Below are 139,182 nucleotides of genomic sequence, written 5' to 3'. Positions count from 1 at the left end.
GCGCGCGCGGGCGGCCGGGCGGGCGGGGCCGGTCGTGCGCGGTCGGACGGGGCCGGTTCGGCCCATTTTGGCCGGGCCGGTCCGGTTTACCCCCTTTTTTTTTTCTTTTAGACCTTTTCGTTTTCTGTTTTTCTCATTTCTTTGATATCTTTTGAGTTTCAACTCCAAATTGGTCCAAATAAATCCCAGAAAATTTCTAAAATCATATTCTACCATGATACACTTTTGGAAGTAGTTTCTCTTCAAAATAATATATATAAAAATACATTTGCCCTATAAATGTCTTTAGGGCCATATATCTATTTAAATAAAATACTTTTTGAACTCTAAATAATTGTCCAAAAATTATGGGATAGCTTATACATGCATTAAACCCCTTCTATATATAAACCTTAATGGTTTGAAGATCCAAAGCTCAAATAGGTGTAAACAAATTCTTTTAAAGCCTTTTGTGATTCAAATTTGAATTCAAACATGCAATTGTGGCATGATACTCATGGATGCAATGCACATGTAAAGGTTTGAAATTTTGGGATGTTACAGACCTAACCCCCTTAAGATGAATCTCGTCCTCGAGATTCGGTGTGGCTAGCAAAGAGGTGTGGGTGGTCTTCTCGAAGATCATTTTCGCGTTCCCAAGTGGCTTCTTCTTCTGTGTGATGGTCCCACTGAACCTTGCAAAACTTGATGGTCTTGGATCAGGTTTGTCTCTCAGCTGTGTCCAAGATTCTGATCGGTTTCTCCTCATAGGTGAGGTCACTCTGTAATTGAACTTCCTCCAATGGAATTGTATCCCTCAGGTGTGTGTCGGCCATCTCAGGGTGACACTTCTTCAGTTGTGATACGTGGAAGACGTTGTGGACATTGGACAGTGCTTCCGGTAAATCCAACTTGTAGGCTACTTCTCCTTGTTGCGACAATATCTTGAAAGGTCCGATAAATCGGGGTGCTAACTTCCCTTTTATACCAAATCTCTTGACACCGCATATCAGTGAAACTCTAAGATACGCTCTATCTTCAGCTTCATAGGTAACCTCCCTACGTTTTGTATCCGCATAGCTCTTTTGTCTTGACTGAGCTACCTTCAGTCGGTCTCGGATGAGTCTAACCTTTTCTTCGGCATCTTTTATCATGTCTAGGCCAAATAGGCTACGGTCTCCTACACCATCCCATAACAATGGTGTTCTGCATTTCCTTCCATACAAAGCTTCATACAGTGACATTCCTATGCTGGCTTGGAAACTGTTGTTGTATGAAAATTCTGCATACGGCAGGTTGTCATCCCAACTAGACCCATAATCTAGAGCGCAAGCTCTCAACATATCTTCAAGGATCTGATTTACTCTCTCGGTCTGTCCATCCGTCTGCGGATGAAAGGCTGTACTGAATTCTAGTCTCGTTCCTAGAGACTCATGTAGTTGTCCCCAAAATCTTGAGGTAAACAGGGTACTCTGTCTGAAACTATTTCTTGGGTACTCCGTGTAAACACACTATTCTGGACATGTAGCGTTTTGCTAACTGTGCACTGGTGTATGTAGTCTTCACTGGTATGAAGTGGGCAACCTTGGTCAAACGGTCAACCACTACCCAAATAGAATCATATCCTGATCTAGTCCTTGGTAGCCCGGTGATAAAGTCCATGCCAACTTTATCCCATTTCCAGTCCGGTATAGGCAGCGGTCTTAGCAATCCTGCTGGTTTCTGGTGCTCTGCCTTAACTCTGCTGCACACATCACACAAGGCAATAAACTCTGCGATGTCACGCTTCAATCCGGACCACCAAAATGTTTCCTTGAGGTCCATCTACATTTTTGTGTTCCCAGGGTGGATCGAGTACGGTGAGTCGTGGGCTTCTTGCAGAATCAACTTTCTGAGTCCTGGATCCTGCGGTACGCAAATGCGTTTTCCGAACCATACGGTACCCTGGTCGTCCTCACGAAAATCTTTGGCCTTTCCGTTAAGCATATTCTCTTTTATTTCCTTTATTTCTGAGTCATCCTTCTATGCTTCTCTAATCTTGTCTAGCAGTGTGGGTTGCACTTCCAAAGCGGCTAAGTAACCTTCCGGTACTATTTCCAGTCTGAGGTCTTTGAACTGTTCGCACAACTCTGGTGGTAACTCTCCAGTTGTTAGTCCATTTAAATAGCCCTTGCGGCTCAAAGCATCAGCTACGACGTTAGCCTTACTTGGATGGTATTGTAAATTCAAGTCATAATCCTTTATCAGTTCTAACCATCTTCTCTGCCTCAGATTCAACTCCTTCTAAGTGAATATGTACTTTAGACTGTTGTGATCGGTAAACAGCTCACAATGCTTTCCCATCAGATAGTGTCTCCAAGTCTTCAGTGCGTGCACTACCAATGCTAACTCCAAGTCATGAGTGGGGTAATTGCCTTCGTGGCTCTTCAGTTGTCGCGAAGCGTATGCTACAACTCTTCCATTCTGCATTAAGACTCCTCCCAATCCTTGACGTGAGGCGTCACAGTATACTTGAAAATCCTCTTGTAGGTCAGGCAAAACAAGGATGGGTACAGACACTAGTCTTTTCTTCAATTCATGGAAACTTTCTTCACAGTTCTCATTCCAGGTAAACTTCTTTTCCTTCTTTAAGAACTCAGTCATGGGTTTCGCTATTTTGGAGAAATTCTCAATGAACCTCCGGTAATAACCAGCAAGTCCAAGGAAACTGCGGACTTCTCCGACGTTCTTCGCTGCCTCCCATTCCGTAACTGCTGCAACCTTAGCTGGGTCAACGGCTACTCCGGCTCCTGACACTATGTGTCCAAGAAAGCTGACTTCTGATAACCAAAATTCACACTTGCTGAATTTGGCGTACAGCTGGTGCGTTCTCAACTTCTCTAAAATCATGCGCAGATGCTGCTCATGTTCCTCTTTGCTCTTGGAATAAATCAAGATGTCATCTATGAAAACCACGACAAACTTGTCCAAGAATTCCATGAACACCTTGTTCATCATGTTAATGAAGTATGCAGGTGCATTAGTCAATCCAAAAGGCATCACGGTGTACTCGTACAGTCCATACCTAGTGGTGAATGCCGTCTTGGGTATATCCATCTACCGAATTTTCAACTGAAAATATCCTGATCGCAGATCGATCTTTGAGAACACTTGAGCTCCCTTCAACTGGTCGAATAAATCATTGATTATGGGCAAAGGATACTTATTCTTTATCGTCACCTCGTTGAGTGAACGATAGTCAATGCACATCCGTTGGCTCTTGTCCTTCTTTTCTACAAACAGGACAGGTGCTCCCTAGGGTGATGAACTGGGGCGGATGAACCCTTTCGCTAACTGTTCAGCTAGCTGCTTCTTCAATTCTTTCAACTCGTCCACAGCCATCTTATATGGTCTCTTGGCTATGGGTCCACTTCCTGGCATTAACTCAATAAGGAACTCCACATCACGGTCTGGTGGCATGCCTGGTAATTCCTCTGGAAACACGTCTGGGTATTCCTTCACTATTGGTACATCGTCCATGCTAACCCCCTTAAGAGCATTAACCTTGGGTCTCTTAAGCTCCTGGGTTGACTTGTACCGGATGCGTCTCTTGTCTGGGGTAGTGAGTGTGACAGTCCTCTGGGCACAATCTACTAATCCTTCATATAAGGTCAACCAGTCCATTCCCAAGATTAGGTCCAGTCCTCGGGAATCTATAACTATGAGATCAGAGGGAAAAATGTGTCTCCCAATACTTAGGGGTAGCTAGCAACAGTGTCGGGTTGCTAGTATTGTTCCACCCGGTGAGTTCACTTTCATGGGTCTAGCCATGGTCTTAGAGGGTAATTTGCCTCTTTCTACTAATACTTTTGAAATGAATGAATGCGATGCTCCAGTGTCAAATAGAACTAGTACTTCATAAGCATTAATGTGGAAGGTGCCAAGTATGATACCTGGTTCCTCAGTGATCTCTTCCGCATCCACGTGATTCACGTGGCCCTTTTGGAATGGATTGGGCTTGTTCCCAGTGCCATCCTGGTTGTCCGGGCAGTTGGTGGCATAGTGTCCCATCTTGTGACACTTGTAGCACTCCACCTTGCTCATGTCCTTATTGGCATTGTGGTTCTGACCATTGTTGTTCTGGCCATTGCCGTTGTTCCTGCCGTTCCCGTTGCCATTGATGGGCCTTGGGCGAGTGAACCGGTGCTGTTGCTGATGCTGGTGCTGCTGATGGTGTCGGTTCACATTGCCACCCTGATGGTGGTGTCCTTGGCTTCCCTGGCGGCTCATAGTTAGCATAGATACAATAATAATCCTAACCATGCAACTAATAAAATCTAGTGCATAATAAAATAATAGGATGATGGTCAAACTGAACTTGCCTTGGTAGTAGTCGGAGTTCAAACACTCGTCACAATCGCAAGGTTCACTCTCTGAGAATACTATACAATCAACAAACATATACACACACATAAACACACAATACAAACATGACAAAAGAATATGTATGCCATGATGCGATGCAAAAGATATGACATGAGTGGGTTGGTTTTATTTGCGTGATCTACTGGTCCAAGGCATTGATAAATAAGCACATGCAATTAGGGTTTTTAAATAAATTGCAATGGCTAGGGTTTAAACCCTAAAATGAGATTTTATTAGCATCAGCCAAATAGATTAATTCAAAACATTTAGTTCTCTGTCCCATTGGACAGAGGACATTAAAACAAAATTTTGGGCACTGGTTTCATTCAAAAAGAACTTCTAAATAATTAGGTGATTCAAATATTCAAATTTGAATTTGGACAGTGCCAAAAGATTCTACACTTCCTAAGGATTCCAAAAAGGTGTGGAACATTAAATTTGGCCAAACAGATTTAAAGTTATGATCATTTAAAGTTACAGGGGCCTATGTGCAAAAGTGTCTTTTAATTAATCCGGGGGATTAAAATTAGACTTTTATTTTATAAAAATAGATGCCACGTGGCGGCTCCTGATTGGTGCGTACCGGTTCGTTTAAGTGAAATAAAAGGGATCTAATCTACACCGTTGGAGATGGATGGACGGACGAGATCGATCGGGGAAACTCACCGGCGGGTTAGGGTTTCGGCGGGCGGCGTCCGGCGGCGGCGCGGCACGGGCGGGGCGGCGCGGGGGTGCTCCGGCGACGTGGGCGCGACGGGGAAGACACGAGGAGGCGCGGCGCGGCACGGCGGAGACGGGGGTGCGGTCGGCGGCGCTCGGGGACGGCGCGGTCGGCGCCTAGGACGAAGACGGGCGGCGGCGCGGGCGCGGTGCTGGCGAAGGATTCTGGCGGCCTGGCGGCGTGCGAGCGAGGGCAAACGGGGGGGAAAAGGAGAGAGGGTCGCGGGGGTTATAAAGACGTGCTCGGGCGTGAAAATGGAAGGCCGGAGGAGGAGATTGCGGCGGCGGGCGCGCGGGGACGGCGGCCGGAAATCGCGGCGGCGGCGCGGCCGCTTTCCTTCCGGGGAAGAAGCTCCTGACAGGTGGGCCCCACCTGTCAGCAGGTGCGGGCGCGCGCGCGGGCGGCCAGGCGGGCAAGGCCGGTCGGGCGCGGTCGGACTGGGCCGGTTCGGCCCATTTTGGTCGGGCCGGTCCGGTTTACCCCTTTTTTTTTTTCTTTTAGACCTTTTCTTTTTCTGTTTTTCTCATTTCTTTGATATCTTTTGAGTTTGAACTCCAAATTGGTCCAAATAAATCCCAGAAAATTTCTAAAATCGTATTCTACCATGATACACTTTTGGAAGTAGTTTCTCTTCAAAATAATATATATAAAAATACATTTGCCCTATAAATGCCTTTAGGGCCATATATCTATTTAAATAAAATACTTTTTCAACTCTAAATAATTGTCCAAAAATTATGGGATAGCTTATATATGCATTAAACCCCTTTTATATATAAACCTTAATGGTTTGAAGATCCAAAACTCAAATAGGTGTAAACAAATTCTTTTAAAGCCTTTTGTGATTCAAATTTTAATTCAAACATGCAATTGTGGCATGATGCTCATGGATGCAATGCACATGTAAAGGTTTGAAATTTTGAGATGTTACAGGCCCCTTCCGGGTAGTGCAGGTGACCAGGCCGGGGGCTGTCCAGTTGGAAACCGAAGACGGTTGCCGGTGCCAAATAGTTGAAATATTGAGCACTTGCGCAAGTTCTACCCGTGAAGCCGTACCAGTTGCCCGCCCCGCCTCTGTAGGGGCTGGGTCGTTGTCGGGCGCAGTAACGGTGCCGCTGACGCCTGTGACGGTCGGGTCAGCGGCACCGCCAGTGTCCGCGCGCACCCTCTTGCTCGGCGTGGCGGGCGGGGAGTCGCTCCTCCCCTTTTTGCTGGCACCTGCCGGCGAATTGGACTTCGGGGGGTGGCGCCGGAGCGCGAAGCCCCGGAAGACTCCCGAGCGGGCGGCGCCGTGGGCGCCCGCGGGGTCGCCGTGATCCGGAGTGTCGCGTGTGTCGACGGTGGTGCCGCCGCGGTGTCAGAGGCCAACCCTTGGGAGGCTGCCGGCGGATTCCTGGCGGCTGTTGCTGTTGGAGTCATCTCGAGGTCGCGGATGGTCTCCAGCAGGGCATCGGCAGCTGCCGCCCCGGTGCGAGCGGGCGCCGCTGGAGCTCCGGCGACCCCTGCGGCCGCGGACGCCGCTGAGGTACCGACGGGCGCCCCTGGAGCTGCCGCCGCCATGAGGTTGGTGGCCGCTGCTGGGGTGGATGTCGTCGTCGAGGAGATAGCCGCAGCCGCTGCAAACGCCCTTGATCTCCGCATGATCAGGGGCACGCTGTCGCTGTCCTCGTCGTCGTCGTCCACAGGGACCACTTCCGGGGACGCTGCTGCCTGGCCCGCCTCGTCATCCAGCGACTGGAGGGAGGGCCAGCTGGGCTCGGATCTGCCCCCGCTCTCCTCGAGCACCTACTTCTCGCGGGGTGCTGGCAGGGGAGCACGTGGGGCCCGGGTGGGGGTGTCGTCCATCAACCCCCACTCGTTGCAGGGTGGGAAGGCGCCGACGATGTCGCTGAGCGCCGCAACGCCGGCATGGAGGGAGGAGACCCCCGGCGGGAACTTTGTTGATTGGAAGGTCTCGCCGGAGATTACCCTCACCCACGTTCTGAGGGTCTCCAAGTCCACGCCGTCCTGCTGGAGGTGTGTCCTGTCCCCTCACCCACGTTCTGAGGGTCTCCAAGTCCACGCCGTCCTGCTGGAGGCGTGTCCTGTCCCTGGGGCCTATGTACATCCTCGCGGGCCGGGAGCGTAGTTGAAGCGGCGCTATACGTCGGTGGATGAAGGTGCGTGCCACGTCCACATCGGTGAGCCCCGCTAGCCGTAGCGCCTTGATCTTCTCCATGATGAGGAGGAGATCGGCGTTGCGGTGGTACCTGTCTTGCCAGCCATTTTGGAGTTGTGGCAGCTCCGTGGGCAATAGGATGAACTCCTGTGGGTCTTCCACTCGGACCCAGCACCAATCGCCCCGCCACTCCTTTTCGATCTTCATCTGGTCGCGGGCCCGAAACACCACCCCCGACGACATCGCCTTCGCCTTGTCAATGCGAGGGTAGAAGTAGTGGCGGAAGAGCCCCACCGACGGCATCACCCCCACGAACGCTTCGCAGAGAAACTGGAAGGTGGCGAGGAGGAACAGCGACGTGGGGTGGAGCTGCGCCACCCGCAGCTGGTAAGACTCCATCAGTGCGTGGAGGAATAGCGAGAAGGGCGGCACCAGACCAGTGAGGAGGAAGCGCGCGAACACCCGGAAGTCGTTGTCCTGGTGCTCGACGCCCACTGGGAAGATCAACATCTCCCCGTGCTCGTTGAAATTGGAGGCGACGGCATGCCGGACCTTGTCCCGCGCCTCGCCATTGTAACCTGGGCGGTAGAAGGCGAGCGTGGCCCGCATCTCCCGCTTCTTCTAGTCCTTGGCGGCGGTTGCCTTGGTTGCCGCCTCGCTCTTGCTGGCCGCGGCTTTTTTCGAGACCTGCACCTCCTTCCCCTTTCTGGTGGTGGGGGGCACCATGGGGAACGAAGGCGAAAGCTAGCAGGAGCGCTGGGGTGCGAGATGCGAAAGAGGATGAAGACGACGGCTGTGGGGGGCAGAGTGTCTTTCCCCTTTAGGCAACAGTAAGAGCCTTATAACACCCGGCCGTTTGGTAATGGCCGGTTCCGTACCCTACGGGTACGCGGGGATAACTCGTAATCATTAGGAGTAATGCGCGGAGTGGCCTTAACTTCCCTGTTTAAGGGGGGAGTTAAGGTGGAAATCACGCGCCCACTACTCCGTCTGTAACGGCGTAGTACACGGGGCAACGAAGGGGCACAGGCCCGAGGCGAATTGGGGCCCACGCGTCGGTTGAGGGCGTAGCCCGGCAACCAACCTGGGGAAGACTCATCCGGGAACAGGTAATGCCGGCCCACGCCCGGGGGCTACTGTCGCACCAGTGGCACCCGAGGTACCACTGCTGCGCGACGCGTGGACCCCGTCCCTGAGTTCCTGGGAGGGTTCCGTACCAGGCAGCAGCCACGAGCCGCCCGGCAAGCTACCAGCCCGGAAGGGCTAGCATGGCTTCGGGGAATGTTCCCGCCTGGACACCTCCCGGGAAGCAACTTCCCGGGAGGGGAGTTCCCGGATGCGTTGGACCTGGGCGCTTCCCGGGGAGCGACTTGCCGGGAGAAGGGGTTCCCGGGCGCAGGCTCCCGCCTCAAGGGCGGGGCCTAGGAGCAGGGCAACAGCGCCACGCGGACGCGTGGCGGGCGTCGGGTGCGCGGCCTCACCAGGGGGAGGAGTGAGGCGCACGGCTCATTAAATGAGCCGACAGGAGGAGCGTTACCCATCCAAATCAGGTGAATAGTAGCTGTCCAATCCTACCCTAGGGTTTTAGACCCCTAGCAGCGGAGGTGGCGTCCATGCGTGCCACCAGCTCACCGAGAGGGAGTTGTATGTCTCCCTGCTCGCCACTTGTAATGCATGCACCGTGCCACCTGTGGTATCCCCTTGGTTATAAAAGGAGGACCCCCGCCAACGGTCAAAGGGTTCGACGATCACACGGTTTGACAGACTCACAGTTCGCAACTAGCCCTAGTCCAAGAATAGCAAGTAGCATTTAGCAAGAAAGGAGAGAGTGCCCGAGGACCTTCCCCCGGCAAGGTGTAAACACTTGATCCATCATCAATACTAGTTCAGACAAGCAGGACGTAGGGTTTTACACCTCTGGGTGGCCCGAACCTGGGTAAAAACGTGCGTGCATGTGTCCTTAGCTTTCAGGTACTCTGGGTACATTACTTCGCCGGTCGCGGAGGACCATCGGCCACGCCGGCGATCCCCGACGCCCCTACCGAATCTAAAAGGGGGCCGTGACCGCACGCCCCCGGTGTCGGAGCCCCGTGCGATGACATACCGCAATATAATATCCCCGTGACTAAACACATTAGTCACATGCTTGCCAGCTCATTAGGATGTTATATTACCGAGAGGGCCTAGAGATATCTCTCCGTCACATGGAGTGACAAATCCCAGTCTTGATCCATACAACCGAACAAGCACCTTCCGAGATATCTAAAGAACAAATTTATGATCACCCAGTTACGAGATGACAGTTTATGTCCACAAAGTATTCTTCCGGTACTAGAGAGTGTCATGATCTCATGGTCTAAGGAAATGATACTTGACATAATGAAAGCATTAGCAATTTAAACTTAAGTGACACGATCAAAAGCTATGCTTAGGTTTGGGTCTGTCCATCACATCATTCTCCTAATGATATGACCTCGTTATTAAATGACAACACGTGTTTATGGTTAGGAAACCTTAACCATCTTTTAATCAACGAGCTAATCTAGTAGAGGCGTATCAGGGACACGGTATTTGTTTATTTATCCACACATGTATTTAGTTTCCTGTTAATACAATTATAGCATGGATAATAAACCTTTATCAAGAACAAAGAAATATGAATAATAACAAATTTATTATTGCCTCTAGGGCATATTTCCAACATGGAGAGCAGCGGCGGCCGGGGCTGGCGGCCATGGCGCTGCAGCCAGGAAGCAGACTCGGGCTGGGCAGCCACGTGAGGAAGAAAGAAGAAAGGAGAAAAGAGAAAGGAAAAGAAAAGAAGGAGAAAAGAAATGGGCCGTTGGATGAGAGATGGATGGCTGAGATTAGAAGATACCTCTTAGGTACACTTAAGTGGATACGGGTTTCAGTAGAATACGCCTCGTCGCAGAGAAAACGTACTCCGCGGAAGAAATAGAAAAAGAAATAAAAGAAATAGCTTTTCTAGTGTCGCTGCGCGACGCGTGGCCCCCTCCCCCGGGTTCCCGGGAAGGTCTCATCCCGGGGAGCGCCGACAAGCTTCCCGGCAAGCTACCAGCCCGAAAGAGGCTAGCGGGGCTTCTGGGAATATTCCCGCTTAGGCACCTCCCGGGAAGCTGCTTCCCGGGAGGAGGTTCCCGGGTGCGCTGGGCCCGGGTGCTTCCCGGGACGACTTGCGGGGACTGGGGGTTCCTGGACGCGTGCCCCCGCCTCGGGTCGTGGGGCCCACTGGACAGCGCCACGCGGGCGCGTGACGGGCGCGGAACGCGCGGTCCCACCAAGGCAAGGGGTAAGGCGCGCGGCTCAGTAAACGAGCCGACCGAAGGGTAGTTACCCGTCCGATCCAAGGAACAGTGGTTGTCCAATCCTACCCTAGGGCCCTAGGCCCCTAGCAACGGAGGTGGCACCTATGCATGCCACCAGCTCACCAGGGAGAGTGGCGTGCCTCCCCGTTGGACGCTTGTACCCCATGCACCGTGGCACGTGTGGCATCCCCTTGTGTATAAAAGGAGGACCCATGCCAACGGTCAAGGGGGTTAGAGGGTTGACGGGTCAAACAGTGGGAGAGGAGAGTCAGTTGGTCAGTTAGTTGGTTCGGGCGAAGCTCGCTCGATAGACGCTTACTGGCTCCAGTAGGCAGCCGGCGGAGAGTAGTGAGGAGTGCCTAGCCACTGAGAGAAAGCCCGGGAGCTTGCCCGGCAACCTGTAAACATTTGATCCGTAGTCAATATCAGCTCAGACAGGCAGGACGTAGGGTTTTACACCTCCGGGTGACCCGAACCTGGGTAAAAAACGTGCGTGCGTCTGTTCTTGGACCAGCGCGTACCCCTAGCACTTTGCCTCGCCGGCCCCGTAGGGCCTCATCGGCTGTGCCGGCGATCATCTGGTCTCCACCCCAGACGCCCCTACCGAACCTAAAAGGGGGACGTGGCTGCACGCCCCCGGTGTCGGAGCACCGAGCGACAACATCTAGGTCTCTAAATCGTCAGAAATTCACATAAAGCAAATAAAATACCAAACGGATTCGGAAAAATTCCTGAAAATTCCAGGAATGCTAATTAACTGTTTAGAACGCAATAAAAGTAATTTCCTCATGGAATAAAATATTTCAATAGGTTTTATAGCACATGAACCTCAAATAAATTCCAAATAAATCCAGAAAAAAAATCTACGTTACAATAAATTACAAAATGGGCTTGTAACACCGAATGAAGCTTATGTGTACCAAATTATATGTTCTCCAACTTTATAATCTGGAAAGTCACATTATTCCATCTCATTAACAAATAAGCATGTGTTGGAAAAATCATATAATTTGTTTTTAACGCCAAACCAAGAACATGCGTACTTTTGAAAATATTTTCTCAACTATAGGATTAGGAAAGTCACGTTATTCCCACTCTTGAATAAATGTCGGAAAATCATCTTCACGCGAGAATGTCATGTTACCCTCTTCTCTTTATTTGATCATTTCATTTGGAAATGAAAAGAGTATACGAAAATAATACTCTATCATAGGTGAACAATTAAATATGTTTTCCAACTATATACTTGGGAAAATCATATTATTCCCTCTCTTTATCATTTAATAAATGTTGGGAAACTTCTGAATTGATTCAAAAATTCCAATGATGCTCTCGAATGGTCATGGCATCCAAATTGGAAGTTTGGGATATCAAAAATCCTTTATATGATCCCCAAAAAGGAATAGCATTCATTTCGGTTCTTGAAATCCCATACAAAAACATAAGATGCAAAAATGGATCCAAATTAAATACTTTTGAATTGGTAAAATTCTTTCAACCATGTGATATAATTTGATAGTCATATTAATCCACTCTTTTGTTATAAAGTTCAAACATGGTGAGAAAAATTCAAACAAGTCCCAAAAATTTGAAATTCTTCCGAAATTCTCAACCAAAATATGTTCAAATCAAACAAATTAGATAAAATTAATAATATTAATTAACATTCCAAAATGAGAAATTTTTGGGATGTTACAGAACTTGATCAGCGCCGGCCGACCAATGATCCCGTTGTACGGCAATGGGGTGTGAGCTACATCGAAAACGATGTGCTCAGTCCGGAACGCTTCCCAGGACCCGAAGATCACCGGGAGCGTAATTCGCCCCATGGGCTGCACCACTCTGGGGTTGATCCCTCGGAACGGGTCGGTGGGCCTCATCTGCTGCAGGGGCAGCTGAAGCTTCTCCACCAGCTTGGCTGTCCACCAGTACCGTGGTCACCGTCACGTTGTTTATGTCCGACGACAGAACGAGGGGGAGTACCCCTGACCCCAAGGGACAGATCGGGTGATCGTCCGAGTTGAAGGTGATCGGCACATGCGACCACCTCAACGGCTGCTGCGCCTCCACGCTGGGGAGGAGGGCGTAGACCTCACGCGTAACCCGCTTCACGGCAGCATGACACGTGAGAGCGTATGCTCCCTCGTGGATGCAGGCGACGTCGCGAGGTTCCCAGAAGCCAAGCTCGTCGGCATCGTCGCTGCAGTCATCCTCACGTTGTTCGGCGCGAGGCTTGTCGCGTCCCCAGGGAGGCCGGTCCTTGCCGGCGCGGGCTTGACCACGACCCCCCGCGGGTTCTCCTTTGTCACCGCCGGCTGCGCCCCGGCCTGCTCTGCTGCGTGGGTTGTTCGGGCAGTCCCGGGAGAGGTGCCCGATGTCCCCGCAGTTGAAGCAAGCCCCGGCAGCGCGGCGCTCCTTGTGGCGCTGCTCGCGCTTCTCATTGATGGTCTGGAGAGTGCGGCAGTCCTGCGTGTCGTGGGTGGCGTTGGTGTGAACGGGGCAGCGCACGGCCACCGCCGGCTGGCTACCCGATGCTCCCGCCGACGCCGCCTTCTTGATGGGCCTCTGGGGAGCCCCCGGCTCCGCGGCAAGCACTTGCTTCCGCCGCGTTTCCGGGAGCCCTTCTTCCCGGAGCCCTCGGGTGTATTTTCCGCCGCTTTGGCGCCAAGCGCCCTTCCTCGGCCATCGCGCACTTGTGCGTGAGAGCGTAGAGATCCCTTGTAGTACGGATCCGGTGCATGTTCGGCTTCTCACGCATCTTCGGGTCGCAGACGTTGACGGCGTATGTGTTAATGATGGCGGTCGCTTCCGCCTCTGGGATGGGGTAGGAGAGGTTGGGAAACCTGTTGGTGAAGTCCCGCAACGTCTCCCCCGGTTTCTGTACTACCGTGTGCAGTTCCGCCATGGTTCCCGGGCGCTTGTAGCCGACCTGGAACGCGTTCACAAACTGCTCGCGCAGGTCAGCCCAGGAGGCTATGGACCCGGCGGGCAGGTTGAGCAACCAAGTCCTCGCTGATCCTTTGAGGACCATCGGGAACCAGTTGGCCCTAACCTAGTCATCGGCACCGATAGCGTGCATGCCCAACGTGTAGGTCAGGAGAAAGTCCTTGGGATTCACAGTCCCGTTGTACATTCCGAGCATCGGCGCTTGGAACTTGCGGGGCCATGTCAGCAGGCGCAGCTTGCGAGTGAACGCGGCGCAGCCGTCATCGGCGCCCATGGGAGCGTCTTCCTGCTCCTCTGGGCAGGGGCGCTCTGCCTCACGCCGGCGCCAGCGCTGCAGGCACTGGCGGAGGTCTTCCTGCTAGCGGGCGTTTAGGACGCCTCGCGTGTCACCTGGCGTGACGGTCGGTGATGAGTCCGAGTATCCCTCAGGATCCTCGTCTCCTTGCCCTCCTGATGGGGGAGGGTGCTCTCCTTGCCCCGATATGCGAGGCGCGTTTCCGCGTCCCGGGTTCTGTCCCCGGCTTGAACCGGCCGGGCCACCCTCGCCTTGCGGCTGTTGGGCAGCGAGCGCGAGGAGCGCGTCTAGCTCCGCCCTCCACACGTCATGCGCCAGCGTGCCTTGCGGTGCCTCATACCGCACCATGACACGCGCAGCAATTATAGCTTCCGCCGGGGTTTGGGCAGGAGGCTGCCAGTTCTCCGACCGACTGCCCTTCGCCCTGTCACCCGGTGCCCTCGGATGTGTGGGGAGAGACTCCGTTGGCGTTGCACGCGACGCACTGTGGTCATGGCACAGCTGTCGCTCTGCGTCCTCAGCCCGCGAGTGAACTCGCTGGCTGGCACGCGCGACGTTGAGTTCGCTCGCGCGGCTGGCTCCGGCGCTAGGTGCCACAGGCCCCCTCAGCCAGTTGTCCGCTGACGGCCGAGGAGGTGGAGATGGCAGCTGCGATTGCTGCTGCTGCCGTGGAGGGGACCCCTGGTCCCCTTGTACTTGCGACGCGCGAGCGGCGTCGTGGGATCGAGAGCGCATGGCGAGGGTGTCGCGAGAGTCGACCCGGGGCTCGTCTGCCTTCTTGGGCGGCATGGCGAGCTAGTCGTTGAGGATGTCCCCTTTTTGGTTCGGAGGAGGGCGAGGCGATTGCTCCGGCGATCGTCGGCGTGACGAAAGACACGAAGTGTTAACACGTGAATTTACCCAGGTTCGGGCCACCCGGAGGTGTAACACCCTATGTCCTTCTTTGAGTTGTATTCAAGATTATGTGTGTGGTTTGCAGGGTGCCCCGGAGGACTCCCCGGGGCAGCCTGTAAACATACACATTCTCGTGAATACAATACAGAGCAGGACGTAGGGTGTTACACCTTCGGGTGGCCCAAACCTGGGTAAACTCACACGTCGACACTTCGTGTCGTTCGTCACGTCGGCGATCGCCAGAGCAATCGCCTCGCCCTCCACCGAACCAAAAAGGGGGTGCTCGGCATCAACGGTGCCAGAAACCCGTGCTCCGACATCTGGCACGCCAGGTAGGGGGCATGCAGAGAGCTTCGGGTGACCGCCGGCGTCACCGTCTTCACCATCGGCTTCGCCATCGCCTCCTTCATCAGCAGCATCGTCCACGACTAGCTCGCCATGCCACCCAAGAAGGTAGACGAGCCCTGGGTCGACCTGTGCGACACCCTCACTGTGCGCACTCGATCCCACGATGCCGCATGCGCATCGTAAGGACAAGGGGACCAGGGGTCCCCTCAGCGGCAGCAGCAGCAACCGCAGCTGCCCCCCCCCCCACCTCCTCGGGCGTCGGCGGACAACCGTCCAAGGGGGCCTGCGGCGCCTAGCGCCAGAGCCAGCCGCGCGAGCGACCTCAATGTCGCCCGTGCCAGCCAGCGAGCTCAATCGCAGGCTAAGGACGCGCAGCGGCAACTGCGCCACGACCATAGCGCGTCGCGTGCGACGCCAACGGAGTCTCGGCCCTTGCATCCGAGGGCACCGGGCGACCGGGCGGACAGCAGTCGGTCGGAGAACCAACAGCCTCGCGCCCAAACCCCGGCAGAAGCTATCATTGCTGCGCGTGTGATGGTGCATTACGAGCCCCCGCAAGGCACGCCAGCGCATGACGCGTGGAGGGCAGAGCTGGACGCGCTCCACGCGCTCGCTGCCCAACAACCACAAGGTGAGGGCGGCCCGGCCGGTTCAGGCCGGGGACAGAACCCTGGACGCGGAGATGTGCCCCGCGTCTCGGGGCATGGAGAGCACCCTCCACCATCGGGAGGACAAGGTGACGAGGATCCCGAGGACTACTCGGACTCGTCGCAGACCGCCACTCCAGGTGACGCACAGGGCGTCCTGAACGCCCGCCAGCAGGAAGAGCTCCGCCAGCCCTTGCAGCGCTGGCGTCGGCGCGAGGTGGAGCGCCTGCGTCCAAAGGAGCATGAAGACGCTCCCATGGGCGCCGATGACGGCTGCGCTGCGTTCTCTCACGAGCTGCGCCTGCTGACATGGCCCCGCAAGTTCCGAGCGCCAGCACTCAGGACGTACGACGGGAACGTGAATCCCAAGGACTTCCTCCTGACCTACACGTTGGGCATGCACACTATCGGTGCCGATGACAAGGTCAGGGCAAACTGGTTCCCGATGGTCCTAAAAGGATCAGCGAGAACCTGGTTGCTCAACCTGCCCGCTGGGTCCATCGCCACCTGGGCTGACCTGCGCGAGCAGTTTGTAAACACGTTCCAGGGTGGCTACAAGCTGCCAGGAACCATGGCGGAACTTCACACGGTAGTGCAGAAACTGTGGGAGACATTGCGGGACCTCACCAACAGGTTTCCCAACCTCTCCTACCCCATCCCAGAGGCGGAATCGGCCGCCATCATTAACACGTACGCCGTAACCGTCCGCGACCCGAAGATGCGTGAGAAGCCGAACACGCACCGGATCTGGACTACAAGGGATCTCTACGCTCTCGCGCACAAGTGTGCGATGGCCAAGGAAGGGCGCTTGGTGCCCGAGCTTGCCGCCAAAGCGGCGGCAAATCCACCCGAGGGCTCCGGGAAGAAGGGCTCCCCGAAATGCAGCAGAAGCAAGTGCTTGCCGCAGAGCCGGGGGCTCCCCAGAGGCCCATCAATAACGCGGCGTTGGCGGGAGCATCGGGTAGCAAGCCGGCGGTGGCCGCGCGCTGCCCCATCCACACCAATGCCACCCACGACACGCAAGACTGCCGCGTCACGAGGAGCGCCGCGCTGCCGGGGCTTGCTTCAACTGCGGGGATATCAGGCACCTCTCCCGAGATTGCCCGAACAACCCCCGCAACGGAGCGGGCTGGGGCGTAGCCAACGGCGACAAAGGAGAACCCGCGAGGGGTCGCGGTCAAGCCCGCGGTGGCAAGGACCGGCCTCCCTAGGACGCGACAAGCCTCGCGCCGAGTGCTGCGGGCACGACTGCAGGGACGACGCCGACGAGCCCGGCTTCTAGGAGCCCCGCGAAGTCGCCTGCATCCACGGGGGAGCAGACGTCTCACGTCTCACGCCGCCGTGAAGCGGCTTGCGCGTGAGGTTTGCACCCTCCTCCCCAGCGTGGAGGCGCAGCAGCCGTTGAGGTGGTTGCACGTGCCGATCACCTTCAACTCGGACGAGCATCCGATTCATCCCTTCGTGGTGTAACCGATCATAAACAATGTGACGGTGACCAAGCTACTGGTGCACAACAGGGTGAGCCTGAACCTCCTGTCCGCCAAGCTGGTGGAGAAGCTTCAGCTGCCTCTGGAGCAGATGAAGCCCACCGACCCGTTCCGAGGAATCAACCCCGGAGTGGTGCAGCCCATGGGGCGAATCACGCTCCCGGTGACCTTCGGGTCCGGGCAAGCGTTGCGGACTGAGCACATCGTTTTCGACATGGCTCACACACCGTTGCCGTACAACGGGATTATTGGTCGGCCTGCGCTGATCAAGTTCATGGTGGCAACTCATTGCGCCTATGGCGTGATGAAGATGCCGTCGACGTACGGGGTACTCTTCATCAAGTGCAACCTGAAGGACGCTACTTGATGTGTGGGCGAGGTCGTAAAGGCCTCTGCAGTGGCGGACCCTGGCGACTATGACGTTGCCGGGAACGAGGATCCACTTGCGGGTGAACAGCCGCAGAGAAGAAGGCACGAGCCGCTCCCGGACAGGACGCCGGGGGCAGCTCCAGCTCCAGCCCACGCGTTAGCAAGGGTGCAAAGCTGAAGGAGGATGGCACCAAGGTCAAGAAGGTGCCCCTGCATGACGGCAACAAGGCACGTACCGTTTCCATCGGTGCGAGCATCGGCGACGAATAGGAAAGTGCCCTCGTCGCTTTCCTCCGGAAGAATTCTGACGTGTTCGCTTGGGAGCCGTCAGATTTTCCCGGAGTCCCCTGGGAGGTGATCGAGCATCGGCTAGCGGTGCGGCTAGACGCGCGGCCCGTCAAGCAGAAGGTTCACCGGCAATCGCAGAAACGCAAGGACTTCATCCAGCAAAAAGTGGAGAAACTCAAGAGCGTCGGGGCAATCATGGAAGTGTTGTACCCTACTTGGTTAGCAAATCCTGTTGTAGTCCCTAAGGCTGGAAATAAATTGCGCATGTGTGTAGATTTCACTGATCTCAATCGTGCATGTCCTAAGGACCCCTTCCCAGTACCCCGGATCGATCAAATAGTAGATTCCACAGCAGGTTGTGAGTCTTTATGCTTTCTGGATGCCTTCTTCGACTACCATCAGATTAAGATGGCGATCGAAGATGAGGAGAAAACAGCGTTTATCACCCTGGTTGGCTGCTCCTTTTATACGTGCATGCCTTTTGGGCTGAACAACGTGCGCTCGACATTTCAGCGCGCTTTGCGCGAGTGTCTCGGACCCCAGCTAGGCCGGAATATCGAGGCCTACATGGACGATATCGTCATCAAGTCGCGGCGCAGGGACTCGCTCGTCGGCGACCTGCAGGAGACATTCGATAATCTCCGCAGGATCAAGCTCAAGCTTAACCCTGAGAAGTGCATGTTCGGCGTGGACTCGGGGCACTTGCTGGGCTTCTTGGTGTCTCACAGGAGAAGACCAAGGTGATCGAGAAGATGGAGGCACCCCGCAAGGTCAGAGACGTCCAGCGCCTCAACGGTTGCGTTGCGACGCTCGGGCGTTTCATCTCAAGGTTGGGCGAACGAGCCCTGCCTTTCTTCAAGGTGATGAAGAAGAAGGGCACAATCAATTGGACCCCCGAGGCGGAAGCGGCGTCCAGGACTTGAAGCAGTACCTAAAGTCGCCGCCAGTCCTCGTCGCCCCCCGGCCAGGCGAGCCGCTGTTGCTATACTTGGCAGCAACGGACCAGGTAGTGAGCTCCGTGATCATTGCCGAGAGGGAAGAACAAGTCCCGGGGGCTGAAACAGGGGGGCCAGGGCCTCCCGGCGAGCCGAAGGAACCCTCGGCTACAACCTCCGCCCCGGGACCCGAAAGACAGCCCACACCGGCTGGCCCCCGCAAGCGGCTAGTGCAACACCCCATGTGCTTCGTCAGGACGGTGTTGCACGATGCCAGGGTACGATACCCGCAGATCCAGAAGCTTCTGCTTGGGATACTGCTCGCTCCACGGAAGCTGCGTCATTACTTTCAGGCGCACAGCATCACGGTGGTGTCGGGGTTCTGCCTGGAGCGGGCCCTTGTAAACCGTGAAGCCATCGGGAGAGTGGCCGAGTGGAGAATAGAGCTGGCGAAGTTCGGGCTGCGTTCCGCGAATACCAAAAGCATCAAGAGCACCGCTCTCGCTGACTTTTTCATGGAGTGGACGTCAATGAGGATAGAGGAAGATGAACCGGAAGCAAGCCTTCCCGGAAAGATGGACGAGGGGTATTGGGTCATGTACTTCGACGGCGCCGGTGCCGGAGTGGTGATCGAGTCGCCCACTGGAGATCAACTCAAGTTCGTGATACAACTCGACTTCGCCAACTCCACCAACAACACAGCAGAGTACGAGGGGCTGCTCGCCGGGCTACATGCGGCAATCGCCCACGACATCAAGCGCCTGGTTGTTTGCAGGGACTCGCAACTCGTGATAAACCAGGTGAACAAGAACTACGACTGCCCTAAAATGGCAGCATATGTGGAAGAAGTGCGAAAGCTGGAGTCCAAGTTCAAGGAACTTCAGTTTGAGCACATGAAGCGCAAGGACAACTTTGTTGCGCATGAACTGTCCAAGTGGGCAGCGGAACGCAGCAAGGTGCCTCCTGGGGTGTTCGTACAGAGGCAGCTAAAGCCCTCTGTCGTTCCCAAGACGGTTGCTGGGGAAGCCCCTCCGTCAACTCAAGGAAACCTGAAGCGACCGCCTCCTTACAAGGGTTCGATCTCTGTGCTTATTTGTGCTAGTCCCTGAATCGACTCACTAGCACACACGGTTTCAAGATGTAATACCAAGATACAAAGGTCAAAATGTACTTTATTACATCGTATCATCCAAAAGTTAATTGTACTTACAAATTTGCATGACCCCTTGGGGCAGCATAAACAATTAGTGTTTCAAGACCATAAAACATCGTATCATAAAAACAGCAGCGGAAAGGTAGAGCAAATGGGCCTCAACTACTCCCAGAGGAGAGAGCATGTTGGAATGTAAGCACATGACCCAACGAAACATCGACGAACCTCACTCTTCGTCAGATTCACCTGCATTATTGATTGCAGCCACTACGTGGTCAACACATTGAATGTATTGGCAAGTTCACCTGAAAGTTATAACAGATCCTACCAAGTATATGCATTGAGGTATAGTGGGGTTCATGCTTTATGGCGTGGTAGCGAAACATAGTTTATCTTACTACAAAGAAGTATTACATTATTGTTAACTAATGGACACGGGATAGAAACACCCATGCTCCTATTAACCTAGAGCACATTGAGTAGAAACATCAAGTGCCCCTACCCTGTTCAAACCATTCATTTTATTTAAGAAATTGGAATGAGTGAGACCTTCCTTACAGCCCCAATATCTAGTCGCTCATAATTGTCCGTAACCGGGGACACGGCTAAGTACTTAGTTTGTCACTCTCGAGAGGTTGTACACATTCCCCACAAGAAATCGACGTGTTAATCCCTTGCTGTCCTTCGGGTGGAGTAGCAACGGCATCGACTTCAAGAATTTTCAGAACATATTCCCCCAGACCACCTGAGGGACCCGTGCTCCCACCTACACAACTACCTCAGTACAATACCTCGGATCTGGGTTCATATTTCTTACTCCATCCAGCCAGAGCCCATTTAGCTTTTGGTTGTACTGGAAGCTACTAAATAGGAAAGTAGTCCAGTCTCTGATAACCCAGGTGGCATTCCACATTTGCTACGCAAGCGCTCTCCGAATCCACGGAGACTCGACTCAGAGGGACCCATAGAAATGGACCTGACGTCGCATAACATCTCAAAATCTCAAAGCAGTCCACCCAGGATGGTTCATTAGGGTTGTTTTGCCAAGTTTTCAAAATCACTCCACATCATCATTTCACAGTGATTGAGATTCCCTCCCACATTTACTTACATAGCATGGCTAAGCAATACTAATCACTATGGCTATTGGTGGAGGATTCATGGCAAAGATAACCCTATAGCTAGTAGGTCAATCATAGCTAGCATAAGTACGAGTAATAGTCCTATCAATGCATTTCTACAAACAACTCTAATGCATAAATATTTTAAAAAACAATGATAATAGGATATGATCAAAGTGAACTTGCCTTGGCAGCAGTTGGAGTTCCAACACTCGTCACAATCACAAGGTTCGCTCTCCGAGAAAACTATTCAAATACAAACAATATACACACACATAAACACACAATTCAAATCATGACAAAAATAAAGTATGCTATGATGCAATGCAAACATGTGACATGATTTGGTTTTATTTTATTTGGGTGATCAACTGATCTTAAGCATAAGTATTTACAACAATTGCATTAGGGTTTTAAACAAAAGGGCAAAAACAATTTATTAAAACCCTAAATAATGTTTTATTGGCGTCAGTCAAATAATTTAACTCAAAAAATTTATTTCTCTGTCCCAGCGCGTCGAGGCGGGGTAGGGGACGCGGTCGGACGCCTCGCCTAGGACGGCGTGAAGACGACGGCGGGCCGCGGCGCGGGCTCGGAGCTTTGGCTTGACGGCGGCGAGGCGCTGCAGCATGCAAAAAGGAGAAATGGGCGCGTCAGAAGATGCGCAAGGACAAGGGAAAGCGAACGGCTAGAAAAGGGCGGAGTTTGACCTTAGAGTTCACCGGCGGCGACCAAACCGTGCGGCGGCACGCGGCGAGCTCCGGCGAGCGATTCCAGCGGCGTGGGCGCGTGCGGGTGCGGGAAAATAGAGGGGACAGAGAGGGGAGAGCTAGGGCTTTTAAAGGACGCAGGCGGCGTGCTTCGGGAAGGTCGGGATCTCCGGATTCCGGAGATTGCGGCGGCATGAGGAGTCCGGCGCGGACTCAGCGGCGGCGCAGGCGGCTTTCCTTCCGGGGAATAAAGCCCTGACAGGTGGGCCCCACCTGTCAGCGGCTGCGCGCGCGCGTGCGCCTGGGCCGGTCCGGCTTGGTCGGGCGCAGTCGGACTGGGCCGGTCGGCCCATTTGGCCGGGCCGGGCCGGTTTTCTTCGGTTTTTTCTTTTAGCCTTTTCTTTTTCCCTTTTTCTTATTTCTTTGATATCTTTTGATTTTGAACTCCAAATTGGCCCAAATAAATTCCAGAAAATTTGTAAAATCATGTTTTATCATGATTCAACTTTTGGGAGTAATTTCCCCTCAAAATAAAATATATAAAAATACATTTGCCCTATAAATGCCTTTAGGGCTTAATACTATTTAAATAAAATAGTTTTTCAACTCCAAATAATTATCCAAAAATTATGGGATAGCTTATTTATGCAATAAACCCCTTTTTATAAATAAACCCTATTGGTTTGAAGATCCAAAGCTTAAATGGGTGAAAACCCGAGGGTTTAAATTGAAATAAAAATCTTTTAAAGCCTTTTTGAGATTCAAATTTTAATTTAAATGTGCAATTATTGCATGATGCTCATGGATGCAATGCATATGAAAAGATTTGAAATTTTCGGGATGTTACAAGACCCTGTAGCTGCGGGGCACCATGCTGCCAAACTTGTGGCATGCACGAGCCGGGAACCTGGTACCCTGGGGAGCGGATATTATTCGCTACGTCAGGGACGGGACCCTCCCGGAGAAAGATGTTGCCGCGGAGCGAGTGGCCGGCAAGCTAAAATGTACGCTCTGGTGGACGGGGATCTCTATCAGAGGCGTCCTAACGGAGTTATGCTCCTCTCCGTGCCCCAGGAAGAAGGGCGCACGTTGCTGGAGGATATCCATCGAGGCACATGCTCGCACCATGTGGCCTCCAGGGTGCTAGCTGGGAAAGCATTCCGGCATGGCTTCTACTAGCCAACAGCATTAGCCGATGCCGAACAACTAGTCAAGACCTATGAAGCGTGCCAGTTTCACGCCAAGAAGAGCAACCAGCCAGCGCAAGCCCTGCAAGTCATCCCGTCCTCGTGTCCATTCGCGGTCTGGTGACTAGATATCGTCGGGAAGTTTCCGAGAGCAGTTGGCAGCGACCAGTTCCTTCTCGTGGCCATCGACAAGTTCTCAAAGTGCATCGAGGTGGAGCCTGTCCGAGTCGTCACGGCGCAGGCGGCCATCAAGTTTATTAAGGTGTGTGCCGGTTTGGTGTACCTAACGGCATCATCACCGATAATGGCTCACAATTCACTAGTGCGGTGTTCCAAGCTTACTGCGAGGACATGGGCACTAAAATTCACTTTGCCTCCATCGCTCATCCGAGGAGCAACGGGCAAGTGGAGCGAGCCAACGCGGAAGTGCTGCGGGGGCTCAAAACGAGAACCTTTGATACTGGGTTGAAGAACTCCAGCCCGTGCTGTGATCGCTACGGACCACACCAAGTCAGGCGACGGGTCAAACTTCGTTTGCCCTCGTCTACAGGGCAGAAGCTGTGCTGCCCCTCGAGCTCAAGCTTGGGTCACCTCGGGTACGCGCGTACGGCGACAAGAGCCAACACGCGCAGAGGATTGATGACCCTATCTTCATCGAGGAGATTCGATGCCGGGCTGTTGTGCGAGCTGCAGGCTACCAGCAAGGACTCCGTCGTTATCACGACGGGAGAGGGGGCTCGAGGCTGGAGACCTCGTCCTGCGCCGGATACAAGGAACGAAGGCCGGGAACAAGTTGACTCCAATTTGGGAAGGCCCTTTCCGGGTAGTGCAGGTGACCAGACCGGAGGTTGTCCGACTGGAAACCGAAGAAGGCTTGCCGGTGCCCAATAGTTGGAACACTGAGCACTTGCGCAAGTTCTACCCGTGAAACGATGGTGCCTTACCCACGGGTGACGCTGCGGCAGCGTACCTCTTTAAGCTAGTGTAGCCGGGCAAGGCCCGATTGTAATCCACTAGCACAAAGTTGAATAAAGATAAGTGTTGCTTCAGTAACTATTGTGCTTTACTGCTAATGTGTGCTTCTGTCTCCTTCTCTAGGTGCACAGAATTGCCTGCTCATCCTTGGCTGTGAGCAGGGGGCTGCTGGAATCCTGAAAACCAAGCTCGTTATCGGGACGCCCCGGAATGAGGCCTAGCAGTTGCCGAACCCGTCCGCGACGTGCTACGTGCCAGCAAGGCACCATGGAAGTATGAAAATGCTCACACCCAAGTCTGAGGTCGACTCTTCTGTGCCCGGGGGCTGGGAGGCAGGAGGTTATCCAGTTTGTGTTGTTTTTCGTGCATTTCGAACTTTTTTGCTATGCACCGTGGGCACTGCAAGAATCTGACGTGCAAGGTAAAGATGGGGACGAAGGCACACTATGATGCTCGTGGGGCGGTCACGGGTGTCGTCGTCTTGCGAGAAAGTTGTGCATATATGGCAATTACTGCGAGGCTTGATGCAGGACTCTAAGACAGGGCTAGTGCCTCCACGCGTCAACCGGTGGTCCCGTGCTTGTGGAGGCAAGGGCGGCGCTCTGGCTATTTAAAGACCGGAACAAGCGCAACACCAGCTACAGGCAAGAAGGCAAGATATGTCGCAGAGAGGCGATGGTGGTGCATCCCTCTGCGCTTGTCGCTGAGGGTGTTCCCACCATCGCGGCCCTGCCATATCTCTTATGAAAAGACACCAGAAATGGCAATGCGAGAGACGAGAGGCATCGCGAAGACGTGGTGGTGGTGCATGCCTCCGTGTGTGCCGCTGGAGGGTGCACTGCCATCGCGTCCTTGCCATGGCTCTCAATGAAGTGCTCCAAGAACAAAGAGAACGGAAAGGTAAGTACGTTGTTTTTAGTCCATGGTTCTTCCTTTAGTAACACCGGGATGCCGAGGTAAGCTCAGTCCCCGTGTAGCCGGAGTGTAGGAAGGACGCTTGCGGGAGGAGGATGCCCCCCCCGCGTGGCTCGCGGGTCTGTCCCGGAGGCGTGCGCGCTGGGGTAGTTAACCCGCAGGCGCAGTGGCTAGCCGCTGCTGTTTGGCCCTAGGTTGGCACTGCGGGTCCATCCCGGGTTCCTAGTCTGGCCAAGCATGTAGCTGGTGAGCCCCCAGATACAGAAGGTTAAAGCACGGGAAGGACAGAGCCTCTCCCCGGCAAGCTGGTCATAAGTGGAAAAGCAAGTAAACTGGCATTGGATGTAATAAAACTTGAACGAACGAGTTCACAGATAGCATTCAGAATGACAAAAGAGGCTAACACAAAGTAAGTTCTAAGGCGCCTTGCGCCACTTGCAGGAAAGAAAATGCAAAAGAAGAACGAGCAAACAACTATGCAAGAGGTGCTCCCGGGGCAGCAGCATCGGCGTCAAGTGCCTCCTCGACGCCGGGGGCTTCCCCGACGGCTTCCTCATTGACAGCTTCAGCTTCGTCAGCCTTGCTCTGCATCCACACCACCATCTCATCCACCACGCCTTTCACCGCTTCCTAGTGGGTCTTGGCCTCTTCTTCGTCTGACCAGGCATCGAAGACCGACTCGAACGGGAAGTCACGGAGGGCGAAGTGGACCCGGGTAAGAATTTGCCCGGCAACCTGCTCGGTAGCGAGGCCGACCTGCCGGTCCCCGAAAGTCGTGACGCAGTTCTGCAGGCCGTGCAGCCGGCCAATGAAATCTGCGAAGAAGGAGGTGAAGCTGCCCATGTTCGCCCTGTCCTGCGGGCCCACAGCTCGGTGCATGCACCACGAGCTTCCTGGGCCTGCAGCTTGTGCTCGCGGCACTCGGACTTCAGCTTGCCGATCTCGGACGCCTTCTTGGTGTTGTCCTCGTCGACGAGCCGGAGCTCCTGCCGTGCCATGTCAAGCTCGCCCTGAAAGGGACGAGCCAGCATCCTGAGCAGCCTTGAGCTGCCCCGCCAGCTCGTGCTCCCGGGAGCGAGCCTGGTCTTGCAGCTCCTTCTCCCGACGCGCCGAGGCTTCAGCTGCCGTCGCAGCTGCCATCTCCAGCTCTCTGACCTCGCGATGGAGACGCTGGATCTATAGCGAGTAGTTGGACGGCAAGTCCGTCTTCTCTAGGAGACGCCCCTAGAACGAGTCTAGGGCCGCTTGGTGCTCCTCTTCACTTTTGGCGTGCGTGGCCTTCACCAGATCGAGCTCTCGCTGGTGCTCTTGCTACAGGTCCCACAGCTACCGGAGGACTTCGGCCTCTGGCACTCCTTACACGGCAGGCGCCGCCCTAGCTTCCTGCGTCTGCTGGAGCTCCCCCTCGAGCCGTTGCAGCTCAGCGCGTTGCTCCTCTACCTCCCATCGCGCGGCGCCCAGTTCCGCCACTACGCGAGCATGGTGTTGCTGCTGGATGTTGTCGATCAACTGGTGCCCCTGTTGGAACACGCTGAGGTCGAAAGTGATCCGACCCCATGACCGCCCGGCAAGCTCCCCTGCTCCTAGGCTGAAGGCGGCTCCGGCGAAGGAAGAGGACCCCGCCGCAACCGTCTGCGACCCCGAGGCTGCGTCAGGGTTCGATGACACGCCTCCGGTTTGGCCAAGCCCCACCGCTCCTTGTCCGTCCAAAGGGGTGGGCTGGGGGCTCGGGGCTTCTCCACGGTGCCACTGCTTGCCTTGTCTGGCAGGGGCTGCCCCATGTCACCTGTCGCGGGTGTCGCCGTCTGTGTGACGTCACCTGCGGCAGCAGTAGCGTCCCCGGCAGACTCCGGGGCAGGTTGTTGAAGGGCTCCGGCGGAGGCAACCACGTCTGGAGCATCATCATCGACCTCGTCGGTGAGGTCGATTACCCGCACCTCGGTGGGCGCGGACGCAGCTGGAGCATCCCCGGCAACTGCATGAAGAGCACCTGCGTCAGTCTAGGAGATGGCGCGGGTGAGTGAAAGAAGTGCTTGAACTTCCACGTACCTGCTGCCGGGCCGGGGCCCTGCAAGCTCGAATCGGGGACCCTTGTGTCCCCAGCGGCAGCTGCCGCCGCAGTAACAGCCGCATCAGCGGCGTCCTTGTCACCGTCGCCCGACGCCGGGCGCGGTTTCTTGGTCGGGGCCGCCGGCGAAGTACTGGCCTGCCCCCTCTTCCTCGAAGACGTGGGAAATGTAGAAGTAATCTAACAAGATATGTAAAATTCGTGAAAACCAAAATATTTAGAGCAACGTCAAACTTACCCCGGCGGATTGAGCTTGAGCACCCTGCCAGCCAGGATGCTCCTCGCCAAGGGGGGGGCGCTTCGTGCGGGGGGAACTGGCGGAGCCGCCGGGGTAGCCGAGGCGGCTGCTGCTGCCGCCCCACCGCCGGCAGAGGCCACAGTCCCCGCATCGACGTGAGGCTCCTGAGGCTGCGGGCTGGCCTCCCGCCTGCTCGCCCGATCTGCCACAGACCGCCTCACTAGGGGACGTCGTCTTCATCGTCGTCCTCCTCTGGCGCAACCCTGCCGGCTTCCAGGGGAGCATCACCATCGTCATCATCGAAGTTCAAGTCCTCCGGCCTGGCGGAGCCCTGGTCCTGGCTCCCCTTCCCCGAATCGGCGGCAGGCTACTTACCCTTGCGGGGCGAGGGTTGCGGGGGGGAGGGCTGCGACAAGGGGTCTTCCACGATGCCCCACTCATCGCAGAGTGGGAGATCCCGGTCTCCTGGGTTCGGGATCCTGGCGTTTAGCGGGTGCACTCCAAGCGGCGGCAACCGAAAGGCTTCGTCCTCGCCGGTGATGCCCTTCACCGAGAACTGCACCTCGTCCGGCGAGAGTTCTGTGCGCTGCAGCCGGGTTCGGTCGACCAGCCCAGTGTACATCCATGCCGGATGTGAGCGCTGCTGCAGGGGAGCTACGCGCCTCCTGATGAAGTGGCGCGCCACGTCCGTGTCACGGAGCACAGCCTCGCGGAGCACCTTGATCGTGGCGCAGATCGGGGCCAGCTCCTCGTCCTTCTGGTCATGGAGTGTCCAGTCGTCAGAGCCCTTTGGGGGTCCAAGGGGCTCCTCGTGGAAATCTTAGAGCTCGTCGGTGCGCACCCAACACCAGTCGTGGCGCCACTCGCTCTCAATCTTCCTCTTCCCCAGCCGGATGAACTCCGACTAGAGCTTGTCGCGGAACCGGAACACTACTCCCTAGGACAGGGGAGCCTTCGCCTCCATCCTCGGGTAGTAGTAGTGGCGAAACAAAGCCACCGACGGCATCACCCCCACGAATGCTTCACAAAGGTGTTGGAAGACAGGCAATGTGAAGAACAACGTGGGGGGGATTTGAGTCATGATGAGCCTCCATGATGGCAGAAAGGAAAAAAGAATGCGGCGGCACGAACCCGGCTAGGATGAACCTCCCGAAAGAAGTACTGCAGGTCGCGCTCTGCGCCGACGAGGAGGACCCGCGTCGGCCCGTGCTCATTATGCTTGGTGGCGAGCGCCAAGACCAGCTTCTCCACTCCCTCGCCGTTATACCCGGGGGATAAGAAGGCGAACTTGGCCCGCATCTCTTCATCCTTCTGTGCTCGATCCGACAGCTCCTTCTTGTTGGCCTTCTCACGCTTCTCTCCCTTGCTGGTGCTCCCCTTGGGTCGGTTATGGCCCTTGGAAGACATCGGGGGGAGTGGGGGTGTGGCTTTGGCTGGAGTTGGGGTGCGGAGAGATGGGGAGGCAATGGCGGAAGCAGGAAGCAGTGGGGAGTGCCCGTCGCCAGCCTCGTGTATTTATCGGGGCTGGCGGGCTGCAACGGACACCCCCACGATCAACAATAAAGTGCCCTAAAGAATCGGGAATTAAGATGGGCGTGCGCGACGTGGCCTTAACTCTCTGGTGATTATGGAGGATAAGGCAGGAGATCGTGCACCCGACCGTTTCGCTCGGGAGAGTGGAACTGTAAATGCGGCCCATGAGGCCGGGTACCAGGATACTCCCCTGGGACCCACGCATCGGATAGGGTGTAGCCCGGCAATAGACCAAAGATAGCACTCATCAGGGCCTCAAGGCTGCCGGCCCACGCCCGGGGGCTACTGTCGTACCATTGGCCCACGGGGTCCCACTGATACGGGACGCGTGGGTCACGAGTGACAAAGCCCTGCCAGGTTGACCTCACGGGAATGATAGGCCCAGGAATCCCGCCTCAAGGAGACGGTCGTTGGCGAAGACAACGCCAAGGGCCAGAATAGAAGAAGCACCCGCTTTGATGGGTACCCGAGAACTCTGGTCCCGGGAAGTGGAAGGCACGCTGCCTTGGCAGCTGGCCGGGTGCGCTAGCCGGGAAGGGGCTCCCCAGCAACCTGATGCGGGTGCGGGTGGCCCGATCTTTCGATGAGATTGATAACTCTCGATTTGGGTAGGAGGTGACGTTGACGATCCGACTACGGCCTAGGAGGCAGCGCCTTAGCAATCGATACACCAACTCCAGAGGGTTATTGATCATGCGGGGGCACGATCAACCTGACCACAAAGGTCTTTGTTCCTGCAAGCAATCGAAGAACAAGCAAGAATAAGATAAATAGCGGATGCAATCTAAAATTGCGAATATACTATATCAAACCAATGTCTCAATGAGACGATAAGTTGGGGTTCCGAAAGCGGTAAAACAGGTGGTCTAACCGACACACGCGATTACACGAAGTAGTAGCGATGGCTAACTTTTAACTAAACAAAACCCAAGGCTCCTTAGGGGGGCTCATGGGGTATATAAACAAAACCCAAGGCTCCTTAGGGGGGGCTCATGGGGTATATAAAGGAGGAGGGAGAGATATTTTCGTCCACCTTGAGTAAGGAGGCCGAAATCCAACTCTATCTCTAACTTTCCTAACAAACTACAACTCTTTAGGAAACAGAAAAACAGATCCGTCAGCTTGTTTTGTCCGTCACGGTCAGCACGAGTCGAATCTCTTGATGGGGCCAGATCCGTTGGAAAGTTCTTGTAATTACCTTTCCAACAAGTACTTGTTTGCTTGATTTGGACTCTAGATGCGGCCTGAGTGATTAAAACAAATTCGGGTCTCCTAGCAGCTCGGACCCGAATCGGATTCAACTTTAATTCGTGATATCTTTCTCTAGCAAGCTCCGAATCATGTGCCGTTTGATTTGTTGGAAAGTACACTTGAAATCCTTCCCTCTCAGCTGTATGAATGCTTGATTCTTGTTGGCCCTCCCGTTCGCCTCCATCGTATCTCATCTTGACCTTGGACTTGAAAAGCTCGACAAGATGCCTACGTAATAAAACGAGACAAGATAGTAGTATCTCCGCCTCTTCATAAATATGACAATGAAAACAATTACTACTTGAATTCACCTGATTATAAATCTTGTCAAATATTATAGAATTGAGGGTACCAAAGGTCGTATCCATGGTTAGCATGTCCATATCACAACCCATGCTCGGGCATGTAGGTGGGGCCCGCAGAACAGTGAAGACAGGACGATACAGCGGACGCAGTGCATTTAATGCACCGATAGGAGTCACATCGGCAGAGCTAGTCTTGCTCAGCAAGGCTAGAGCGTCTACCCTATAATCCATTTTTATCTACCGTGTACAGTGGCCTGGGCGCTGCATGGCGCCCAACGTGGCTCAACAGTAATGTAATTCCTGTGGCAATGATACGCGTGTAGGAAACGTGTCGCGCTGCGTGCATCGGCACGTGTGGTGTTCTCTTGTCTATAAAAGGAGAACCAATGCCACCGGTCAAAGGGTTCCAGTCTGACCCATGGTTAGTAGTAGCAAGGAGTACTGCTCCTATTGACGAAAAATTCTCTTAGGAGAGCAAGTAGTTCCCCCGGGAACTCCTCGGGGCAACCTGTAAACATACACATTCTCGTGAATACAATACAGAGTAGGACGTAGGGTGTTACACCTCTGGCCCGAACCTGGGTAAACTCACGCGTCGACACTTCGTGTCTTTCGTCACGTCGGTGATCGCTGCAGAAATCGCCTTGCCCTCCACCGAACCAAAAAGGGGGTGCTCGGCATCCCCTGTGCCGGAGACCCGTGCTCCGACACTCACCGTGAGGAATTCATCAAGAAGGCTCTGAAGATCATCAGAGACATCAATTATGTTGACATCTCCAAGAAGCCCGAGTCCAAGAAGGCTTCAGATGCTGAAGCAAATGATGCTTTCTTGTCTGAACCTGCAGTCGAGCTACGTGGTCCTGCCAGAGCTTCTAGGCTCAGAGGTTCCTCATTTCCTCCTCAAGTTCCTCGCAAGAGCCCAGTGAAGAATCCAAGGGCAAGGCTAAGATGCCAGAGAAGAGGAAGTGCTCTGAAGACTCAAAGAAGCAGTTTAAGAAGGACCTGAAGAAAGCCAAGAAAGCCTCTGCTGTTGGACCTGGTTCTTCATCAAAGGATGCTGCGGATGCTGCCGTTATGGCTTCTGGAGAAATTCCCTATCCTCCTCAAGTCGTACAAATCGACCCCGTTCTTCTTGCTACTTTTGAGGAAGGATCGCTCCCAAATCACATCATGAGTCATGTTGAAGGTCTTATTGTTGCCAAGGCTCAGGCTGAAGAATGGGAGCTCAACGGAAGTATTCGTGTTGCTTGAAGAATAGAAGAAGAAAAAAGTGCTGAGAAGGAAAAGGCTGAGAAAGCTGAGAAAGAACGTGTTGAGAAAGAGAAAGCAGAAGCTGCCTTGAAGAGGAAAGAAGAAAAGAAGGCTGTTGAATTGCAGAAGAAGAAAGCTAAGAAGGAAGCTGAAGAAAAGAAAAGGGCTGACCTCTTCGCCCTGAAGAAAGAAAAAGAAATTGCTTTGAAGACCCAGGCTGAGCTTGAGAAGAAGAAGAAGAAGGCTCTGCTTGCTGAACAAATGAAGCAGGCAGCCAAGAGCATGAAGGCTGACAAAGCCAAGAGCGAAGCCAGAAAGAAAGCCGCCAAGGAGAAATCACCTAAAGAACAAGGTGGTAATGAAGAAGTTGACCGAGAGAAGACCGAATATGAGAAAACGAGGGATGCCGCTCGTGAGATCTGTCGCGATATTGGTCTCAAGGCCAGAAATGACCCAGCAGCACCATCGAATACTGAAGAAAGTCAGGATATTCCAGTCGTACCGAAGAAAGTTACCATGACTCGCAAGGCGTCAGAGATTGCTAAAGTGAAGAAGACTTCCAAGGAAGTTGGATTGAGAATCAAAGTTCCTGCTGGAAGAAGTCCCTCCACTTCATCTTCTGTGGCAGATCCTCGGAAGAAGCAAGCAATTGACACCCCTGTGCCAGATACATCAAATGTCAAGCTTACTTCACTCCTTGAGGAACAGGAAAAAGCTACATCATCACCAACAGTACTGTCTGAGCAAACCGCTCAGCCGGAAGAAGAAGGAGATGAGGTATTGGGGCAAAACAAGGAAGAGCTCGCTCGTGCTGAAGAACACCCCACCAACAGCTCATTGCCTCGGACAGATTCTGTGGATGCCTCTGCAAAAGAAGGAAGAACATGTGACTTCGAAGCTGAAGCCACCCATGAGCTCAACGTAAATGATGCAAAGACAGACGCAGATGCCCCCGTGCCAACGCCGCAAGTTCATGTGAAGAAAGCTATTGTGAAGAATGTCGTACCGTCCGAACCGTCTGACCCAAACTCCTCAAGTGATGAGGAGGAAGAAGAGAAGAAGGAAGAAGAAAAGGAAAAGGAAGCCGCGCAAGAGTCCGATGATCTGATGGAGATTGAACGTCTGCCGGAAGATCTATTGAAGACTTCGCCCAAGAAGAAGCGATCTGGTGTGGCAAAGGATCGTGAGGACAGGAGACTCTCTCGGATGCTCGTGAGATCTCAAGCAATGTCTGAAGACAACCGTGAGTTACTGTCTCCAAAGCCCACATGCTAGTTTCCTCCAACCGTGAGAAAGTAAACTTCAAGGCCCTGAAGAACGGAGCTTCGCCTTCTGAGGCTGAACAATGGGCTGAACTACAAGGAGGACAGATCAGCTGAAGACCCAAGATTCTGGTCCTTTGAGCAGCAAGACTACTATGCGCAGATTCTTCTGCCCAGGACACACTTTGCTAAGATGAAGTATTTAAATGATGATTGGTTTGCTTAAAATCGTCAGAGTGGTGTCATGCCTGCTGCCAATGCGCTAAATGATCTGAATCTTCTGAAGTTTGCTGAAGCCTGCCAGAACTGGAATGATGAACTCATTCTTCAGTTCTATGCTACATTTGGCAGGAAGGTTTGTAAGTTTGAGGACAACTCCAAAGGTTATAATATTTACTGGATGACTGATGGAGACAGGCACAATTGCACCTCCCGGCACTTCAAAGAGTTTCTTGGTCTAGCTGAGTTCGATGGCCAGCCCAAGATACATGAAGAAAAGGTTGCCTTAGATGAAGACATCGCCATTCTGTATGAAGAAAGATTCTCAAGCGCCTTCGGAGGACTTTCTGGGTTGAAGCCTGAAGCAAAAATCCTCAATGACATTCTCTGTTTCACTCTCTCTCCCAAGCAAGGCAGCTCTAGTGAAATTGCCGATCTTCACCGCAATCTGCTGCTTGCCGTCTTCAAGGGTGAGAAGAAGGATTTTGGAGATTACATTCTTCAGACTATCACTCATGCCTCTGCCGACCGTGTGCGTGCATTGCCATACGCTCCTCAGATCATGAAGATCATATTGCAATTGTCTGAGAACCGCTTTGAGTTGGAACATCAGCACGAGTACTTCTCGCTGAAGCCTCAAGATCCAGAGCCGTCTTTGCTTCCTCCTACTTCAGTGTCTGATCGCCCATCCAAGGAGTCCTCACAGCCAGTTCTGTCGCAACCGCAGCTGAAGCAACCACTTCGTCCATCTGACTCACAATATGAGACCAGCTCAAGCACGTATGGTTCCTTGAAAAACCTGGTAGTGAAGCTCTCCCGAAAGATCGATGACCAGCAAGACATGCTCGAGGAGCAGGCAGCTCTTTTGAAGAATCAAGAGGTGCTCATCAAGAAACTGATTTCCTGCGAAGACAAGACCAGTGGCATGCTTCAAGATTTCCTTGCCAGGCACTTCCCAGACGTCCTGAAGCCTGAAGACAGCGAAGCCACTCCAAGCCAGTAGAGTCTTCAACCTTTTTGGCATCTTGATGCCGAAGGGGGAGAAGGAGTCAGGGGAAGGGTTTCGCGTTTATTTGACTCAAGGGGAGTTTGCTTTTTATCTGGTTCTTCGTTCTTCATCGTTTGAAAATTTGAAGTCCTATCCATCTGTCGTGGTTTAAAACTCATGGTTGTGTTGAAGTACACCTAATATTTCCTCTTGCATGAGGATTCTACAATGCATGTAATAAATTTAATCTTCATGCATTTTCGTTCCTGATGCATGCATGTTTACTTCAATACCTATTGGTGCTGCATCTGTTTACTTCAATTTATGAGCATGTATGAACTTTATTTATTGCTGCTCTAACCTTGTACACAATGCACACCCTTGCTTCTGAAGAATATGAAGATTTTCTCACACTCCTAAAGCTCTTTGCACTTGCATTCAAAAGCAATCTTAAATAGTGCATATCTTCAAGGGGAGTCTTCATATAACTCAGAAGCTAAAACCTTCACACTTATTATTCCTATCTTTGAAGCTTTAACCAGTGTTGGCATCCAACACCAAAAAGGGGAGATTGAAAGGGAAACCATGCCCCTGTATGGGTTTTGATGAATGACGAAAGGTTGAGGAACTAATGAATTACACGGAGTGTTTCAGGTTTTAGTTCCTCAGAAGAGTTGATTTAGCCAGCATCAACGACCTCCAAAAATTGAAGTACAGGTATTGGCTTGAAGTATGAAGAACTCAGTGAAGAACGGAGAAGAATGTGAAGCGTAGTTTTCTTCATAGGTCTTTCCGTAGCTTTTTCTTCACTTGAGTATTGGAATGCCGTACTATTAAGGGGGGGTTTGAAGTGTGGAGCTGGTTTAGGTGAAACCCATTCTTCATGTTCAGCTTAGGCGAAAACCATTTTATATGTGAGTGTTTTTCGTCGGAGTGAAGAATGAAGCCTTTCAGGCTTCACAGAAACTTCTGCGTGAAGTCTTCACTCTGATTTCAAATGTGTTTGAAAAACTTTGTCGCTTTATGTTTTGACCACGTAATCTAACCGTTGTGAGACAAAGAGATAAAGTGTGAGCTAGAGTCTCAGGGATCACTTTATCCAACGGGTCACAACGGCTAGATCGGCGGTGGCCAAGGCCATATAAGACGACCCACCCCGAATGGTTTCGGTGGTGATCCCCAAGGAGATGTTTTGAAGTACACCTGAGAAAACCCTTAGAGATGAACTAAGCGTGAAGAATGGGATCCCCTCTCTAGCCAAACACTTGAAACTTGTTACTCTTGGTGATTGGCATCACCTAGACGGCTAGGAGTCGGTGTTGAAGAGCAATCGAAGCTTGTAATTCGCCATCAACCAGTCTGTGAAGGTTTGAAGATCACCTCAAGATCTACCACGAGTAACTAGGCGAGACTTAGGTCTTAGATCAAGAGGATTGGGTGGACTTGTGTGTCCGCGAGTCTTGTGTGACTCAGCCCTCTCAACAGAGACCTAGGATTGTGCCGACAATCTGAACTTCGGAAAACAAATCCCTGTGTCTTCATGTTCTGGTGATATCGTTCCTCAATCTTATACTCTCTGTTGAAGTACAACTGTTCTTAATGTTCTTGTCTTCATTGCTACTGCTTAACTTGTTCATCTTTCTTCATTCTGCTGCAACTCTAAAATTTGCTAAGTAAAATCTCTGTAGTCGAAGTATTGTGACTGTCTTCAGTCTTCAGTCTTCATTTTTGAAGTAAACTTAAAATTGGTCACATTCACTCCCCCCCCCCCCCTCTTCTGTGACGTACTCGATCTTTCACCGCTAGTCTAGAGTTTTGCGGAAGAGGAGTGCGTGCGGGGAGCCGTGCGCATGAGCAGCACACTAGGAACTAGGAAGATGGTGGCGTGGCGTGCGTAGGCGGAGCTCCAAAGGTTCATCCTCATATTGGACACCAAGTCCAAGCATGAGTCCAAGTGAGGCGGTTCCACTGCTCCCCTTCTCCAGTGCTCTCCAGAGACTTCGTGCTTGGCCTGTTGTTGTTTAGTTCAGCCGCTCCCCTTCCTTTCTCCTCCGACGGCGCCGTCGGCCGGAGTTGGAGGGGAAGGGAAGTGTGTCTGTTTTTAGATGTAGGTTCCTTGTGTTTTCTCGTCCTTCTCCTTCGTCCCGAGCGGATCTAGGCCCCCTTTCCTCCCTACAATTCTTCGCTGCCTGCAGCGAGAGATTCCAGCGAGAGGTGCGGCGACTTGCCCCGGTCAGCCCTTGATCAAGGTCACATTTGCATGATTTTTGCTCACTTAATTGACCTTTTGTCATCATTTAAATCTATTTTTTCCCTCAAAACTGAATGCTATTAGGACAATTTTTTACCAAATGACAAATTCACATTCTGTCCTTTATTTCTTGCATATTAGGCATCAAGGGCTGAAGTTAAGAAGAAAATGACCAACTTGTGCGGAGAAAGAAAAGGAGAAGGGCCGGAATGCAAATCTGCAGTGTGGGTTAAATCCCTAGGTGCTCTCCCGTATCAAATCTAGCCTGGCACTTCTTCCCCTACCTCCCTGCTGCTCCACCTCCGGCCGCCGCCGCGGCCAGGCCAGCATGGCGGCGTGCCACCGAACCTGCTGCTGCCCTTCCTGCACTCCACCGGACAGCAGGCTGTGCCCTTCGTCGTCAACAACGTCTACAACTTCTCCACGCACGATCTGCAGCAACTGAAGAACCAGCAGCCTCCGACGAGCTCGATGACCACCTGCAGCTTCTTCCCCTTCTCCAACTCCTGCTGCACCTTCACCGTGGGTTAATCCCCATCCAATTATCTCTTTTATCCCTATTGCTTTCTGTTTGTGTGAACTGAAATTGAGAGATGTTGAACTTGTTTCCTACCGCCAAGTGTTTGATGTAATTCTCACATGGATGTGCTACGAATTTCACTCTGTCCCTGTCTTCTTATCTGCTAATCTTATCTAATTATTGACTTGTGCTGGATTTGTGTGAGCTATTGCATCATAGCTTGTAATAATTTCATACTAGCGTTGTTCTTGTTTTAGCCCAATAAACTGTGTTTTTATGTGTATGTGTTTGTAGCCAATTCTTTCCCTTTCCCAAACAACTTGCTTCTATCCCTTTCTTACATGTTTGCTTGTGATTAATTTTTGTGCCTAATAGTAATTTCTGTCCGGTATTGCTTGATTAAAGAAAATCACAAAAAATATTGTTTACTGCTAGATTGTTGCTTTCTTTTAGATTGAATATTAACCCTTGTGTTTGATCGACCTAGATTTAGTTGAAGCTCCAATAGTGCCAACAATTTGCCTCCTAATTCTCCGACGATCTGTTTGTTTCCTCTTTCTTGTTACTGGACAAGTAAAATTCATAGTAGATGCGGCGGTTTCTCCGTTGTGTCTCATCCTGTGTCAGATATGGAGGCGTTGAAGACGACCCAGCAAGCTCCCTCGCCCTCGTTCTGCTCCTTCATGCCAGATCTTCGCGGCATCAACTGCTTGGATCTGTTTGTGGGTGTGACAAGAGGCCGGCTGAAATGTGGATTTGGCACTTGTGTCGATCCCTTGCTCCTGGTGGGCTTTCTCGCAGGACGCCTTCCATCCTCCTCAGCGGCCAGTAGCAGGATTGTTGGCTTTGGATTCCAAAGCCTATTGGAGAAGTGGAAGTTTGGAGGCTTCAAATTTGATGGTTGCTGTCCTTTGTCCAAGTTTCAGAATCTGCGTTGCCATCTTGTTGCCGTAAGCTTCGCATGGAAAAACTCAGGTCCGAACCTTGACATCATGTGCAATTTTTACCTTTGCTCTCATGATGCTTGGATTCATTTCGGTAGCTGCATGTGGAACTTTAAAGGCTTAATGGTTCTTAGATCTTTCTTCCATGGAAATATTGTTGGGCCGTGTTCCTTTGCTATTTACATTCTGAAGCTCGACGCTAATGGGATTAAATGCGTTAGTTCAAAGTGTTTCTTTTGCATACCGGAGATGAGAGAAGATGATGATCTTGCTAAAGATGGTAATTCTTGCTTGTGCGGGTCAATTCACTGATGGCAGATGAGAGAGCCATCGTTGTTGATCCCCAGATTCAGCGAATTGAGCTCAGTGATGCGTCTTCGAGATCTACATCTTATTCTCTTGCTACCTCCCATGCACATTCGGAGACTCGCTGACGCTATACCTGGGCAAACCCCAGGCCGAGCTTCATAAAAAGCCCGACGGTCAAACCTGAAACCCGAGCCTGGCCCGAAATCCGAAAATAGACCATTTAAGCATTAAAATAATTATTTTTGGAATAAATAAATGATTTTTCTATCTATTTTTTCTAAAAAAATACCTGTTTTTAATCATTTCGGGCTTTCGGGCCGGGCTTGGGACTGGAAAGTGAGGCCCGAGCCTGGCCCGGGATGTCGGGCTTCGGGCCGGGCCGGGCCACCCATGCCCAGGTATAGCTGGCATTATGGAGGGCTTGCACAAAAGAGTCTTTTGAGACTTCCGCCGTGGCTGTGCAATAGATCTCTCTCATCTGACCCGTCATAAGACTCCGGTTGTAGTCTTCCTCGTCTTTAGTTTGCTACTCGTTGTTCTTGTATTCAGAGTGTGCAAAGTTGCACTTACGTACGCTCTCCTCTCGAGAGTCTTGTAATCCTTTATCCTCTGTCCTTTATATATATCTGTATTTCCAAAAAAAAAAGAAAAACCAAGCGAGGCCGGGAGCTAGCAGACAACGGCCCTCGACGTCCATCAATTAAGTATTTTCTAAATTATGTTTTAGGTTAAAATATTAGACAAAGCTGTATGAATTATGTCTTTTCTAAATTATTTTGGTCTAATTAGGTGGTATACGGCGCTAATTTTTTTTAAATAATACGATTTTTTTAATCATTTTCGAAAATAATACTCGTTTTTAAAAAAATTCAAAAATAATGCGGCCTTGGCCTGGGCAAGGCCAATTGGGCCCAGTCAGCCTGGCCCAAGCCGATTAGGCCCAGTCGGCCTCGGCCAGGCCGACTGGCGGCAGCTTCCTCAGCACGCGGGGCCCCCACAGGGCGCTCGGCTTGACCCAGACCGACTGAGCCTAGTCAGCCTCACCTTGGCTGACAGGCCAGTCGGCCTCGCTGTGGCCGAAAGGTACCAGGTGGGCCGCGGGCCAGATTCTTTCTTTTTCTTTTTCCTTTCCCTTCCTCCCTTCCCATCCCGTGCGCGAGCCCAGCCAGACGCCCCCGAGCCCCTTCTTCTTCCTGCTTGTGTTCTTCTCTCTGTTCTTCCTTTTCTCTTCAAATGCCCTCATTTTCTAGCCCAAATTAGTGCATCTTGATCCCATTTAACCCACAAAATCGCATCCCCTACCTAGTTGGCACTCAAAGACACCTCGATCTACTGTTTTCATAGGCCATGTAGAGCTAATTTTGTGGTGCAAAGTTGGAGCAATTGTGGTGGTTTGGAGGAGTTTGGAGGTGGTGGTGGTGCTTATCCGGTGACTGTGACGCTGCTCGAGGTTCGGGTTCACACGCTTCAAGGGTAAATCCTAATCTCTCACGTATTTATCCTATAACGTATGTGTTTATGAGGATACGTGTGTATGTATATATAGAAGTATGTTTTGGCATTTGGTAATGCTCATTATTTTGGACAACGGTTAATGTCGTACTGCTTAGTATTTGATGCCTCTAAGTATTATGGCCGGTAGTAAAATGTTTTGATAGACTAGATTTTTTTGATGCCGTACTGCTTAGTATTTTACGCATTTAAATAGTATGGCCAGTAGTAATATGTTTTGATGGGCTAGATTTTATTTATGCCATACTGTTTAGTTTTTGACACTAATATGCCGTAATGTTTAGTATTTGTCGCGTATTAATATTTTTAATATGCCGTACTGCTTAGCATTTGACGCGTCTAAACATTTTTTTAGGCATCAGAGATGTCCGGTGTAGTGAAGTTTGTTTTTTACTACGGTTGCGGTACTGTCTTAACAACCGAGCACGAAGCTGATCTGAGTCAGTTTAAGTATGTGGAGTTGGATCTAACGGCCCCTCAAACATGGACGTTTAGTCAGTTGCAGGAATGGTTGGTAGGATGTTTAGCGGTCAATCCTGAAACATACACCGTCCGTGTGCAATCATTGTGGACCAAGTCAAGTTCAAATGTTTTTTGGGTTTTGAGGCCGATAGACCGGACATCAAAGTGGGTGCGCTGGTTACAAAGTTGCGAGAAAAGGGGAACTACACCTGTCGCCTTAATCCAGGTTGTCGCTCATGAGACCAATCCAGCTGAAGGCGAGGGTGAATCAAGTTATGACTTGTCCAATGCAAACTCTGTGTCGAATGCTGGAGGTGGTGGTTATGAATCAGGCCAGAGCTTCAGGACAGTAGGAGAGGATGAGTACACTGGCGAGGCAGATGCGGACGAAGAAGATGGTCACTTGCAGAACGAGATGGAGGATGAAGATACAGATGGTCGTAGTTCTTATGACGATGAGTCTCATGAGCCGGACGAAGAGGAGGTGCCGATTCCTGCATCATGGAATCAGCACTTCTCTTCAGCTATGACCGTGAACGATGGGCACGACTCTGCATGGCAATATCATCAGAACAAGAAACATCTGCAGGATGCGATAATTGCTTGGACAATGTCCACGCAAAGGGTTTTCAAAACAACAGTCTCTTCACAAAAATATCTTACAATGGAGTGCGAACAAATAGATTGTCCCGGGAGGATGCATGGCTATGTTCCTACGTATGACACAGATTGGGTTGTGAGTGACTTGGTGTTGCACACATGTGTCATTCCCAGTATCCCTCAAGACCATCGTAACCTCTCGTCGACGCTTCTTGCTCGGTTGCTTTACACGGAGATAGTGGAGAGCAAAGCAATGGAAGTGAAGGCCATCATGCATAAGGTCAGGGTAAGGTTTAAGTACAACATTTCTTATGGCAAGGTGTCGCACCAGTGACACCCGGGGTACCACCGCTGCGTGACGCGTGGCCCCCTCCCCCGGGTTCCCGGGAAGGTCTCATCCCGGGGAGCGCCAACGAGCTTCCCGGCAAGCTACCAGCCCGCAAGGGGCTAGCGGGGCTTTTGGGAATATTCCCGCTTAGGCACCTCCCGGGAAGCTGCTTCCCGGGAGGAAGTTCCCGGGCGCGCTGGGCCCGGGTGCTTCCCGAGCCGACTTGCGGGGACTGGGGGTTCCCGGACGCGTGCCCCCGCCTCGGGTCGTGGGGCCCACTGGACAGCGCCACGCGGGCGTGACGGGCGCGGAACGCGCGGTCCCATCAAGGCAAGGAGTAAGGCGCGCAGCTCAGTAAACGAGCCGACCGACGGGTAGTTACCCGTCCGATCCAAGGAACAGTGGTTGTTGTCCAATCCTACCCTAGGGTCTTAGGCCCCTAGCAGCGGAGGTGGCACCCATGCATGCCACCAGCTCACCAGGGAGAGCTGCGTGCCTCCCCGTTGGACACTTGTAGCCCATGCACCGTGGCACATGTGGCACCTCCTTGTGTATAAAAGGAGGACCCATGCCAACGGTCAAGGGGGTTAGAGGGTTGACGGGTCAGACAGTTGGGGGGATAGTGAGTTGATCAGTTGGTTCCAGTAGACAGCAAGCAGAGAATAGCAAGGAGTACTTATACATTGAGAGGAAGCCCGGGAACTGGCCCGGCAAGAGCTTGTAAATGCTTGATCCGCAATCAATATCAGCTTAGACAGGCAGGACGTAGGGTTTTACACCTCCGGGTGGCCCGAACCTGGGTAAAAAACGTGTGTGCATTTGTTCTTGGACTAGCGCGTACCCCTACCACTTCGTCTCGCCGGCCCTGTAGGGCCTCATCGGCCGTCCCGGCGATCACCGGGTCTCTGCCCCAGACGCCCCTACCGAACCTAAAAGGGGGACGTGGCCGCACGCCCCCGGTGTCAGAGCACCGAGCGACGACATCTAGCGCGCCAGGTAGGGGGCGCGGGAGTGGACAGCGCCGGAGATCGCCGGCAGCAGGAGTCCCCATCGGCATCGGCTTCACTCTCCTTCATCGACGAGCCTTGTCACCATGCCCCCCAAGCGGGCTGGTGATTCGTGGATAGACCCGCGTGAGGCCCCAGCGGCGCACAAGCGGTCGCACGACGTGCGACCCGAGTCGGGAACTCAGGAGAATCCTGAGCCCTCGAGGGTGCAGCAAACGCAGCTGCCTCCACCGCCTCCCCGACCGTCGACCGACAATCGGCCGAGGGGACCGGCTGCCCTCAGCGTCGGGGGCAGTCGGCCGAGCACGCATGGCGTCGCCCGGGCCAGCCAACGGGTTGAGTCGCGACCCGAGGATGCCCCACGGCAGCGGCACCCGGAGCACACCACGTCACGGGCGACCCGTGGAGGTTCGCACCCTGCGCGCCCGGAGGCGTCCGGGGCCAGGGCGGGAAGCAGCCGTTCAGGAAACCGGTTGCCCCCCGTGCGAACCCCGGCAGAAACTTCTGGGTTTCTTGGTTTCACACCGGGGGATACAGGCCAACCCGACCAAAATAGAAGCCATCGAGAAGATGGAGGCCCCCCGCAAGGTAAAAGATGCCCAGCGCCTCAACGGCTGCGTTGCCGTGCTTGGACGCTTCATCTCCAGGCTGGGCGAGCGTGCCCTGCCTTTCTTCCGGGTAATGAAGAAGAAGGGTCCAGTCGACTGGATTGCCGAGGCCGAGGCGGCGCTCCAGGAACTCAAGCGATACTTGAGGTCACCGCCCATCCTCGTCACCCCCAGGTTGGGCGAGCCGTTGCTACTCTACTTAGCGGCGACTGACCAGGTGGTCAGCTCGGTGCTGGTTGCCGAGAGGGAGGAAGACGTCCCGGGGATTGGGGCTGCGGGGCAGGGGGCTGAGCAGCGTCCGGCAACCACCTCGGACCCAGGGACCACCCCAGAGCCGGCAACCTCGGCGCCGCGGAAGCGGTTGGCGCCGCGGAAGCGGTTGGCGCAGCGACCGGTGTACTTCGTCAGTATGGTGTTGCGCGACGCGCGGACAAGATACCCGCAAGTACAGAAGCTCCTTTTGGGGATTCTCCTTGCGTCCCGCAAGTTGCGCCACTACTTCTAGGCGCACCGCGTCACGGTGGTGTTCGGGTTCTGCCTCGAGAGGACCCTCACCAACCGTGAAGCCACCGGGAGGGTGGCCGAATGGAGGATGGAGCTGTCGGAGTTTGACCTCCACTTCGCCAACTCCAAAAGCATCAAGAGCACGGCCCTGGCGGACTTCATTGCGGAGTGGACGTCCACGGGCGTAGAAGAAAGTGAGTCGGAGACCGGCCTTCCCGGCAAGCTGGACGAGGACCACTGGGTCCTCTACTTCGACGGTGATTCAGTCTCCAGGGAGCGGGGGCTGGGATCGTCATCGAATCACCCACAGGGGACCAGCTGCGGTTCGCCGTCCAACTCGACTTTGGTAACTCCACCAACAACACGGCGGAGTACGAAGGCCTGCTTGCCGGGCTGCGGGCAGCAATCGCCCTCGACATTAAGCGCCTGGTTGTTCGTGGTGATTCCCAGCTTGTGATCAACCAGGTGAACAAGGACTACGATTGCCCTCAAATGGCGCCGTACGTAGAAGAGGTCCGCAAGCTGGAACGGAAGTTCAAGGGTTTGCGCTTCGAACACGTCAAGCGGAAGGACAACTTCGCTGCTGACGAGCTGGCCAAGATGGCAGCAGAGCGCCGGAAGCCTCCGGCGGGGGTGTTCTGTCAGAAGCAACTGGCTCCTTCAGTCACCCCCCAGCCGGCTACCGGGGACTCCCCTCCGACAACCGAGGGAACCCCTGCGGCAGCAGGGGTCCATGCCGCTGATATGGCAGCATGCGTTAGCAGAGAAATTCCTCACTGGGCGGAAGAGATCTCCCGCTATTTGAAAGGGGAGGCTCTCCCGAAGGATGACGTCGCCGCGGAGCGCATAGCGCGGCAAGCCAAGATGTACACTGTGATAAACGGCAGCATCTACCGCAGGCGTGCAAATGGTGTCAAACTTATCTGCGTGTCACAGGAAGAAGGGTGTGCGCTGTTGGAAAACATACATCGAGGCACATGTTCACACCATGTGGCCTCCCGGGCTTTGGCCGGCAAAGTTTTTCGGCATGGCTTCTACTGGCCCACGGCCCTGGTCGACCCAGAGCAGCTGGTGAGGACGTGCGAAGCGTGCCAGTTCCACTCAAAGAAGAGCAACCAACCAGCCCAGGCCCTGCATGTCATCCCGTCCTCATGACCGTTCGCGGTCTGGGGACTGGACATCGTCGGCAAGCTACCAAGGGCGGTTGGCGGTTACGAATACTTGTTTGTGGCCGTCGACAAGTTCTCCAAATGGGTGGAGGTGGAACCAGTGCGCAAGGTGACCGCCCAGGCGGCCATCAAGTTCTTTAAGGGCATTGTGTGCCGGTTTGGTGTTCCTAACAGCATCATCACCGACAACGGCATGCAATTCACGAGCGCGGCGTTTCACGCCTACTGCGAAGACATGGGCACTAAAGCTGCGCTTCGCGTCCGTCGCTCACCCGAGGAGCAACGGGCAGGCGGAGCGAGCAACGCAGAGGTTCTGCGGGGGCTCAAGACGAGAACCTTCGACAAGCTCAAAGGCCATGGGAAGCACTGGAGCGAAGAACTCCAGCCTGTGCTGTGGTCCATCTGGACCACACCTAGTCGGGCAACGGGCGAAAGTCCTTTCGCCCTTGTCTACGGGGCAGAAGCGGTGCTGCCCCTCGAGCTTAAGTACGGATCTCCCCGAGTACGCGCGTACGGCGACACCAGCCAACACGAGCAAAGGGTCGACGATCTAAACTTCATCGAAGAGCTTCGGTGCCGGGCTGCTGTGCGAGCCGCACGCTACCAGCAGGGACTCCGTAGTTATCACGACAGACTAGTCCGTCCCCGGGGGCTCGAGAACGGAGACCTTGTCCTGCGCCGGATACATGGAACGAAGGCCGGGAACAAGTTGACTCCGAAATGGGAGGGCCCCTTCCAGGTAGTGTAGGTGACCAGGCCGGGGGCTGTCCGCCTGGAAACCGAAGACGGCTTGCCGATGCCCAAAAGCTGGAATATTGAACACTTGTGCAAGTTCTACCCGTGAAGCGGCGGAGCCCGACCCTCAGGTGATGCCTCCGATGCATACCTCTCGAACTAGTGTAACCGGGCAGCCCCCGTGTGTAAACCGCTAGTTAATTGTGAATAAAGATAAGTGTTTCACCCCTGAGCTTTGTTTTTGCCTTGTTCATTCGCGTGTTTTCCCTCTTGCCTCCTACTTTAAGTGCACAAAGGTGTCTTTCCCTACTTGGTTGTGAGCAAGGGGCTGCCGTGGCCCCGAAACAAAAACCCGTTGCCGGATCGTTCCGGCACGGGACATGCCGTTGGCGGGCTTCCCGCAACGTGCATCACTAGGCGTGCAGCTGCTCGGCCTCCCCAAGCCTGCACCGCATAGTCGCGTTCGGGGAAAAGGCGCCACTGTGCCGCGCGGATTCGTCGTGCGAGGTGGCAAGCCTCCCTCACGTGTCTATAAAAGGCGCGCCCCAACCATGGAATTGCTCAGAGTGAAGCCGGGTACGGGGCCGTGAAAGCAGGTGGCGCGACGGAGGCGCGGAGGTGGTGCTTCTCGTCGGCGCCTAGCGCCGGCGGGTGCGCTGCCATCGTGCCCCTGCCGCATCACCCCATCGAGCCCACCCCGAGGGGAGCCGCACAAGCACGGTGGTAGTGCGTGCCATCGGCATCCCGCGCCGACAGGTGCACTGCCGTTGCGCCCCTGCTGCGCTTCCTCAAAGGGGCGGTTCCGGGGCGAGGGTCGCCACAGAGGCACTGTGATGGTGCATCCCGTCAGCGTCCGGCACCCACGGGGTGCATTGCCACAGTGCCCTTGTTGCCCCCCTCCGTAGGACACCTCTGCAAGGAGCAGGGTCGGCCGCGAAGACTCTATGGTAGTGCGTGCCATCCGTGCCTTGTGCCTTGTGCCGGCGCTCGTCGCTCGTTCCGGCCCATCACCGCGTCCTCAGCCACTAGCTGTCGCCGTCTTCGGCCGGGGGGTCGACGGGGGGTTCAGGCTCCGGCTTCATCTGCATCCGCTCGACGACCTCGTCGACGAACTCGCGCACTGCTTGGGTGTGCGTGGGCTCGTCCTCGCTGTCGGACCAAGGATCCAGCAGAGACTCGAAGGGGAATTCCGGGTCCCGGAGATGGATTCGCGGGAGGATTGTCCCGGCAACCTCCCGGGCGCAGTTGGCGACTTCGTCGGCGCCGTACTTGGCGATCCAGACGTCGAGCGCCCCGAGCTTCCCCAACAAGTCGGAGAAGAAGGGGATCAGCGTCGTGACATCCGTGCCATCCACCTCTGTCGCCTGCAGCTCGAACTTGGGCAGCAGGTCGCGCAGCGACTCGGCGATCTTCGCCAGCTTCTCCATCTCGAGCTGCCGCTGCCCGATCAGCGTGCTGTGATGGAGTCGGGCGTCTTGCGCGGCCTTCTTGGCCTTGTTGACGCAGCCCTCAAGCTTCGCAAGCTCTAAGGCTTGGGTCGCGTTGGCCTCGCCGGCCTTGGTGAGCTCTTCCCGGACGGCGGCCAACTCGTCCTCGAGCCCGGCTGCTTTGCCTTTGACGGAGTTGAGCTCGGCCTCGTGCTGAGTCGCCGCTCTCCCCGCGTCCTCGGCAGCCTTGGCCTGTACCTTCAGCAGGACGCGGAGGCCTTCGATTTCGCCGCGGTAGTGGGCGATCAGCTCGCTCTTCTCGTCCAGCCGCGCCTGGGCCGTCGCGAGCACCTCGGCATGCTCCTTCTGGGACGCTTCTAGGGTTACCGCCATTGCGCCGAGCCTTCCTTGGAACTCCGTGCGCTGGACCTCCAATTGCCGACGGAGCTCGGTCTCCGGGACTAACGGCTCCCGGGCAGCCTCCAGGGCTTGTCGGGCCAGCCGCGCCTCCTCTTCGGCGAGGCGCGCCTCCTCGCGCAGCCGGGAGAGTTCGTGCCGCTCTCTCTCGACAGCCTCCCGCACCTCACCGAGTTCATTCTTGGCGGCGGTGTGGCGCTCCCTCCCCTCGTTATAGGAGGTGACGAAGGCGAACTGCTGGTCCCGGACGGCGTCCAGAAACCGGTGCCCCCGCTCGAAGACGCTCGGATCCAGGTAAGAGGATTCCAAGCGACCCCAGGCGAGGGTGCCGAGGTCGGTGCCGAGGAGAGCCCCCGAGGATGATGAAGCCCCAGCTGCCGAAGTGGAGCTAGGCGCGGGGTCGCCAATTTGCTCCCGGGGGTCTTGCCGTCCTTCCCAGACAACTTCCCCCGCGCCTAGGCTCCAGGGCACCGGGGTTGGAGAGGGCTCCCTGCTCCCGGCGGGGGTCGTCCCCTGTTGGACAACGGGTGAGCCCGAGCCGGCCACGTCCGCGGCTTCGGGCGCGTCGCCAGGTGCCGCCGCCGCGGCGGCGGTCCCCACTGCTGCCGTTGTGTCCGTCGCGGCGGGGGCGGACACGGGAGCCGTTTCCGACTCCACCTCCGCCCCCGCGGTCCTGACGACCGAGTGCGCCAGCGGGCTTGTGCGGGAGCGTCGGGCTTGCCGGTGCGGCCTCCACTACCTCGCCTGCGCCAGCGGGAGCGTCCAAGGGTCTTACCGTGGGCGAGCTGCCGCTCGCTGCAGAAAGAGAAGGTATGTTTGTGAATTTGGCTAGCAGGAATTGCAGTTGCAGAGAATCGACGAAGACATACCTGGTGCCGGCTCAGTCTCCGCTTGGGCTGGGTCGCCAAGGGGTGCGCCTGCGCCGACGCTGGCCCCCGAGGCAGCGGGTCGGTGGCGCCGCCAGCGTCCGCGCGCGTCCTCTTGCTTGGCGAGCCGGGCGGGGAATCACTCCTCGCCCTTTTGCTAGCGCCCGCCGGCGAGGAGGACTTCGGAGGGTTGCGCCGGAGCGCGAAGCTCCGGAAGACCCCCCGAGCGGGCGGCGCCGTAGGTGCCCGCGGCGTCATCGTGACCCAGAGAGCTCCGGGCGTCGATGGCGATGCCGCCGCGACGCCGGGCGCTAAGTTCGCGGAGGCCCCCGCTACCGGAGCGAAGGCCGTCGCCGGGGCGCCGGTGGCCGCCACGGGTGCTGACGTTGCCGGGGTACCGGCGAGCACCCCGGGGCCGGTTCTCGCCACGGAGTTGGCGACCGCCGCCAAGACAGGGGCCGCCGCCGAGGCACTCGCGGCCCCTGTTGCCGCGGATGCCATCGTAGCACCAACGGGCGCCACAGGAGCGGGGGCCGCCGCCAGGTTGGGGGCCGCTGCCGGGGCGGACGTCGCTGTTGAGGAAGTGGCTGCGGCCGCCGCGAACGCTCTCGACCTTCTCAGGATCAGGGGCGCGCTGTCGCTGCTTTCCTCGTCGTCGTCCTCCACGGCGACGACTTCCGGGGACGCAGCCACCTGGCCCGCCTCGTCGTCCAGCAACCGAAGGGAGGGCCAGCTGGGCTCGGACCCGCCCCCGCTCTCCTCGAGCACCTGCTTCCCGCGGGGAGCTTGCGGGGGAACATGCGGGGCACGGGTGGGGGTGTCGTCCATTAGTCCCCACTCGTTGCAGGGCGGGAAGGCGCCGACGATGTCGCTGAGCGCCTTGACGCCGGCATGGAGAGCGGAGACCCCCGGCGGGAACTCCGTCGACTGGAAGACCTCGCCGGAGATCCCCTTCACCCACGTCTTGAGGGACTCCAAGTCCATGCCATCCGCCTGGAGGCGTGTCCTGTCCCCGGAGCCCGTGTACATCCACGCGGGCCGGGAACGCAGCTGCAGCGGGGCTATGCGCCGATGGACGAAGGTGCGCGCCACGTCAACATCTATAAGCCCCGCTAGCCGCAACGCCTTGATCTTGTCTACGATGGGGAGGAGAACGGCGTCGCGGTGGTACCTATCCTGCCAGCCGATCTGGGGCACCGGAAGCTCCGTCGCCGGCTGGATGAACTCCTGGGGTCCTCTACTCGGACCCAGCACCAGTCGCCCCGCCACTCTTTTTCGATCTTTTTCCCCGACCGGACGATGAACTTCAACTTCATCTGGTAACGGGCACGGAAAACCACCCCCGACGACATCGCCTTCGCGTTGTCGATGCGCGGGTAAAAGTAATGGCGGAAGAGCCCCACCGACGGCATCACCCCCACGAACGCCTCGCAGCGGAAGATCCACGTCTCCCCGTGCTCGTTGAAGTTGGAGGCGACGGCGTGCCGGAGCTTCCCCAGCGCCTCGCCGTTGTAGCCGGGGTGGAAGAAGGCTACTTTTGTGCGCATCTCCCGCCTCTTCTGGTCCTTGGCGGCGGCCGCTTTGAGTGCCGCCTCGGTCTTGCTGGTTGTAGGCTTCTTCGAAGACTGGACGTCCTTCCCCTTCCTGGTGGTGGGGGGCGCCATGGGGGGCGAGGTCGGAGGCTGGCAAGAGCGCAGGGATGCGAGATGCGGAAGAGGATGGCACTTTTCGCACTGGCAAATACAGGGGGCAGATCTTGACCGCCATTGGTCAAGACGGCAACAATCAAATCGTTCCGCTCGCATTTGCTTTCGTGGAGGGTGAGAACACTGAATGTTGGTTATGGTTTTTCAGGCAGCTCAAGAGAGCAGTTGTGCATGATAAGCCGAATGTGTGCATCCTTCATGACAGACATGCAGGCATACTCAGTGCGATAAGGATACTGACAAACCCTGGGCCTGATGAACAGACTCCATGGCAGGACATGCAGAGTCGTTGGTGCATGCGGCATTTGGGAGCCAACTTCTTCTCGCAGTTCAGGAACAAGTCACTTATGAATCTATTCAAGAAATTCTGCAAACAAAACCAACAATGGAAGTACACTAGGATACGTGGTTATCTTGATGAGTTCACGAAGAAACATGTTAGGGAGAGGACAGCGGCACGAACCGCAGAGGTAGCAGCACATGTAGCAGCAGTGGCTGCACAGACAACAGTTGGAATAGGACCATCTGAGGAAGAACCTGTTGGGCTTTGTGACTTGCCAGGGTTTAACCCACCTGGCACTAGGAGAAGGGTTGGGAGGCAGATTAAAAACTTTCAGCAGTGGATAGAGCACGAGCCTCTGGAGCGGTGGTCTTTGCTGCACGACACACATGGCGCTAGGTACGGTGTCATGACTACTAACCTGGCAGAAACATACAACTTTGTCCTGAGGGGAAATAGGGCTTTACCACTTACAGCCATCGTCGAGGGTATTTTCCATGGCACGGTGAAGTATTTCAGAGAAAGACGCCAGAGAGCTGAAATGCATATCATGAACAACCCAAATACACCGTACCGTGAAAAGATTATGAAGTACATAGATGAGAAGATGGAAAAAGCTAGGTCTCATACTGTCGTCGCCATCGGTAATCCAGAACACAGGTTTGAGATGCGCTTGCAACTGACAAGTTCGGCGTTGGAAATGAATTGAGGACACAGGAGGTGAAGATTGGAAATGAAGCGTGGCCAACGTGTGAGTGCACCTGCAACAAACCAAAGTTGCTTCACCTTCCTTGCTCACATGTACTTGCTGCTTGCGGGCAGCTAGGGATGGACGCAATCTCATTTGTGTCTCCCTATTATCTGAAAGAGTCTGTGCTTAGCACATGGACGGGTGAGATGCTAGGGTTTCGTGCAATGGGCAATTTCAACAAGGTAACCCCTGGTGAAAGGCGGTACATCCCTGACCCGGGCTACTTCGGACAGGCACAGGCAGACGCCCGTCCAGGCGCATCCAAAATGATATGGATGAATCTGAAGCCGGAGGACCGTCACGACAATATTTTCTATGCAACCATTTTGGCCATAGGGACACTTATTGTCCAACTTTCGGTACTGGTGGAGCTACTGCCCGTGGAAGAGGGAGACGTGGACGATGAGGGAGAGGAAGAAACTAGGCTTATCATGCATATGTGAAACTATGTGTTAATTTGTACTCTATGTTTTAATTTGTACTATATGTGAAACTATGTGTTAATTTGTGCTCTATGTTTTTGTCGCACCAGTGGCACCCGGGGTACCACCGCTGCGCGACGCGTGGCCCCCTCCCCCGGGTTCCCGGGAAGGTCTCATCCCGGGGAGCGCCAACGAGCTTCCCGGCAAGCTACCAGCCCCGAAATGGGCTAGCGGGGCCTCCCGAAATATTCCCGATTAGGCACCCCCCGGGAAGCTGCTTCCCGGGAGGAGGTTCCCGGGCGCGCTAGGCCCGGGTGCTTCCCGGGCTGACTTGCGGGGACTGGAGGCTCCCGGACGCGTGCCCCCGTCTCGGGTCGTGGGGCCCGCTGGACAGCGCCACACGGGCGCGTGGCGGGCGCGGAACGCGCGGTCCCACCAAGGCTAGGAGTAAGGTGCGCGGCTCAGTAAACGAGCCGACCGACGGGTAGTTACCCGTCGGGTCGAAGGAACAGTGGTTGTCCAATCCTACCCTAGGGTCTTAGGCCCCTAGCAGTGGAGGTGGCACCCATGCATGCCACCAACTCACCAGGGAGAGTCGCATGCCTCCCCGCTGGACACTTGTAGCCCATGCACCGTGGCACATGTGGCATCCCCTTGTGTATAAAAGGAGGACCCATGCCAACGGTCTGAAAAAAGGAAGGTTGACAGGTTAGTCAGTTGGTTAGTTAATTGGTTCGGACGAAGCTCGCTCGATAGATGTTTAGTGGCTCCAGCAGGCAGCCAGCAGAGAGCGGTAAGGAGTGCCTAGCCACTGAGAGAAAGCCCGGGAGCTTGCCCGGCAACCTGTAAACATTTGATCCGTAATCAATACCAGCTCAGATAGGCAGGACGTAGGGTTTTACACCTCCGGGTGGCCCGAACCTGGGTAAAAATCGTGCGTACGTCTGTTTTTGGACTAGCGCGTACCTCTAGCACTTTGCCTCGCCGGCCCAGTAGGGCCTCGTCGGCCGTGCCGGCGATCATCTGGTCTCCACCCCGGACGCCCCTACCGAACCTGAAAGGGGGACGTGGCTGCACGCCCCCGGTGTCGGAGCACCGAGCGACGACATCTTTAATTTGTACTATATGTGAAACTATGTGTTAATTTGTGCTCTATGTTTTAATTTGTACTCTACGTGAAACTAAGTTTTAATTTGTACTCTATGAAACTAAGTGTTAATTTGTGCCCTAAGTTTTAATTTGTACTCTGTCTGGAACTGTGTGTTAATTTGTACGCTTTGTTCAACTATGGTTTAATATGTACTCTCGGTTTAACTATGCTTCACTTTAATTTGTATGTCTAACTATGTTTATAAATGTTGCAGGTACAAAATGGAGAGAGTATCATTGCTATCTCCGGAGATTGAGAGTAAGCATCGGGCTGCTCGATTGGTGGCGCATCCTGAGAGTGTCGAGCCCCTTGTCATGCGCACTCATAAGGAAAATTGGATGATACACCCTGCCTGGATTCAGCGCTATTTATTCAATCATCCCTTGCATGTCCATTTTATTTATTCATCCCTTGCATGTACATCTAATTCAAGCATCTCTTCCATTTACATTTTATTTATTCATCCCTTGCATGTCCATTTTATTTATTCATCCTTGCATGTCCATTTTATTTATGCAGTTTGAAGTGGGCTGGCCTTTTACCTTTCGCACGACTTGTTGAGGCAACTCGTGCGGAAATGGTAGAGGGTGAGCGACGAAGCTTCAACTCTACACGGCTACAAATTGACCACTCGCTACTGAGCTGCTTAGTGGACAGATGGAGGCCCGAGACACACACATTTCACTTTCGCTGGGAAGAGATGGCTCCTACTCTCCAGGATGTGTCGATGCTGCTGGGACTACCATTGGTGGGTGATCCCATAGGACCGTTGCAGACACCAGCTGATTGGCAGGAGGGTATGGCACTACGCTTTCAAGGTATGTGTTAATCTGTGCCCTGTGTTTTAATTTGTACTCTATGTGGAACTATGTGTTAATTTGTGCCCTATGTTTTCAAGGTATTCTTACCGGAGCTGGGCCACTCACCTTAGAGGCTCACGGACCTAAGCTAGATTGGTTGCTCAATTATCAGGTTAGATCGATGTGTTTTAAGTTAATATATCTAAGAGCATACCTCATATACTTGCATGGGTTTACTAACACTTGGTTTTTGTTGCATCCAGATTCAGAAGTTTGGGGTATCCAAAGACCCAAATGACCGAGCCTCAGATCACTCGGAGCCTTGAGGCATATATAATGTGGCTTCTCGAGAAGGTGATGTTCACCGAGAACCACGTCACCACCATTAGCGCACGCTACATCCCTATTGCAGTGGAGATCGCAAATGCAACTTGTGGTGATGACATCACACAGAGGAGTTGGGGTTCGGCCGTCTTAGCGGCTACGTACCGAGGTATGTGCAACGCTTGCCAGCTTGCGTCGCCCAAGTCAGCCTTGCTTGGATGTCCTTTATTGTTGCAGCTCTGGTCGTGGGAGAGGTTTTCTATCGGCCGACCAGACGTTACGGGTGATCACCCTAACCCTGAGCAGGAGTTGTTTGAGTTAGAACACATCGACCTGCCTACTTTCGTGACAATTTGGACACGTAGCAAGGTATGTCGAATGTGAAATTCATACATTAGTTTACATAAACCATGAATGAAGCTAACTTCTTTTTTTTACAGAGACGCTTTACACACGATCAGGTCAGGAATTGCTACCCATCATTCAACGAGCAGTTCGACGTGTTGCACTCTGAGGCGGTTGTCTGGGAGCCGTACACACAGGACGCCATCGATGATAGATACCCTGGCGGGATGTCCACGGTCTGCACGAGAGAATACGCTTACTGGATGACAAAATCAAAGATCATCTTCGACGTCTGCGTGGAGGAGATGGCCCAGCAGAGGGTCATGAGGCAGTTTGGGGCACGCCAGTTGGTCGTTCCTCCACCGACGGAGGATCCACTTCCACAGATCGTCCACAGGTATGTGCAGTTCTGCAATTTATGATTGTCTTCCAGAATTGTCCAGAATTTAATTGTTCAACTTTCTATTGCGATCTCGGGTTTACTAGGAAGGGAAGTACCAGGACTGAGACTCAGTGGCTGCAGAGGGTTCAGTCGTACGTCACAAAGTGGGAGACTGCGACGACACGGGTTTGGCCATTGGAGGCCTTCGATCTCGATCTATTCAACGGATATTTGCAGAGGTACGTGACAGCTACCCGATTGAGCATCATTCAGCACTCTCACCCCCAGGAGATAGCCGAGCCGAGTTTGCAAGATATGTACCCTAACCAGTCTACTTCAGGCTCTAGACAGCACGCGGTAAGTATCTTCTCTTAACATAATGCATGTGTTTGTTACGTACTTTGCCATATATATGTAATACTCTTCATGCCAATTGCAGGCTCAGTTGACACAGGATTTACAGGCCGAGTTCGCTGCGTATGGACGTTCGCTTTCGACCGGTCCACTTCTACTACTACGGGAGCCGCACCAGTCCTGGCTTAGATGAATGGAGGAGAAGCTACGCTCTGTTTACGCGGCTATCACGTGCACCCGCACTTCGGACGTCGTTCACCACCAGGCGTCCGTACGGCCCCCTCGTCACTCCAGGCACCAGCAGCGGCCACGTTAGCAGGAAGCACCGCACCCCCGACACCACCTGCGTCCACGTCTACCAGAGCAGTCGACGCCCAGGCCACCACCTCCTGAGCAGGCCGGAGGTTCGTTGTGGCACCAACCGCAGTCTTCTTTCGACTATTGGCACCAGCAGCAGCCCTCTTTTGAGGCTGGAGGTTCGGCGTGGCAGCAGCAGCCCCCCTCTTTTCAGGCTGGAGGTTCGGCGTGGCAGCACCAGCAAAGTCCCAGGATGAACTTCGAGTTTCGTCCACAGACCCAGCCACAGGGTATGTATATTTCTATCTATCGTGTTCATTACCATGACTGCTACACAATTCTAATGCTAAGTACTTTCCCACATGCAGGAGCCTACGGGCATCAGTCGTCGTTGTCCGATCCCTCGTGGGGTAGTGAGCAGGATCACACTCAAGGAGAGGACTATTCTGTCCAACACAGCTGGATGTTCAGTACTCCGCCACCAGACCCCACACAGGAGGATACACAGTATCGTGAGGATGGGTCCGTGATTCCTCCGCGCAACGTTGTGCCACCTCATAGGTATGGCTGGACCACGCCACAGGCACCCCCGGAAAGTCGTCCCAGACGCCATGCCTGATATTTGCATGTAAGTCCTATGTATGAGACATATTTCTACCTATCTATGAGACATATTTATACCTATGTATGAGAGAGACATGTTACTATTTTTCGCATTCTTATTCAAGTTACATTTGCAAATAAAAAACGGCAGGACTGAAATACATATGCAATAGAAAGACTGAAATTAAAACCGACAACTTAAATTAAAATAACCTAACTCTAGCCCTACGAAGATGAAGTGCTCTTGCCCTTAGACGATGATGTGCTCTTTCCCTTCGACGGTGCGTACTCTTCTCCTTGGACGATGAAGAACTCTTACCCGTTTTGCTTGGCATGAAGATATCTTCATCGGACGATGATGTACTCTTCCCCTTGGACGATGATGTGCTCTTTCGCTCCGACGGTGCAGTACTTTTCTCCTTGGACGATGAAGAACTCTTACCCGTTTTGCTTGGCATGAAGATATCTTCATCGGATTCCTCCTCTTCAACCCATAACAATGGATGTTTTCTAGCCCATTGTAAGTATGACTCACTCTTACCTTTACTGTGCTTCTTCCACCTTTCGTGCAACCTTAGCAGTTCTTGCCGTATCTCTGCAGAAGTCCTCAATGGGAAATTGCACCTATATAATTGGTGGCCCAACTCAGTTAGTAGAGTGCCACTACTAATGAGTTCGTCCCATGGAACTATCCTATTGTCTACCTTGAAATCACCGGCTAACCACAATAGCTCACGGGACATACCTGACCAAAATCTACGATCATCTGGGAAGCCGGACGACATCTTCCCAGACGAAATAGTGAGACTACACTTCAATACCATGGACGGTCTTTTATAGCTACAGAAGATACAAATAGATGGGAAACGGTGGCGGGAAACGGTGGCGGGAAAAGGAGGCGGGAAACGTTGGGGGGAAAACGAGGCGGGAAACGCTGGCGGGAAAACGAGGAGGGAAACGCTGGCGGGAAAACGAGGTGGGAAACGGTGGCGGGAGAATGAGTTTGAGAGCCTATAAATACCTCATCTCCGGTAGTCATCCAAGCATCCTTCCCACTACTGTTTTTTCCAATATTCCAGTGTCCCCCAATGATTTTGCCTTGCTCCGACCAGGGCAAGAGGCCGAGGAGGATGAAACATTCGATGTTGCCTCGGGGGGTGGAACATCCCAGGTGTTGGTGCGGCAATCTATGCAAGGTGAAAGAGGTGACAGATTTTTCAGATAAGCTGGGCATGAGGTTTTTCATGTGCGGGAACTATGAGTATGAACCACCTGTTTTGGTTTCGCCGTACGACAAGCCTCCGGTAAGCACATTTAGGTGTTCTAAAACATGTTTTCTGTGTCATATCAGATTTGTAACAGTAGACTTTTTTGTAGTCTCCTCCGCCCCTATGCATGTGGTATCATTGGATTGACACGGAGATGCCGGATTGGGCGGTGGAAGAGATCAAAACAAGGTCCCGAAATGCATGGCAGCGTTTCCACGCGGAGGAGCGTGCGGAAAAAGCTGCAGCCCAGGAGAAAGAGGAGCAAGAGAGAGAGAGATGAAAGAGCATAGGGAAGAACAACATCGTTGGATTGACGAAGCACTAAGGAAAAACAGGGAGAAAGCGCTTGAGATGCAAAAGGAGGAACAAAGGCGCAAGGATGCTCGTGAGGCAGAAAGGGAGAGGCAAAGAGAAAGGGAGAGGCAAAGGAACAAAAAATGGGCCTCGGCCGTGTATGCGTTGATCATGCAACGAACTAGCGGCGAAGACTAATTACTTTCAATCGGATTCGGCGTGTTACTTTTATCTAAGTTGCCGAGTTTTTTAGTTTAAAAGACCGCAAGGATCCGAAACAAAAAATGGAATTACTTCGAATCGGCCTGGCCCAGTTCAAAAGACCGCAAGGATCCGAAACAAAAAATGAATTACTTCGAATTGGCCTGGCCCAAACCGACTGAATCCAATCGGCCTGGCCCAAACCATTTGGACCAGTCGGCCTGGGCTAAGCCAACTGGGCTTCAGTCGGCCTGGGCCAGGCCGACTGCCTCGTGGGGGCCCCGCGGGCTGAGCATGCGGCCTGCAGTCGGCCTGGCCGAGGCCGACTGGGCCTAATCGGTTTGGGCCAGGCCAACTGGGCCCATTCGTCTAGGCCGAGGCCGGCATTATTTTTGAAAATTTTAAAAACCGCGTATTATTTTCAAAAATAATTAAAAAATCGTATTATTTAAAAAAAATTAGCGTATACGGCTGGCGAGCAAAAGATAGTCGCTAGCAGAGACTTGTGAGGAGACCTGTGATGAGACTGACACGGTGCGTTGGTCGTTTTGTCGTGCCCGCGAAAAAGCCTGCGCTCAACCCAATCCAAAGGACGCGTTGGCTGCCACCATGGCGTCCGCCGCCGCTGTCTCCTTCCACCAAACCCTCCCCCCTCCCCTTCAACACCGCCGGCTCGGCCCCACGCCACCCCGCTGCACGCACTCCGAGCGCGGCGTCTCCTTCGACCCGGGCTCCGCCTTCTACCGCAGCGAGAGCGCCCCGGGGCGCGACCTCGCTGTCCTCGCGGCCACCATCCACCGCCGGCGCCGCCTCGACCCCTCAGGCCCTTTCCTCTGCCTCGATGCAATGTGCGGCTGTGGCATCCGCGCGCTCCGCTACCTCGCGCAGGCCGGCGCTGACTTCGTCTGGGCCAATGACGCCTCCGACGCTCTCCGGCCCGTCGTCGTGGGTAACCTCTCTCGCTTCGAGCCGGAGCCCCTAGACGGGCAAAGGCGGTGGGTGGTGTCGCACCTCGATGCCACCCGGCTGCTCGCGGAGAGGTACCTCCGGCGCGAGTACTTCGACGTCATCGACGTGGACTCGTTCGGCAGCGAAGCCGAATACATACGGGCGGCGTTTCTGGCGCTCAAGATTGGGGGCCTCCTGTACCTGACGTCAACTGATTGGCGCTCGGCGAGAGGGTATGGCGGGAAATGGTGAGTTCTTGATCCATTTATGCATCGCGCACCTCTTAATTAGGTTCACAACGCTTTTCGCTTAACTTCTCACATTTTTGATATCCCAATTAGAATTGTGAAATATTGAAACCAGATTAAGCTGTTCAAGTTTTGCGAAATTATTTTTCTTTGGTTGAATTGCTTGTTATAGTTCAGTTACTATTGCCATATCAGTATCCTAATGACATACTAGTACATGGTTTTTCAACTGGTAAATGGAAACTAGGAATGCTGGCTGGGTGTTACTATGTCCTCATAAATTTGATTAGATAGTGCAAAATGGCTCGTCAATCCAAATTCTGAATGAATCATTCTTCTGGTCTCTCTCCTCCCCCGCCCCAATACTGCACTAATCAAGTGAAACAAGTCCCACCTTTGGTACCGGTTGTCTTTTGCCGATCGCTTGCTTACTGTTTCGACTCTAATATTGTGTATGTCACTGTCTTATCGGAGTGTTGGGAGCATCTCTACACTACAATTGTTATGCGAGTACTAGTATCCTTTTGTTTTCTAAATTGACCTAATTTTGCTTTTTATGTACTCTGGCATTGTATTTTATTTTTTTAATTGGTGATGGAGGCAGTTTCATACTGCAGATTATAGTGGTCATAAATATTGCATGTCAGCACCATAACATTTTGTTTCTCTTAGCTCATTGTCTTCATATGGTGCATATGTTCGCCCCGTGCCATATCCGAATGAGATCGGTCTGCGAATGCTTTTAGGTGGTGCTGCACGGGAAGCAGCGATGTTGGGATTTCACATAACACCAGTATTCTCTTATTATGCATATCACGGTCCTATTTTCCGAGCAATGATACAACTGCGCCATGGAAAAGAAGATGGTATCAGGTGAACTCAATGCTTTTCTTATTTCCAAATATCCCACAGACTGGGTGAACCCGGGTTTGTTCCAGTATCTGTTGATAGTGGAACCTGGCCACTTGTGGTTGAATGGGAAAAAAAATCCCACACCAATTTGTAGATATAATTGAATGCCAAGTTACTAATTTCCTTTATATTTTTGCAGTAATTATGGTTTTATTTGTCATTGCAAGAGTTGTGGCCAGACCCAGACTTTTGGATTTCATGAATTGGGGCAGATTTCTTGTCGATGTGCAGATAGAACAGTAGGTACATTGAATCATGTGGCATTAGTAAACAATGATAAAATTGGCATATGCATTATTTGTAACAACTTTATTTGTGTCATTTGTTTAGGAACCGATGTTAGGACATGGGAGTTCTACTTCTCTTCCTTTCCCTTTCTTTGTATTAATGGATAAAGTTTATGATTTGAGCTGATCAGTATCTTGTTTTATTGATTAATAAATTTTCGTTTGCATACAAGTTGAACTGTATGCCTGGCAGAAGACCTCTCATCAATCCATGTTTAGCACTATATACTTGGTTAAGTGCTAGTATATGATTATTATTTTATTTTACAGGATGCCACCTCTATCACAGTTGTAGGCCCACTTTGGACAGGTCCTCTCCATGATGCCTCTTCCATCACTGAAATGCTAAACTTGGCTGTAGAATGGGGATGGGCATACACAACTGGGAATGGCGTCACTTTGGAAAAACTTCTCGTCACCATGATTGACGAGAGCGACCTAAGATTGCCACCTGGATATATCAGACTTGATGAGGTATGTTGCAGTCATGTACCTCATCAAATTGTTGACTTCAGTAAAATTAATTTTTTTTTTATGAAATATCAGATTGCTAGCCGAGCAAAAGTTAACTCTCCACCACTCGGTACCCTCATCAATTCACTGCAGAAGGTATTTCACTTTTGTACTTTGTCTAGTGATGTCTGATTATATTGTGAAATCCTACTAACTAGTTAGCAATGACCAGGTATCAATTGCATAAGTGAAACGAACTTCATTTCAGTTCTTACATAACATAATTTGAATTTTCTGCCTAACCAGTAGGAAGTTAACCTTTTTCATTTCTCAAAAACAGAAACATATTGATTCTTAAATCTGGTCACACTTTGATGTAAGCAGGAAGGTTACGCTGCTTGTAGATCTCATATAGGTGCCAATGCAATCAAGACCAACTGTCCCATCACTTCGTGCATTGAGGTTGCACGGGAGATCCGGAATTTAAGATGACTGCCAGTTTACACCCTATGTAATTTGCTAAAGCCACAAGATCTTGTGGTGTTTAAGGACACAAATCTTGGTTCTGCCATTATTTAGCCATCTTTGAAGGTTTGAGCCTTTGAGGTGAATATAGGATTCCAAAAAACAAGAGAGCTCTCACGTAGCCAGCAGTCTGAAAATGGAACAGCTGTTGTCCTACACTACAGAGGCAGCAAATTTTGCTCTGTGCTTTTTCTATCTGGTTGTCTTACGATGCACAATGTTTTTGATAGGCAGTTGTGTCGAGGGGAATAGCATTTGGCAATACTGCATCTGTCCTTCGCTTTGTACTCAGCACCTGCAACAACACCGTTTCCCTATTTTTTTTATTGTACTCCAAAGCCGTTCGTTTGAGGAAAAAGAGAAGATAAACATAACTAGACAATAACTACACGATTCTACAAGATAAATTTGATAACTTGGTACGAGGAGGTTTTAGAAGACAGCTGAAAAAAATGGACTTCCAAAATTTCAGGTGCCGCCGGAGACGTTGAATAGAGAGAGGTCTTCAACGTGTTGTTCTACAAAAAAAACCTATCGACCGTCCATTAATATTCAACGGAATATGCAAAACACTCTTCTTAGTTTGGGAGATGACTCCTCTAACGTACTCCGCTCCTACAGCAGGGCCGCTGACATGTGGGTCTCACAGACGGATGGCCCACATGTCAGGGACACAAATGCATGTGCAACATCTCTCAAAATCCACCTAGATGCTACGGAGTATTTGGAAATTTTATACGATTCATTTAAAAGAGCTTAGGAGGTGCGTTTTTCATTGTTGATAATTTGAACAGGTTAATCTAACAAATGCTACTGCCATCACAGCATAACTGAAACCAAAACCGCAAAAAGGTAGGCGCCTGAAATTATCTAAAGTTTCAGCCTTTTTTTTAAATGGTGTATCAGCCACTTTTGTGTAATTTAGTGACTTCTTAATGTTACTCCGTAGTATATATTTTTAGTTTTGTATTTCTATATTTTGTGATTTTCCTTCTCAGGTTTTGTTTTGCACTTTTGCTGCAATACATTTGTATCTTCTTTTGTGCAGTTATGTTTTAACGGTGGGACATTAAAAGTTTCTATAAAATGTTCAATAGCGGCTCTCTGGACAGTCCTAATGAAAAGTGCCACCACCATGACTTTTGAAGGTTGTTATTCCTTCCGTTTTTAGATGTAAAAGTTCTTGATTTGTCCCAAGTCAAATTTCTTTAATTTTATCCAATGTTATATAAAAATCCACCAGCATTTACAACTCTAAATTAATTTTATTAAATCTAACATGAATTTTTAGAGTATATTTATTTGATATTTTAAATGTAAGTATGTTTTCTATAAACTTGGTCAAACTCTAATTCTTTTGACTTAGAACCAAGTTATGACATCTAATATAACGAAGTTAGTACTCCCTCGGTCCAACAAAAGATGTATCAAATTTGTCAAAATTTGAATGTATCTAGACATGACTTAGTGTATAGATGATGCATTCAAATTTAGTCAAAGTTGAAACTACCTTTGTTTGTTGGAATTGTTTGTTGGAAGAAGGGACGTCCAAAATATTCTGTCGTTACGATAAGATACACGCTCGCAGAAGACTAGCAGGAGATGACACGCTCACCGAAGACTAGCAGCAAAGGATACCATTGCTGCTGACTGAGCAGTGCACCGCGTGCAAACACAGCAATGGCAAAATCGACAAGCATTGTGCATTACGCATTAGTCCACCTCTTGGCAATGTACAAAGATCCATACGCCAGGTTTATTGCGTACAAAGATCCATTATTCGCAGGGGAAAACCAAAGAGCAAACACTGGCCTACTCAGACGCCTCATGCGGTCACATTTTCATACTCTTCTCCAGCGTATTTCCAGTTCACCACTTTCCAGATGTTGTTTAGGTAGTCTGGCCTGACATTCTTGTACTGCAACCAAAACACAATGAAAAGGTTAAATCGTTGCATTAGCACTGGGAAAAGTCTTTCAGTTTCCATTCATAGCACAAATAAGTTGGGTCTCACAAGATCAGGGCAGACGGAAGTAATGTATGCTAAATTCTGTAGACCAGCATCATGGTTAAAGCTGTGGTGGTCAACATTCTGGTTGGCGTGCTAACAAGTGATAATGTCGCTTTGATGTTACCCTATTTTATGCTACATGCATCAAGAACCAACAGGACAAACCGAAGTAACCGCCATATCCATACATGTTAGCAAATCTCCTAAATTTAATTGCTTATTTCACAAGCCTTTCGAAATATAACCCATGGAACATACTGAAATCACTTCTATTTTACTCATCTTATGGGAAGCCTTACTGAATCAGAGGAATTCCACCAGAATATCACAGAAAACTTAGGAGTTAGGACTCCAAAGATCTCTGGAGTATTGACAAATGGTCAGCCAGTTTTCAGGCATTAGCTTCATGACACAAACACTAAAATACAAAGATAGAACAGGATGCCAAGTTATCAAATGTGATTATATGAGGCAGACAAACAGATTAGCAGCATACGAGAAGGACAGCTCACGCATGGAAATATAACAGCCTCCGTTTCTAACATGAGATTACCTGCAGGTAGTACGCATGCTCCCAGACATCAATCCCCAACAAGGGAACCAGGTTTGCCCCTTTCGTCACCAGAGGGTCCTGCATGGTTCAAGAAGTCGGTTATATGCACATAAAAACTACATGCTTCATTATTAAGAGAAAAAAGGAAACACCAACCCCAGAAACCAGCACATACACACACATGCATACAGAAATATTACACATACACAGTTTTCAGGTGCGAATTAAAAATTATGAATTTCTTAAAGTTGGATGCCAAGGAAACTGTGCTTTGCACTCCAAGCTTTGCAGTTTCATATAGCTCAGCGAAAAGTACACTATCACAACAACATATTATGCAGGGTTGGCAGAAAAGCTTTGTGCAACATTTAAGGAAAAAACAAACATTTACAACCGTAGAGGATCACAAATATGTGTCACATTAATGTATCTCATTTTGTTGGAAATTAATCTTGTTTAGAAGAACTGGGTCTAATTAGGAAAATGTTTCTGTGTTGTTTAATTGGAAAATTACCAAGTGGTTTGGAGTTTGTATCAATGTCGATGCATGTGTCCTTGTTGTAATTAAACAAGGTTGGATGGCAAATGCTGCCACACATGAGTCCAATTAAAATAGGAGGTGCAATAATTCGTGTGTATGATACATATAGGCTGTATAGGTCTTGTGACATGTGAAATTGAGAAAGAAATACAAGAAAAAAAGGGTGTGTGCGTGTGATTTTTCATGTGATATATCTTGGGCAAAGCCAACAATTTTCCTTCTTTATTTCCTCAATTAGGGGTGTTATCTACAAATACAAGGTTTATAAGGTTCACATGTGAATTTAAAGATGCTCTTACTAACTAGGTATGAAAACCATGGATAGCATGGACCATTTTCTTCTAGTAAAGAACTAAACCTTTGCATTCTTAGTTTTAAGTCTCAACTAGTAAAGAACTCTACAAACTTGCAAGTGACTATGAACCACTATTATTTGCAGTATTCTTAACTGCATAGGATTAACATGAAGGTAGTTAGAAGCACTTAATATCAAATCACACGTCACAAACCCTATTTTGTCACAACAACATACTATATGACCCCAAAAATCAGTTTCCCTGGCATGCATAGTGCTTTCACTAAATGTGACCGATCATTTTGAAAAGGAAAATCAGCTTGCAAAGAGATGTAAATTGGAAAAATACCATCAAATGTGAGGATTTCTTATGAGACCCAGAGCCCACATCTCAATAACAATTAATGGAGATTTCCATCAGGGTGAACTTTAAGATGGTACGAAGCAATATCACCCCTACAAACATAACCCCATCCCTAAACACATTCTTAGTTGCTTAATAGATTGTATAATGACTCCTTCGACAAACATTGGCCACATAAGAAGAACAAAATAATATCTATTAACTGAAATGTAAAATAGAGAAGGCTGGATGTCTTTTAGGAATATTATGATCTAATAAGGATGAGAACTTTCACCTGATTAGCAGTAGTTTCAACTGAAAGCTTTTTGGCCTCTTTATCCAAAGCTAGCCACTGGATAACAAACAGGTGAACGTCAACAAAGCTCACATTCACCAGATAAAACAGCAAACAATATACGTACCACCCATCCAGATCCTTGTACAGCAGCACCCTCTGCATTCATCTTCTTTATAAGTTTCTCAAAAGAACCAAAGTCCTCATCAATTGCCCAGCCAAGTTTTCCATGAGGTGGCTCACCACCACCCTCCTGGAAAAAAGCAAATATTCTTATTGTCAACGATGGAAGCCACACATCTAATAAAAAAAAGGAGAGGGAGGCTGTGCAGTGTGTTGTTAATTACTCAATCTGTTCCATATTATAAGACGTTTTGGCAGGCTGTTTTAGCTTGCCAAAACATCTTATAATCTGGAACACAGGGAGTAGATTCTTACACTGATAGGCTTGAGGTTCTTCCAGAAGATGGAATGGTTCACATGACCTGCAACATGGTAAATCAACTACATTATTGAATTCTAAGCTTGGATGAACGGTGAGCACATTACTGAATAAATCTCATGCAAAAGAATTCATTTCAGAAAATCATTTTTCTAATAAAGATGTTCAGCACGTTATCAATTCGAGGAGGTTATTTTTCTAATTAAGATGTTCAGCATGTTATGTCCTCACGGTTTTCTTGGTACTGTTAAGAAAATTTGTGATTATGGCGTCTTAAAACAAAGCATGCTATAAAACAGAGGGCCTATTATTTGTATGGAAAAAATCACCCCTTATAGTCTAGAGAACCAGTCCCCTGACTTGCATTCAGGACCTAATGCCATCACTGTATAGTGTTGTCATCTGGTGTAAAACACAAAATCTCAGCAGCTCATGGATTTATCCTTATGCAGTATGATCACTAAAATACTTTTCAAAATCAAGCTTGACAATTAAGAAAAAAAATTGACAGATAGAATTAAGAACTTAAGACAACAGATCAAGTCTATTATGTATGCACAAGATGGAAAATTACAGAGATCATAATGGATTGGATATCCCACCTAGTGCATGTAGTTTGATCACGAAGGAAAAAAAAAAGCTGTAATCACGCATAAAAAGCTACTTCTTATACCCTAGAACCCACAATAAGATGCCCACAAACCCAAGGACAGTGATCAAGGTTACATATGAAGCATCACACAATCACACAAAGTGGATTCTTGATCAACCACATCACAATCCGCAAAAGAATGAAGTACAAACTTTAAAGCCAAGCAAGTCCAAAGTTCAGCACAGCTCAAATGTTGTGGCACTATGTACATCCACAAGAATAACCCTTCAAAAGTTGCAACTCACAAAATTCAGAATTCTGATTATGGATGAAACAAACCAAAAATATCCCCAAAAATCCAACAACGTTACCATATTGATAACCGCACAGCGATGATACAGACATAATTAGTACAGTCATTACAGTTAGGCACTTCATACGGTAAGAAATCCATAAAAGCACAACAAATCAACCATTAAATAAATGAAAAGCATTAAATTAATCGGGTAATAAAGCACACAAAAATATGCTTTAAATTTCGCATGACATGACACCGATTTCTAAGGAGGTCACTTCAGAGAACATGGAACAGCACCATATACATTCCAATCAGTGATATGTTTCCATGTCAGTGCGTATCAGACAACTAGGCCAGAATTAAACCCAAAATCGGGCACAGGAGAGGAAAACGACCCCCCGAAGAACCTACAAATGGTAGGATCCTAGAAGCCCCAATGAAACCCAATAATCCACTTGGTAGCACGACATGCACTTCTCCCGCATATATCACTCGAGATCCGTAGCAAACAGAGCAATAATCGCACAACAAATGCTACAATTTTCCCCGCAGAAGGAAGCCTCCATACCAGCAACCCGAGCATCCGAAATGAAGGAAAAGTGGTGCAGGGGGTCTTACCGCCGCCGTTGAACTTGATTGCGCCCTGGAGCTGGACGACGGAGGACGCGTCCCCCTTGGAGACGGCGGCGTCGAGCTGCTCGAGGGCCTTGTTGTAGTTGGTGACGTAGGTGGCGTGGTGCTTCTGGTGGTGCAGGCGCATGATCTCGCCGGAGATGGCTGGCTCCAGCGCGCCGTAGTCGTACGGGAGGTCGGGGAGGGTGAACGTCGCCACCCCCCTCGCCACCAGCGGCCGGACGCCGCCGAGCGCTAGCGCTAGGGTTTTCTTCGACGTCAGGGTGCGGAGCGCCATGACTGCTTGCGTCTGTTTGTGTGCAGGATGGGGAGGAGGGTCAGATGCCGCACCGCTGTACGATGGCCGATGGGATTGGTGAATGCTATCCGGCGTCTGCTAGAACTCGGTAGTCGGCAGGACAGCACATAAGATCCCCAAAACAAAAATATTACAAACAAATTTCTAGAGGCCTATGTGAACAAAACTATTTCTTTTCGACTCTTGTCTTCTAAGCAAAATCATTCATGTAGAAGAATAAAGAATAAAAAAATTAGATATATCTAATACTTTCTCCGTCCAACAAAAAATGTTTTAAGTTTGTCAAAATTTGGATGTATCTAAACATGACTTAGTATATAGATGCATTCAAATTTTGTCAAAGTTGAGACATCTTTTGTTGGATGGAGGGAGTACATGATGATGTATTTGTCATCATAGGGAGTTCTGACTGTCATCGTTAGAGAAAGGACGAAGTACCATGAAAGAAAGATCCGTACAATCTTCCCCACGAATGGTTTTTACATTCATTTCTACCTTCTGAATCAATAGATAGAGTATTGGAGTACAATATTTCAATGCACCAAAACTTTTGCAATATATTAAGATGGCTTTTATTCACACGGCCAAGGGATAATAATAAAACCGACTCACCTGCAAAGAGGCAATACTTACCTAGTCTACGAGTCGTTCTCGTTACTTTTATACGCTATCACATTTAATGCTCACACATTCATGAATGATCGGCTCAAGTTGAATTTTATTGTTATATTATTGATTCTAGGAGAGGTGAGCTTGCTAGCACTACAAGTGTGCATGCAACCCGCGAGGGTTCGATCCTTGTTGGGACGAATTCGCGTGTCTCACTCGAGGTTTTCTCCCTTAGTTGTTTTGGACTCTTTGCTAATGCAACGTGCGCATTGCCAACAGAGTCTGTGGTATGGTAGCTCTGGATTCTAGTGTGTGTGTGTGCATGCAATAGATATAGATTGCAGTTCTAACTTGCGCACTAGTAATAAGATGTGAGTGTGGTTGTGTCAAAAAAAAGGGTTGTGTGAGTGTGCTAGTGCGTGAGTGAGTTCAAATAGTATAGTTGTATTGTAATCGAGAGCCTCCAAAAAAGTTATTAATACTAAATAATTTAGAGTACGAAAGTATAATTCTACCGAATGATGTCCGGTCATTTTTAAACCTATGGCAAATGATTTGCAAAGCAAGCGTGCACGACTTAGAGGAGTCAACAAGGAGAGTGCGGCTCCGTTTGGCATTGCGGTGGATTAACATAATCTCGTATTTTTCACCGCTTTTCTATTTTCAAAAATGCGACACAGCGGGCGCATCATCGATTAAAGAAGGAGATGCCAGAAAACCAGTTACAACACCACGGAGTGGCCAAGAGGCCAAGATGGCCGTACAACGCCAAAAAGGTTACACGATACAAACGCAACGCCACACGGATTACAACACACCATACAACAACAACGACATGGACTCACCTTGTATCGTCTCCTAACAAGAATGGCGAGGGGGCGATACACCGAACTTCAAAGCCGCGTCGCAACCGAAGAGGGAAACTTCTCGAGACCAACTCCAACTCTAGGAAGTCACAAGCCATTTTCACTATTTTGTTTGGCTAACAAACTTTTCTCTATTTTTATATGTATTTTTCAACAATAGATTATAAAATAATCTCAACGCAGAACAGTTTAGTGACGCCGTCGGCTACAAGTTAAGCTTTGGTACAAGTCTAGCAGGGATAACACTGACAAGCCAGTAACAGTCCAGTCCACTTGGGCCGTTTTCTTCAAAATTAGTCGCAGAGGGAGAACCGTGGACGCTGCTGTCTCCTCCCGTTCTCTGTGGCGCAGATCAAATCCGGATTCCCGGAACGAACCAAGGATCCTACTATAGGCAGCAAAATGTAATAAACGAACGCCCGGCACCGGTGCGACCGACGCGCACGAAGCCCGACCTCCCATCTCCACACGTCGTCCCCTCTCGCACCGCCGACCATGGCGGCCTCCACCTCGGCGGCGGCCGCTTCCCTCCCCTCATCTCTGCACCGCCCAGCTCGCCGCCTCTGCCGCCGCCGGTCCCTCCTCCGCGCCGCCTCCACAACCGCGCCCCCGTCGCCTGACCTCTCCATCCAGCTCTCCCCCCGTCCCTCTCCGCCAGCATCGCCTCCCCTCGTACCCTCCCTCGCCCGCGACCGCGCCGAGGACCTGCAGGCGGAGTCCCGGGCCATGACCCGAGCAGCTGCCGCCACCGTCTACACCCCCGAACTTCTCGCCTCCCGCTACGGCTCACAACCCTTCCAGGCACACCCTCGAACTCAAATCCCCAAAAGCATTCTTTAACCTCAGACTAGCTGAAAGCAGTATTTGAGGCTATCAAAATCTGACATGTGTTGTGCGGATTGCCTGCCCTGTAATCTAGGTGGCGCTGAGAGCGGCGGAGGTGCTCTCGAAGCTTGGGGCCTTCGGACTGACGCTGTTGCTGGACCAGCGGAGGGGTGATGAGTCTTCGGAGAAGAGGCGAGCCAGGGCCGTGGAGCTGCGGACCATATTGACGAGGCTGGGCCCGACGTTCGTCAAGATTGGACAGGGCTTGTCCACGCGGCCCGACCTCTGCCCGACTGAGTATCTCGAGGAGCTCTCCGAGCTGCAGGTGGGCCCTTCTTTCTTTCTTGCCGGTGCGCAGTGATCACAATACAAAATGTTTACCGTCCCCAATAGGCTAGAATTCCTGCGGTGTGATTTTATTCAATATCAGACCACTGAGGCATGCTATTGTTCAAGACTGGAGCATCACTATACTTTTAGTTGCTTGTGTGCTGGATAATTAGCTGTTCATCCAAGAACCATTCACCACAGTTTCCTTCCATCATCACGTGGTGTTTGTTGTTTTTAATTGAGTGGATGACTCCCAAAATGGTTGTCGATTCAAATAGAAATCATTGGCATCCCCTAGAGTTTACAATTTGAGAATATTGGGGCATTGCTGCATTATTGCTTTTACTGAACTAAGGTCTCTCCAAATGGTTGACACGTCGCTGTCTTGCAGGACTCGCTACCCACGTTTCCAGATGAAGAGGCATTTGCATGTATTGAGAGGGAGCTCGGATTTCCTCTTGATTCTATCTACTCAGCAATGTCACCTTCCCCAATTGCTGCAGCGAGTCTAGGTCAAGTTTACAAGGCACGGTTGAAATTCTCTGGGCAGCTGGTAGCTGTCAAAGTGCAGAGGCCTGGTATAGAGGATGCCATTGGGCGTGATTTTTACCTACTTAGGGGATTGGGTTTTCTAATAAATAAGTATGTCGACTTCATATCCACTGATGCTGTCGCCCTGATAGATGAATTTGCTCGAAGGGTTTTTCAAGAGCTAAATTATGTCCAGGTACTTTTTCTTTGCATACTATTTCCTATGTTTTTAGCCTATATGTCCCTGTAAATCATCAACAGGTAGCATAAAGTTGAGATGCAAAAGTACATTCTTTTTTTTGAGTAAAGCAGAATCGAATGCTATTATATCTCCCAAGTTCGTATGCTTTGTATTGATTGTTAATGGTAGTAAAAATAATTAATGCAGGAAGGCCAAAATGCACGGAGGTTTAAAAAGTTATATGCTGACAAGCAAGACATACTGGTGCCTGATATATTTTGGGATTACACAAGTGCAAAGGTTCTTACAATGGAATGGATTGAGGGTGTAAAACTAAATCAGCAAGCAGCCATTGAAAGCCAGGGTTTAAAGGTTCTGGACTTGGTAAACATTGGTATCCAGTGTAGCTTAAGGCAGCTCCTAGAGTATGGCTACTTCCATGCTGATCCGCATCCTGGTAATATTTTGGCAACACCTGAAGGGAAGCTTGCTTTTCTTGATTTTGGTATGATGAGTGAAACACCAGAGGATGCAAGAGTAGCCATCATAGGACATGTTGTCCACATGGTCAATCGAGACTATGAAGCGATGGCTCGGGATTATTATGCTCTTGATTTTTTGGAACCTGATGTAGATGTTTCCCCTATCGTGCCTGCTCTCAAGAATTTCTTTGATGATGCTTTGGACTCAACAGTGAGTGAACTAAACTTCAAAACTATAGTTGATGGCTTAGGTGCTGTGCTTTATCAGTACCCATTCAATGGTATGCTTTACTTTGTTTAGTTATTGACTTTTAGATCCTATTTTCTCTGAGATAGTGATACAATCCTTCTTCTCTGTTCACATCTAGTACCGGCGTACTATGCGTTGATACTGCGATCACTCACCGTGCTGGAAGGTCTGGCACTCTATGCTGATCCCAATTTTAAGGTGCTCGCTGCCTCATATCCTTACTTTGCTAAAAGGTTACTCACTGATCCCAATCCATATCTCAGAGATGCTCTGATTGAGCTGCTATTCAAGGATGGGAAATTTAGGCAAGTAATCTTTCTGCTAAAGTTAGATTGTGCAGTTTTTTAACTGCTCGTACAAGCAAGCATTCTTTCATGATGCTTGACATTTTGCTTTACTACAGATGGAATAGGCTTGAAAATCTTCTTGTTCAAGGGCGCCAAGATAGAGAGTTTGTAGCTAAGGATGCTCTACAACCGGTTCTAAAGCTTCTACTCGGTCCAGATGGGGAAGAACTAAGAGTGCTTGTTGTGAAAGAAGCAGTTCGTGTCACAGAAGCCATCACCTTCGGAACACTGATTGATTCGTATAATGCAGCTCCAGAATTTTTGAAGCCATTAATTTCCAATGGCAACCCAGGGGGGCCATTTAAGATAAGCGATGTCGAAAGGGAACAAATGATGGAGCTCCGAGATACAGTTTATAGAATTTGGGGTCTTTTGAGATCGTCCGATAGTTTTGATCCAAGCCTTTTGCAACCAATTGTGCAGGTAGACTGGAGCCTCATTCCTTTTATATGAACTTCAACAAGTCTTTAGAACTGGATGAAAAAGAAAAATTAATGACAATTGCACTCATAGTATTTTTGGTATTTCAGGTGCTACAAGAACCAGAAGCCCGTGTTTTTGGTTCTCGTGTTGCTGGAGGCGTCACCCAACGCCTTGCAGCTCGCTTGTTGCAACAGCTGCTGAGGATCCCACCTGCACCAGTTCCTGGATCTTCGCCATAGATAGGCTCGCACTAAACCATGTATATTCAAAAGATACTTTTCGGCAGGAAAGAAGAAAGGAAATGTAATTTGTAAATCATACACTTGCATGAGATGTAAATCAGGGTTTCTTTGATTCGTAGGATAGGAAAAACACATGACTGCCTATTTGAATTATGATTAACACAGGAAAACAAAGTAGTACTAATCTTAACAAGAGGTTGGAGAGGATGGAAAATATTCTATGAGATATATTGCAAATGAATTCCCCTGCCATATACCCCCAAAAACAGAAAACACAAATTCTTCATATTTGTGAAAACCTTAAAAAAATGCGGCTTTTCGTAAATCTCCTCTCCCCCCTGTATCTCTAGTTTTCGCGACCGATTTCCTTGCACCCTTCACTTGCCCCGAAGCACTTGGCGCTCTAAAAATTCAGCCAGTGTGGTTCCACCCGCCCCGCCACACTTCCCGCCTTTGATTTTGCCGCCATCTTCGACTCCGCAGCGTCGGCTATGTCTTTTGCCGTACCCTGCGCCCAGCCCGCATCTTTAGGATCTCATCTTGCCAGATCACTTCCGCTAGGAGTTAACCCGAGCTCGCGGCAGCCATGGATCCAGCTCGCAGCTCCAATTCTGTCGTGCCGTCAATGGTCAATGTACTGTCAGGGCCCGGCGTGTCTGATCAAATATCCCGCGAGCACCCTCGTGCCACCGGTTCCTTGAGCAACTTAGAGGTTAATCTGCTCGATTTGTTTAAGTTTGAGTTTGTGATTGTTTTTCTCAAACATCACCACAACATGTGTGTTTCTCACAACATAGATCATCGAGAATAAGAAAAGTTTGGATTTAGAATTTTTCTTTGGCACTGTTGACCGCCTTATCAAACCAACAAAAAACCCAGACATTATCCAAGCATTTTTTTAGATGTACATTCAAGCGTTTTAAGGGCTGATTTTTTATCAGCTAGAGATGCTCCAAGGTTCAGATTGCTCCAAAATCTTCCCGACTGATCTTGAAATTCTTCTTCACTGATGCTTCCCGAACCCACTAGAAGGCTAGCGTCTCCTCCCCACACGAAAACTCTATAAACCCTGCTGTTCCTTATCCTTTCCCCAACCTCTCGCCATTTATTCCGATCCCACAAAACCCACTTTCTCCCTTCGTTCCTCTGCCTAGGGTATCGCCAAATCTGCTGCCCATATCTCTCTCCGTTCCTGCCCGCGCTCTCAGCCATGGCGACCACGACCTTCCCCACCTCGACACCCTTCTTCGTCAACCACGGTAGCCGGCGCCCCTCCGTCAACGTCCGCACGGCGGCGGCGGTGTACGGGCGCGGGGGACGGCGGTGGCGGCCGCTGCGGGTTGCCTGCGAGAAGGTGGTCGGGATCGACCTCGGGACCACGAACTCCGCTGTCGCGGCCATGGAGGGCGGCAAGCCCACGATCGTCACCAACGCCGAGGGCGCTCGGACCACGCCGTCGGTCGTGGCGTACACCAAAGCCGGGGACCGTCTGGTTGGGCAGATCGCCAAGAGGCAGGCGGTGGTCAACCCGGAGAACACCTTCTTCTCCGTCAAGCGGTTCATCGGCCGAAAGATGAACGAGGTCGCCGAGGAGTCCAAGCAGGTCTCCTACCGCATCATTAGGGACGATAACGGCAACGTCAAGCTCGACTGCCCAGCAATCGGCAAGCAGTTCGCTGCCGAGGAGATCTCCGCGCAGGTATAAGGCTAGCACCGATGTATATTGCTTTGCATCTTATGATTAGTTATATTTTTATTTTTAACATTGTGTAGTCCCCAATTTCGCACATTGACATGGCACATTCTTTTCTTTTCCTTATGTCAGTTCCCCACATTGAAACGGAGCATTCATGAATTTCTTTGGCCTAGAACCGAACCAATCTTGTCTTGTGTTTTGATTTTTTTTGTAGTGCTTTGAATTGAAGAGTTGTGATGGATTGTCAGCTAATACTCCCTCATTCCCATATTAAGTGACTCAAATTTGCCCAAATATGGATGTATCTATATCTAAAAAGCGTCTAGATACATGTAATATTTCGGCACTTAATATGGGACGGAGAGAGTAGTATTTTCCTTCGAGATGGTTGATGATACAATTTACCAGCTTATGTGTGATAAAATCAAAATGAAAGCTCGTTGGTTGAAAATCATACTGAACGAGTATCAAATTGTTTGTTCAATAGAGGCATGACTGGGTTTATAATACTCTAAAAAAAATCATTTTCAACAGGCTTAGTACATGGATTGATGGAATACATTAGTGCCTTGGCCCTTGTATACATAGGATGCGCATGCTGTTGGTACTCGTAGTTCGTATTGATTGACTCGGCTAGCATAGAAAGTAGGTTGGTTACAATCTGCTCAAATCGCAGCACAAAACCGCTTTACTGGTTTTGCACGGCATGTGTGTTCAGTCTGGTTTAAACCAGCAAAACTGTTCACATACATCACAACACCGCCATCACGGAGTCTGCTCCTCCCTTGGTGCCTAGCTGCGGCCAGCACACAAATTTAAAGCTGCTCGGGTAGGGGCGCGGCAATGGCGTGGCAATGGTAGGCTTCCAGTACATGCTCACCGTCCTGCCGCACTCAAGGCTCTCTCTCTCTTTATCTCTCATGCTGATCCCAGCATGCGACGAAGGATGAGATGGAAATCAGTATTTTACCATGTGCGATGGAAAGTTTTCATCTGCCTTTCACTCGTTCAGGATGGCCATGCCATGCTGCTCGGTGCTCCCAGGGTGTGCTTTTGTGTGCGATTGAGAACACTTGGTCTAGCAGAGTTCAACCCATGGAAACTGTTTAAACCGTGTAAACCACAGCAAGCTAACCCGTTGCTTTTTGGCTGGGTTGGTTTTTGATCCCAAACTGGCTAAAACTCTTGATGAACAGGTCTAATAGGAAGTCCCATCTGTCGGGTTGTTTTATTACTGAAGAGTTTTAGCCGAGCTTAGGACTGCTGGTGACTTCACTTAGGTAGTGTTTGGTTCTAGAACGAGGTGGAACGGAACGAAACGGTTCTATTCTTATAGGAATGGAATGTAATGGAACGGTTCTACTTTTCTATATCCTAAGAACCAAACAGTTAGATCACTGGTTCTACTTGGAACCAACTCATTTCTACATTTTTGAGGAATGAGATGGTTAGGCATATTGAGGGAATATTTCCTTTTGAGGAACCATATGGTTCCATTTCCACTTATCTGTGTTCTAAGAACCAAACACAGGAATCATCTCAACTTTTGGAACCATTCCATTCCAGTTCATGATCCCAACCAAACACTACCTAAAGTACTTTTAGGACCTAGATGTGCATTTTCATAGAATTAGACTAACTTGGCACCCTTGAAATACTTTTAGGACCTCCAATGCATTTAACTCTTTTAGTTATGTATCCACTCCTAGTTCATTGTATCTGTCCTACTTTTCTATCAGATTATGTTTAATGCCATAAGCTGTCCATGTTCTTGAACGTCCTGTCTTATCCAGGTTCTGAGAAAGCTGGTCGACGATGCATCAAAGTTCTTGAATGACAAAGTTACCAAGGCAGTGATCACTGTCCCTGCTTATTTCAATGACTCGCAAAGGACTGCAACAAAAGATGCTGGACGCATTGCAGGGTTAGATGTTCTCCGTATCATAAACGAGCCTACTGCTGCATCGTTAGCATATGGTTTTGAAAAAAAGAACAATGAAACGATTCTTGTTTTTGATCTGGGAGGAGGCACCTTTGATGTTTCAGGTATATACCCTGAATTTTGGATTCTTTGGGTGTGCACTCTTTGCAAGGAATATTGATGTTTAGTTATTTCTGTGTAACTGCAGTAGTTTCAATTGTTTATGTCTATGCATTTATAACATTTAGACTGCAGAATTGTCAACATAGCTATTCTCGTAGACTCGTAGTGTAGTATTACATCGTTCACTGACTTGTACTCTTATACTCTAGCTGATCATCAAACTTGTTACATTGGGATTGGGCTATGAATATGATGAGTGCAAGGTAAAAGAATTAGTTATTTAGTCAATATAAGTCCTTGAACAGTTGTTAATGGGAATAATCTAGGTATGTCCCTCCAAGTACTGGGCCACTAACATAGCTGTACTAGATTACTACAACATGTACCTTATGGCATTTATCTTTTCTATTTAATAAGCAATGGAAGATGTCTTTACTTAAGTTAATTGCTTTCACATCTTTGACCGTATTTCACTTTCTTGTTGTATCTCCTGTTTTGGTTTCAGTTCTTGAGGTTGGTGATGGTGTTTTTGAGGTGCTGTCCACATCTGGTGACACCCACCTTGGTGGTGATGACTTTGACAAGGTGATATATTCTTATGCCCAACTGTATCACGCCAGGACCTCTGGTTCCAACAATCTGTTTAATCTGCTTGAATTTTGTTCCTGTTTCTTTGACTTAACTCCAATTTGCATATGTAATCTATGTTTGTAACCTTGTCTGTGTGTTCTTGATGCGTAAGGGATGTCTGCAGTGTAATGTACTTGACGCTATCTGTCTCAAGAGTCATACACTTGAACTGTGAAGAGTTACGTTTGAGTTGGTCTCATTTCGTACTTAGCCCATAGAAAGATGTCATTGCTTGCGAGTCATTGGTTGTAATCATCTAGACAACCAGGAGAGCAATTAGTCATTGGTTCTTCTTAGTATCTTGAGCTTCCACGCGAGTCCGTGGTTCTAGACAACCATGGGAGAAATGATTACGTCGTAAACACCTCTATGTTCTCTCCCTAGTGAGTTCATGTGTCCCTCAATTGTTAGAATCAAAATGTTAAACATAAAATATATGCATCTTGCAAGCTATGACAATCTTCATGCCACTTTTCTGTACTTTGCAGCCCACAGTTTCTGTTAGCAAGAAGTCACGGTCAGCATCTATTTTATTGTTTTGATGCGTGTTGTATGTTCTCATGAATCCTTTCCATTGCCAGAGAATTGTTGATTGGCTGGCTGGGAGCTTTAAGAATGACGAGGGTATTGACCTACTGAAAGACAAGCAAGCTCTTCAGCGACTTACAGAAGCAGCCGAGAAGGCAAAGATGGAGTTATCATCCTTGACCCAAACAAATATTAGGTTAGACTGCCCAGCATCCCACTTTGGTACTAACATTGTACCTTATTGTCTCAGTTTCTAACCTGCTCTTTTCTTTCAGTTTACCTTTCATTACAGCTACTGCTGATGGGCCCAAGCATATTGAGACAACACTTACCAGGGCTAAATTTGAGGAACTATGCTCGGATCTTCTTGACAGGTATACTATTACGTATCATGTTAGTGTCTTGATGAAGGTATATGTATGATTGGTTGTTCTTTTCACATGCTTCTAATAAACTACTCCTATTTATCTGATTGTTTGAAGCCATGGCTGGATCTGGTGAAGCTACATGTTAATATTTTTATTATGATAACTGTAATTTCAGGCTGAGGACCCCTGTTGACAATTCTCTTAGAGATGCGAAGTTGTCACTTAAAGAAATAGACGAGGTGATTCTTGTGGGTGGTTCCACCAGAATTCCAGCTGTGCAGGATCTTGTGAAGAAAATGACTGGAAAGGATCCCAACGTGACAGTCAACCCTGATGAGGTTGTTGCCCTTGGAGCAGCCGTGCAGGTCAGTTCATGAGAACTATTTCTTCATAGTTAGCCAAACAAGGACTACATTATGTCTTCTCTATACTATATTAAAACAGTGAGCAGATAATATTCTATGTTGCAAAATTTGAGCTAAATATATGGCCCCGTATACAGTGCTCAAATGAAACCCAAAGAGCTTATGGTAAATATCATATGTGGGAGGTTCTTCATAGTATTGCTACTTGGTGACAAGTGGCTGTAACATTGTATTATAGCCTGTAGGACTGTGTCTAACGATCAAAATTACACCAAGTAGCTCTAGCATTGAATTATAGGACTATATCTGACAAGCAAAATGACAATAGGCAGGAGTATTGTCAGGCGATGTGAGCGACATTGTTCTTCTTGATGTCACACCACTGTCTCTGGGTTTGGAGACACTGGGTGGAGTGATGACCAAGATTATCCCAAGAAACACAACCCTGCCTACCTCCAAGTCAGAGGTTTTCTCAACTGCTGCTGATGGACAGACTAGTGTGGAGATTAATGTCCTCCAAGGAGAAAGAGAGTTTGTCAGGGACAACAAATCCCTTGGTAGCTTCCGGCTGGATGGAATTCCTCCTGCTCCGCGTGGTGTTCCGCAAATTGAAGTGAAGTTCGATATTGATGCCAATGGTATCCTTTCTGTTGCTGCTGTTGATAAGGGAACTGGAAAGAAGCAGGACATTACAATCACCGGGGCCAGCACATTGCCAAAGGATGAGGTACCTGATATATTTATTTACAGGCACTTAACTAGTCAAGTTTTTAACCAGATGCTTGCTACTTTTCAGTTAATATAGTGTTGAACTTCTCTAATCGATTGGACCAATGTTAATAAAAAACAATTCAGGTAGAGAAGATGGTTGAAGAAGCTGAGAAATTTGCGGCAGAGGACAAAGAGAAGAGAGACGCAATCGACACCAAGAACCAGGCAGAGTCTGTTATCTACCAGACTGAGAAACAACTGAAGGAGCTTGGAGACAAGGTCCCGGGTGAAGTCAAGGGGAAGGTTGAGGGGAAGCTGGTGGAACTCAAAGATGCCGTTGCTGGAGGAACGACACAGACGATTAAGGATGCACTAGCTGCATTGAACCAAGAAGTGATGCAGCTTGGTCAGTCCCTATACCAGCAGCAGGGCGCCCCCGGAGCAGGCCCTACCCCTGGAGGTGATGGTACTGCGGACTCAGGTCCGTCGGAGAAGCCAGGAGATGATGGAGATGTCATAGACGCTGATTTTACCGACAGCAAATGAGCAGAACAGTAGGTAGGTCGACATTTGGGGGGAACATGTTGCATCGAGTATGAAATTTATTCCACGGGATCCCGTAGGATTTGGGGTGTATCTTTTAACTCCCCATTAGGCTGCCGGTGGAGTTTTCGACGGTGTTGAGTCCGGTCAAGTGTGAGTTTTCACTAAGATGGATAGATGAGTCATGTCCAGACTACACTTAGTCACATGTTGATCTGTCACATTGAGATTAGAATGAATATGATTTTTTTTGCGCGGAGGATGAATATGATTTTATCGTATTTTAATTGGTGGCGGCGGACTTGATCAGGCACATTGAGATTAGAATAATGTGTTATAAAATAATACGAATACATTGTAAACATGTTTTTTTTTCTGTATGTAGCAATGCACGAGTATTTTTTGTGCTGGTATAAATAATGTTAACTAATAATCCATAAGTGTCGGGGATTTAGTAAAAAGTTAAAGTTAGTACAATTTTGTACTAAATTCCTGACAATTATTATGGATTGGAGGGAGTGTCTGCATTCTGCATTTCTTCTTTTAGACTTTGTTTGGCTCAAAAGAAAAAAAAAGCATCAGATATCTGTCTACGTCTAATATGGAAGAAAATATTATTCCTGTGGTTCCAAAGACTTCCAACATCCCAGGATCGGAGCCTTTTTGAAACATGGGATGTGAGCATGTCTATGATCTTCAGATCAGTCTTCCATTCAGACCCCCAATTTCCACCACCGGAAGCCTGTGTTTGTTTCATCATAAATTCCTTAACAACTAGCTAACTTGTATTCCTCTGGTTCAACTCGGACGTTACCCGAGATCTTCGTTGGTCCCTAGATTCGACAGTAAGGAAATTCCACGGTCATGTCGATACTGAGAAATGATTTGGAATGACATCCCTATGAAGGAGCAGGATGATAAATGCAAGTACAAGGTATTCAATAGAGATTGGAGCTAAATTGTGTTAATAGATGGATGATATCTGCAAAATAAATCAAGCAAAAAACTGTAATTCACCAAACAAATCAGAAGGCCCTCGCTGTTGGTTATTTTGTATCAATGGCGAGTGTTAATTAAAGTCTATAGCTAGAGACTCGATTAATTAATTAATACAAAACACCTTTGATGTACTGAAGGTGTAAAACATAAACAAACTACGTCCAGGTGCTCCCCCAATAGTCAATTTGTAAAGGCTAACAATTTTCAGACTTGTATATTCCGATGGCATACAAAACACCTTCCAGTTTTCCATTTTGGGGGATAAATCATTCTCCATTGATCGTGTGGACTCAGATCCTCCAAAATTCAAATCTCTAAATGATGATACGTATATGTACAAATGGGAAATGCAATCAAGAATCAAGAAGCCGTGAGATGATTTGTAAGGTAGAACCCCTTGCTTTTTTCGTCATGAATTTTTTTGTCATGCCTTTTTATCTACATGAAAAATCATCTTCCGTCCTGCCAACAAAGAAACTACATGGATTTGAATCCGGATTTTGATTTACAGGATTAATTCGTCGATAGATTGAAAGAAGAAATGTAAGTAATAAATAAATCAAATTACCTTGATGGTGTGGCAACGGAGTACTTCGAGTCCTGGAGAGAGCATAGTCCAGTCTCTATTTGCACAACCTAAAAATACTTCTAAGGCAAATCGAGTCAAGGCGTAGGAAACTCACCTAGGACAGGATTCAGTAGCAAGAGCCGAGTTGCATGAAGGTGATGAAGTGGAACGTCTGTGATGGAGAGATAGTATGCACGAGAAATAAGAGCGCTCTGTCAGGTTTAATGGGGAGATGGAGCAACCACAAAGGGTGGGGCAAGGGGAGAACATAACGTGTAGGGAGTTGAAAAGACACTGGGTTGCCGCAAATGGAAAATTGCGAAGCCCGATGTGAGGAAAACATGACGGTTGATATTTACTTTTACTTACGTGGCTGAAAATCCACGAAAATTAGATAGCGTGTATGGATTATATAGATGGGAAGGAATCTTTGGTGCCTGCCCGCCTGTATCCGCGTGGACGAAATTGTTGCCAAAAATCCTGGTGGGCCCCACCCAAAATTATCTCCAACTACTACCTTATCTCTTCTTCGCTGCTCTCCCATCTCTCGACTGAGGCAATGAGGTGGCTGTTGCGCAAGACAAGATGCCACCGATGCGAGGTGGCACAACGGCGAGGGCGAGGGAGAGCGCAGATCGAGCCGAAGCGACGACGAAGCCACCGCACAACGACGGAGGCGAGGAGGTGACAAGCCAACGAGGTGGCACGGTAGGTGGGAGGGGGGTGGCCGGCGCCGGAGAAGATGATGGGCTTTCCGAGCTTAGAGGGATGGTTGGGGCGGCGAGGTGGCGCGATAGCGCGCCGACCGTGGGTGGCGGGAGACTGCCGGTTGGACTGTGTCGGCCGAAAAGTCAACGACGACTTTCTTCCTTCGAGCGATAGCTGGTTGAAAACTCGGAACGACCGTGTTCACGCCGGTCGGAATTCGTCCATCAACTAGTTCCCCACCCCCGTATAGATAGATTCTTATATATTGTCTAGCCTTAACTTAACTTGCCCCTTAACTTGTACTCTAATGCTACAATATTACTTAACACACACAGCTTTCATCAGATAATGCATTTTTTTAAACAATTCATTAGATAATGTGAATGACTTTAGAGCATCACCAGCAGGCTACCTAAATGTGAGCCCCTAAATCTTCATATGGGGACTCCCTAGTATAGATTCCCTCCTCAAATTTGTCATCTCCACATCAGACTACCTAAATCTCACCCCCTATAATTCATTCATCCATATTTTATTCATATGCTTCAACCGTTTTTGTAAAAAATCTATATTTCAAACTACTTGACTTGAAATTATATATTTGAAACGCTTATAATTTAAATCGAGTAGTTTTATTCTTATATTCATTTAAGTACATAAACTATAATATTATAATTTAATTATCAAACGGTTATATTCTCAACGGCTATATTTTCGACGGTTATATTTCCAAACGGCTATATTCTCAACGGCTATATTTTCAAACGGCTATATTCTCAACGGCTATACTTTCCAATGGATATATTTCTTGGTCTACATATATGTGGAGCTCTGAAGCCATTGTCCATTCACTCTCTACCACATCTCTCAGCCTCCTCTCACAAAAATGAGTCATAGCTTACTTTGGCAATACGTGAGTTTGTCGTCGTCGTTGGAGGAGGAGGAGGAGCATGAAGACGATGGCCATGAACTAATGGTTGCCACAGCGGCAATAGTTCTCAACGCGAACACGTGGTTCAATGCTCGACGCCGTCGCGGTTCAGTGCCGGGTCGTCAGGTAATTAACCGTGATACGGCAGGTGGGCATGCTAGATTATTCGAAGACTATTTCGCGCAGCATCCTGTCTATGGCCCCTTGTATTTTCGCCGGAGATAAGCAATGCGTACATATGGTTTTTACTTGCATTTATATTGTTCCTCTAGTGTTCAACTAATTACCTTTGTTTTCACAGGTTTCGAATGTCTCGGCCGTTGTTTTTTCGCATAGTGAAAGCTGTGCGGGAACACGATAGCTATTTTGTGCAGAAAAGAAATGCTGCTGGAAAACTTGGGTTATCATCTCTTCAGAAGGCTACCGCAGTGTTCCGAATGTTGACTTATGGTGTAGCAGCGGATGCTACAGATGAGTACGTTCGGATTGGAGGAAGTACTGCTTTGAAAAGTATGAAAGCATTTGTTAGAGCTATTGTTGAAGTTTTTGGAGATGAGTATCTTAGATCTCCAAATGAAGCCGATACCGCTAGATTGCTTGCAATTGGAGAGAGCAGAGGGTTCCCTGGAATGCTAGGGAGCATCAACTGCATGCATTGGGGGTGGAAAAATTGCCCTTCATCATGGCAAGGTATGTATACTGGCCATGTGCATGAGCCCACAATCATTCTAGAACCTGTTGCTTCACAAGATCTTTGGATTTGGCATGCCTTTTTTGGTTTACCTGGTTCTCTTAATGACATCAATGTTCTTCACCGTTCACCGATCTTCGCAAGGCTAGCAGAAGGGCAAGCTCCAGAAGTTAATTTTACAGTAAATGGTAACAATTATACAATGGGGTACTACCTTGCTGATGGCATATACCCGCAGTGGGCAACATTGGTGAACACAAAACCCTCTCCACTAGGGCAGAAGAATAAATATTTTGCAAAATGTGAAGAAGCACATAGTAAGGATGTGGAACGAGCATTTGGAGTGCTTCAAGCTCGTTTTGCAATTGTTCGTGGACCGACAAGACTGTGGGATCAAGAAGTACTCCATGATATCATCACAGCTTGTGTTATCATGCATAACATGATAGTTGAAGACGAGCGAGATGAAGGTCCACAAGACTACAATTACGACAACATGGGAGAAAAGGTTATTCCCTCTCATGCACAGATGGCTGAATTCTCGAACTTCATTCAAAATCATCTTGACATCCGCAACGCACAAGTCCACTCTCAACTAAAGGATGACCTGGTTGAGCACCTATGGCAAATTTATGGGGCAACGTAGTGTGCAATGTCGTATGTAGTTAGAGTTAGGATCTAAGTCGGAAAGGTTTTGTCCCGAAGAAAATTACCCTGCCGACTTGATCTATTTAGCATGTACTATTTTTACATTATGGAGGGGTGCATAACATGATAGTTTAAAATAGCATGTTACAAGTAAAAATATCCGATGGCTATTAGGTGAGTAATGTTTGAATGGTATATTAAGCATAATATATTTTCAAAATATTTATGAAACATCAAAAGCCATGCAACAACAACATAGTCCATACTCAAATATTTAATACAACAACATAGTCCATACTCAAATAGTGCATAGAACATCATAGTCCATACTCAAATAGTGCATAGAACAACATAGTCCATACTTAAATAGTTAATACAACAACATACTCAAATTGATCTTTTAGATCGTCGGTCAATGATATCACGCCGTAGCATCTTGTAGTATTCTTTTTGGTCATCATCCAACGAACTAAGATCCTGGTTTATGATCTCCATTTCCATCTTCCTTTCCTCAAATTCATACTTCCTTTGCTCCATTGCAAGTGCTCCGACATAACGCTTTTCCTTTGCATCTTCTCTTGCTTGTCTTGCTGTTTCTCTTGCCATCTCTCTTTCTTGTCTTGCCGTTTCTCTTGCGATCTCCATCTCTGTCCTTTTTGAGAACACAACATCCAAAGCCATCACAACATTACTATCTTCTAAAGAGGTAACATTTTTACCTCGACGTTGCCGTTCTTTCTCCGCCTTCTTCCCAATAAGTCTCTTCATGTGATCCGCTTTGACCGGAGATGTAGCTTCAAAGTCATCAAGATGGATCGGGTTGGCTTCTTGAGTAGACATGCTTGGACTTGCATTGGAGCTTGACTTCTGCTTTTTATTACTTTGAGATGACCTATCAACTTGAGCTAACCACTTTTGTTCGAAACGCAACATGTTCCAACAATGCATTAGCACAAACCCTTTATTGGTCTTATCTTGTGACTTGAACAATTTGAGAGCATCAACAATCTGCACAAGTGAACATGTCAGTATATTTGCACCTAACATATGAATATCCAATGAAATTAAACAACTAGGTGAATTACCTTGTCTTGCTCTGTCTTCCCGCTTTCGCGCCTATGCATAATTTGCTTGTAACATCCACAAAACCTACCACTTGTTCTTTCACAGCGGACCAACGATGCGATAAGGAATTGGCATTGCGATCACTTCCTTCTGGCTTGTGGGATTCATACTCCTCATGAATCCTATTCCAATAAGTGGCATTCTTTTGCTCAGTACCTACTATTGGATCCATACTAGCATGCAACCATGCAGCCACCAAAACTTCATCTTCTTTATCAGTGAAATTTCCTTTCCTCTTGTTATTTGCTTTTACTGGAGGAGTAGGAACTTCAGCATGCATTGGTGTATGATCTGCTATGTACAAACCCATAGGACTACTCAAATTTTGGCCCAAAGCTTCTTCGTTGTATCCTTCACTCAACATATTTGTGTACAAACCCATAGGAGAACTGTGATCATCCATCAAATGTATGAACTGCTACCATGCAAGAAATTATAAGCAATTTAGTCATAATTGTATGATCTAATCTCATGAAAGAACTACTAAATTGATCTACCAATTTGCATCTACCAAATTAACCTCTTCTCTCTTCTGTCTTCTTTCTCATCTCTCTGCTATCTCTTTCTCTCTTCTCTGTTCTGCCAGCGCCCCCGACCTCACCTCCCCTCCTCTCTGGCTCTCCGTTCTGCCCGCGCGCCCCCGACCCGCCCAGCACCGCCGTCGTCCTCCCCATCTCGCCCAGCAGCGCCTCCCCATCCCGCCCAGCACCGCCACCGTCCTCCCCATCTCGCCCGCCACCGCTGCGACCCGTCCCCGACCCATCCTCGGCCGGCGACGCCCGCCTCCCCGTCGGCCAAAAACGCGAATCGAGGGAGAGAAGGGAGGAAAGGAGGACGAACCTTGGCGCGAATTGGAGCTGGCCATTGAGATCCTTGCTTCCGGGAGCCCCTAGCCGGCACCTCAGTTTGGGTCGTCGGGAGGGCGATTTGGGGACGCCCTCAGTTTCGGGACAAAGATAGGAAGACTGCTGGATACGGTTTTTTTCTAGAATACCTATATTTGAGAACAGGGAGTGAAACAGGGGCTGTCCTGGTGATGCTCTTGGCAGGTGAAATCGAGGAGGACGACGCCGACGGAAGAGAGAAAAAGAAAGACCTTTCCGTCACGTGGCATAAACGGTTAAACAAGAGCTCCCACGCCGCCCCCTTCAATCCTCGGCCGATCGACCGCCCCGACTCCGAGCGCCATCCATCCTCCCTTCCTTCCTGCTGCTACCCGAACTCTCTCCCCTTTCCCCAAATCCCACGAGAATCCCGTCACGAACGCCATGGCCTCCCACCGGCCGCCGGCCACGACGAGCCCCGAGGCTCCGCCGACGGTGCCAGCGGTGGCTCCCAAGGTTGAGGCGGAGTCGCCGTCGGAGGCCCGAAACCCTACCTCCCTTGGCTGCCCCCCGTCGCCGGAGATGGAGGCCACTGCCGAGGCGCTTACGCGGGAGGAGGTGCTGCGCCGGCGGCGGCGCCGCACGGCACGGCTTTTCGGCGTGTACCGCCGGATGTATTGGGCGATGGCAGAGGAGGTGCGCGCTCGGCACCGGCAGTACGTCTGGGAGCTCGGGCGCAGTCCGCTCGAGGCCGAGCAGCCGCCGTCGGCCGATGGCGCAGAGGTGAAGCCTGGGCCGGCGGCGGTGCCGAGGAGGAAGAAGTGCGGGTTCACGGGGTGCAAGGTGCGGGCGATGGCCATGGCCAAGTACTGCCACTCCCACATCCTCGCCGATCCCAGTCAGTCGCTGTACAAGGGCTGCGCTTTCATTATGAGGAGGTGAATTTCGTAATGCTCTCTTCCTCGTAATACAGAGTAATGCTTGGATCTTGTTCTGGTTAGGGTTCCAATTTCGGTCCTGGTGTTAGATCTGATCTTGCTATCATTGTGAAAAGGCGGAGCATTTTTCTTTGAAAGTGTTTCTTAGACTGCCCCTGTTTCTGGTCTAATTAGGTCGGGATTTTCATCTGAAGCATGGCATACTTTTTAGATAGCGTTATCAATTATGCTATCTATCTTCTCCTGGGGACAGAGATGGTCTTCAGGGTTATTTATCGACCCCATTTCCTTTGTAGCAACAATTTCCCCGATTTGCGCCACAGTAAAATATTTGCCATCAGGATTAGGGTTCTGCGATGCTCAATGTTTGCCTCCTATCATTAGTGTGCATTGTTGCACCCTGGATAACAATTTGGATGGGCGTATGATTTAAATCTATTACGATTCTGCACCATAGACTTGAACGCAGATCTGTTCAGTTCCACACACAACTTTGGTTGCAACCAAACACTTGCCAAATGTATCTGCCTAAGGTTCCACGGACCGCATAGCTACAAACCAAACATGCCCTTAATCTTATTGTTGGTACCATGGAGCTGTAGCGGACCTGTTCTGTTGCCAGCAAGCTGCTGATGTAGACAATGGTTTTTGTGCCATCAAGAAATTCAGGGTTTTGATCTTTCTTATACACTAAATTTGTCTGCCTTTCTGAGAAGAAATCCTTTGTGCGCATGGTTTTGAGTATGGCGTGGCGAGGTGTGGCGACCCACCCCCGTCACAGCTTTATAAAGCTTATGGCGTGTGGCGTGGCGACTTCATAGAAATATACTAGCATATAATGGCATCATATAAATCACCAATTTAGTACATATGCATACCTTTGACACTAGCCTATAATGGCATCATATAAAAATACTAGCCTATAATGGCATCATCTAAGTAGAGGGAGGGAGAGGCACACCACCAGAATAGAGCAGAGGGAGGGAGGAAGAGGGGAACAGAGCATAGCAGAGAGGGTTAGTAGCATAGAGCAGAACAGAGCAGAGATATGGAGCGAGGGCAGAACAGAGCAGAGGGATAGGAGACGCTGGGAGGAAGAAGACAGGAATACCCGCTAGTGGAGTTCGGAGAAGGAACCGCTGGCACTGGGAAAGGACTCGATTCCCTCTCCTCCCCCTTTCTCTCTTTCTCAATTTCTCTGACTTTGATTTCACGGGAGGGAGACTCGCCCGATTCCCTTTCCTCTCTCCTGCGCAACTGCCTTTCCTCCTTCCTTGCCTGATTTTCTTCCTGCAGTTTCCCTCTCGCGCCTGATTTCCCTGCCGCGCGCCCTGCAGTTTCCCTTCCGCACCTGATTTTCCTCCTGCAGTTCCCCTCCCGCTCCTGCTCTGCTGTTCTCGTCTGTGGCATCGCAATTTTAGCGCCAGAGTTCAAAACATCCTCGTGATGCCACGGCGATGCCACAGGACGGGTCGTGATGCCAGAGACCGATTTTATTGTGGGGTTAGACTTAATGCCTTCCATGGGCGCCACAACGTTGTATCATTGTCATAACGACGATATGATGACGTATTAAAAACCATGTTTGTGCGTATAGGGCAGGAAAGCACAAATAATATTCCCTGTCATGCAGCTTGGTTACACTTTTGGTCGTGATCAGCTAATGGTGGAGGTTAAGGTGCTCAATAAATTGTCATTCTCCTGCAGTGTTGATATAAGCCTAACAGTGTCACTGAGTACTACCTTGGCAGAATTCAGTGGTTCCTGATTCTATGGTGGAGAATGGTTAGTTTAAAGGAGTGCAATTATCTTCTGAAATAAGAGTATAAACTAAAGGGGATGATTCAGTTTATTGTTAGCTATAGCTTGTTCTTTCTTTTGAAATATTTGATTTTCTTTTTACCTCAGGGTCCATTTGTTTATAATATGTGCTGGCCGTATCCTTACCCTATATTGAGTGAACTTAATCAATCTGGAAGATAAGCCCAACCATGCATGAGCCCAACCTTATAGAAAGCTCATTTTGCTAGTTCAGAAAGCAGAAATTCCCTGTTAAATCTGAATTCATCAACAAAAAGATGAGTAAAATGATTGTGCTTCCAGCGGGGGATAAAAGCAATATGAGGAAACTATTTACGCTTCCTGTTGCAAAAGCACTTTTGGATTATACTAGCATAGTGCCTGTGTTTTGCTACTGAATCGTCGAGAAGAGAAAATCTACATATAGCAATAACAACATAATAGTTAGACTTTGTATCAATGCCATTAAAGCCTGGTGTCGGCTTTGGTGGAATTGAACTATGAACCCAAGCTGATGGAGATTGGAAAGTAGAGGCAGCAGGAGAAGATTGGGGGAGATAATGTTATTGTTTGCTTCTGTAACTTGTGGGTCTGCATGGTCCAACTTTCAAGGGATGAGAAGAGAAGGGTTAGAAAGCTCTGAAAGAACGATCACCAACTCCAAACTTTATAGTAGGAAAGATCTAGGTCTCTAGCCTTTAGGACCATCTGTAGCGAACTTCAGCGGTTCAAACTGGATGGTTATGTTGGTTTGATATGTGTGAATAAGGTTCACCAATAGCAATAATTAACTTAAGGTTGTCATCACGGTAATGGAGTATTTGATTCACTGAAGTATGACTGGTTCTCTCTGTCAAAAATTTGCTTCTCCATCTTTGCTGCTGACTTACGGAGTTCTCTGGGTTTATTATGATCGAGTATTTAGGATTTCTTCTGTTTCGAACCCCATTTAGATGGATTATTTCTATGATTCTTTCTTGGTTTGTTGGCTTTAGGTTTGATTCCTTTTTGCTTGCTTCCTGTTTTTTCGCCAGTGGGTGTAATTTGCTTTAAAGATGATTCCCCATTTATCTTATTATTACTTTCTTCTCTTAACAGAGCTTTGTAGTAGCATGCTAACTAGATACTTGATGATGTTGCAGTGGTGCACAGATTGGGCAAATTACTTGCAGCAGGCCCATCCTAAAAGCGTCAGTTCCGTCCCTCTGCAATGTTCACTTGATAAGATCTCAGAAGCACATAGTACAGGCTTATAAGAAGGTTGGCTTTAATCCTCCCTCCAATGGCAAGGTCTCCCCAGATTTTAGTTTGTTGGTTGCTGAATGTGTCCGTCAGATCCAACAGAAAAGGAGAGAATCCCGAAGTGCTCCAGCACGGTAGTTATGCCCTAAAGATGGAAAGTTGACTGAGCTGTGTCCTGAGGTCTCTTTTTTTGCATAAACTTTATGAGAAGTGTCAGGCATCCCGAGGTTTACAGAGTGTTGATAACTTTCTCTGCTGGTGACTGCACTCTTCCTTGAAAGATATACTCTAGAAAACACAAGTTCTATGCATGACTGGAAGGCAACATGGGACAAATGGTTTTCAGTTGATTTCAAATGTCAAATTAAAAGTTGATGATATCATGAGCTCATGGAGTTCAAGTATCAACCACGAGGAGTAATTACCCTATATGAAGGTATGATTTAGGTGTATACTTGGTTGGCTCACCTGCCAACAACTTGGTTTGGATCATTATCTGTGTGGTTTCTTATGAACAACATGGTGAGATGTCATGCTGTATGTTCATGCTTCACATTCTGATCTGGTCCCTTGTGAAGTAGACAATTCTGTCTTTTCAGTTCAGGCATGTATAGAGTGTGGCGGCTATCCTGTTATTCAGCTTGGTGTTTTTTTGGGATGTTCATCTTGGTAACGAATTCCTCTTTCTCCAGATGGAGATTTAGTGCATTGTTTACATGCTCAACATATACATCTTTGGAATGGTCAGAAAGCATAGTAACATTGGAATGGTTTCTTTGTTCCAAAGATGCAACGAAGTGAGAGTGATCTGAGGGGTTTCCATGTATTGATGTCATTGGCCAAGATTGTTGGATACCATTATATAATTGAATGTTTGGTGGTACCGAAGATGCTCTGCGTCGGGGATGGTTCTGCACAGGGCAACCCAGAGAACAGAGAGGAGCCCTCCATGGCCCTACGTGTAATATGAGGTTTCGGCACATGCTGATTGCTGGACTAATGCATGAATGTAAATAAGTTGTGCTATATCATGTGCACATCCAAACATTGATGCAGGGAGATCTCAATTTGTAATGTAGACGAATAAAAAGGATAAAAATGAAGTGCCTGAGTATATATAGCCATGATTTTTTTTTCTTTTAGTGTACTTGTAGAAAGAAGTCCTTTTTTTTTGATGAATTTTGCCTGTAGCATGACTTGCGTCCACAGATTTTCTTTTCACGGCATGATATCCTTGTTGTGCCAAATATTGGTACTACCAACACTTGTCTTGGATACCGAGCACCAACGTGGCTCCGGTGGAATTGGGAAATTCGAAGCGAAATGGCTCCAGGAGGACACGGTACATGAAATATTTTTTCTAGGATACACGGTACATGAAATAATCAATACAGCTAATGTGGGAGAAGAGATGCAAATACATCACCATTCGTTACCCTCCAACCGGTCAAGCAAATGAACTAAAGAGGGTATTCTAACGGCGCTGTCGGCGAGTGCAGGAAGAAGACGGCAACGTTTTACCACAAGAATTGCGTGTAATTTTTATTTTATTTAAAAGATGGTTCTTGTAAATGTTGGTGATTTAATACCAAAGCCTGGCTTCCGGCAAACAAAAAAAAGAGAGTATTGAAGTGCTATGCATGTGAGGTCGTAAAGTAAGAAGAAAATCAATTTCCGTTAAAGCGTGCTGTAGTTTGGTAGATGATCATGAATTAACACCTCGACAACATATAGGTTAGTCTTTAGGACAATATTAAAAAATAGCCCGTGCAGATCCAAAATTGTTACCGCCGTAGAATTGATCATCACACGATTCCGTCCGACCGAATTTACCAAAACCAAACCATCATTTATTTACCATATGTACACACATTCAGTAAAAGAGGAAAGGAAACATACCGGCGATCCGGGTTCACCTTCCTCTCGACCAAATTTTTAGCAATCAATGCTCCCTTCCCTTATATCCTCCTGTATCTTTCTTCGCGTCTCACCGCCCCTTAAGGTTTCCAAAGAAGCACAAGAAATCAAGTAACAGAGCGCCGCCGCCACGTTCGATTCGATCAACGACCATGGTGCAGCCACGCGCAATGGGCGAGAAGAAGACGGCGGGGAAGCGGTCCATCCGGATCCAGCGGATAGAGAACAAGGAAAGCCGGCTGGTGACCTTCTCGAAGCGCAAGTCGGGCCTGTGGAAGAAGGGCTCCGAGATCGCCGTGCTCTGCCGCGTCCGGATCGCCCTCCTCGCCATCTCCGAGGCCGGCAAGGTGTTCGCCTTCGGCAGCCCCTCCGTCGACGCCGTCCTGGGCGGCGACGCCGGCGCCGTTCCTGCTGACGACGGCGCGGGGTGGGAGGCGGTGGAGGCGCTGTACCGGGAGACGGAGGGGAAAGTCAGGGAGGTGGCGGCGGAGAGCGCGCGGATGGACGCCGTCGGGGAGAAGGTGCGGCAGGCGCAGGCGCAGGCGGGGAAGCGGTTCTGGTTTGAGGTGGACGTGGAGGCGCTTGGGGCAGAGGAGCTGCCTGTGTTCGCCATGGCGCTCCAACGCCTCAGGGAGAACGTCGGCCGCCGCATTGAATTTTGCCTACACTCCGCCGCCGCCGCCAAAGTAGGACAGAACAGGGCACCCTTCAGCTAATTACTGGAGTAGTAATGCTTGACAGTGAGTAAATTGGTACTATTGCTTAGCTCCTTCTGCCAGTAGGATTAGTGTGTAAAATTAGCAAGGATAATTGATTTACCAGTGCAATTGCACCGCCAATGCGTAATTTAAGCTTCTGTTTGTGACATCAGAATTAGCAAGGATACTTGATTTTTGTCATCAGGTTTTTAGATTTTCGAATCTGCAAGACTGCAATGCTGGATTTGTAACCGTATAATTGGAAGAGTACGAAGAATAACTTTTGGATTATTGCCGGGCCAGGATTTGAATCACTTTACTCGCTATTAATTTGGTATTCCCTCCGTCACTTAATACATTTACTATAGATTTATGCATATGGATCAAAGCAGCTCTTGTTCTAAAATATCAGTCGACGTTTCAGAACTATTAGATTAATATTTGAGGATCATCGCCATTCTCTCATCTCTCATTTGTTATCGTTGGATTGAGATCCAATGTCTAACATGTCGATTGATCTGTAACTAAAAAACGGACGACTTATCAATAGCAAAACCGTAAAAATATTATATGAGCAATATAAGAGAAAGGAGGGGCTACCTCTTTCGGGTCACATGTTAGGCTTGTTTGACACAAAAAATAAAAATAAAATATTTCTCATGGCACCGATGAAATAACATAATGCGGATGTGCCACTCTATTCATATAAATAAATGAGACAGTAAAACATAGGGGAAACATTATTTGTTAATTCTCTTTCAAATTACAAAGTACTAGCTGGTTATGCGCGCTTTGCCACGCCGCTGAAACCAACACAATTTTTTTCTAGGAACAAAGTGGACATGAAAAGAACAAAACCCTATCCATAATTTCATGCGCAACCGAAAAACGCATGTCGTCCAAGCTACCACCGGACCGTCGAGCCAAACATGCCAGTAGGGCGTGAGCCTACCCTACAGGCAGAATTGCCGTATAGCTAGACCCTGAACGCAGACGGTCGATGCACAAAGGTAACCCTGCCTGCGTAGGCTGGCGCAAGAGTCAGAGGCATCGAAAGAGCCGAACTGATCCGTCACCGAGGTCCTGCTCGTAGTGCTTCCTACGGCCCGGAGAGCGCAGAGAGCAAATCGCGTAGTACAAACAGCTTCTGGCCCGCCACCCCGTCACCCCAAACGTGCTAACAGGTCGCGGAGCCCCCATGTAGCTGGATGGGCTCCTCCAGTCGATACGATAAACTTAAAATTTCTACGCAAAATAACGTATTTCTCTCTTTCCAAAACACTTTTCTTGCTATACATAGAAACCAACCCAAGGACATTTCTTCGTGCACCTACCTTTGGAAGCGAGAGAATCAACGAGGAGACAGACGATGGCTGGCATCTTCCGATCCATTTCGTACAATGCTTCCTGATTACGTCTTGGAAAGTCGAACGTTCTCACCAGGTGCGGAGAGAGTAGCCATGAAATGTCTTCACATAAAAACAGACCCCGGGAACAAACGTTTTTCGGGGCGGTCTAATACGTATCTCCTCTAATTCAAATCCAACGTAGGCCTACCAGAAAATCACACACGTCTGACACCCCTCTGCTTTAAATGCTAGTGGCCGTACGTAGTCTCTCATTTCCCTTGCACCGGAGATTCGTCTTCAAACCGGTGCAGTTCTGCCTTCGCCTAGCAAAGACGAACTGGGAAGGAGCATCAGAGGCAGAACTATCAGACCCGCGAATAGCAGAAGTGAGTGCAAGGCAGACAAAACGTCTGTTTTTCCCTGATGTAGACAGGCAAGACACGGTCGCTTGTTTCCGCTGGATCGCGCCAGTTCTCGTAGCCACGCGTTGCCCACGGCAGGCGGGCACAGCGAAGAGGGCGGTGGGCAGGTCCATCCAGGCAGACTGTGACGTGCAAAAGCCTAAGTGTTGTGGCCTACTTTCCCGTGATACCACCCGGGATGGCAACCATGTTATCTTCCCATGGGATGCTCGTCCGACCACAGGTACCTGAAGCCTCGTGAACAGTACCTAAGTGTTGGAATTTTGGGTCAGTCGCAAGGCCCAATCTGAAATTAATTTCTGGAAAATCTCAAAGGCCCATTCATGTAGTGAGATGAGGAAGTGGGAATACTCCCACATTGCTAGTTTAGGGGGAGTTGGACCAATATATAAGCTATGTTGATTCTCACCTCTTGAGCAAGTGAGTAAGGAAAATCCCTACGCGCGCTCCTCCTCCTCCTCCTCGGCTCGCCACGCCACGCCACGCGCGCGCCGCGTTTCGTGTATCTTTTTGGCAGTCGGAATCCGTTGCGGACGCGTAACAAATCCCGATAATTGTGGAGTCGGTTTTGGTTTCCTAAACCGAACCGAAGTCCGCCTGCGTGCCTATATAATAAGGCTACCCCAGCCTCCGGACGGACGAGGCCACAACCCTAGCCGTCACGCCCACGATCCAATCTCGTTATTCGCCGCCAACTGCTACTCCATTGCTACTCCATCCCGTCGACTGCGTGCACAGATCGTCGGGAGAGCAGACCTACGGAACCCCGACCTTCGAGATCTTGTCCGGGAGACGGTCGATAAGGTTTTTGGGGAGCGTTCTCACGCGACTGCTCGCTTCTTCACGTCTCTGTTTCGTCGGCATCTTCATCACCAATGGCCGACGACCTCGGAGATCCCGCGGCTCAGGCTGCCGCTCTAGCTCAGCAGCAGCAGGCTGCACAACTCCAAGCACAGCAGCAGGCTGCCCAACTCCAAGCCCAGGCAACTGCTGCTGCACAGGCGCAAGCGCAGGCACTGGCCGCTGCTCAGGAGGTAGTCAAAGCTGCAGCTGCTGCCGGCGTGAACATCGACGCCACCGGACTCGTCACCGACCTCAACAAACAAACACAAGAAAAGAGCACAGCACCGTACGTAATCTGCTCTTTCTTGTTGATTCTGATTAGTAGTTCTATTATTCATGCCGTGAAATTAGATGAGTTTTATTGCTGTGCGTTGCTATTTAATTTGTCTAGTTTGCATGATATAATGTGCTACATGTTTTACACAATGTCCTTCTGGATTAAATATTCATCGAAATTACCTAATTATTGAACAATCCAAAAACCTTATGCGTGTAGGCAATTTTCGATGTCTCAATTTGCTGTCACATTGAAACCACCTGTGTTTACTGGACTGCACTTTAAGAGGTGGCAGTATAAATGTCATATGTGGCTCGTGGCTATGGGCGCATGGTGGGCGGTACAACACGAGAAGACTCAAACAATTGCTTCTCAGCAGTTGTATGTTGAGGCTTGTGTTGTAGTCGTCGGTGCGATCTGTAGTGTGCTGGGAGATAAGCTCGTTGATGCTGATCTGCACTATCAGGATGCCAAAGAGTTGTGGGATGCGCTCGATGCCAAGTTTGGCGCATCTGACGCTGGCAGTGAGCTGTACGTCATGGAGCAGTTCTTTGACTATAAGATGGTTGCAAACCGATCTGTAGTGGAACAAGCTCATGAGTTACTGACTATGGCTAAGGAACTTGAGCAATTCAAGTGTCCACTACCCGACAAGTTTGTCGCCGAGGGCATCATCGCCAAGCTTCCTCCCTCGTGGAGGAACTTTGCTACTTCACTAAAACACAAGAGACAAGAAATCTCTGAGGAGGACCTGATTGGGACTCTTGATGTTGAGGAGAAGGCGAGAGCAAAAGATGCTGGCCCCAAAGGCAACACACAAGAGGGTACGTCCACTGCCAACATGGTTCAGAGGAACAACCACAACAACAGTAACAACAAGGGAAAGGGAAAGGCATTCAATAATGCTGGTCCAAAGAACACTACCACTTTCAAAAAGAAGAAGAAAATAGGCAACAAGGACAAGGATCCTTGCTTTGTGTGCGGAGGACTTGGCCATTGGGCGAGCAACTGCAAGAAGCGCAAAGGAGGACAGATTCGGCAAAAGTTTACTAATTTGACCATTGGCAACAATGAAGATGCAGGCAGGTATGGTAATTTATTTACTGTATTTTCTGTATGTCAGTCCACCGATTGGTGGGTCGATACATGCGCAACTATTCATGTGTGTGCTGATATTTCCTTTTTTTCTTCATATCAGGCCATCAGCTCCTCAGTGATGATGGGGAACGGCGCCCATGCTTCTGTTCATGGTGTTGGCACGGTGGATCTGAAGTTTACTTCGGGAAAAATTGTGCAGCTGAGGAACGTGCAGCATGTGCCCTCCATTCAGAAGAATCTTGTTAGTGGATCCCTCCTTTGCAAGGACGGATTTAAGTTAGTGTTTGAGTCCAATAAAGTTATCGTGTCTAAGTATGGACAATTTATTGGTAAAGGTTATGAGTGCGGAGGTTTGTTCCGCTTATCCCTTTCGGATTTTTGTAATAAGGTCGTGAACAGCGTCAATTCTATTAATAATGAGTCTAATGTTTGGCATTCATGACTTTGTCACATTAATTTTGGTTGCATGACGCGATTAGCAAATCTGAGTTTAATCCCTAAAATCACTGTGGCTAAAAGTTCGAAGTGCCAAGTTTGTGTGCAAGCGAAGCAGCCTCGCAAGCCTCACAAGGCTGCTGAGGAGAGGAACCTAGCACCGTTAGAGCTCATACATTCTGATCTTTGTGAGATGAACGGTGTATTAACCAAAGGTGGAAAACGTTACTTTATGTCTTTCATTGATGATGCGACTAGATTCTGTTATGTGTATTTATTAAAATCAAAGGACGAAGCATTGCATTATTTTAAGATCTATAAAGCTGAAGTCGAGAATCAACTTGAGAAGAAAATTAAACGTTTGCGGTCTGACCGCGGTGGAGAATATTTCTCCAGTGAGTTTAATTCATTTTGTGAGGAACATGGCATAGTCCATGAGAGGACGCCTCCCTATTCGCCCCAGTCAAACGGGGTTGTTGAGAGGAAAAACCGCACGCTGACTGACTTGATCAACGCCATGTTAGACACTGCTGGTTTATCCAAGGCATGGTGGGGGGAGACGCTATTGACTTCGTAACATGTCCTAAATCGTGTTCTCACAAAAGATAAAGAAGTCACCCCATACGAGCTATGGGAAAAGAAGAGACTCACACTTTCTTACTTACAGACTTGGGGCTGTTTGGCGAAAATCAATGTGCCAATCACCAAGAAACGTAAGCTTGGACCAAAAACGGTTGATTGTGTCTTTCTTGGTTACGCATTTCGAAGTGTTGGCTATAGATTCTTGGTTGTAAATTCTGAAGTACCTGACATGAGCGTCGGTACAATTATGGAGTCCAGGGATGCTACATTTTTTGAGGACATATTTCCCATGAGAGATATGCATAGCACATCTAGAGAGGATCATGATGTACCTGCTGAACCCGTCAGTTCAGAGGAACATCAGGATCATGGTGTAGCTCCTGAACCCGCCATCCCAGTGGAAAATCTTGAACAAACACGTGATGAGATTCCTGAGGAGTATGACAATGAAGCCCCTATTAGGGGTAAGCGACAAAGGATTATTAAATCTTTTGGTGATGATTTCATTATGTACCTTGTAGATGACACTCCTAAAACCATTGATGAGGCCTTTGCATCTCCGGATGCAGACTATTGGAAGGAAGCCATTCGGAGTGAAATGGATTCTATCATGGCTAATGGTATGTGGGAGGTCATTGACCGTCCGTACGGGTGCAAACCTGTAGGATGCAAGTGAATATTTAAGAAAAAGCTTAGGCCTGATGGTACTATTGAGAAGTACAAGGCGCGACTTGTGGCCAAGGGTTTTACCCAGAAAGAAGGTGAAGATTTCTTTGATACTTACTCACCTGTAGCTCGATTGACCACAATCAAAGTATTACTATCACTGGCTGCCTCATATGGTCTGATCGTCCATCAAATGGACGTTAAGACAGCTTTCCTTAACGGAGAGTTGCACGAGGAAATTTACATGAACCAGCCAGATGGATTTGTAATAAAGGGTCATGAAGGCAAAGTGTGTAAGTTATTAAAGTCTTTATATGGCCTGAAACAAGCTCCTAAGCAATGGCATGAGAAGTTTGACAAAACTTTAACATCTGCCGGCTTTGTTGTAAACGAAGTTGACAAATGTTTATACTACCGCCATGGTGGGGGTGAGGGAGTTATACTTTGCTTGTATGTCGATGACATACTAATATTTGGAACTAACCTCAAAGTGATTGAAGAGGTTAAAACTTTCTTGTCGAAATGCTTTGACATGAAAAACCTTGGTGTAGCTGATGTTATTCTGAACATCAAGCTCGTGAGAGGTGACAATGGTGAGATCACTTTGGTGCAATCTCACTATGTGGAGAAGATCTTGAGTCGTTTCGGCTATGCTGATTGTAAACCTTCTCCAACTCCTTATGATCCAAGCGTTCTGTTTCGAAAGAATCACAGAATTGGAAGAGACCAACTGAGATATTATCAGACTATTGGTTCACTCATGTATTTGGCTAGCGCAACTAGACCTGACATCTCTTTTGCTGTGAGCAAACTGAGTCAGTTCAATAAGAATCCGGGAGATGATCATTGGAGTATACTCGAGAGGGTCATGCGCTATCTAAAGGGCACAATGGGCTATGGTATACACTATACTGGGTACCCCAAGGTACTTGAGGGTTATAGTGATTCAAACTGGATATCTGATGTTGACGAGCTAAATGCCACACGTGGATATGTGTTCACACTCGGAGGGGGCGCTGTTTCATGGAAGTCTTGCAAGCAAACGATCTTAACCAGATCAACAGTGGAAGCAGAACTTTTAGCATTAGATACATCCACAGTTGAAGCCGACTGGCTTCGTGAGCTCTTGATGGACTTGTCAATTGTTGAAAAACCAATACCGGCGATTCTTATGAACTGTGATAATCAAACTGTGATAGTCAAAGTGAACAGTTTTAAAGATAACATGAACTCATCAAGACACGTCAGGAGACGTCTGAAATCTATCAGAGCAATGAGAAACTCCGGAATAATAGCATTGGGATATATCCCAACAGCTAAAAATCTGGCAGATCCCTTTACAAAGGGTCTATCAAGGAATGTGATAGAATCTGCATCAAGGGAGATGGGATTGCGACCCACGTGAGTTACCATGGCGGTAAACCAACCTATGTGATCGGAGATCCCGTGAATTAGGACCTGGGAAACAAGTCATTGGATAACTGAGGAGAGTGTACATTCTTTATCCCACTTCGTTGACGATGCATTACTCTCGTGTACTGTATGGTAGGTTGTTTAACTTAATGTGTTCTAACGCGTTGCATTAGTTTGCAAGGGAGATACTGTCCTACAGAGTAGTCTCTAAATAACACACCTATATGAGCCTGACTGTTGGTCGCAGTCTATGAGATTTGGGTGGTCTCTAGTAAGCTCATGAAAAGGCCTGAAGAATGACTTATATGCTCCACACCGCGGGGTAGCATTCGACAGCCCAGTACCAGACAACAATTTAGTGAAGCTCTAACATAAAAAACTGACAATTCAAGATTTGTCCATTGTTCAGTTGTGCGTGAGTGAAGCAATTTGTTTAGGTGGATGTTCAACCTTAACCGGTCTCCACTGAAACGCTGGTATATCAAAAACAGAGTTTTGGATCAACAGCAATTTTATGTGCTTATGAGATATTGTGTGGGATTGTTGAAATTTTGGGTTAGACCCAAGGCCCAATCTGAAATTAATTCCTGGAAAATCTCAAAAGCCCATTCATGTAGTGGGATGAGGAAGTGGGAATAGTCTCACATTGTTAGTTTAGGGGGAGTTGGACCAATATATAAGGTATGTTGGTTCTCACCTCTTGAGCAAGTGAGCAAGGGAAATCCCTACGTGCGCTCCTCCTCCTCCTCCTCCTCCTCCTCCGCTCGCCTCGCCTCGTCACGACGCGCGCGCGCGCCGCGTTTCGTGGATCGAGTTCGAGTTTGAGCCGTGCCGGGTCGTGCTTATCTTTTTGGCAGTCGGAATCCGTTGCGGACGCGTAACAAATCCCGATAATTGCGGAGTCGGTTTTGGTTTCCTAAACCGAACCGAACTCCGCCTGCGTGCCTATATAATAAGACTACCCTGGCCTCCGGACGGACGAGGCCACAACCCTAGCCGTCACGCCCACGATCCAATCTCGTTGTTCGCCGCCAACTGCTACTCCATCCCATCGACTGCGTGCACAGATCGCCGGGAGAGCAGGCCTCCGGAACCCCGACCTTCGAGATCCTGCCCGGGAGACGGTCGATAAGTTTTTTGAGGAGCGTTCTCACGCGACTGCTCGCTTCTTCACGTCTCTGTTTCGTCGGCATCTTCATCACCAATGGCTGACGACCTCGGAGATCCCGCGGCTCAGGCTGCCGCTCTAGCTCAGCAGCAGCAGGCTGCACAACTCCAAGCACAGCAGCAGGCTGCCCAACTCCAAGCCCAGGCAACTGCTGCTGCACAGGCGCAAGCGCAGGCACTGGCCGCTGCTCAGGAGGTAATCAAGGCTGTAGCTGCTGCCGGCGTGAACATCGACGCCAGCGGACTCGTCACCGACCTCAACAAACAAACACAAGAAAAGAGCACAGCACCGTACGTAATCTGCTCTTTCTTGTTGATTCTGATTAGTAGTTCTATTATTCATGTCGTGAAATTAGATGAGTTTTATTGCTGTGCGTTGCTATTTAATTTGTCTAGTTGCATGATATAATATGCTACATGTTTTACATATTGTCATACTGAATTAAATATTCATCGAAATTACCTAATTATTCGACAGACAAAACGTCCGTTTTTCCCTGATGTAGATAGGCAAGACACGGTCGCTTGTTTCCGCTGGATCGCGTGCCCACGGCAGGCGGGCACAGCGAAGAGGGCGGTGCGCAGGTCCATCCAGGCAGACTGTGATGTGCAAAAGCCTAAGTGTTGTGGCCTATTTTCCCGTGATACCACCCGGGATGGCAACCATGTTATCGCCTCGTGAACAGCACCTGAAGCCTCGAAGCCGCATGTATCGCATCCCGGCTTACCCCTCGGAACGGAAGAGCGCGCAGAGGAACGCACTCGTGAAGCCCTCGTGTTGTAAAACAGGACGCTCGCCTAATCACCTCCTACTCCACGCACGACCGCCGAAACAAGACACGTCACAGGAAGTAAAACAAACAACGCAAAAAAAGGTTGGCCCGAAACCGCGCGTGCACCGGCAACCTCGGAGGACTACGGGTGACACCACGACGCAGCCGCGAAGAGGCCCCCGACTCCCCGAGCATTGACCAAACGGGTGTCTACCCGTGGGCACGCAGTCATTATCACGCGTACGCACGCAGGGAAACATGCCTTCGAATCGAAACAGTATAAATAAGATCGGCCGTCGGCCCATACACCCTCCCATTTTACCAGCCCTCGTGGCGATGAGAAACAAAAAGATTATGCGCGCGGCGCGCCCCCCTCATCCTCGGAAACTACCGAGGAAGTCCGCTAGCAACAATATGGACATCCAGGCGTCCGGTGAGTGCTAACATTGCCACCTTCTCACCGCGCTCACGAGCTGGAAACCTATTTCTCGTATATCTGGGCAGGCCCTACACCGCTCGTCGGCGACCAGCTAAGCAGTTCTATTTGCCTGCAGCGCCAGCAGTCGTGCGTGTGCCCCGCCGCCTTGTCCTCGCGGAAGCAGCAGAGGGGCTAGGCACGACCACACCGACTTATCGGACGCAAGGAATCGAAGACAACCACACTTGCGCGGTCCAGATGAATCTGCCGCTCAAGTGTCACCCTAGATGCGTCCAAACCGTCCGAGCAACTGGGCGAGCGGCTGCTACCGCCATCGAAGTCGAAGAACACGCCGCTAACTACATGGTCAACGTGCTGAGGAAGACAATCAGGGTCCAGTTCGACGAAGTGAATCTTTACCGCCTAAACCACTGCCATCGCAAGCACGAGATGGCACGCGCAACCCTCAGGATCATGATTCGGAAGTACGCCGTCATCTCATGGAAGGCCGGCCTAATGGAGAAAAGTTGGCTGCTGGCTCTGACTGACCTAAAGGGCGTCCACAACGTGTGCACAGAGATATCCTGGCGTGGCGGAAAAATTTCTTATACACCCAAATCCCCTACGAACCACAACAAGACTCTTGCCCTTGTGCGCTCCCTGGGTATATATGGGCGTAAGACCGTTTTGAACAAGGCACCGCCGGTTTATCCACGGTACGATCAGGTGCAACCCATGATCTGTAGTCGACACTGCACACACAATGCCGGCCGAGCATCGTGGCTGCTGTTTTCGTTTAACTGCGGTCGTCACGTTCACCAACACGATGCTCGTCATGCCTTGTCACGGCGTTGGTCACACGCACGAACGCATCACCCCTAGTGGGTCTGCTCAGGTAGCCATCAACCGCCGTGTGCCCCCGCCATATGTCAGCAATAAAACATAAACCTTGACCAAGAGATCGCCTTTGCGAGCACATTCGTTGAGTAACATGAAGGCGCAACCCGGACACTGCAAGACGGCGAACATTCACCCTACCCGCCCCCCCCCCCCCCAACCCCCCAACACCCACCACTCATTCCCCAGAAACAAATCCCGGCAACCACACAAATTGATACGTCTTCCCGAAAGGAAACAACACCGATCCTCTCCGGGGAGAAGGGGAACGCCGGGTCTCACTGTCGTGGCTGAACCAAAAATAATAACGTGCTTGGACACATTCTGGCCCATGCGTCACGATCCAACGTCATTTCTTTTTTCAGCCGTGGCCCGCGGGATGTCAATAACACGAATTCAACAAAAGCTGACACAATTTAGCCAACCATCAGGCGATCACACACGGGAAGAGTGCGACGTAGTCGCAACCATGAATCAGTCACATTGCGAGAAAAACGGTCTGCATTTTTTGTTAGAGAGAAACAATGGCACATAGTTTCAAAAAAGGAGTCCGCACGCCGTACCTTCACGTACGTAAAACTGCCACCACAAACTCTTCATTTGATTTTGTCAGCTCCACACACGGTAAAACGCCATCCATCCTCTGGCACCGTACGGTAGAGTTCATCGTTAGCATCCATAGACGAAGCGGTGACAGAGGAAATCTGGCAGCGTGCGGTTTAATTTCGAGAAACCTTAGAAGTTGTACCACCACACTGGTTTCCCCAGCACCAACCATTCGCGCGACGTGGCCGCATTGCAGTTATTGTGATGTCACCCACCGTAAATGACTTGCCCATGCTCTCGCTTTCCTTCTTCTTCATCTAGTCCTCCCCTTCGCTCCGCGTCCTGCACTAGTACTTTCTCAAGAACCGCCTACTCCGACCCTCGTCTTTCAAAAATATACTGCCCCCTAGATTGCAATCGGCATCGATGCGGTGGCCATTCCGCCATGGATGGGAACAGAGCAGATAGCGTTCCTGCCGACTGGATGCACATACCAAAAGTCCTCTCCAGTTAATCTGTGATAGATTCGACCCGATTGCCATATCCCGCCTGGCTGATTCCATCCCAAACATGTGTGGTCCCTTAAGTCAGGCAGCCATGATGTTCCCATATAATCATCCCTGTTTTCTGCACACATGTCGTGCAGATCATAATGGGTTCGTTGCCACCCTTGTGCCGCTAGACAACCCTCCCACTCCACTTCCAAAGTTTATCGACACCATACCTCGAAAACCACGGCACCTGGGTTGGCAACAGCCAGAACTGGGTAGCCTTGATCCGTAGCCTGCAGGACTCCGATTGGTCGTCCTGGTACATGGTTAATCTATACAATAACATCACCATTGCCATCCCGTCAATCCAAGACGCTGGATATCAACCCATGCCACATTATACAAATGGATACGAATATGACCTGGCACACACATGGCTACGGAAGATTGTTTTGTTGATGCCCCACGCAAGTACACCTATGTCTGGTATTACCGACTCCTTGCGGTGTTCGACAAGTCCCTCGCCGTATTTGGTTATCCCCATGATACCATGAGCCCGTGGACGCCCCGCCACACTGGGAGGTACTCAAGAATGGCTATCTTGGCAGTTCAAAGTATGTCGACGTAGTTTGTATAGGGAGCCGTATCTCCTGTTACGTCGGATATTGGCGATGTCTTCATGTGGGATCCCAATCGTAATCAGCTCCCATGCTGGGACTATGAACTTGTCTCAAACATGGCACCACCATTCTTACTCGGTGTGCCACTTCCAAGATCCCAAACGAAGCGACCAGATGTTGCGCCAAGTGCGATGCCGTGGCCAGGCATCAGGCAGTATAGCAGCCTTGTAGTTGACGATGAACGCGAAGACATGCATATGCGATCTGCATCTTATACAGTTTACAGATGGCAGATACAAAGGAGATTGATTAATTTTTTTCCACCTGGGATCTCTCCCCTTTCCATTGTCGAAATAATGGAAATACAACGTTTTTGTTACCTAGAATGACGCTGGAAACAAGAGGGAGAATAGAAGAACAGGGTGGAAAAGTAATACGTGGGTAGGAAACCCGCTGACCAGTACTCGCAGTCGAGATACTGACTATGGGACAAATACCTGACCCTGCCCTACAAACCCCTTAAGGTAGCAAACCAACATTACAAAGTTCAGATAGAACATAAACTAGCGATACAAAGAACCCCTTAGCAAAACATAGTGACTAGCGCAAGAAACAGTAGCATCTTCAGAACTAGCGCGAGAGACAGAAACATCCTTCAAGACGCCAGAGAGAGAGTTGGAGCACCCATACCATCATCAGTTGATGGAACATTTCCCTGCAGAAACTGTGTAACATACCACTTTCATCATGCCTGTGAGAGTGTTTTGTTACTTAGGAGAATTTAGTTAATTTTTTTTGCCAAAAACAAATTAGTACTATATATAATTCATTTTTGCTTGGTGATGTTTGCTTATGTATTTCGGTCAAGGCAAGAGACAGCCCAAATGACCCTTGCGCATCATCTAAAATGTCCAAAAGTTGTGTCCCTTAACTCCATATTTATCCCAGCCATTAATCCCATAAAACAATCCTCTTAATTCCCATTTATATTCCCTTGTGGAACTGCCCCTCACGACCAAGCAACCACCACCCACTCTCACCATTTCAAACACAACACCATCCCTCTTCCGTTCTCCATTCTCCACCGAAGGAGTACTCCACAGCAAAGCACCGAAGAAGTTAGATCACAGGGAGAGCATCCGGTCATGAGCGCACACCAGGGGAAGGGAAGGCCAGGCCACGGCAAGAAGGAAGGGCTGCAGTTTTCATCTAATCGTACACCAGCCATCCAGTTCTCTTCTCTTTGATCTACTTCTGTTCATCGAATTGGTGAGCATCTGGTTCAATCAACATCTCTTTTGAATGATCCTCTACCCAGCAAATCAACTATTGTGCAACTCGGATCCAATCACACCAAAACCTATATTTCCAATTTCTGTATTTTCCCCCACCGATCCGTTATTGTTTCCATGTTCTATTTTCATCTCTAAATGTCATTGGCACTGATTAGAGGTTATAGACCAGTCTCGTAGGGATTTGGAACTCAAAATCTCAAAACATCAATTCTTGCATATAGAGATAAATAGGCTGATTTCATCTTCTTCGTTAGATTTACTTTTTGTATGAAACTTGCTGCATATTAAATATCTAACATGTTCTATCATTCATGTTAGTACCCAGATTTACTTACATTCATGCTAGTGAAACATTCCTTTTCGAATTCCCATTTTTGGGCAAGTATTTTATTTTCTAAAAGACAAACTTTGCATTTTAGTTAATCTGTTTGACCTGAAAATTCATATGCATGAATTTCACTGCATTAAATTACATTGCCTGACATCTTAGATATTTTTAGGAGTATTCTGAACATGCTACTGATCAATTCATCCATATCCATGTTCTTGCTGTATGTATATTAATTAATTTTGCACAGATTGATAAAATGGTCATCCTTGCATGGGTTTGCCGTATAATTTTTTTTGAGGATCAGTATTCTGTTGTGGATTAACTGTAGTATTTCTAGCCTATGCTGAACTGTACTGTTGTATACATGTTTGTGAATTGCTGATTTGTGTGTTGCTCTTTATTCGTTCTGTTTGGAGTTTCTGCTATATATTTTATTCGCGTATACATGTATGACGTATAGGAGGAGAGGGCGAGTTTGGCTACAGTTCAGCAGGCGTAGGAGAACACATCCAAGTTGAAGGTGCCACCACATTGTTCTGATCCTATATTTTCCCAAACTGAATCATTTACTCAAAATTGCATTCTGAGTCAAAATATTTATGACTATCATCAATTATGATGCCATGACATGTTACTTACTGTTAGTAGCAGAACCTTAACCTGAATTGTTGATACTTAGCCATGCTTAATAATTTAATTCATGTTCCTTGCAAGTATGTTTTGATGGTGCAAGACTATCAAGAGTGAGTTGTTCATTTAAAACTGAATTATTGTGAGCATGTTGGATGCTGAGTGTGTGGTCGGACTTGTGCGACAAGTGCCGGCGGGTTTTAAAACTATTCTGGTTAACTTACCAAGGGTATGGCGGCATCGGATGATTGGTGGAGTGGGTTGGAGTCCCTCGAGTTTGTGGTTTGCCGTTGTACCCTATAAGGGAAAATGCCTGATTACCGCTAACTTCACCATACCAGTGCAACCACATGCCTATATGGGTACGGCGTACCAACTAGGTTAGCGTGAATTGGTGGCGTCTCGGCCAAGTGGTTGTTTGGGTCTTGCGAAGACTTGACGGATGCGATCCCTGGTGGACGTACTCACCTCCTATAGGGAAACCTTAGCGGGCTGAGACAATACTAAGGATCGTTGATTGAAAGGTCACGTAATCGACACCATTTGCTACTCCGACGGGAGGACAGCAATGGGGTAACACGTCGTTTTCATGTGGGTCCAATGTACAACCTCTGCATAGTGTAAAACTATTCGGATAGCGGTGTCTGCGGTCATGGACGAGTGAAGTGGCACTTTGGGTCAGCTACCTGTCATCTCTGTATTCTCAGTGTTGGTGAGTGAGTGTGTTGGGTCGACAATGGTCGATTGTGCCGCCAGGTCATGAGGATCCCGCTGCTTATCCGGTGTCGTTGTTGAGCGGCATTGGACGGATACTATATAAATTGTGTGTTAAATGTTTCTAAAATGTTTTGGAGAATTGTTATAAAATTGTATAGACATAGTTGCTATTTTTGCAATGATAAACAAGCCTCTATCATACAGCCTCATATAGAGTCTTGCATAAAATTAAGGTTAGGGTAGGGTGGAGCTGAGTACCATGAGAAGTACTCAGGTGGCCATTTCTTTTATGTTGTGATGATCAGGAGCAGCAGGTTTCGACAGTGAGTACGACAAGGAGTACTAGTGACGGTGTTTTGGACTTACGTCGACTTTTGCTTGTGGAGTTGGCGCCACACCATGCTATTTATTTTTATTTCCGATCTGTGAACTCTATTATGTCATTTGTGTTTTTTACCATATGTTCAGGATGATGTAATAAGTCACTTTTATTTATAATGCCACGTGTATTTGATTAACCGCTTGTATCATTTACTCATGTATGCTGTTGATCCTTTGGGACATGCTTGAGTACGGTGAATCGATGGTCTATTTCTGATCAGGGGTCTTACACTCCGCATGAGCTCCTGCACATTGGCGATCAGCTTCCTGGCGCCCTCTTTCAGTGCCTCAAAGTCGTGCCCCTTGTGATGACCTGCCCAAGATAAAAGGTATGCACATGCAGTGAAGATAATCTCAAAAGGAGACCTGAGTTGTAGTTCTGAAATATAACACGATTTCAACATTTCCAAATTGCCGAGGTGATAACAGCAAGGCCCACCACAAAAAATCTATCTCCTCAAGGTAGATAAGCATGCATCCAAGCAAAAAAATGCCAAAGAGAATTTGGAACAACAAAAGTACCAAGCAAAGTTCCCACCACTTCCCAAGCCACTTTGGAGACAGAGCAAAGAAAGAAAAGATGTCTAGCAGATTCAATCTGGCCACAGAAAAAACAAATTGTTGAACCTTGCCAATTTTTCATGCTATGCACTCTCTAGTAAGTACAGCATCCTGAAACAAAAGCCATAGGAAGAATTGAATCATGAGGAGAATTTTAGCCTTTCAAATCCATTTGTGGTGATCACCATGTAGATTTCTTTCCGGCCACTGATAAAGAGATTTGACAGTAAAATTGCGAGATTTACCAAGATTCCAACTCACAGTATCTTGCTCATTAGACAATAAAAAAGATTCAACCTTGGCCCTCAGCAACCCCCATTGCACTAAAATATTAGGATTTAGTTGCCTCCTAAACCTCAAAACAGAACCAGCATCCAGGAAGTCTTTGATAGTTACATCCGGGGATAAACATGTCATATAAATCAGGAAACTGAATAGACAGCAGCCCATTATTACCATCCCACAACCTCATGGAGTCCCCATTTCCTAGATTAATTTTCCTCCCAGCCAAATAAAATTCTCTAACTTTCGTCAGGGCTTTCTAGCATGGAGAGTCTTGCTGCCTCATCTTCACTGTAGGAAAAATGGCATTGGTGAGATATTTCCTCCTCACGACAGCGTGCCAGAGCCCTTGCCCAATATCTAGTTTCCACCACCACTTACATAAAAGGCTTATATTTTGCTTTCTCATATCTTTAACCCCCAAGCCACCTTTAGGATTTAGACCTACACACCCTATCCCACTTTACCAGATGATACTTTTTTTCCCATTCCCTTGCCATAGGAACTTCCTTTTGTGCTTATCCAATTTTTCAATAAAAGTTTTTTAGCAAAAACATAGACATATGATAAGGTAGGCTAGAGAGACAAACATTTAGCAACACTGTTTTACCACCCATAGAAAGGCGACATCCTTTCTAGGCCTCTAGCCTCTTCATGAATTTAATATCAAGGAAATCCCAATCCTTGTTGTTAAGGGAAGAAAAACTCACTGGGACTCCTAAGTACTTGAGAGGTAGAGTGCCAATCTGACAACCAAACAAAGTAGCATATCTGAACTAGTATTACCCCCCCGCCCCCCCAATCAGATAAATCTCACTTTTCATGAAGTTAATTTTTAGAAATTCAAGCATACATACACAACAAAGAGTTTCATATTAACAACTTTCTCCTCATCATGTTGCGGACAAATCACAGTTTCATCTGCATATTGTAAGATTGCCAGTCCATTTTCAATAAGATCAGAGGCCAAACCAATAAATAGGTTATTCGATTGACCTTTCAAGGTCAACACCATTTTAGTAAGAACTTCAGTAGCCAGATTGAACAACATAGTGCAGAGTGGATCACCCTGTCTTACCCCTTTAGCACTCTGAAAATAAGGTCCAATAGTATCATTCACCTTGACACTAATAGTGCCATTCTTGAGAAATTTCTCAGTCCATCCACACCACTGTTCATTAAACCCTTTTAATTGCATACAAGATAGAAGGAAAGCCCAATTCACTTTATCGTAGGCCTTTTTGAAATCAAGTTTTAGGATAACACAAACTTCCTACCTAACATGAGTATGATGCATGACCTCATGTAGAGTAAGCATCCCATCCATAATATTCCTCTTTTTAATGAAAGCATTTTGCTGAATACTAATAAGTTTGTTAGAATAAGGTTCCAACCTCAAAGTCATAGTTTTAGTGATCCACTTGTATATACATTTCAGCAGACAAATAGGCCTGAATTATTGAACCTTGTCAGCACCAGCAAGTTTAGGCAACAAGGTGATGACACCATAATTGAGTCTCTCAACCTCTAATTTAATAGCATGGAATTCCTGTAACATCTTCATAATATCAGCTTTTATAATATCCCTGATAGCCTGGAAAAACTCTATAGGAATATTGTCAGGACCAGGGCCTTATTAGGTTTCATTGAGAATAAAGCCAGTTTTATCTCCTCAATCTGGAAGGGTCTAGTAAGATCTTCATTATCTTGAGCATTAAGGATCTCATGAGAAGCCCAAAGATTAGGAGGTACCTGGAAAAGGTTTCCAAGGACAGGTCCAAACAACTCTTTATAATAAGCAGTGGCATGAGCAAGGAGATTTTCAGTGCTCTCAATGTTCACATCGCCATTCTTTAGATTATAAATGGTATTTTTCTTTTTCCTACCATTAGCAATTCTATGAAAATAAGCTGTGTTTTGATCACAAGGGAGATTAATTGGAATACAAGGGAGATTAATTGGAATGCATATTGAGCTAGAACAAAGAACATGAGCATGTACGCATGTATGCTGCTAGGCCACTAGAACATGCACCATGCTTTACTCGTTGAGATAAGAGCTTGCAGCTTCTTTTTTTTACTTGGTCTTATAAACTTTTCATAATGTGCTATTTTTTTAGGAAGCTCAGTCATGTCGGGCTCCTCTCATGGATCTCATTACAGAGGCAGGTTTAACCAGTTTACGGATGTTGTCCCGCCTCGTGGAGATATCAGGGCAATCGCGGTGACTATCATCAGCAAGGCTATGATTTCTTGCCTGACCATGGAAAGAATGATCAGAACTAGCCAACTGCACGTGAGCAATGCGGACGTGGCCGTAATAATTGATTCCGTGGGCAAGCTTATCGGAATAAAGCCAATCGCTTTGGCCGTCGAGCCCGCGAGCATAATTCTTCCGGTCGCACTGACCGAGAAACTTCTGAGGAATCAGGAGGTGGACAGCCAGATGCTAGTGGCATGAATAAATCCCAGGTAACATGCTGACATGTCAAGTAATTAATATCATAACCCAAGGTAGCATTATCAGCACGTTTAAGTCATTAGCTATATTGGTAGTCCAGCAACATGTTTGTATGTGGTATTAGGGCAAATCTGATGCACCCATGTAGCATTATGCCTTAGCTTCTTTGCTCAAACTTGTAGTAATCACAGTTGTAGCCCCTGGACCTGAAATAATTGATTTGCAAGAGTAGAACATGACTAGCGAATAGGCTTTAGTCCAGTGTCTATGATAGCTTGCACCAGAGTTTTTTTTTTTTTGGAGAATGTATAGCAAATCCTCATTATACATCATCACGTGAAGTTGTTCACTCTAACGTGGGAATTTTTTTTTGAATCAACTCATTACTCACGTATGTTTCACGTGTGTATTTCTTTGCAGGGTAATGTTGGAGATAAAACTTTGCCCCCTGTCAGCCTGAAGACTCTAAGAAATGAGGAATCTAGTGATGATGAATCGTTTATTTGGCGTCGTGAGTTTGAGCCGCAATGTGACCTCTAGGTCGGGGCTATCAATCCAACCTACAATGAGTCAAAAATATATCACATGGAGATTGTGCAGAGAAAGCCATCTCATCGGCACTAACACATATGGACTTGGAGAGAAGCACCGGGGTGCATATAATAGTTGACCTTCCTACCGAATCAACTAGCTTAGTTGCTACTCCAATTATGACACTGACACGGTTTGTCCGACGGCGTACCCTCCTACAAAATCCTTGCTAATATCGAGTTCACCTTCTAGAGGGTCCAAAGTTGTTGGAGGAGGGTACGCCGTCGGGCAGACTGTATCAGTGTCATAATGGGAGTAGCAACTAACCAAATCGATTCTGTGGGAGGGTAAACTGTTATATGCACCCCGGGGCTTCTCCCCAAGCCCGTATGTGTTAGTGTCGATGAGATGGCTTTCTCTACGGTCTCCATGTGACGTTTTGACTCGTCGAAGGTTGGATTGATAGCCCTGACATGAACGTCACATTGTGGCTCAAAGTCATGACGCCAAAATAAGTGATTCATCAGCACTGGATCCTCATCTCTTGGAGTCTCCATGCTGACAGGGGGCAAAGTTATATCTCCAACATTACCCTGCAAGGAAATTAATGCACACGTGAAACGTACCTGAGTAATGAGTTGATTCAAAAATAAAAAAAATCCCACTTTGGAGTAAATAACTTCACGTGATGAATAATGACTATGTGAGATTCTTCAAAAAATATATCTTTGGTGGAAGCTATATCATAGACACTGAACTGAGCCTGTTTGCTGGTCATGTTCTACTCTTGCTTATCAATTATTTCAGCTTCAGGGGCTACAAATCCGATTAACTACAATTTTTAGCATGCCACATACAAACATACGGCTGGCATGCAGCTAATGACTTAAACGTGCCCATAATGCTACGTTGGGTTATGAAATTTATTATTTGATATGTCGGCACGTTACCTGGGATTTATTCATGTCACTAGCATCTGGTTGTCGACCTCTGGATTCCTTAGAAGTTTCTCGGTCTGCGACCGGAAGAATTATGCTCGCGGGTCGACGGTCAGAGCGGTTGCCTCTATTCCGCTAAGCTTACTCACGGTATCGATTATTACTACTTGATGATAGTCGACACGACCGTCCTGATATTCCCCACGAGGCAGTGCAATACTACACTGGTTAAATCCGCCTCTGGGATCCATGAGCTTGACATCGCTGAGCTTCCTAAATAAACAAAATAGAACACCAACTGTGTGACGCCATACGCGCAAGCAACTGCAAGCTCTGTTCCAACAAGTAGACCAATGAGTTAAGAAGGGTGCACATGTTCTAGTGCTGCTCATGCGTATATGCTTGACCTCTGTTCCAGCCCAGTGCATGCTGAACATGATCTAATTAATCAATCTCCTTTCGTTTTGCCATCTGTTCTCTGTACAGGTTGCATGAGCATGGCCGTACGTGTACACGTCGTCGTGCTCATTGTCGACTACGAGCTGCTGCTACGCTGCCGGCCGGCACGCAGTGATGGGTTCGTCGCATGAAAAGCAAAAAAAGTTCTACGAGAAGTGCGGAAAAAACCCAAAATCATATCTATTAGATGTAAGTAATGAGAGGAATTATGACCATCATACCCTCGTAGAGCACAAATCGTTACGGTCACGGGATCGTTGTTGGCGTAGTGAAACTTTCGATGGGATCAATCTCAGTACCGAACCGACGGCGTGGTGGTAACTATGGTGGAGAGCTCTGCGGACAGGGCTTCGCGGTGTGCGAGAGAGGAGGAGGAGAGGGGCTCAGGGGAGAGAGATCCAGCTGAGTGATTGGTGTGTTCTCTCCGCTTGCCCCTCACCTCTATTTACAGAGGGGGTGGTGGTCAGGGTTTGTCCCTCCTCCAAAAAAGAACTAGGGCTGGCCAGACCTGCCCGGCATTCCCACGTACGTGGAGTTCCACCACGTGGTGGAGAGCTCCACCGAAGGCTTCCTTTTCCCCTAATGGGGATAATTAATTAATCTAACAGAACCCCAACTAAATTCTCATGAATAACTCGGAACATTTCAGAACCTTCCGAGAACTTCCAGAACCTTCTAGAATACTCTCGGTCAATACCAGAAAATATCCCGAACTTCTCCGAAAACCTGAAACAGCTTTTTCATATATAAATCTTTATCTCCGGACCATTCCGAAGCTCCTCGTGATGTACTGAATCCCATTCGAGACTTCGAACCAATATTTTATCAACATCTATTTATCTCTGTGAGATCGAGATAGGCAATCAGAAGGGGGGCGAGGGTTGAATGATTGCGCGGAAGCAAATTAAAACTTTTCCCGAAAGTTCAAACCCTAAATCACCTTTCTGTCCATGATAGTAAAACAGCCGTAAATTTTGATTGGATGAACCAAAAAATACTTACGAGTATGCAAAATAAAGGTATTGAAATTATATAACTAACGCAACAAGAATCAGCTCAATCGGACGTATCAATAAAAAGATATGATCAAAACAGTAACAGCTCACAGAAAGTCATGAGAATTAATTTATAATCGATTTCGAGGAATAACAAGAAAGATGAAGTAATCGCAATCTTTTAATTGCAACGATGATCCGAGAAAAACAAAGATGACACCGCCAACGAATCTCTTAATTGCAACGATGTCGATCGATTACAAAAGATGCAACCATGCATCCAAAACTCTCCAAGAATTGATCTAGATCCAAATCTCTGAGTTTCCTCACGTCCTTAGTAAAACCCTAGTTAGGACGCCCTCTATTTATAAGGGAAAATTTGCGACCCTAAACCGAGTCCGAATCAGACACGAACTCCTCTGTCTCGGTCGCTATTCTGCCCGTGAGGGCCACATACGACCTCGGATTGAGATGACTCCAAAAGAAAAGTTGTTCGCCTCGACGACGCTCACAACTTTAATGTGGACAACTTTTCCATTGGACACCATCTTTATGGTGCTACTGTTTAATCTTTAAACAACTCTCATCCAGCCACGGCTGGACCTACATGTCTTCACGTCGATGCCACTCCATGCCATCAACTCTTCTTGTGATGTCTTCAAAACTCGACCATCACGTGTCGAATATCTCCATACCGTACATCTCCGGTATAAACAACGTACGACAAACCGGTGCCCTCCCGGATCATCGTAGTCTTCACTTTCATTATTCCTTCGCACGAACGTCCCGCATGACATTGATCCCTCGACCTCAGCTTCTCCCAAACTTCGTCCCTCGATCCCTTCATCGACCACGGTACTCTAGCTCCGGCAACACCTGAAAGCGAACACACAAATAACCAGTACGAGCACAAGTCCACGACTTGACTCAGGGTAAGTTCCACACAACTCACGTCATGTTTTCACATAAGAAACTAATGGATCAACACACCACTAGCAAAGCACTAAGTCCAAACAAAATACAAGTCATCATATAAGTATCCATATTATCCAAAGTATCCACATCAATGTTTCACCTAAAACACTTGCCAATGTTACACATCACCTATGATTTCGCAATCTCTCCCTTGATGAAAACATTGGCAACATCTCATAAACACCATAGATTGAACATTGATTGGCATACACATTCACTTAACTCTCAGATTTTCAAGGTTTGAAAAGAAAACGAGAAATATCAAAATGTTGGAGAAACACCAATAAAGTATGTATATGAGTTGAAATCTCTCCCCCTTTGACAAAGAATTTCATCAAAACTACACAAAAATATTTCCCCCGCTTCAAAAAATGTTTCTTTAAACTAAAAGCGATTTTTTTGTTTATTTTGTCATATTTCATTTTTCTTTGTTGTAACGAGCATTATGAAACATCATGAACATGATAATTGTGCATCCAAGTCATGTAAAAAGTAGTTGTACTCGACATGTATATAAGTATGATGTAATCTACACATGACTAACAATCAAGTATTGTTACGATTTGTTGCAAGACATAGTCTCCCCTGTCAACTACATCAATACTTGAATACAAAATAGCTTGCAGCACATTACATTAAACATACCACTTTATAAAAGCATAATATTTATTTTCATTGAATTTATATATGCCAAGTCAATTCAACCTTGTCAAGCCTATAGTTAAAACACCATGCCAAGCCTATGTCCAAAGTGCAATGATTAACAATCGGAAGCTTAAGGCAAATGGTAATCAATCAGAAGCTTAAGACAAAGGTTTCAATAAGCACAGCAACTTCCAAGTTCATACCAAAGTGCAATGGTAAGCAGTCTCGTGAATATGTAGTGCGACACTGACATATTTATTTAGTAAAAATTGCTTGACACCACGTGTCTTTGTATATTTGGAACCTTGATACCATTATATTTTCATCATTGCTAGTAATTAAGTATCCAAGACCAAAATAGCTAACAAGTTCCAGTCTTGATCCATACAACCCAACAAGCACTTTCCGAGATACCTGAAGCACCTTTATGATCACCCAGTTACGAGATGACGGTTGGGTCCACAAAGTATTCTTTTGGTACTAGAGAGTGGAATGATCTCATGGTCTAAGAAAATGATACTTGACATAATAAAATCATTAGCAATTTAAACTTAAGTAACACGATCAAAAGCTATGCTTAGGTTTGAGTCTGTCCATCAATGATATGACCTCGTTAACATGTCTATGGTTAGGAAATCTTAACCATCTTTTAATCAATGAGCTAATCTAGTAGAGGCGTACTAGGAACACGTTATTTGTTTATTCATCCACACATTTATTTAGTTTCCTGTCAATACAATTATAGCATGGACAATAAACATTTATCAAGAACAAGGAAATATGATAATAGCAAATTTATTATTAACTGTAAGGCATATTTCCAACACGCATTACGTACATGCATGATACGTCCCAGTACGGCGATCTCATGTAGAAATTCGACAACAAATCTGTAACAACTGCTCAGAAATTATATTATATCAATGTACCTGATCTCAGAGCGGCGCGCCCGCAAAGTCTCGCTGTGCCACGCAGAGCCACACGCCCTGATCCTGCTGATCTCTTCGGCGCTCCCATGACGACAAGAGCAAAAGCTGTTCCGAGGGTGCCTTCTCTTTCGCTCTCGTATGTATGGAGTACAGTTAGAACTGCAATTTTGTGACCTCGGGGTACAATTTGACCCTCCTTGCTTCAAACAAATGAACTAAAATTTTAAAATGACATAACTTTTTGAAAAACTAGTTCATTTGTTTGAACTAAGGAGGATCAAAGGGTACGTGAGAGTCACCGTGTTGCACCTCTAACTACAGTACGTGGTTAACTCAAACCAGCGTGGGCTACGCAACTAGCTAGCTTTGAGTCCAAGAGAATTGATCTGACTACCTACGGTGATCAAGTCCCATTTTTTTTTAGGAACATACAGTAGCCAAAAAGCCTACTGCAATATATTAGATCAAGTCCCATTGAACAAAGATTTTGTTTATCTAAAAAAAAGATAGCAATCCGTGACGGGATACCACCACAACAGCCTCGTATCACACATGGACTCCTAATAAATTACGCCTAATTGGGCTTTTCTCGTACCACCTTTAAGTCCACCAGGCCCGTAAGCTTAAGGCTGGGTTGAGTTTTAACTTTTAAGTGCTAATTGATCTCTCGCGCTGAAACACGAGATCTTAAATTTTTTTGTGAGTCGGCTTGTATTTAAGCTCCACGCACTCGGATCATCTCATCAACACCGCAGACATACAAGGATTAGTATTTGTCTTATGAACAGCTACCAATTAGCCTTTAGATAACCATAGTAATTAGCATTAAAAAAATTCATCCAGCCCGGGCAGCCGCCCGGGGTCGTGTACATAATTTTTGGGAGCAGTGATAGTGCGGTACATGTAGAACTGTGAAAGCTTTCGATTTTATTGGCTGACATCCAGGGACGGAGCTAAGTGGAGCCAGCCTGGTGCAGAGGCACCAGGGTCAAGAAAAAAATTTAGTGCTAATTATGCCTTATGCCGCTGAACCAGGGATTTGTGACAACTGTGCACCAGGCTCAGGCTCCAACCGGCCAAGCCCACATCAACCTGAAGCCCATGCGACAGCAGGCCTGCCTATTAGGCCAGGCGCTACTTGCAGGCCCTAGAATAGTCTGTCCATCAATCGTATGGATCGATCGTGCGCGTACTGATTCCGCCCGTCGCACTCGCCCCTGGCCCCTCGATACCATCGTCCTGACGTCGTCGTCTGGTCTTCCCGTTCTAGGCAGAAGTTCGAACTCGACCAAAAAATCACGGCCCGCCGCCGCCGCTGCGCCTTGAACTAGATCTGAGGATCGGAGCCGGCGAGGAGCCGCGCACTGCGCACGAAATTCATCACGCCATCAGGATCAGGTTCTTCCCCAATCCATTCTTGCGTTGAACTCGATCCGTTCTTCCCCAATTTTGCTCCATTAATTAAGCTGCTCAATGATCAAACTCTCAAAATATCAAGAAGTTTGTATATTTTATTTGCCAAATGTAGGTACCTAATATCATGGATAGGTTTCTTTTGAAACGAAAATCATCGTCACAAGAACAGAATGTTCGTCTAGAAGATATTGATTGGAAAAAGGGGATTGAATACGAGCTTTCACAAAAAATGATAGAGACAAGGAAGCATATTTGTTATCCTTTGGTTTATCGGTTTTTGAAACTAGTACTTGCATTACCTATTGCCACTGCTACACTTGAGAGGTGTTCTTCGGTTAAGAAACTTGTGAAATGGACTTGCGCAATCGGCTCAGTGATGATAGTTTGAGTGATAATCTCATTTGCTATATCGAGAGAGAACAAATGAAAAAGTCACCAATAAACAAGTGGTTGATCGCTTCATGAAACTAAAAGAGCGTAAATATTGAAGGTAACGTTCTTCATTTTGCTTTTTTTAGCTGAAAATTTAAAGTCAGATTGTCAATTTTATAGGTTACCGAGTGCTTGAGGCTGGATGATGTATTTTGGCAATGCCAACTAACTTTGATAAGTGGATTCGTTCTTAGTTTTTTCATTTTGGTACGCGCTTAAAGATTACTTGTTTTCTACTACATGCTAGCTATTCTAAGAATTGCGAAACATATTATTAGAAGTATATTTTTGGTTCAAATTGCATTTTCTTTTGTGTGTATGTCAAAGTTGTGCACCTGGTTAATTTTTCCCTAGCTCCACCCTTGCTGACATCATCATAGCAATTAAATGGTCAAAATGTAATTGATACATATACCATGTAAAATGGTATGGATTTGTCACCACATATACGACATCTGCCGTGACTTTTCCACGAACCATTCTGAAGGAACAAAACACCATGTTTATTGTTTGCATACTTATCAATGCTCAATGTTTTTTTTAACCTATGTGCCGGTGCAAACATGTTCTAGCATGCATAATCACGAGAAATTGGTTTTTGTTGCACTGGTTTTCTTAGCGTTGGTCCGGGTGCATGGTTTGCAACCTTTGGCTGGTCCACTTGAACACTTCGAGGATTGGGCCACTGCTAAACTTCATTACAATCTCCGTCGATATTTCGACAGAATTGACCCAAAACACAAAGAAATTTGAAAAATGGACTCCTGGTGAAACTATTTCACAAAACTGACCCTTCCGTGTAGCGTCCGCATACCGAGCGTTATACATACACTATAACGCCCTGAGTCCCGGCGTTACACAGGTGCCAGCGTGGCGTCCCTGTCCAGCGTGGCCACGCGCCAGTATAGCGCCTCGTCACCAGGCGCTATACCCCTCTGCACTACCGCTCGGGCCAGAGGCGGAAAGATAGAAGGGTTCGGGCCAGAGGTTCTCCTGTTAGAACACAGCGGCGGCGGCGGCGGTTCCCCTCCAAATCTCTCCCCCGATTCGTCCCAATCTTCGTGGAATCCGTCCGGATCGGCTCCCCCAGGTATTCTCCTCCGATCCCCTCTGTTTCCTCCGCATTTTGCCCTAGGAATTTCTCTGCATTGAGGCTTCGAGTTGGATTTGGGGCAAACCCTAGTTTATGTAATTGCTCAAGAATGTTTGGTTGGAATTATGAAATGGTATTGAGGGTGTCTAGTATTTGGATATGTAGCACTTTCTTGTTGGAAATATTTGGGGCAAACCCTAGTATATGTACTTGGCCCAAAAAATGTTTCGTAGGTAATTATGGAATGGTATTTAGGGTGTCTAGTATTTGAATGCCATGCACTTTTCTTGTTGGATATTAGTCAATCTCACGGACGTTGATGGATGTTTTCCATTCTAATTATATTCTAAATGGCAAGAATTGTTCATGTTCATCATGTGGACAAAGAGGCATTTTTGGGAGGCAATGTAAAGGTAGACACGGAGGAGCGAGACTTGGTGTTCGATTTTAGTCCAACCTATGCCGAGCTATTGGAGGAATTGAGGCTTGAGTTGAAATGGATGGACCCAAGTGATGTGGTAGAGTTGGAGGGAAGACACAATGTTGGGTATGGAGTGCACGTCCGTTGGAAGACAATGTGCATATCTTCCGAGCAACGTTGAGAGGCATACAAAGAGACGGTGGCCCAATCACAAGACAAAGCTCTAGAGATATTTGCTACAAGAAAGACTGTTCCAGATTCTCACATTCACCTGAACCGTAGTGCGGCTTCCCCTTCTTGCGCAAGAAGTCATATCCGAACTGAGCCAAAAGTTGAGGCCGATGTTGGCAACACTACGATGAGTCGTCCTGAACCTGAAGAGACACAACATGAAGAGGCGCAACCATCGAGCTTGATGACAGACGAACAACCTGAACCATGGCTAGAGGAGGACGATGATATGCATGACAATAATGTAGGTGATTTGGAGGCATATTGTGAGCAAGAGGATATGGACCGTGAAATCCCATTTAACCGAGTATTTGCATCGGATTCGGATGAAGATGGTCCGGAGGAAGAAGTTGATGAGGATGGGTTGATAGCCAAAGAAGCTAACGCTTTCAAGGTTGTAACTAGCCGGGATCCAAGTATACCATTTTTCCGTGATGTTAGCCTGGCGGATCAGGCCGTGGTTGACGGTGGCGAAGGGTTCGTGCTTGGACCTAGGCCAAGTTCCCATCGGGATGTGACACAAAGACGGTATGGCATTAAGGCTGGTTTGAGGTTCCGAACATTCCTGGAATTTAAGATGTGGATAAAGGAGTTCTCCGTCAAGCACCATCGACTGTACAAGGTTGTCCACTCTAACAACAAGATTTGATACACGGTTAAGTGTACCGAAGATCGTTGTCCATGGATTGTCCGTGCAAGGCCACGTAAACTAGGGTCCGAATGGTACATCGTGAGTTGTTGTGCTACTCACTTGTGCGATGGTAAGAACATAGATGAACCTATGGTGAAGAACGATCATAGACAGCTGACCTCAGAATTCATCGCTTATAGGCTTTCTAATTCCATCAAGTCACTTCCAATAATGCCCATTAAGTCGGTCATGGAGCTTGTCTACACTCTCTTCCATTACCGGGTGAAGTATGGGAAGGCATGGAAGGCGAAGCAAGCCGCATTCAAGATGTTGTATGGTGACTGGGAGCAAGCCTACAACCGTCTCCCAAGGTTGTTGGGTGCTATGGCGCATACAAACCCGGGCATGGTTCATGTGGTTGAGCATTTTGGCCAACAAACAAGGACTTACAAAGGTGCAACCGTGCGGATTTTTGGCCGTGCTTTCTGGGCTTTTGAACAGTGCATATAGGCTTTCCAAGGCTGCAGGCCAGTGATATCCGTGGATGGCACCTTCTTGACCGGCCAATTCAAGGGCACAATGTTGGTGGCAATAAATTGTGATGCGAACAGCCGGTTGTTGCCTTTAGCTTTTGCATTGGTTTCAGCAGAGAACAACGATAATTGGGCATGGTTCATGGGTCTGCTTAGATCGAAAGTTATACGGCCGCAAAGGGAAGTATGTGTCATATCCGATCGCCATCAAGGAATTTTGAACGCGGTGGAGGTTGACATTCCTGGCCATGCTCGATTGCACCATCGATGATGCATGCGGCATTTTTGTGCCAACTTCTTTAGAGCATGTAGGAACAAGGAATTGACGGACCTTCTTCAAGAATCTTGCAAGGCTTACTCTGATCGGCGTTTCTCAAACTTGTTAAACGCACTGCTGGCTTCACGGGACCTCAGCGCAGGGGGGCATGAATTCCTGATTAGGCACCTCGGTGATAGATCGAAGTGGGCACGCGCTTTTGATGAAGGGGGCCGCCGGTACGGTCAAATGACAAGTAACATGGCGGAATGCTTCAATAACGTGCTGAAGGGGGTCCGTGCATTGCCCGTTACGGCAATAGCTCAATACACTTTCGATAAGCTGAATGAGTACTTTCTGAAATATTCAGACGAAACCGCCAAGCAGATTCTAGGTACGTGGAAGAAGCGTAACAAGCCTCTCGAATACCCACCTAAGGTTGATCATTGGTTGACATATCAGTCACGGAAGGCGCACACTTTAAAGCTTGTATGCTTTGACAACGATCAAATGATTTACCAAGTAAACGAGCCTGTTGGCAGCACAAGCGATGGTGTGCAACATGGAGGCAGGAGTTTCGAGGTCTCGTTAACGAAATTTGAGTGCTCGTGCATGAGACCATCGTTGATGCGTCTCGCGTGCTCACATTTGCAGGCGGCGGCACGACTTAGAAATGTCAGTGTTAACAATCCGCTGACCGTGAGGGAGTCCGAGTACTCGATCGATACCACAAGGAAGACATGGGAAAGTAGATTTCACCCATACTTTGACCAATCATGGTGACCTGAGTATCATGGAATTCAGATGTGGCCCGATCTAGAGTTGAAGGTGGTTTCACGAGGTAGACGGAAAACCAAGCGTCTTAGGGGTGACATGGACGGATGGGGTGGTGGCGGCTGCCGAGAAATGGGCAACAATATATTCGAGGAGCCTTCTGAAAACTCAAGGTGTGGAGATTGTAACTTGGAGGGACACAACACTAGAGGTTGCAGCAGCCAGCAATCTAGAAACCGATCGACAAGAAACGCGGCAAGCACGAGCCAACATGATGGCAGCCAACAAGGTACTGCCCAGCAATCTCCAAGCCAACATGGTGGCAGCCAACAAGGTACTGCCGAGCAAGCTCCAAGCCAACTTGGTGGCAGCCAACAAGGAAGTACACGAGATGGTTCTAGCCAACAAGGAAGTACACGAGATGGTTCTAGGCAACCAGGACGTACCCGAGGGAGAGGTCGCCAACGAGGTACTGGTACCCAACAAAGAGGGACACGAGGGAGACATACATTTCAAGCTCCCAGGCAACAAGTTGTCAACCGGGGTGGTGGTATGATTGGATACCTATCAGGACCGTTTCCGTAAGAATTTCTTTATTCCATTCCATATTTGTTTCCGTAAGAAATTTTTTATTCCACTACATATTTGTTTCCGCAAGAATTTCTTTATTCCACTACATATTTGTTTCCGTAATATATACATTATGATGCTACATTACCAAAACTAACATATAAGTTGCACATTTTGTAGATATGGCCGGTACTCAAACTCCGAAGGCGCCACCTAAGTGGGACGATGAAGAGGAGGGGGCCAAGGGTGAGAGGCTAGGGTGGTGGAAGGCAGCTAAGATGAAGGTGAAAGAGCAGGAAGCAAGGGAGAGGGAGAAAGAAAGAATTAGGAAGCACGGTGAGGAAGTTCAAGAGGATTCTCGAATGAGATTTGAGGCGCACATGTACAGTTGGAGCCGGGAAACTTGGTTGAAGCAACAAGCTGAGCTTAGGAAGAAAGAACAAGTAAGAAAATTAACTGAGTCATGGGAAAGGGCTGAGAAAGAAGCCGCCAAGAAGAGGGAGAGGGAGGAGAAGGAATGGAAGGAGAAGCTTGTTCGTGAGGCTAGTCGCGCAACGGCACTTGACGACGAAGCAAAGCTGAAGGAGAGGGAGAGGAAGGGAAAGGGTCCTTGTTCGACCCAATAATATGTATTGAACTATGAACTACGAATTAGAATTTGTAATCTGCATTGAACTATGAGATGGACTGCACCATTTGATTCAGGACATTATAGATTCCGGGTGTGAACATTTTATATGTGCTGTTATGTATATCAATCTGTCTATTGCATCACAGCTGTTTGTTTGAATTTGCAACAGCTGTTTGTATTCCAACAACTGTTTGTTTGAATTTGCCCAGGTCAGTGCGTAGCGCCGAGGCGGAGGGCGCTACACATCCATGTTAGCGCCTGGCGCCTGGGCACTATACTGATTAATTTTAGGCAACAGAAGGGTCCAGTACCGTTTTGGGGCCGAAATTTCTCCAAGTCAGTTTGTAGCGCCGAAGGGGAGGGCGCTACACCTCCATGTTAGCGTCCGGCTCCTGGGCGCTATACCTATTAATTTTAGGCAACAGAAGGGTCCAGTACCGTTTTGGGGCCGAAATTTCTCCAAGTCAGTTTGTAGCGCCGAAGCGGAGGGCGCTACACCTCCATGTTAGCGCCCGGCTCCTGGGCGCTATACCTATTAATTTTAGGCAACAGAAGGGTCCAGTACCGTTTTGGGGCCGAAATTTCTCCAAGTCAGTTTGTAGCGCCGAAGGAGAGGGCGCTACATTTCCATGTTAGCGCCCGGCTCCTGGGCGCTATACCTATTAATTTTAGGCAACAGAAGGGTCCAGTACCGTTTTGGGGGCCGAAATTTCTCCAAGTCAGTGTGTAGCGCCGAAGGAGCAGGTGCTACACCTCCATGTTGGCGCCTGGGCGCTATACCTATTAATTTTACACAGAACAGTTACATAACAGTGTTCACAGTTCACAGTTCACATACGCAGTTCACAGTTCACATACACAGTTCATCGTTCACATGCACAGTTCTACTAGCTTAGCACCAGAGCAAGAAAAGTAGACATATATTCAACTAGTCTGAGAGCACACGAAATAGAGTTATAATAGTTCAACAAGTAGCACCAACGAGAAGCATGACAGTTATGTAAAAACACATCTACTTCCTAGACCCTCTTCCTCTCTTCGAAGCCAACTTCTTCCTTCGTCGGGGTGGTTCTGCGTCTTCATCATCTTCATGTACCTCTTCCTCTTCCTCTCCTTCTTGCTCTTCTTCGGAGATGCCCCTCATCCGTCTCCTTGAGCTGAAAGTAGCTTCCTCTGTAGCTTCCTCATCTTCACTGTCGGAATGAACGGCCACCTTCTTCTTTTTCGTCGAATAATCCGATGGTGTAAATCTGTGGGGTCCCTTTCCCTTGTTTCCACGCTGCTGCTTAGGGATTGAACGTTGATAATCACCTAATGTGGTTTCATCACCCACAGATCGTCCTTCCTGCATTCGATTGCCATGTCAATTGCATAAATGTAAGCACAATGTGAGCACAACTGCATTAATGTAAGCAGAATTCAAACCCAATTGCATTAATGTAAGCAGAATTCAAACCCAATTGCATTAATATAAGTAAAATTCAAACCTCATTGGACAAGTCATCTTGAACATCTTCCTCAGCATCGGTGGGTGAAGACGAACTTGAGAGTGCTGACGATGACATCTCGCGGTCACGGCAACCTCCTATCAGGTTGGCTAACCACCGTAGCCTATTGCCCTGCCGTTGTATTGTTCAGAAATGAAAAATTGATTTCTCGGTTCACATATATGCAAATACAAAAGACTAGAGAAGCACGCACCTTCATAAACTTCCTTAGTGCACTCTCACCCTTTTTCCCGTGAGGAGTTTCATCGAGAACTATCTCTGTTCTGTCGGCGTCCTTCCTGATCTCATCACGCTAAAATGAGGAAAATATTAATGTGTAATAACAAAATATTGGAAATTGGGTTTAGACTGGAGAAGCATAACACCGTTACCACAAAGTGCAAGACATTCGCATATGATGTTTGCCTCCCATCCTTTACAAGCCTATTGTACTCCGCGTTTGCAGCCTCGTCGAATAGGTTGTCCTCTTCCAAAATCTCATGGCTGTACGCGGGCCGGCAAATCTCCGCTCTGGTGTTCTCAAGATACCAACGAAGGTAGTTGTTAAATGCATCAGGATTTGCTGGCCGTTGCGGCGTTCCTTCACCATTCTCCATCTTGGACAAGCACTTTTTGAACTTGTCCACATGCACCCTATGTTCCTTAGGCCAGTTTTGTTTGCTCTTCTGTTTTTTCCTATCAAGCCTACAAATATTTGGAAGGCACCATATTATAGCGGTAAAAAGGTAACACCGGAAAGCTTAATGAGAACAACAAAAACTTACTCATGCAGTTGTATGTTTGTGTCCTTCCACTTTGGGGGATTCGTCTGGAACAACCCAAACTGTTGCATCACACGCTGTGGTTGATGAAGTTCAACCGCCCACAAGCATATCATTGGACATCGCATCAACCACAGATGTCTTTCTTCCAAGCACTTCGGGTTTCTCATAATTGAATGGGACTCCGAAATCGTCCCCACTACCATATGGCTGCCATTCCACCTTAAACATATAACAAGCATCGCAATGTTCAGTTAGCATAGAGCACGGAAATCATAATAATTTTCTGCAATAACAATATTTACCTGCTCAGGGGTTAAAGTGTCGAACTCGTTCGTGTACTACCTGTACAGAAGTTTAGTGTCGTTCCAGTTTTCTCTCGTACGGTCCCACCTGTAAGCCCAAGTGAGTCTCCGTAGCGGGTCTTCTTCATCGTCCCAATCGTTGAATGCCAACGTTTCCGGGCGTCCAACGGGGAAGCGTTCCCAGCTCCAGATAGACAGTAGAAGCAATGGACCACCTATGCCGCTGTCTAGTTTGCTCCTAAGACAAGCATCGTCCAACTAAAACAAGAGGCAATCAGGAAATAAATTATGACATGTCATCAAAGGTCATTGCACATAGAGACAACAATGAAATATTTATTACCTGCCCGTAAAGGTAGGCAAGTGCAGCTGTGCCCCAGCTCCAATTGGAGTCCCATACGGTCAAGGCCTTCAGCCAATGCCATTGAGCTGTCCTGCCACCCCCGTCAGCAAAGAGAGTGCGTGTGATGACATACCACACGTATACTCATGCGTACTGCTCAACCACCTCGATGGCAGCATCCTCGGGGCACTCGGAGAAGTTCTCAACTATCCAACTGTACGTTGCTCCCGCTGGCACTCTGTCATTTGCGGGGTCCTCAGGGACCTCTGGTGCCCGACCAATAAGATCCGCCATCTGCTGGCGCCATCCCGAAGAGGCCGTGTTGATACACACTGGTTCCCCGCCGATGGGGAATGCCAGGATCATGGACACGTCCTGAAGAGTGACAGTCATCTCACCGGTCCGGAGGTGAAAAGTGTGGGTCTCAGGCCTCCACCGGTCGACAAGCGCGGTGATTGCACAAGCGTTCATGGCTGGTGTCGACCGGGTCACCATATGGATGAACGGAAGGAGCCCTGTCCTCAAGATGAACGGTGTGTACCGCTCATCGTAAGACATGGCGCCTGAGGAGGCACCGTGAGACTGAAGTTTGAGGGATCCAAGATCCTAAAAAACAAGTACAAAAGCAATTAAAGTTACGACCGTCTCACTTACACATTTCGAACAAAACAATGACAAAAAAAAAGAAACATGTAAATGCTCATTACCATTTCTTCATCCCGTAGCAAACGCCCACGGTGAGCCATGTCGTAGTGATCCATTAGGAGCGCCATCCCACATGTTCCAATTAAGACATATTATGAATTGAAGACAACCATCCAAGGAACAATCCAAACCAGCCATGCCTACGAAATAGTTGTATCAATTAACATAAAATAATTGATTATAACAGCCATCCCACATGCATGGAAAGGAGCAGCAATGGAAAAGAGAAAAAGAGATAGGTCACATCTTTCACTGCAATGATTTCTGCCCCTTAAAAGAAAAAAGAAGGAGCAGCGGCATGGCCACCTCTCCTCTGCAGATCAAACAAACAGAGGAGGGGGTTTGATGGTTTTTGGAGGAGCAACAAACTAGCAACAATCTCCTAAACATCACTCAAATCTTGGTTACTTTAGACACCACTCCTCTGCATATACATATATCCTTACTTCTGAACCACAAGTACCATGACATGACATGGCCGAGCATGGATGATGGGTCGCACAAGAATACCTGGCATTTTGTCAGAAAAGGTTCCTCCACTTGAGTGTGTGTATGCAATTATCTACATGGTAATGTATGATGCTAGCCGGCTTCTAGGGCAAGGTACCACCGAGTAAAAAAGCACCAACCATGCAACCATTGTGGGATAATGGTTTTGATTGTCAACTACTCAACGAAAAATGGGATAATTTCTTCTAGCCGGATCCTAACCCTCGAAGCCTCAATGCAGAGAAATTCCTAGGGCAAAATGTGGAGGAAACATAGGGGATCAGAAGAGAATACCTGGGGGGAGCCGATGCGGACGGATTTGACGGAGATGGGGACGAATCGGGGGAGAGATTTTGCGGGGAACCGCCGCCGCTGTGTTCTAACGGGAGAGGCCAGGGCGAACCTTCTGTGCGTGAGCCTCGGGCCCGAGCGGTTCGGCCGCTTTAGGGCGGGGGGGTATAGCGCCTGGCGACGAGGCGCTAAACTACCACTATAGCGTCCGCCGAAGAGGCGCTATACTGGCTAGCCGTGGGTCCACGGCGTGGCCACGCTGGCACCGGTGTAACGCCCGGTCTGAGGGCGTTATAGTGCAGGTCTAATGCCCGGTATGCGGGCGCTACACAGAAGGGTCAGTTTTGTGAAATAGTTTCGGCAGGAGTCCATTTTCCAAATTTCTTTGTGTTTTGGGTCAATTTTGTCGAAAAGCTGAATCTCCGTGTACTTGCTTTTTTGTTTTATCTTTTTGCAATATAATCTCTACTAAACAATCTTATGCACCTTTCAAGTTAATCTTGAACTAGTTTCACACGCCAATTCCTTTAGCTTCTCGTGGATTCAACACTCATTCTGAAAGATTCTCTCCGATCTTAAATTCTTATTTGAACTGAAATCACGACAAGAATTTATCATCGGATGGGTGTACATTAGACCCCATAAACTTGTGGGTATCAGCGGGATGCACGGGGCATGTCGGCGGCAGAGACCTCGGGATGGCCAACTACCTAGGATCAACCAGCTAGCAACCCAAGGCAGAGGAAGAAGACGCAAGAGATGATTGATGAAAAAATAAACGGGTGTGTGTGTGGAAGGAGGGACAGTGAGGCATGCGGAAAACGCTTCGGTGCAACCGGGTGCCCAGAGCTAGGAGGGATGTACTAAAACATAGTAGACGCATAATGTAAATTAAGACAGTAAAAAATAAACATGAAATTAAATTATTTTTATTTGGTTGTGTGCAGAGATAACTGCTGGGTTACCTTTGATGACTTGATGCTTGGTTCAGTGGTTCACTGGTGCGACCTCAGTGGTTTCTTCTCGGGCCACCTATAAAATTCCCACTAAAATTCTGGATCATATTGATAAGGCCCGACGGCACCTACTGTGGAGCAAAAAAACAGAGCTTGGCGAAAAATGTCAATCCTTGTCTGTTTGGGATCTTGTTTGCAGGCCAAAGGATAAATGTGGTCTTGGTGTGCTAAATCTGAAGATTCAGAACAAGGCCCTTCTGCTCAAGCACCTGGATAAATTCTATAATAAGTCTGATACCCCCAGGGTGCAGCTGCTTTGGAACTCTTATTATACTAATGCTGTGCCGCATGCTCTTCCCTCATGTGGCTCGTTTTGGTGGTGAGACATTCTAAAACTTGGGCCCATTTTTAGAGGGTTTTCTGACTACACTACGGGCAGAGGAGATAGCTGCTTCTTCTGGAAGGACAAATGGAATGGTCAGATTATGCAAGAAAGCTTTCCTAGAGTTTTTCCATTTTCCACTAATTAAGGAAGACATCTCTGTTGGGGAGTTCTGCCAAGAGATTGAAAGTCCCACCTCTCTCCAAGCTCCTTTATCTAACCTATCATTTTTGGAGTTCATGGAAATTAAAGAAATAATCATCGATCTTCAGAGGCAAGCAGAGGAACAAGATACTTGGTCCTATATTTGGCAGAAACCTTTCTCGGCTAGCAGGTTCTATAAGCATTATTATGACTCGCTGCCCTCTCACCCAATATTGTCAAGGTTCTGGAAATCAAAATGCACCGTGAAGCACAAACTATTTATCTGGCTCTTGTTAATGGACAGATTGAACAGTCGCAACATGCGCAGACATCGAAATTATGTGGTTGGTGACACTTGGGCATGCGCCATCTGTCAGCCTGCCCCTCCTGAAGAAACTTTAGAACACCTCTTTTTTGGCTGCTCGTTTGCACAAACATGTTTGAATGAGATTGGCATGTCATGGACGCAGCAGTCAGTAGTCCCAAGAATTCTCACGGCCAAGAGATGGTGGAAAAAGGGGCTTTTTTGGGAGATTTTCATCCTGGGCTCGTGGGGGATTTGGAAAGAGAAAAATTCCAAAATATTTGACAGCACAACCCCCAACAAAAACTCCTGGCTTGCTAGGCTCAAGGCCGATTTGTAGTTCCTCCAATTTAGACTATCCAAGTACACTCAAAACGCTCAGCTCAAGTCTTTTTTAACATCTTTGTAATTTGCCTTTTGTTTTTCCTTTTGGATGGCCTGACGGCCTTACTTCCTTGTGTAAATATGCAACTGTAACTCTGCTTCCTTGTGTAAATATGCAACTGTAACTCTGTTTGACTAATACAAATACAATAGGAGCCTCTCCTGCTGTTTTTCCCAGTCAAAAAAAAAATTATGGATGGCAATGGGGACCGGATACCCGAACATCGGGTCTAGACCCGATTAGTATATATGCGGGTTTGGTAGGAAAAAAAATCCCGCGGGTCTGCAATTGGTATTGCCAGACCCGAACCTGGATACCCGGTTCAGCCATTTTTTGTTCTGAGCACAACCGATTCAACCATAAAAAACGAGTTGCCCAGCCCAGAAGGCCTCAAGGCCTAGTACAAGCCCAACCACCCTATCCCTATTTCCTCCTGAGTCGAGCCCAGGACAACCCCAATCCTATTTCTTCATGAGCCCAGCCCAGCACAATCCCAATCCTATTTCCTCACGAGGTCGATGCGCCAGTGCTTCCTCCCGTGCCCGATGCCCACCACAGCTTCCTCCTGGGCCCGCTCCACCACCGTCGTGTCCTCCAGCCCGCCACCGCCGCTCTCCTCGGCTGCGTGTCTGCGCCGTCCATCTCCCTCCTCCCCTCGCCGGCGCGTGGTGCTCTGCCCCGGCCCCTCTGCCAATGCGTGGCCCCCACAGAGTAGCTGGCTAGGGCATTTGTTCACTCAGGTCGGATATACCTGTGTACCCGTGATATCTGAGTCGGGTCTGGGTTTGGAAAAAATTTGCACCCGAGGACGTGTCCCGGGCGGGTCTAGTATGACCAGACCCGACCCCGAACCTGGCGGGTGCCATCCATAGTTCGACCGCGGTTCGCTAACCGTAAATAAGCTAAGTTCAATGTTATGTCCAACTAGAAGATGGCTTCACTAGTTACTACGCGTGACCCTCATATGAGAGGTTTGGGGTTCCAACCCCCGTCACGTCCATTTTTAGCTAATAGCGAAGACAACTCGTGAATAATTCCTTTAGCGGTTGGACCACTCTTGGTTTCTACCGGTTCTTGACAAAACCGACGGTGTGACTGTTCCTTTTTGTACGGACCAGTTGTCTTAAAGGACCGGCCAGATGCTCGGTTCCGGTTTTTCCAATTCAATCACTGGTTCGGTTTGGTTTTGAAAACTATTGTGTCAACACATCATATGCAATAAGATAGAGAGAGTATGAGAGAAAGAGAAAAATGTATCGGCCCTTCAGGTCGCATGCTTAGGGCATCTCCAAGGGTGAGCCCCCATTTGTCCATTTGAGGGGTCTTTGGACAAATGGGGTTGTGGAAAATATCAAGTTGTCAAATGGTAACCCCCATTTATCTCTTTATGAGTTTTTGACATGTGGGCCAAAAAGACAAGTCGACAAGATTTGGATGACTTTTGCACAAATGGGGAGTCCCCATACTCTCCCCAAATTTGGGGAAGAAATGTGGAGTGTGGACCACTTTTGGACAAACGGGGTTCCCATTGGGTTATGTATTTTGCTCTTGAACCCCCATATGGACAGATTTGGACAAATGGGGGGGATTTGGGGGATTCCTTGGAGATGCCCTTAGAACGAGAGAGAATAGAAAAAGTTCTCAGCTAGTAGTATTTTTGTTTTATTAGAGTACAGAGAAGAAAAAATAATAATCATGTGTTTACGTCAAAAAATGTTGAAAGTGCATGTCGCCCCATGTGTGGTTTTGTTAATTAATGACAATACATATGGGCGAGCTTTGAAGGAACAATCTTATATGGCCTCATCAAGAGCATCCCGAGAAGATACATGCTTGAAGCTTGCCATCCATTTGGTGATAATGTACATGTGAAGATGAGCTTAAAGTGAAAGTCTCCCACATTGGAGTATGGGGGAGCAAATTGAGTATCTTCACCAAGTGATCGTGATCAAGCAAAGGATTCCAACTTGAGACGAGCATTGACGCCTACATCAACCTAAAATGGATTGCTCAAGGCAAAGGTATATTCTAGCTAGGTTTTCCTAGTTTTACCGGTCTCAAGGAGTTTGGTGGGAGACCGGTTTATAGGTTCGATAGACATTCTATCAAGAGGGGCTTTCGGGCACGTTGCTTCAACTCGTCGTACGTAAAGTGCTCAAACCTTTGCATATTTTGCATCATCTCTTTTGGTTGATCCATGTTGGATTTCTGTGTGACTTCATAGAGCTCGTTGTTATCTTCAAAACAAGTCCAAGTTCATCGAAATCGGAGTTCGTATGCAAAAGTTATTGCCGTTTTCGTATGAGTGGTTCTTCAGCTTTTTGTAGGCCAGAACTTCCGGGCAAATTCTGAAAAAACCTCCGAGTGAGTCCAGTAACGTTTTTCCTATTCGATTTTTTGGTCCGGAATTCGCCCGGAACCTCTGGGAGCCCTCCGGGCTGTGGAATCTGGCCCCAACGGGCAGATTCGGGGGAACCCCTATATAAGGGGCTTCTTCCCCAATGGGAAGGTAACCTCCTAGACCAGAAAAATCCCCATTCCTCTGAGCTTTCTCCACCTTGCCCAAGCCCCAAATCCCCCATCTAATTGAATGGAGTTTGTATATCTATTTGGAGGGATCATTTGTTGATCTCCTCCTTTGTTTCTCCTCTCCAATTTCTCCATTTCAATCGCTGATTTGGATGAGATTTGGGAGAGAGGGATTTGAGCATTTCTTGTGTTCTTACTTTGCATTTGATGCATTGGTTTGAGCTCTCCACCTTGATTAGTTCGAGTGAGAGCCCGTGAGCTCTCACTCCTAGACGGTTTAGTGGTTGTTGCCCCGGTGACCTCTTCGTGGAGATTGTGAAGAGGACCGAGGTCCTCTTTTGTGGTGCTTTGTGAATTGGTTGTGGAGCTTGCCATCACCGGAGTGGAGGAAGAAGCTAGCCATCTTAGTGATTGAGCTCATACTTTGGTGTGGGAAGCTCAAAGAGTTGGGTGTGCCCTTTCACGGCTATTCGAGTAACCTCTTGTGGTGCCCGCGTTTCTCCAACGGTGATTAGCTTCTTCAGAAGTGAACATCGGGATAAATCATCATCTCCGCGTACCTCGGGTATTACTAAACCGAGTTCATTCAATTGTGCTTAAATTTGTGATAGTCTCATGCTTTAAGTCATATATTATTTTATATGTGCTTTGTGCTATCTTATATATCTTGTGCTAACTTGTTGTTTAATTTTGGTGCTCATCTTGTTATATCTTAAGTTGTTAGTGCACCATAATTGAGCCTAGCATATTTAGAATTTGTGTTTGAAAATATCCGACTAGTTTAAGTCCGTATTTAAAATATATAGAGCCAAATCCGCAGAAATTTTAGAGTACTTTTTTTTTCCTGTTAATGATCTCTACGTAATACTACTTTATTTATTAAACGCAATAGACTAATTTGATGATGCACGTCTTAACAGTCTACTGGAAATAATGGAGCGTCTGTCACGATGGATGAAGACACCGTGAAAAGAGATGGAAGTTCCACGCACACAGCACACCTGTGGAAAGAGGAAATGACATACAATTGGCCATTATTTTTTTATTTTTTTTTAGAACAACCATTGGCCATTATTTGGTCGCCGCATTTAATGATTTTTTTATGGGCCGGCCAATTAAAGGCCCACTTTACCCCTTTTCGCTTGTCCAGTGCGGGCGGCGCCGTGCTCGCTGCCGCTAAAGGCTGGAGGCCTGGAGCTACGAGCACCTACCCTTCCCGCCGGTTACAGCTTCACCCCCCTTTACCAAAACCCTAGCAGCCACCGCCCAAGCCGCCTGCCATCCTCGATTCCAGCGGATGGAGATCGCCAACCACAGCGCCACCGCCGCCGGGATGAACGGCTTCAAGGTACACTCCCTCCCCATTATTAGTGAACTAGTATTTCGTGGCCGTCAGAACTTAACAAATTGTTTCTTGCGCGGCCGTCAGGTGGTGGTGCCGCCTCACCCGCTGATCAACCACTGGGTTTCCGTTCTCCGCGATCAGGACACACCCACTCACGCATTTAGTGAGTTCATCGTAGCCGACAATTTTGTTGTTGGATGGTGCGTAATGTGTACGGGTTCCGATTTATGTTTCTTCCTAATTTTGTAAGCAGGAAGTGCGATGGGGGAGCTTGGCAGATTGCTTGCCTATGAGGCGACCAGGGATTGGCTGGTATATTCCTGATCAGATTCAAATGCTGATTTTGTTGTTGTTGATGTGTTTTCTAGAATTAGCCCTTCAGATGTCTGATCCAAAATAACTTAGAATTGTCAAATAACTGAGCATTGTAATGACCAGAATAAATTAATTAAATTTGCTATTTTTCTTCTGATTGGACAATTACTGTTAGTATTATTTGGGTTGGTATGTACGTTGATGTATGCTTATCCTATTTCTTTTGACAGCCAACTGCAATACGGGAGATCCAGACACCAATGGGCAAAGCTGTTGTAAAATCAGTCAATCCTGTGGAGCCTATCATGGTGTGTATTTCTTCAGAAGTTTTTTAAATTAAGCATGTTCTGTTGCAGTATTATTATTTAGAGCTTTCTAATTTAGATGGTTCTTTGTTCAGATTGTCCCCATTCTTCGAGCAGGGCTTGCCCTCGCAGAGCTTATGACGTCGATTTTTCCATCAACTAGAACTTTCCATTTAGGTGAGATATGATATTGTGTTTCACATCAAATAGTGTTGATTAAATGTTCTGGGAATAGTTATGAAAACTATGAAGTTACATACGTGTAAATCCATTGTTTTCATCTTTTTGCTTCCAAAGGAATTTCATATTGGCAAAAAAGGGAAAATGGATGAAATATGTACAAGTTCTGTCCCGAGTTATTTTTTAAAAATAGTTTAAAAATCTCTTAGCGTAGTGCCCGTTTATTTGACAAATAACACACTTAGTCATTTCCTGTGATGTAAATATTATTTTAGCATGCTTGAATTAATTGTCAATAATATTCTGGTCATCTTCTGATCGAAGGTATGGCTAGAGATGAGATGACGCTGCAGCCCTCTGTTTACTTGAACAGGTAAGTGGTTCTTAATTTGGTATTTGTATAATATTATCTGATCTACTGAAGTATTTGAGGCTCAGGTATGGAGCTTCTTTATAAATATATTTTGAACAACTTATCACTATTTTCAGACGCTAGAATGCACATAATGTGAGTTATTGACATTATGTTATTTCCTAGTTAAAGAATTATCTAACATCACAAGAGCTGTAACCACAGTGATTGCCAGCAGTATCCAATTTGAATTTGCTTCTAGCTAGGTCTTATTTCATTCTTTTCTTACAGAACCTTTTATTAAGCTATTGTATAGTGCTTTTCCGTTATCTAAGTATTGTTCTCTGTTCTATGAAAACTATTCAAGGTATTTAACTTGTGACGATGTTCTTTTCGACAAATTTACTGAATGCAGGCTACCTGATAGATTTCCAAAAGGATGCCATATCCTCCTTGTGGACCCTATGCTTGCGACTGGTATACCTGTTTCCTAGTACATTAGATCCTTTCATTCCATGTATTTGTGTCTTGTGCTTAAGTTGGAAGGATTTGTGACATCGTAAATTTACTTTCATTCATGTATCTATCAGGTGGAACAGTAGCTGCAGCGGTTGATCTGCTAAAAGAGCATGGAGCTGAGATCAGCCAGATAAAAATTGTGAGTTCATTAGGCAAATATGTTCACATAATGCTTTGTTTAACATAACCGGGCATTGTTATCTAAGAAATCATCATACTCAGATATCTGCTGTTGCTGCTCCTCCAGCACTCAAGAAGCTCAATGAAAGATTCCCAGGGTACGTGCTGATACCTGTGACATCTGATTCAAGGTTACATTTGGAGCTTGGGCTCCATGGAGCTCGAAATATTCCATAAATCGAAATGATATTATAAGTTTCAAGAAATTCTGAAAAAATAAATATATGAATGTATACATATATTTAAATTTTCTTGAGAAATTATATGAATGTATACAAAAAAGACAAATATGTGCATCTACAATAGATGAATAGTACATCTATTATAGATTCACATATTTCTCTTTTGTGTAACTGAGAAATGAAAATATTTCTGAACAAAATTTACACATGTACATGTAGATATGTTTTCAGAATTTTACACATGTATATGTAGATGTGTGCATTCATGGTTTGAAATGTTGAAAATTTCAGGCTTTATGGAGTTTGAGCTCTATTAGGGGTTTTACATTTGATGTTTTTCAGTAATCTTGTAACTACTTTATGCAGGATTTGTGTGTATACAGGAGCTATGGATCAAACTGTGAATGAGAAAGGGTAGGCAAAATACTGATTGTTAGCTAGTATGTAGATAAACATCGTTTCCCCGTTTCTACTAAGCACTGATTGTTCTTGATGCTTTGTAGGTTCATCGTTCCTGGCCTTGGGGATGCTGGAGATCGCAGCTATGGAACATGACCCTGTGCTTTATTAGAAAGTTAGGATACTATAGTAGAACTTTTGCTATGTTTATCCAGTGATGTAAGGCACAAAACCCAGATTCAGTTTTTGAGATATCAATAATATAGCTGATGATTCATGTTTGGTATAAGGATTATCAAGGTAAAGTAACGTCATTGTGTCATTGTGCTCACTGTTTACACTTCGGTTGAAGTTTGCTAAAATTCATGACAACCTCCTTCACTAGAAATTTGGAGAATTGACTATTTCAATTTTCAAAGAAAATATGACATTTTAGTGTTTAGCGTCGACCTTACTTATTGTGTCGCGAATGCTTGGATCCCTTGAATTATTTTTATCCGGTGTGTCAGGATGGAAGGCTCTGAAATCCCTTGATTGCTCTCTCCATTGCCTCTGGAATCTGTGGTTTCTCGGGGAGCCCTGGTCCTCCTTGTAAAGGTCCTGGCATGGTAGTCATGATGAACGTTGGACTTCAGGTCATATCTGAGTCTCCTCCTTTCCAAAGTACGGAGGCATAGTTCATGTCTGGACAAAAACCACTGAGTGAAGCCGAACGTTGATGTATCTTGAGGTTAATTCTGATTGCCTAGAAGTTGTGAACACTACGATGAAGGTGGCTATTCTCTTTCGATCGCTGCAGCAGTTTATGAAGATTGTACCTATCTAAGACTTTATGGAGATCTCTTTTGAGCATGTGCTGCATGACGCTAACCAGGCGGCGCATGAAACGGCGCAGCTGGCCAACCGTGAGAAATCTGCTACCTGGCTGGATTCTTCCCTAATCCCATTTACCTTTTCTCATACAAGATGTAACCATTATTGAAAGTTAATGAAAAAGTGTTTTGAGGTATATAAAAAAAACAATCGTGGCGATGGAATGAAAGACGACGACACTCCTAGTGTCATCCCACAGTTCACTGGAATAGTATCATTGGGGCACTTCAACAACCAATAAGCATAAAACAATCAACAAGACGGCACGTAACTCATATTAAAACATTAAGAAACTTCTGAAATATAACCACCCACCAATATGTAACAGATTTATATGAAGGCAGAATCAGCATAAGCAAAGCAATTAGTAAAACCAAAACGCTCACGCAATCAGAAATATAGACTAAGTGTAACCAAACGAGACTTGCATTCTATAAACTTCGATGTATAGTCCAGACATATATTGTAGTGCCATGTAACTTTCATAACGGAAATGGAAACAGATCCTAATACACACAACTAACTTTAAGAAATGCTGAAAAAAACTGAGATGCCAACGATTCTTGCTCCTGTCTCTACAATACGATGCTGAATCTCAACTATACTTCAAGTAGAGCAGCATGCCCTCTTCGAGTTTCCCGCGGTGCTGTCAATGCTGATGGCTTTTCCCTGGGAAGGCAGTGGAGCAGCAGCTGCTGCTGCTTCTTTGGCGGCTAGCGCTTTCTTGTTGACAATGCCGTAAACCTCTGCGATGATAGTCTGGAAGGCTTCTTCCACGTTTACAGCCTCCATAGCCGATGTCTCGAGGAAAAACAGCCCCTCCTTTTCAGCCAATGCTTTACCTTGATCTTCGGAGACGGATCTTAGATGCGTCAGGTCAGACTTATTACCGACCATCATGATCACAATGCTGGAGTCAGCATGGTCACGGAGCTCACGAAGCCACCTGTTCACGTTCTCAAAGCTCTGCCTCTTCGTGATGTCATACACAAGGAGAGCCCCTACGGCACCCCGGTAATACGCACTTGTAATGGCACGGTACCTCTCCTGGCCGGCCGTGTCCCAGATCTGAGCCTTTATTGTTTTGCCTTCCATCTGTTAACACTATTTACAATCACTCACCAAAGAATAGCTGGACAGACAAACTATGTTGCCAAGTAGAACTACTTGCTATTGAGTTCAGATATTCGGAATAGGTCATGGATGACAAATTTACCAGAAAAGTAGCGGCATTGGACAACTACTAAAGAGACTTTCAGTGCAACAATAAATATAGAATGATGATGCATAAAGAAGACAGGGGAAATCTTAAGATGACAGTTTTGTTTCACCTAACACTGGAGGACAGATAGGATGCCACACTCATACAACAGGCTGTAGCTGGCATATCAACCTATCAATCAGTGCATCAACCAACGAATCATGTGATCCAGGCAAATATCTAGCATGCGAATATATTTTTAACTAAATGGACAGACTTGAGGTCCCGAAGTCACAATAACTAGTCTGGCAAGAATAAAAAGCAACAAACACAATGCCTTGATTTTCCTGAACGTAAAATCCAATTTGAAACAGAGTTCATTCCTAAGGATCCACCACCCAAGAAAAATTTGAAAAATGAATCTAAAGCTCCAAACGAGCGAGCTACCCAAGCGTCAGTAGGTGGCATCGCATTACGAAACGAGCAGCTTCGTCGGGCGGTGGCAAACGCAATCATGGGGACAACATTTCAATTCGACGCACAAGGACCAAGATCTGGTGGGTCGTGATCGCGACGCGGCCACACGCGCGTCTAGAACATCTTCAGATTAGGGATAGCAGAAAGGCGAGGATAGGGAATGCGGACCTGCAGGGACTTGGTGGCGAACTCGACGCCGATGGTGGACTTGGAGTCGAGAGAGAAGTGGTTGCGTGTGAATCGGGAGAGGATGTTGGACTTGCCAACGCCGCTGTCGCCGATGAGCACCATCTTGAACAGGTACGAGTACTCGTGATCCACCCGCCCGCCCATCTTGTCCTCGCCTCCTCCTCTAGGGCAAGAAAGATCCCCTTCTTGGAAAAGAAAAGAATTTTTTTTTTTAAGGATTGAAGATCCCCTTCTTCTCGGTTGGAGAAGGCCAGGAAGGGAGAGGAGGAGGAGAGGCCGGGGGAGGAAGAAGAAGCGGAGAAAAGGGGAGAAAAGTAGGGGGGAGCGGTGGCCTGGTGGGTGGTGTGGGGTGGCGGTGGTGGTAGCGGTGGTGGGAGAGCACTCGCTCAACTAACCCGAGGAAAGGCAATTCACAGCCCAGCTTTCCGGATATTTCCGTTCTAAATAATGTCTGTCAACCTGTAATGTAATGTCAGCTTGATTTCTCATTGAAAACTCGGGAATTCCTGCGTTCCAAAGAGAAAAAAAATTGTGCATTAACTCCAGTAATAGTACTGTTACTCCAAAATTGTGCATTAACTCAGTAATAGTACTGTTATTCCTGTAACGCCTGGAACGATACGAGGAACTAGACACTCCTGTAACGCCTGGAACGATACGAGGAACTAGACAGTGAGATTACAGGCGAATTGATGGATGGAACACACCGATCAACTTTCTTTTTGGTGGGATTTTGGGTTTATATTGCGATAAAGTAGAGAGCCAACACCGCCATGAACAATGCGGCGGCTAGGGTTTAACCTAATTACAAGAGAGATGCCCATCAAAGGGGACGAATCTGGCTTTCATAGCCTTACAAACCAGGTAAAAAGCAAAGGTAACAGCACAGCAGTAAGCTTGTAAAAA

The 139,182-nt window shown here is 48.3% G+C and overlaps 11 protein-coding genes, 4 long non-coding RNA genes and 1 pseudogene across 19 annotated transcripts; 11 read left to right on the top strand and 5 right to left on the bottom strand.

Moving 5' to 3' along the window:
- Positions 1–36,437: 36,437 nt before the first annotated feature.
- Positions 36,438–52,205, top strand: LOC112271166. The gene is made up of 3 exons (XR_002964111.1): positions 36,438–37,719; positions 39,342–39,470; positions 52,156–52,205. It is a non-coding gene; the product is annotated as an uncharacterized LOC112271166 (long non-coding RNA).
- A 2,700-nt stretch (positions 52,206–54,905) lies between these two features.
- Positions 54,906–55,893, top strand: LOC112271013. Its single transcript, XR_002963788.1, has 3 exons — positions 54,906–55,071; positions 55,386–55,566; positions 55,648–55,893. It is a non-coding gene; the product is annotated as an uncharacterized LOC112271013 (long non-coding RNA).
- Positions 55,894–57,333: 1,440 nt separating this feature from the next.
- On the top strand, positions 57,334–60,473 carry LOC100833677 (tRNA (guanine(26)-N(2))-dimethyltransferase). 2 transcript variants are annotated; one of them, XM_010233229.3, is made up of 6 exons: positions 57,337–58,005; positions 58,678–58,878; positions 59,057–59,156; positions 59,475–59,678; positions 59,751–59,813; positions 60,042–60,473. In XM_010233229.3, exons 1-6 carry the CDS (start codon positions 57,419–57,421, stop codon positions 60,147–60,149), a joined length of 1,263 nt encoding a protein of 420 aa, XP_010231531.1. In that variant the 5' UTR covers positions 57,337–57,418; the 3' UTR covers positions 60,150–60,473. The 2 variants fall into 2 exon arrangements, with proteins under 2 accessions (XP_024315018.1, XP_010231531.1); XM_024459250.1 differs by lacking the exon at positions 59,057–59,156 and having other exon boundaries at positions 57,334–58,005; positions 58,752–58,878.
- Positions 60,474–61,863: 1,390 nt separating this feature from the next.
- LOC100825602 (superoxide dismutase [Mn] 3.1, mitochondrial) lies at positions 61,864–66,557 on the bottom strand. Its single transcript, XM_010233228.3, has 6 exons — positions 66,171–66,557; positions 64,659–64,705; positions 64,348–64,473; positions 64,221–64,277; positions 62,747–62,824; positions 61,864–62,100 (listed from the first exon to the last, which is right to left on the bottom strand). The coding sequence occupies exons 1-6, from the start codon at positions 66,460–66,462 to the stop codon at positions 62,008–62,010; spliced, it is 693 nt and encodes a 230-aa protein (XP_010231530.1). The 5' UTR covers positions 66,463–66,557; the 3' UTR covers positions 61,864–62,007.
- A 1,813-nt stretch (positions 66,558–68,370) lies between these two features.
- Positions 68,371–71,743, top strand: LOC100825917 (protein ACTIVITY OF BC1 COMPLEX KINASE 3, chloroplastic). The gene is made up of 7 exons (XM_003568627.4): positions 68,371–68,759; positions 68,878–69,108; positions 69,505–69,840; positions 70,033–70,588; positions 70,676–70,862; positions 70,961–71,327; positions 71,435–71,743. The coding sequence occupies exons 1-7, from the start codon at positions 68,454–68,456 to the stop codon at positions 71,564–71,566; spliced, it is 2,115 nt and encodes a 704-aa protein (XP_003568675.1). The 5' UTR covers positions 68,371–68,453; the 3' UTR covers positions 71,567–71,743.
- Positions 71,744–72,642: 899 nt separating this feature from the next.
- Positions 72,643–78,741, top strand: LOC100825296 (stromal 70 kDa heat shock-related protein, chloroplastic). The gene is made up of 8 exons (XM_003568625.4): positions 72,643–73,268; positions 75,059–75,311; positions 75,815–75,894; positions 76,521–76,663; positions 76,743–76,841; positions 77,011–77,200; positions 77,529–77,927; positions 78,056–78,741. Exons 1-8 carry the CDS (start codon positions 72,780–72,782, stop codon positions 78,455–78,457), a joined length of 2,055 nt encoding a protein of 684 aa, XP_003568673.1. The 5' UTR covers positions 72,643–72,779; the 3' UTR covers positions 78,458–78,741.
- Positions 78,742–78,909: 168 nt separating this feature from the next.
- On the bottom strand, positions 78,910–80,401 carry LOC106866212. The gene is made up of 2 exons (XR_001406185.2): positions 80,022–80,401; positions 78,910–79,915 (listed from the first exon to the last, which is right to left on the bottom strand). It is a non-coding gene; the product is annotated as an uncharacterized LOC106866212 (long non-coding RNA).
- Positions 80,402–81,748: 1,347 nt separating this feature from the next.
- On the top strand, positions 81,749–83,038 carry LOC100833375. Its single transcript, XM_024458805.1, has 3 exons — positions 81,749–81,786; positions 81,962–82,291; positions 82,496–83,038. The coding sequence occupies exons 1-3, from the start codon at positions 81,749–81,751 to the stop codon at positions 82,995–82,997; spliced, it is 870 nt and encodes a 289-aa protein (XP_024314573.1). The 3' UTR covers positions 82,998–83,038.
- A 204-nt stretch (positions 83,039–83,242) lies between these two features.
- On the bottom strand, positions 83,243–90,940 carry LOC106866049. Of its 4 annotated transcripts, none has more exons than XM_024459921.1 (3): positions 90,828–90,940; positions 84,085–84,542; positions 83,243–84,007 (listed from the first exon to the last, which is right to left on the bottom strand). In XM_024459921.1, the coding sequence occupies exons 2-3, from the start codon at positions 84,121–84,123 to the stop codon at positions 83,387–83,389; spliced, it is 660 nt and encodes a 219-aa protein (XP_024315689.1). In that variant the 5' UTR covers positions 84,124–84,542; positions 90,828–90,940; the 3' UTR covers positions 83,243–83,386. The 4 variants fall into 4 exon arrangements, with proteins under 4 accessions (XP_024315689.1, XP_024315688.1, XP_024315690.1 ...); XM_024459920.1 differs by having other exon boundaries at positions 84,085–84,539; XM_024459922.1 differs by lacking the exon at positions 90,828–90,940 and adding an exon at positions 84,965–85,083 and having other exon boundaries at positions 84,085–84,539.
- LOC100833060 (INO80 complex subunit D) lies at positions 85,247–90,048 on the top strand. Its single transcript, XM_003566329.4, has 2 exons — positions 85,247–85,886; positions 88,829–90,048. The coding sequence occupies exons 1-2, from the start codon at positions 85,393–85,395 to the stop codon at positions 89,064–89,066; spliced, it is 732 nt and encodes a 243-aa protein (XP_003566377.1). The 5' UTR covers positions 85,247–85,392; the 3' UTR covers positions 89,067–90,048.
- Positions 90,941–90,997: 57 nt separating the features above from the next.
- Positions 90,998–91,561, top strand: LOC100832754 (agamous-like MADS-box protein AGL62-like). Its single transcript, NM_001301399.1, has one exon. The coding sequence runs from the start codon at positions 90,998–91,000 to the stop codon at positions 91,559–91,561; it is 564 nt and encodes a 187-aa protein (NP_001288328.1).
- Positions 91,562–104,514: 12,953 nt separating this feature from the next.
- LOC106866127 lies at positions 104,515–107,031 on the top strand. The gene is made up of 3 exons (XR_001406059.2): positions 104,515–104,809; positions 105,627–105,686; positions 106,819–107,031. It is a non-coding gene; the product is annotated as an uncharacterized LOC106866127 (long non-coding RNA).
- Positions 107,032–120,043: 13,012 nt separating this feature from the next.
- On the top strand, positions 120,044–120,403 carry LOC104583194. Its single transcript, XM_010234980.1, has one exon. The coding sequence runs from the start codon at positions 120,044–120,046 to the stop codon at positions 120,401–120,403; it is 360 nt and encodes a 119-aa protein (XP_010233282.1).
- Positions 120,404–123,968: 3,565 nt separating this feature from the next.
- On the bottom strand, positions 123,969–126,347 carry LOC100832129 (annotated as a pseudogene).
- Positions 126,348–132,897: 6,550 nt separating this feature from the next.
- On the top strand, positions 132,898–135,858 carry LOC100823260 (uracil phosphoribosyltransferase). The gene is made up of 11 exons (XM_003568618.4): positions 132,898–133,107; positions 133,189–133,267; positions 133,358–133,416; positions 133,650–133,727; positions 133,820–133,901; positions 134,229–134,277; positions 134,672–134,733; positions 134,847–134,914; positions 134,998–135,053; positions 135,504–135,551; positions 135,641–135,858. Exons 1-11 carry the CDS (start codon positions 133,057–133,059, stop codon positions 135,690–135,692), a joined length of 684 nt encoding a protein of 227 aa, XP_003568666.1. The 5' UTR covers positions 132,898–133,056; the 3' UTR covers positions 135,693–135,858.
- Positions 135,859–136,813: 955 nt separating this feature from the next.
- LOC100823879 (ras-related protein RGP2) lies at positions 136,814–138,618 on the bottom strand. The gene is made up of 2 exons (XM_003568620.4): positions 138,256–138,618; positions 136,814–137,504 (listed from the first exon to the last, which is right to left on the bottom strand). Exons 1-2 carry the CDS (start codon positions 138,418–138,420, stop codon positions 137,016–137,018), a joined length of 654 nt encoding a protein of 217 aa, XP_003568668.1. The 5' UTR covers positions 138,421–138,618; the 3' UTR covers positions 136,814–137,015.
- Between the last annotated feature and the right edge of the window lie 564 nt (positions 138,619–139,182).

This window comes from Brachypodium distachyon, chromosome 2 (genome assembly GCF_000005505.3).
Source record: "Brachypodium distachyon strain Bd21 chromosome 2, Brachypodium_distachyon_v3.0, whole genome shotgun sequence".
Taxonomy (NCBI): domain Eukaryota; kingdom Viridiplantae; phylum Streptophyta; class Magnoliopsida; order Poales; family Poaceae; genus Brachypodium; species Brachypodium distachyon.
This window is presented reverse-complemented; position numbering and strand designations above follow the sequence as displayed.

What these genes read in the sequence shown, in the direction of transcription:
- LOC100833677 (XM_010233229.3), top strand. Translation starts at nt 57,419, where the DNA reads ATGGCGTCCGCCGCCGCTGTCTCCTTCCACCAAACCCTCCCCCCTCCC. An exon ending in AGAGGGTATGGCGGGAAATG is followed by an intron (nt 58,006 to 58,677) that starts GTGAGTTCTTGA and finishes TGTTTCTCTTAG; the next exon opens with CTCATTGTCTTCATATGGTG. An exon ending in TCATCAATTCACTGCAGAAG is followed by an intron (nt 59,814 to 60,041) that starts GTATTTCACTTT and finishes TGATGTAAGCAG; the next exon opens with GAAGGTTACGCTGCTTGTAG.
- LOC100825602 (XM_010233228.3), bottom strand. Translation starts at nt 66,462, where the DNA reads ATGGCGCTCCGCACCCTGACGTCGAAGAAAACCCTAGCGCTAGCGCTC. An exon ending in AGAACCTCAAGCCTATCAGT is followed by an intron (nt 64,474 to 64,658) that starts GTAAGAATCTAC and finishes GCTTTTTTCCAG; the next exon opens with GAGGGTGGTGGTGAGCCACC. An exon ending in AGCATGCGTACTACCTGCAG is followed by an intron (nt 62,101 to 62,746) that starts GTAATCTCATGT and finishes TTTTGGTTGCAG; the next exon opens with TACAAGAATGTCAGGCCAGA.
- LOC100825917 (XM_003568627.4), top strand. Translation starts at nt 68,454, where the DNA reads ATGGCGGCCTCCACCTCGGCGGCGGCCGCTTCCCTCCCCTCATCTCTG. An exon ending in ACGGCTCACAACCCTTCCAG is followed by an intron (nt 68,760 to 68,877) that starts GCACACCCTCGA and finishes CCTGTAATCTAG; the next exon opens with GTGGCGCTGAGAGCGGCGGA. An exon ending in AAGAGCTAAATTATGTCCAG is followed by an intron (nt 69,841 to 70,032) that starts GTACTTTTTCTT and finishes TAATTAATGCAG; the next exon opens with GAAGGCCAAAATGCACGGAG.
- LOC100825296 (XM_003568625.4), top strand. Translation starts at nt 72,780, where the DNA reads ATGGCGACCACGACCTTCCCCACCTCGACACCCTTCTTCGTCAACCAC. An exon ending in TTGACCCAAACAAATATTAG is followed by an intron (nt 76,664 to 76,742) that starts GTTAGACTGCCC and finishes CTTTTCTTTCAG; the next exon opens with TTTACCTTTCATTACAGCTA. An exon ending in CCCTTGGAGCAGCCGTGCAG is followed by an intron (nt 77,201 to 77,528) that starts GTCAGTTCATGA and finishes AAATGACAATAG; the next exon opens with GCAGGAGTATTGTCAGGCGA.
- LOC100833375 (XM_024458805.1), top strand. Translation starts at nt 81,749, where the DNA reads ATGCTCGACGCCGTCGCGGTTCAGTGCCGGGTCGTCAG. An exon ending in GTTCAGTGCCGGGTCGTCAG is followed by an intron (nt 81,787 to 81,961) that starts GTAATTAACCGT and finishes TTGTTTTCACAG; the next exon opens with GTTTCGAATGTCTCGGCCGT. An exon ending in AGCAGAGGGTTCCCTGGAAT is followed by an intron (nt 82,292 to 82,495) that starts GCTAGGGAGCAT and finishes GATCTTCGCAAG; the next exon opens with GCTAGCAGAAGGGCAAGCTC.
- LOC106866049 (XM_024459921.1), bottom strand. Translation starts at nt 84,123, where the DNA reads ATGCATAGGCGCGAAAGCGGGAAGACAGAGCAAGACAAG. An exon ending in GGAAGACAGAGCAAGACAAG is followed by an intron (nt 84,008 to 84,084) that starts GTAATTCACCTA and finishes TCACTTGTGCAG; the next exon opens with ATTGTTGATGCTCTCAAATT.
- LOC100833060 (XM_003566329.4), top strand. Translation starts at nt 85,393, where the DNA reads ATGGCCTCCCACCGGCCGCCGGCCACGACGAGCCCCGAGGCTCCGCCG. An exon ending in TGCGCTTTCATTATGAGGAG is followed by an intron (nt 85,887 to 88,828) that starts GTGAATTTCGTA and finishes ATGATGTTGCAG; the next exon opens with TGGTGCACAGATTGGGCAAA.
- LOC100832754 (NM_001301399.1), top strand. Translation starts at nt 90,998, where the DNA reads ATGGTGCAGCCACGCGCAATGGGCGAGAAGAAGACGGCGGGGAAGCGG.
- LOC104583194 (XM_010234980.1), top strand. Translation starts at nt 120,044, where the DNA reads ATGGTGAAGAACGATCATAGACAGCTGACCTCAGAATTCATCGCTTAT.
- LOC100823260 (XM_003568618.4), top strand. Translation starts at nt 133,057, where the DNA reads ATGGAGATCGCCAACCACAGCGCCACCGCCGCCGGGATGAACGGCTTC. An exon ending in GGACCCTATGCTTGCGACTG is followed by an intron (nt 134,734 to 134,846) that starts GTATACCTGTTT and finishes TGTATCTATCAG; the next exon opens with GTGGAACAGTAGCTGCAGCG. An exon ending in CTCAATGAAAGATTCCCAGG is followed by an intron (nt 135,054 to 135,503) that starts GTACGTGCTGAT and finishes TACTTTATGCAG; the next exon opens with GATTTGTGTGTATACAGGAG.
- LOC100823879 (XM_003568620.4), bottom strand. Translation starts at nt 138,420, where the DNA reads ATGGGCGGGCGGGTGGATCACGAGTACTCGTACCTGTTCAAGATGGTG. An exon ending in TCGCCACCAAGTCCCTGCAG is followed by an intron (nt 137,505 to 138,255) that starts GTCCGCATTCCC and finishes TAGTGTTAACAG; the next exon opens with ATGGAAGGCAAAACAATAAA.